Consider the following 139,167-nt stretch of genomic DNA (forward strand, 5'->3'; position numbering starts at 1 on the left):
CCTCTGTAATTAAATATTGTATATAGTTTGCAACCAGTGTACTGAGTTTGCTTTTGGGTCCCGCCTCTGTGCAGACTCTGGTTCATGACAATATCCCTTCTTTTATTCTTTTAATTCTGTATATCAGTATCCAACACAGATTTGCGGCAAAACAAAACAAAAATTTATTTTGTGCTGCCTTAATTCTTCAAAACATCGATTCAACAAGGTGTTGAAAACCTTGCTCAGACATGTTGGTCCATACTGATATGATATCATCTGCTGCACATTTGGCATCTGCACATCCCCAGTGTGAATCTCCCATTCCACCACATCCCAAAGATGCTCTATGGGACTGGAATCTGGTGACTGCGGAGGCCATTTGAGTACAGTTTTATGTTTCCACGTTTCAAGTACTTTAACAAAACAGTGTATTTGCCCTTCACGTGTTTGATGCCAAACGTGGCACAGTTTGAAGAATTAGTGATGCAAGTGTAGGACTGAAGGCAGGCATAAAGATAATCTTTTATTAGGTTGCAAACAGAATTACAAAATAGAAAAAAAACCCTGAAATCCAAAAATCATTTTAAAGATCCTGTCATGATCCTGGGTCCTTTTGACCCAGCGTTTTGTGTTTTCTCTTCGCGATTTTGGTTCTGTTCTCTAATTGGTGTTTACCCTGTTCCCCCCCGTGTGTTCCTGTTTTATTGTGAAGGTCTGCATCTTATGTGAGTGTTTTCAGTTTGCCTCCCTGGTCTCGTCATGTTAATCACTCCCAGCTGTGTCTCCCACCTGTGTGTAATCTCCCTGTGTTCTCTGAGTATATTTAAGTTGTATTTTCTGTCTTGGTAATCGCTGGTTCGTCTGTGTTGTTTCCCCTTGGTCTCCCTGCGTCTTCCCGTATGTATTTCTCCGGACCTCCCTGCATCCTCATTCTGGTTTGTCTTCTTAGTTTACCCAGTTTAGGTCTCCAGTTTCATGTTTTGTCGCCACCGCTGTTTGTACTTACCCACCACTGTAAATAAACACTCACCTGCACCAGAGCTGCTGCCTTTTTGGTCCTTTCCTACAATCCCACACGGCTTGCCTCGGCAATCCGTGACAGTACGAACCAGCCACCATGGACCCTGCAGCAGTAAATCCGTCCGAGGAGCTCCGGGACGACGTTACATATAACGTGGAGATTCTCCTCGGGCTGTGGCTTGAAAACCCTCCAGAGGAGCTTCGCCGCGCCGTGGAAAGTCGGCTACAACGGCTCTTTTCCGGCCTGCCATGGCTTCTAACTTCGCTTCCTCCGACCATGCAGGCTTTTCTCCGGCTCACACCCCACCTTCTCTCAGCCACTCCTGCCTCGCTGCCCGACTCGCCGGATGTGGTCTTGCCCGGCCCATCGGAGCCATCTGCGGGGAAGAAACGCCGATCGCGCCGCGGGCGCGCCACCCCACAGCCGGACGTTCGGACTTCTAATTCGCTGGCTGTGGTGAGTGAGGACTCTGTGTCGGTTCCAGACTCTGTGACTGTTCGTTCAGGGGCTGTGTTTTGTGTGGCGGATGTCAACGCGAGCTGCTTATCGCCTGTGCAGCTACCGGCAGCTCAGTTAGCTCCCCCGCAGCCTCTTTCAGCTCAGTTAGCTCCCCCGCAGCCTCTTTCAGCTCAGTTAGCTCCCCCGCAGCCTCTTTCAGCTCAGTTAGCTCCCCCGCAGCCTCTCTCAGCTCAGTTAGCTCCCCCGCAGCCTCTCTCAGCTCAGTTAGCTCCCCCGCAGCCTCTCTCAGTTCAGTTTCCAGAGCCGCCTGTGGCGCAGGCTCCAGTAGCGCAGGCCCCAGTAGCTCCAGTAGCGCAGGCCCCAGTAGCTCCAGTAGCGCAGGCCCCAGTAGCTCCAGTATCATCGGCTTCACTCATTCACTCCGTGCAGGGAGAAAGTTTAATTTCACCTCAAGGTGCTTTTCATGGTTCAGCCGCCATTGGCACAGTTTGCCGCTCCAGGGCTTCCCCAGAGGCTAGGTCTCAGTCCCCAGCTGATTCTGGACCCCTGAAGTCTAAGCAGCTACATGAGAACTGCGCCATATCAGCATTGCCTGTGCAGAGCCCGTGCTCAGTGCATTGCCAGTTGCCTTTGTGTTTGCCAGAGGACTCCATGACTGCTGGCTTAGTGATCACTTCTGCTGGAGGGTCCGAGGGACCGCTCCGGCCTTCGTCTCGTGTCTCCGCTGGAGGGTCTGACGGACCGCTCCGGCCTTTGTTTCCTGTTTCCGCTGGAGGGTCCAAGGGACCGCTCCGGCCTTTGTCTCCTGTTTCAGCTGGGGGGCCCGAGGTGCCCGTCCAGCAGCCTTCCTCGTCAGCTGGTGGTTCCGGAGAACCACACCAGCCTCATGCCTCGTCGGCTGGAGGGTCCGAGGGGCCCGTTCAGCCTCCTGTCTCCGCTGGAGGGTCCGAGGAGCCCGTCCAGCCTCCTGTTGCAGCTTCATCATCCTCGCCTGGTCCAGCTTCGTCATCCTCGCCTGGTCCAGCTTCGTCCATGTCTTCACCCTCGTCTGGTCCAGCTTCGTCCGTGTCTTCAGCTTCGCCCGGTCCGGCCTCTGCCTGTGCTTCGCCCGGTCCGGCCTCTGCAGCCTCGCCTGGTCCGGATCGCCGTCGCCTGAGTGGCCGCCGTTGCCTTCCGCACGGCCGGCCCCCGGACCGCCGTCGCCTGAGTGGCCGCCGTTGCCGTCCGCACGGTCGGCCCCCCGAACTGTTTGGACTCCTGTGCTGTCGGCCTCCGGCCGGCCCCCCGAACTGTTTTGGACTCCTGTGCTGTCGGCCCCCTGAGCTCTTCTGTTTTGAACTCTGTTTTTTTCCTGTGTTCTGGTGTGCTTCGTTTCTTTTGGTTTTGGACTCGTTTTTTGTTTTTGTCTTTTTGCCTTCTGGTGCTCCGGTTTTGTTTTGCTTCGGGCCCTCCTTCCTGGGCCCCCGCCGCCCGCCCTGGTCGGGTTGTTTTCTGTTTTTTCTGGCTGTTTTGTTTCTTGTTGGGCTGTCTGGGGCCAGCCTTTGAGGGGGGGGGGGGGGGTACTGTCATGATCCTGGGTCCTTTTGACCCAGCGTTTTGTGTTTTCTCTTCGCGATTTTGGTTCTGTTCTCGAATTGGTGTTTACCCTGTTCCCCCCCGTGTGTTCCTGTTTTATTGTGAAGGTCTGCGTCTTATGTGAGTGTTTTCAGTTTGCCTCCCTGGTCTCGTCATGTTAATCACTCCCAGCTGTGTGTAATCTCCCTGTGTTCTCTGAGTGTATTTAAGTTGCATTTTCTGTCTTGGTAATCGCTGGTTCGTCTGTGTTGTTTCCCCTTGGTCTCCCTGCGTCTTCCCGTATGTATTTCTCCGGACCTCCCTGCATCCTCATTCTGGTTTGTCTTCTTAGTTTACCCAGTTTAGGTCTCCAGTTTCATGTTTTGTCGCCACCGCTGTTTGTACTTACCCACCACTGTAAATAAACACTCACCTGCACCAGAGCTGCTGCCTTTTTGGTCCTTTCCTACAATCCCACACGGCTTGCCTCGGCAATCCGTGACAGATCCTGAGAGAGATGGAGATATACAGCCAGAGAGACAAAGAACAAAGGGAAGACAGGGCTATAAATATTAACTGGAAATGAACCTGTAACATTTAAACAGGCAGTGGTCGAGCCTCTGCCGAAATGCCCTGGCCTGGATGCCTCTTTGTTCTGTAATTTCAGACCTATTTCAAAGCTTCCTTTTGTTTCTAAAGTTTGGAAACATTGTGTCTTCACAGCTGCAGGCTTTTTAAAACAGTCAAAGCATTTTTGAGGTATTTCAATCAGGTTTTAAAGCACTTCACTGCAGAGTCTGCGCTTTTGAGAGTTTTTAATGATATTTTACTAACTGCTGACTCTGGGAATTCCGTCTTACTGCTGCTTTTGGGTCTCACAGCAGCTTTTGATACAGTAGATAACAACATTTTAATTTCTCACCTAGAACATCATGTTGGAATTAGAGACACTACCTGGGAGTGAATAAAGTCATACCTGTCTCACAGAAGTTTCTTTGTCTCACTTGGGAAATTTTAGTCATCCTCACTATCACGGTAGCGAATGGTCCAGAATGCTGGTGTTCGCCTGCTGACAGGGACACGCAAACATGAGCACATTACCCCTGTTCTTGCTGTTCTTTCACTGGTTGCCTGTCGATTTTAGAATTCATTTTAAAATATTATTTTTTGTTGTCAGACCTTCTACACCTGTACACTTCACAACTGACCAGTCACTCCTTGCTGTCCCCATGTTGCGACTGAAACAACGAGGGTACCGAGCTTTTGTGGCCCGCAAATTATGGAATAAGCTGCCCCTCCATATTAGGCTGGCCCCAACACTTAAAATCTTCAAATCACTTTTAAAAACACACATTGTTTTCAAGGCTTTTTAGCAGTAGTGCCAGAGTCAGCTTGTAGTCAGTTTTAGTCTGTTTTTGGTCACTCGTAATCTTTTTATTTTGTTAATTTTATTTTTTGTACAATTTGTCTATTTTACTCATGTTTTAATATTTAATATACTGATTTATTTTTATCGTCTTTTTTCATTTATGTATTTATTTTATTGTTAATTATGTTCATTTATTTGTCTGTTTAATGTATTGTTTTTAACTTTTGTCTCTGTTTTTTGCTGTAAAGCACTTTGGTAAACAATTTTGTTTTAAATTGCTCTATAAATAATGTAGATTGGAATGTTGAACAGATGAGAAATAACACGCAATCCATCTGTCAATCTCCTGTTCCCTTCCCCCAGGATGTTGTCTAAGCTCTGCCAGAGTCTGGAGTTAAAGATCACACGGATGGGGCTTCTGCCAGGCATTCTTCCCCCATCACCTGATCCAACTCATCACCAGCTGGTGATCAGTTGACAGCTGAGCACCTCTTTTCACCGTAGTGATAACTACAATACTATTAGGTCTTTCCCTTTCCTATATTTACTGTTTTCTAGCACTTAATTATCTCAGACCTAAGTGTTTCAGGCTGCACTCTGAACAGGTTGCCATTTTTCCGCTAAGTCAACACAGAGCTGTTTTTGGACAGTGAATGATGTCCTTCTCTGTGTGGCAGGCAAAGTGGGACGTAAATGAAGGACTCATTAAACATTAAGTGAACTCAAAAAGGAAGCTTTAATGCTGACCACTTTGCAAAAAACAGAAAAATACAAAACTCAGATAAAGCAGGAGCCACGAATTTACAGTCTAGGAACGAGGTGGGATACATAAGGCTGGAGATTTTAGTGGGGACCACGTGGACCGGTGGTAGTGCAGGTGAGCAAATCAAATCAAATCACTTTTATTGTCACATCACATGTGCAAGTACATTGGTACAGCACATGTGAGTGAAATTCTTGTGTGCGAGCTTCACAAGCAACAGAGTTGTGCAAAATACAATAATGTAAACAAGCAAAATACAAGAATGGCTACAGCTGAAACTAATAAATATATGTACAATATATAATAGTATATGCGTTTCTGGATGTGTATACTAAATATTTTTCTACGTGTGTGTGTGTGTGTACACATATTTTACAAATTAAATAGAGTAAACAATAAATAAAATATATAAAAATATGCAAGTGATGAAATGATGCTAGCAGTTAAATCATTTTTCTTTCAGACCAAAGAGAAGATGCCAAAATCATCACTACAGCAGAAAGGTAATACTAAATGTAATTTTTTCTACTATGTTTACTTTATACTGGAGTACACACATGTATCCTCTGTGTTGCTTCTCTGTCTTCTTGCTTCTTTCGTCCTAATTTTTCTCAAAGCAGCATAATGAAGGTTGTCCTCTTGGGTGCTCTGGATACCAAAAGAATCAAAATAACAATTCAACAAGAAATCTAATTTCCTAAAAACACATGAACTTCCACACTTTAAAACTCACCTCTAAATTTACAGAATCATTTGCGTTTGAGTCTGCTGAGAAAAAAAGCAAATGATTTAAACTTCAATGCCACTATTTTTAAACACAACAGTAAAATATGAAAACAGATTCTAACCTCTGGATTGGCAGTTGTTCCTCTTTTTCATCTTATACACTAAAAAAGTTGATGAGACGCTGATGATGGTGGTGAGTGTTAAAGCTGCGCTTAAGAAATACATCAGGGCAGCAGAATCTCGCCGAATTGTAAATCCTAGAAATGACAGAGCTTTTTAGCTTTTCATCTTCAGTTCATCAAATATGATCTGCTCCTATTTATAATACCATGTGAGTCACCTCTGCTGGAAAAGGGACTTACCCCCAAAGTCCAGCTTGGTCCCGTTTCCAAACAGTATGTGTCCACATGAGGCAACAGCACAGTAGTAGATCCCAGTGTGAGACACATTCAGGCTCTCCATTCTCAAGTTATAGACACAGGTGTGTGTACTTTTGTTGTCTTTCCTCTCACAATGACCATTCCTGACTCCATGGGTGTAAATGAGTCCTGGCTGAGAGTCTTCAGAGTCTTTGAACCAGTAAACACTGTGTTCTCCATCACAGCTCAGCATAGTGTGAACCATACAGTGCAGACTTACAGAGCCTCCTGGCTGGATGGTCTCAGATGCTGACTGATGAACTAAAGCTTGTACGTTTAAATCTGAATCATTGACACTGACAATAATGGTCTCTAAGAATGTTGATGTGTAGAAATAGGAACGTATACAGTAGTAAGTTGCTGAGTCTGAAACACTTAAGTCTGAGATAATCAAGTGTTTTTTTCCATTTCCATTATCTAGTCTGAAGCGTGTAGTATTGTTGAATGGACCATGAAATTTTACAAAGTTGGTTTCTGACTTATAGAAGGTAGAAATGAGTTTTGGTTTCTCTCCTAAAGTTTGTTTGTACCAGTAAAAAATTGCAGCAACATTATGTTCATAGTAACAATGTAAAGTCACTCTGTCTCCAGATTTAGCTGATATAAAACGTGCTTCTTCATGAACAGAGGAGGATAAATGCAGGTTGTTCTTCTGAGCTGTGGTGAAATGAAAGACAAAGCAAATACACATTGTGGAACATGGCAGCTGAGAAAAAAGACCTTAAAAGAATTAGACTGTGGTTAAACACAAACTTACCAATTACACCCAAGAAGAAACACATCAGGTAGAAGACAATGTGTGCAGATGCCATTGTTCCAAACAGTCGTACTGAATAAAAGAACGGCGACTCTTCACTTTTAAGAGTGAAGATTAGATTTTACTGGCCAATCAGAAGCTACACAGTACATGGAAAACTAGATCACATGATCAATGACATCTGTAGTGTTAAACTTAGTAGCTGAGAAAAAAAAACAGAAGAACATCATGATTTAGATCAGAGGTGAGATATATTAGATGTCAACTCGCTAAATATCCTGTAGACAATGTGATTGTGTGGGGCAGTGTGAGACCCATAGTTTATCACTTTGAAATATTTAATATATTTTAAGAAACATGAAAAAAAAAATACATAACCACACAAAGTATGCTAGTAGCTTTTTTAATGGTTTTCATGTCAAATAAATGTTTGGAATTTTTGAAGTTTGTGTTTAGGATTTTCTGTCATGTGAAGTTGTGACTCCTGTGCCAGGTTCTGTTTTGGATATCTGTTTTTTATTTCTTTGTTATTTTACTGTGACTTTCCATCCATCCATTTTCTTCCACTTATCCGGGACTGGGACACATGGGCAGCAGCCTAAGCAGAGAAGCCCAGACCTTACTCTCCCTGGCCACCTCCTCCAGGTTGTCCTGGGAAATACCAAGGCGTTCTCAGCCGAGTGACGTAATCTCTCAAGCTTGTCCTGGTCTCCTCCCAGTGGGAGGTGCCCGGAACACCTCACCCGTAAACCAACCATAAATGAGGGTAGAATGACCAGTAAATTGAGCCACAGCACCAATCCATCTGTCAATCTCCTGTTCCCTTCCCCCAGGATGTTGTCTAAGCTCTGCCAGAGTCTGGAGTTAAAGATCACACGGATGGGGCTTCTGCCAGGCATTCTTCCCCCATCACCTGATCCAACTCATCACCAGCTGGTGATCAGTTGACAGCTGAGCACCTCTTTTCACCGTAGTGATAACTACAATACTATTAGGTCTTTCCCTTTCCTATATTTACTGTTTTCTAGCACTTAATTATCTCAGACCTAAGTGTTTCAGGCTGCACTCTGAACAAGTTGCCATTTTTCCGCTAAGTCAACACAGAGCTGTTTTTGGACAGTGAATGATGTCCTTCTCTGTGTGGCAGGCAAAGTGGGACGTAAATGAAGGACTCATTAAACATTAAGTGAACTCAAAAAGGAAGCTTTAATGCTGACCACTTTGCAAAAAACAGAAAAATACAAAACTCAGATAAAGCAGGAGCCACGAATTTACAGTCTAGGAACGAGGTGGGATACATAAGGCTGGAGATTTTAGTGGGGACCACGTGGACCGGTGGTAGTGCAGGTGAGCGGGTAGCCTGAGGCCCAGAAGAAATGAACTGAGGTAAAATGGAAAGGTAGGCAGGTTGATGCCCAGATAACTTCAGGCTTAGAATGGCTGGACAGTGAGCATCACAACCTGCCTGAAAACCGAAGGAGCTCCATGAATGTCCTGCTAATCAAAGTAGTACATAAAAGATGGTTGGCCTGTTACCACTTGAGAGTGAGACAATAATCCAACCCCCAAGAGCTGTCACACTACTCCTTAAATAGCCTAGCAAATGATGCCTGATGCTCTGCAGGTGCATCAGGAAAACCCTGATGATCACAACCATGACCGCCTGCACTAAAAAAGGAAAAGACACACAAGACAATAGAACACATGCAGTCCCAAATCCTAACATAAACTGATGAAAACATGGCGAAAGGCATGGGAAACACAGGAGAAGCATGATAACTAAGAAAAGTCTATAAAGTGTTGGGTTTTTTGTGTGTTTTTTTGAGAGAAGACAAAGGTGCTCAAATGATAAGTTTTCACAATTTATTATTAAATGGTTAGAATGTCAAATTAGTTTTACATGGCATGGTGGACTGCCGTCTCTCTGGCTTCGAGGCAAAAGCTGCCACACGCAAGCAGTAAACACTTTTATTGCGTGTGGTAAAAACAGAGCGTTAACATGATTGGTCAAAAGTTGGAGAAAATCCTTTAGACCCCATGTCCTGCTTATGTTTCATCTCCTGCACCTTTCAGACATCTCCCTTTATGGAGATGACAGTTCTGCAGGCAACACTCCCATCACCATGGCAACCACCTCTTTTCCTTCCTGTAGAGTTAGAGAAGGGGGAAAAGAGCATTCCCTAATAACCAAAATGCATTGCCCTGTTTTCCTCTAGCAGAGTCAGCCTTAAAGTTTTATAGCTACGATCGTGGCTCAAGAGTTGGGAGTTCGCCTTGTAATCGGAAGGTTGCCGGTTCGATCCCCGGCTTGGACAGTCTTGGTCGTTGTGTCCTTGGGCAAGACACTTCACCCGTTGCCTACTGGTGGTGGTCAGAGGGCCAGGTGGCGCCAGTGTCCGGCAGCCTCGCCTCTGTCAGTGCGCCCCAGGGTGGCTGTGGCTCCAATGTAGCTTGCCATCACCAGTGTGTGAATGGGTGGATGACTGGATATGTAAAGCGCTTTGGGGTCCTTAGGGACTAGTAAAGCGCTGTACAAATACAGGCCATTTACCATACCTTCTGGTGCCATCACCAGCCCTAGCAGACTCCTCACACATTCCTTAGAGACAGGACTAGACCAGCGGCGTGAACACAAGGGAGGTAAGAATACACAGGGATTCAAAGAATACAGTATAGACTGAAACTAAGAAAAGGCTAGATGTTAAAAAAAAACAAAAAACAGAATTGGGAATCTAAATATAACTAAGAAGAAGAAACAGGAAATGTAGAAATCAGGTAGACTCGAAACACCAAGTGTTAGAACCAGTGTTTGGAGGCGTGACATTGGTGTTTGACCTTTTTGTTTTTTAGATTAGATTAGATTAGATTAGAAGAAACTTTATTAATCTCTCGGGTTCCTCCTGGAAATTCAGTTTCCAATAGCACAGCACCGACAGAAGTTGCATGTTACAGATACAATAAAGAGGAATGAGAGTAAGGATATGAGCATAAATATACCATATATACACATATATAAATACAGAATAAATAATAGCGATAAATAGGAATACCAGTGTATTGCACATTTGAGTGAGTCTATTGCACAGTGATTATTGCGCAGTCGAATATAAGAAAAAATATTGCAAATATTGCACAGTGAAGAAAAGCACTACAACTCAGTTGTTCCCGCCCTCCTTTGTCCTCCTGTTTCCCCTCCCTCTCTCCTCCAACGAGGAGTTAAACAGTTTGATGGCGTGTGGGACAAAGGAGTTTTTAAGTCTGTTGGTTCTTGACTTTGGGAGAAGCAACCAGTTGCTGAATAGGCTCCTCTGATTATTTATGGCCATGTGCAGAGGATGCCCAGCATTGTCCATAATGTCCAGCAGTTTCATTAGTGTCCTTTTCTCTGCCACTGTCACCAGAGTGTCCAGCTTCATGCCGACCACAGAGCCAGCCTTCCTGATTAGTTTTTCCAGCCTGAATGAGTCCTTCTTTGCTGTGCTGCTCCTCCAGCACACCACAGCATAGAAAAGTACTCCAGCAACCACCGACTGGTAAAACATCCTCAGGAGCTTCATGTAGATGTTGAAAGACCTCAGCCTCCTGAGGAAGTACAGTCGGCTTTGGGCTTTTTTATACAGGTGCTCTGTGTTGCATGACCAGTCCAGTTTGTTGTCCACCCACAGCCCGAGGTACTTGTACGTGTTGACCACCTCCTCTCCCTCTATCTGAAATGGCATTGGACCTGGTCTGTACCTCCCACAACCAGTTCCTTGGTCTTTGAGGTGTGATTCAGGATGTCTTCTAGATGGCGCGCACTCCCCCCAGTTGCAGGTGCAGCTTTGTGTGAGTCCGTGTGACAATGTTCCTCACCAGACTCCTGTACTCCTCTTCCTGATCATAACAGATACACCCCATGATGGCTGTGTCGTCTGCAAACTTCTGAATATGGCATAATTCAGAGTTATAGCAGAAGTCAGAGGTGTACAGAGTAAAGAGAAGAGGGACAGCACAGTTCCCTGTGGTGCTCCTGTGCTGCTGACCAGTGTCAGACGTGATGTCCTTCAGCCTGACGTTCTGTGGTCTGTCAGTGAGGTAGTCGGAGATCTAGTTTTTCCAGAAGCAGACCGGGCCGGATTGTATTAAAGGCACTCAAAAAGTCCAGAAACGGGATCCTGACCGTGGCTTTCCCCTTGTCCAGGTGTGTGTGCGCTCTTTGTAGGAAGTACAGAATGGCATCCTCCTCTCCGACATCCGCCTTGTAGGCGAACTGTACTGGGTCCTGGCATGTTGTACCTGTGGTTGGAGGAGGTTGAGGAGGAGCCGCTCCAGAGTTGTCATAAGATGTGACGTGAGTGCCACCGGTCATTCAGCTCATTGGGTCGGTTCTTTTTGGGGACTGGGATGATGTAGGATGTCTTCCAGATGGCGGGCACTCTCCCCAGTCACAGGTTGAGGTTGAAGACTTGTTGTAGCGGCTCCCCGTCACCTTTAAGGTTCTTGTTTCACCAGGGAGTCAAACTACTGTGCTTTCTTTTTCAAATGAAAAGCAAATTTCCTAAAGCTTGTATTTAGATTTGTTATTTGAACTGGAGCTCAACCGCAAATCCCAAAGTCAGGGGAAAAATTACAGAGACTTTTTGCTTTTAGATATCTATTGCTGTCACAGTTTATCATACAACATCAGTTACCTCTACTGGAAGAAGAAAGCTTCATAATGGGGAAATCCACATGTTTTATCTCTTTTTGCAACATTTTTTCTTTTTGCTGAGATTTTCTTAAAATGCAGTGCATTTGACCTGTCACAGTCACTGTAAATTGCACTGGTTTTCTTCATTCCCATCCAAAACTCAAGCAGAAGACCACAACCAAACATCGTTTTCTTTTAAAGAGTCCAGAAGGTGACTATATACAGTACTACAAGATAACTACAGGCTTATTTAAAAAAGAAACAAAAACCCCAGATCATATTACACACTGTTATACAATGAAAAATGCAGTAAAGATTATTGTGTACACAATTTGGATGTCAACATCTAATGAATGTGTGAATTTTTTTTTTTCGCTGGATTGGAAAAAATATAACCTGCTGCTTGACACTGGAGTAAAGACATTCATCTCGGTTGTTCCTCTGTCTCGTTGAACTGTTGGGTAGGTTAATGCTTAAAGCAGTGTAGTGGAGGTTGTCTGCATCATGGTGTAACTGACCGGGACTTGACCCACTGTTCTTAAGATAGACAATTGGTACAGTTTTTTTTTCCACCTTTAAATTCAGAAAAGACCAAAGTTATTCTTATCATAAAAATCTCATACATATTCTGTTTAACCAACTCTAAATGGCATTACTAATACCTAACACAGGTCCTAGTTTGGATTTGGGCGACCTCTACTTTTAAGATTAGGCGACAAACTTTCCTTTTTGGTCAAGTTTAGAGTTATACACGGATCAGGTGACACCAAACCATCTCTTACTCATGCTTCTATTTTCATTCCCATGTGGTAATTCACCACTACAGCATGTCATAGTTTGTATGTTGACATCGTCTCTCTGTGCTCTTCCATTTTCTCTTCTCTAGCCCCTCGTTTCCAAAGCCTTCCTCAGCTTGGTTCTGCTGGAGATTTCTTCCTTTTAAAAGTGAGTATTGCTGCTCATTGGGGATTATTGTTGGGATACTCTCGATTAAAGCTAGATCTTTACATTTTAAATAACCAATATCCATCCAGTATCCAACACTCATTTGTACAGATTTAATTATTTTAAAACATCGATTCAAAAAGGTGCTGAAAACCTTGCTCAGACATATTGGTTATACTGATATAATAGCATCTGCTGCAGATTTGGTATCTGCACACCCCCAATGTGAATCTCGCATCCCAAAGATGCTCAGTGGAACTGAAACCTGGTGACTGTGGAGGCCATGTGAGTACAGTATGATGTTTACATGATTCAAGTACTTTACAAATACAGTGTATTCGTCCTTCACATGATTGATGCCAAACCTGTCACAGTTTCAAGAATTAATGATGTGTAGGACTGAAGGCAGACAGAAAGCTAATCTTTTATTAGGTTGCAAACAGAATTACAAAATAGAAAAAAGCAGAAATCCAAAAATCATTTTAGAGATCCTCAGAAACCAGAGAGAGCAGAGGGTGGAGATAGACAGCCACAGAGACAAAGAACAAAGGTGTCACGGTCTGGGTCAGTGGCCGTGTGAGGAGTCGAAAGGAGGACTCAAATGCAGTACTTATTTAGACGTGAGGGCGATTTATTAACAATACCAAACATATGGTGGAGATGGCAAAACAGAACTAAGGATGACTAAACTGGGAGAAACTACACCAAGGAGTAGCAAACCTGAACATGAAGGGAGAACAGCAGGGAGCGCACGCAGGGGATTTCACAGAGTATGAACACAGACGACGCGACGAGGAACAGAGGAAAACACACACTATAAGTACACAGAGAGACACTGGGAAATCACACACAGGTGGGGGACACAGCTGGACCTGATTAACCTGACGAGACAGGGGGGCACTAACACCAGGGACCAATAGAGGGAGCACAAACCCAGAACCCAGTATCTAAAATCCCAAAACACAAACCATCCCAAAGCAGCCATGAATAATAATGAAAGTAATAACAATAAAGAACACAAACACAAAGTCACTGAGTCATGGCCGCAGGACCATGACAAAAGGGAAGACAGGATTATAAATACTAACTGGGAATGTTAAACTGGTCAGAAATAACATGCAGGTGAAAGTCATTATAAACGGGAACACTTGGGAGACTAATACCCACAATAATATTTTACATTTTTAAACAAAAACTTAGCCTCATCATTTGAATACAGTAAATACCGCCACAAAAACCTAATCATATCACAAGCATACAACAATAAAATATGGAAGTAACCAATATTAAACTCACCAAAATTAAGAATCAAAACTTCAAATGATAAAAAATAGTCAACACAACAACAACTTCAAAGAGACAACTAAAAATTACAGAACTTCAAAAATACATCAAACCCAAAATCCAAAACAAATTATCTACTGGAATTATATTTACAGGAATTTCAAACATATGCAAGTGATCAAATTCTGTTAGCAGTTAAATCAGTTAGAAAGGTAATACTAAGAATCATCTTGTCTCTTATGTTTACTTTATACCGGAGTACACACATGTATCCTGGGTGTTGCTCGTCTGTCTTCTTGCTCCTTTCGTCCTAATTTTTCTCAAAGCAGCATAATGAAGGTTGTCCTCTTGGGTGCTCTAGACACCAAAAGAATCAAGATAACAATTCAACAAGAAATCTAATTTTCTAAAAACACATGAACTTCCACACTTTAAAACTCACCTCTAAATTTACAGAATCATTTGTGTTTGAGTCTGCTGAGAAAAAAAGCAAATGATTTAAACTTAAATGCCACTATTTTTAAACACAACAGTAAAATAAGATAAGATAAGACCTCTGGATTGGCAGTTGTTCCTCTTTTTCATCTTATACACTAAAAAAGTTGATGAGACGCTGATGATGGTGGTGAGTGTTAAAGCTGCGCTTAAGAAATACATCAGGGCAGCAGAATCTCGCCGAATTGTAAATCCTAGAAATGACAGAGCTTTTTAGCTTTTCATCTTCAGTTCATCAAATATGATCTGCTCCTATTTATAATACCATGTGAGTCACCTCTGCTAAAAAAGTGACTTACCCCCAAAGTCCAGCTTGGTCCCGTTTCCAAACAGTATGTGTCCACATGAGGCGACAGCACAGTAGTAGATCCCAGTCTGAGACACATTCAGGCTCTCCATTCTCAAGTTATAGACACAGGTGTGTGTTCTTTTGTTAGCTTTCCTCTCACACTGATCATTCCTGACTCCATGGGTGTAAATGAGTCCTGGCTGAGAGTCTTCAGAGTCTTTGAACCAGTAAACACTGTGTTCTCCATCACAGCTCAGCATAGTGTGAACCATACAGTGCAGACTTACAGAGCCTCCTGGCTGGATGGTCTCAGATGCTGACTGATGAACTAAAGCTTGTACGTTTAAATCTGAATCATTGACACTGACAATAATGGTCTCTAAGAACATTAATGTGTAGAAATAGGAAAATATACAGTAGTAAGTTGCTGAGTCTGAAACACTTAAGTCTGAGATAATCAAGTTTTTTTTTCCTTTTTCATTATCTAGTCTGAAGCGTGTAGTATTGTTGAATGGACCATGAAATTGAACAAAATTGTCTTCTGACTTATCTAAAGTAGAAATGGGTTTTGGTTTCTCTCCTAAAGTTTGTTTGTACCAGTAAAAAACTGCAGCAACATTATGTTCATAGTAACAATGTAAAGTCACTCTGTCTCCAGATTTAGCTGATATAAAACGTGCTTCTTCATGAACAGAGGATAAACGCAGGTTGTTCTTCTGAGCTGTGGGGAAATGAAAGACAAAGCAAATACACATTGTGGAACATGGCAGCCGAGAAAAAATACCTTAAAAGAATTAGACTGTGGTTAAACACAAACTTACCAATTACACCCAAGAACAAACACATCAGGTAGAAGACAATGTGTGCAGATGCCATTGTTCCAAACAGTCGTACTGAATAAAAGAATGGCGACTCTTCACTTTTAAGAGTGATGATTAGATTTCACTGGCCAATCAGAAGCTACACAGTACATGGAAAACTAGATCACATGATCAATGACATCTGTAGTGTTAAACTTAGTAGCTGAGATGATGTCAACTCACTAAATGTCCTGTAGACAATGTGTTTGTGTGGGGCAGTGTGAGACACATAGTTAATCATTTTGAAATATTTCATGTATATAAAAATGGTGAATTAACTACACAACCACACAAAATACGCCACTATCTTTTTTAATGGTTTTCATGTTAAAAACATTGTAGGATATTTTTGTTATCTTTTTGAATTTGTGTTTAGGATTTTCTGTCATTTGAAGTTGTGACTCTTGTTTGTGTCAGGTTGAGTTTTGGATATCCATTTTATTCCTTTGTTATTTAATTGTAACTTTCCATCCATCCATTCATTTTCATCCATTTATCTTTGACTGGGTCGTGGGGGCAGAAGCCTAAGAAGAGAAACCCAGACCTCACTCTCCCCGGCCACCTCCTCCAGCCTGAACCGGGAAATACCAAGAGACATAATATCTCAAGCATGTCCTGGTCTCCTCCCAGTGGTAGGTGCTGGGAACACCTCACCCATAAACCAACCATAAGTGAGGGTAGGGACATAGAACGACCAGTAAACTGAGCCACCATACCAATCCATCTGTCGATCTCCTGCTCCCTTCTCCCATAATGCTGTCAAAGCTCTGTTGGATTCTGGAGTTGATGATCTCTTGTGCAGAGGCTTCTGCCAGGCATTATACATTTCGGTGCACCAGGTCTGTCCAGCAGCCTTCCCCGCCACCTGATCCAACTCACCACCAGTTGGTGATCAGTTGACAGCTCAGCACCTCTCTTGACCGTAATCATAACTATAATATTTTTAGGTCTTTCCTTTTCCTATATTTACTGTTTTCTAGCAATGACGCCTAGGTTTTTTTTGTTATCTTGTGTTTGGGCAGTTTGCACTTTACCATCACGATCCCGTCCTTTAGTGCAACACAAATAAAAGTAAAGTTCATATCCATGCTGTACACTGCACCACAATTTTCCAGACAGACTAACAATTCCAAGAAATTGAAGTATTGAACGACATAATTTTAATGGAGTGGGTTTTTTTATTCATGGAAACCAGCTGCATCGAAACCTTACATCATACATCTAAATGCACCGCGTCAGATGCAGTGGCGTAAGGCATGCCACCACTGGATGCCAGAGGAGTGGAGACGTCTTCTCTGCAGGAACAGATGACACTTCTCCGTCGGACAATCTTATGGTAAAGTCTGGACTTCCCAGGTGTGAGGAGAACAGTACTTGCCTGACTGCCCTCTACCAAGTGTAAAGTTTAGTGGAGGGGGATTATGATGTGGGGTTGCTTTTCAGGATCTCAACACAGCCTCAGTGATAGAACTGTTAATGCTTCAGCACACCAAGACAAGTTGGACAATTTCATGCTTCCACCTTTGTGGGAACAGTTTAGGATGGTGATCATTAATCACAGTGCAGATAAATGAGATTTTTTTGCCTCATGGGATCTGTACACGTTTTAGTGTTTAATTTATCTCTCATAATAATTTATGCCATGTATACACCACAGAGAGCCTTGGTTCCCAACCAGCTTACTCTGCCAAAATCCCCCAAAATTACACAACGTAATCAGCCACACTCTTCTGCTCTTGTTGCAAATCTCCCAAAGTGTAACTGAGGGTTGGCTCTTGGTCTCTGGTTTCTACATTTCTTTCTTTTCCTTCACTTTCCAATTCATAGTTGCAGAGAATATCCCAACTGCCATTGGCTGAAAGGAGGGTTACACCCTGAACAGGTTGCCATTTTTCCGCCAGGTTAACACAGAGCCATTTTTGGACACTGAATAATTGTTACAGTCTCGCTGAGGCAGACTGTATGGAGTGAGGAGTGGACCCAAAATGCATACACAAATGAGCATGAAACAAAACTTGATATAAACAAAAAGTGAGCTGTTTATTGAGGGCTGGCAAAAAAACTACAAACAAAGAGGGCAAGGGAAAAACTGAAACCTAAACTGGGTGAACTAAAGCACAACATAAAAGACCCTGATAAGAACACAGATAATCTTGGACATGAATACCTGAGCCGTGGAACATGGAAACCTTGAAGCATGGCATAGAAAACAAGACAACCTGACATAGACTGAATGAGAAAACACAGACTAAATACACACAGCAGACTAATGAGGGAAGTGGGAACACAGTGGGGAAACAGCATAAACAAATAACCATAACAATGCCACAGGGGAAGTGTAAAACTAAACACAATGAACACAGGAACTCTTCAAAATAAAACAGGAAACGTAATGAAAAGCAGACATGACAACATGAACTTGATAACAAAAGTGATACAGACATGAAACACATAAAGGACAATGGAGATGTAACACTGGGGTTGAAAACATAAAGGGAATCTAATAAACAAATAAACTTAGTGCACCTAAATAACTTAAACATCAACATCCAAATAAAGTAAAACATAAAACTCTGGGTCAACAGACCCAGGAACGTGACAATGATGTCCATCTCTGAGTGGCAGGCAACGTAGGACGTAAATGAAGGACTCATCAAGTGTCCGGCAGCCTCGCCTCGCCTCGCCTCTGTCAGTGCGCCCCAGGGCAGCTGTGGCTAGAATGTAGCTTGCCATTGCCAGTGTGTGAATGTGTGTGTGAATGACTGAATGTAGTGTAAAGCGCTTTGGGGTCCTTAGGGACTGAGTAAAGCGCTATACAAATGCAGGCCATTTACCATTTACCATCAAGCATTAAGTGAACTCAAAAAGGCAGCTTTAATACTGAACACTTTCCAAAAAACAGAAAAATACAAAACTCAGATAAACCAGGAGGGAGTCACATATTCACAATATAGGAACGAGGTGGGATACATAAGGCTGGAGACTGAAGTGGGGACTACGTGGACTGGTGGTAGTGCAGGTGAGCGGGGAGGCTGAGGCCCAGAAAAATGAACTGAGGTAAAATAGAAAGTTAGGCAGATTGATGCACAGAAAATTTCAGGCTGGGAATGGTTGGGCAGTGAGCATCAAGAACTGGCAGGAAGCAGAAGAGAAGGTGATCCGTGAATGTCCTGCTAATCAAAGTAGCACAAAAACAATGGTTGATGTGTTACCACCTGAGACTGAGACAATAATCTGACACTCAAGAGCTGTCACACTACTACTTAAATAGAAGAGGTAAGAGAGAGGGAAGGACCTGTCCTGGCCAACTTAGTCTTTCTGTGCTCTTCCATTTTCTCCTCTATAGCTCCATTTTTCCAAAGCCTTCCCCAGGTTGGTTCTGCTGGAGATTTCTTCCTTTTAAAAGTGAGTATTGCTGCTCATTGGGGATTATTGTTGGGATACTCTCTATTAAAGCAGGATCTTTACATTTTAAAGCACCTTGAGTTGATTGTTGGATTGAATTGGCAATATTTACATAAAACTGAATTGACATTGAATTTCATTCTGTGTATCAGTATCCAACACTGATTTGAACTGCTTTAACTGTTCAAAACATCGATTCAACAAGGTGCTGAAAACCTTGCTCAGACATATTGGTCCATACTGATATGATAGCATCTGCTGTATATTTGGAATCTGCACATCCCCAATGTGAATCTCCCATTCCACCACATCCTAAAGATGCTCTTTGGGATTGGAATCTGATGACTGTGGAGGCCATTTGAGTACAGTTTTATGTTTCCATGTTTCAAGTACTTTACAAATACAGTGTGTTTATCCTTCATGTGAATGATGCCAAGCTTGCCACAGTTTGAAGAATTAATGATGAAAGTGTAGGACTGAAAGCAGACAGAAAGCTAATCTTTTATTAGGTTGCAAACAGAATTACAAAATAGAAAAAAATCATTTTAGAGATCCTCAGAAACCAGAGGGAGCAGAGGTTGGAGATATACAACCACAGAGACGAAGAAGAAAGGGAAGACAGGACTATAAATGCTAACTGGGAATGTTAAACTGATCAGAAATAACACACAGGAGAAAGTCATTATAAACGGGAACACTTGGGATACTACTACCCACAATAATATTTTACATTTTTACACAAAAACTTAGCCTCATCATTTGAATACAGTAAATACCACCACAAAAACCTAATCATATCACAAGCATACAACAATAAAATATGGAAGTAACCAATATTAAACTCACCAAAATTAAGAATCAAAACTTCAAATGATAAAAAATAGTCAACACAACAACAACTTCAAAGAGACAACTAAAAATTACAGAACCTCAAAAATACATCAAACCCAAAATCCAAAACAAATTATCTACTGGAATTACATTTAGAGGAATTTCAAACATATGCAAGTGATCAAATTCTGTTAGCAGTTAAATCAGTTAGAAAGGTAATACTAAGAATCATCTTGTCTCTTATGTTTACTTTATACCGGAGTACACACATTTGGAGTACACACATGTATCCTGGGTGTTGCTCGTCTGTCTTCTTGCTCCTTTCGTCCTAATTTTTCTCAAAGCAGCATAATGAAGGTTGTCCTCTTGGGTGCTCTAGACACCAAAAGAATCAAGATAACAATTCAACAAGAAATCTAATTTTCTAAAAACACATGAACTTCCACACTTTAAAACTCACCTCTAAATTTACAGAATCATTTGTGTTTGAGTCTGCTGAGAAAAAAAGCAAATGATTTAAACTTAAATGCCACTATTTTTAAACACAACAGTAAAATATGAACGAAAATTCTAACCTTTAAATTGGCAATTGTTACTTCTTTTCATCTTATACACTAAAAAAGTTGATAACACACTGATGATGGTGGTGAGTGTTAAAGCTGCGCTTAAGAAATACATCAGGGCAGCAGAATCTCGCCGAATTGTAAATCCTAGAAATGACAGAGCTTTTTAGCTTTTCATCTTCAGTTCATCAAATATGATCTGCTCCTATTTATAATACCATGTGAGTCACCTCTGCTAAAAAAGTGACTTACCCCCAAATTCCAGCTTGGTCCCATTTCCAAACAGTATGAGTCCACATGAGGCAACAGCACAGTAGTAGATCCCAGCGTGAGACACATTCAGGCTCTCCATTCTCAAGTTATAGACACAGGTGTGTGTTCTTTTCTTGCCTTTCCTTCCACACTGATCATTCCTGACTCCATGGGTGTAAATGAGTCCTGGTTGAGAATCTTCAGAGTCTTTGAACCAGTAAACACTGTGTTTTCCATCACAGCTCAGCATAGTGTGCACCATACAGTGCAGACTTACAGAGCCTCCTGGCTGGATGGTCTCAGATGCTGACTGATGAACTAAAGCTTGTACGTTTAAATCTGAATCATTGACACTGACAATAATGGTCTCTAAGAACATTAATGTGTAGAAATAGGAAAATATACAGTAGTAAGTTGCTGAGTCTGAAACACTTAAGTCTGAGATAATCAAGTGGTTTTTTTCCTTTTTCATTATCTAGTCTGAAGCGTGCACTATTCTTGAATGGATCATGAAATTTTACTAAATAGTGTTCTGATATATAGAAGTTAGAAATGAGTTTTGGTTTCTCTCCTAAAGTTTGTTTATACCAGTAAAAACGTGCAGAAACACTGTGTTCATAGTAACAATGTAAAGTCACGCTATCTCCAGATTTAGCTGATATAAAACGTGCTTCTTCATGAACAGAGGAGGATAAATGCAGGTTGTTCTTCTGAGCTGTGGTGAAATGAAAGACAAAGCAAATACACATTGTGGAACATGGCAGCTGAGAAAAAAGACCTTAAAAGAATTAGACTGTGGTTAAACACAAACTTACCAATTACACCCAAGAACAAACACATCAGGTAGAAGACAATGTGTGCAGATGCCATTGTTCCAACAGTCGTACTGAATAAAAGAATGGCGACTCTTCACTTTTAAGAGTGATGATTAGATTTCACTGGCCAATCAGAAGTTACCCAGTATATGGAAAACTAGATCACATGATCATTGACGTCTGTAGTGTTAAACGTAGTAGCTGAGAAAAGAAAATAGAAGGACAACATGGTTTAGATCACAGATCAGTGGTGAGATATATTAGATGTTAACTCATTAAATATCATATATATATATATATATATATATATATATATATATATATATATATAATTTTTTGTTATCTAAAGTTTGTGTTTGTGAATTTGTTTTTAGGATTTTCTGTCATTTGAAGTTTTTACTCCTTTTTTTGTCAGGTTGAGTTTTGGATACCTGTTTTTATTCCCTTGTTGTTTTTCTGTAAGTTTGGTAACTGCAATACTATCAGGCCTCTGTCTATATTTACTGTCTTTTTAGTAATTAGACCTAGTTTTGGTGTAATTTTGTGCTCGGGAAGTTTGCACTTTACCATCGTGCTCTTGTCCGTTTGTGCAATACAAGTAAAAGTAATACCCATATTCATGTTGTAGACTGTTCTCTATGTTCTTCCTCTGACACATTAATTGAAATCAGCTGATTAAAGTGCAAATACAACTTGGTATTTGGAGGTGAAGGTGGAGAGTGTAAATAAAGACTCTTTATTGTTCCCAACCCAGAGCCTGCGCGTGAGTCCGTTCAGTCTCGTTGTGACACTAACAATTGAACTACTGAACTACTGTTTCAAGTAATGGGTTCCATGCCTAAGCAGCTGCATCAAAGCCTTATATAACCTATTTCACTCCAACGTGTTGGATGCAGTGGCATAAGGCACTGTGTAGTGGAGTGGGATTATGATGTGGGGTTGTTTTTTCAGGAGCTCAGCACAACCCCAGTGATAGAACTGTTAATGCTTCAGCACACCAAGACATGCTGGACAATTTCATGCTTCCAACTTTGTGGGAACAGTTTAAGGATGGTGATCAGTAATCACAGTGCAGATAAATCAGAAGAATGTTTGCATCATGGGATTTGTACAGGTTTTAGTGGTTAATTTATCTCTCATATGAGGATTTATGCCACGTATACACCACAAAGAGCCTTGTCTTCCCAACCTGCGTACTCCAGAATGTAATCAGCCACACTTATCTGCTCTTGTTGCTAACTGAACAAACAAGCTGTTGTTGCAGCCATATGGTGCAGCATTGGGTTAATTTACTTATCAAAGACACTTTTAAAATCACTGGTAAACTCAGCACAACACAAATCCTTGCTGCAGTTGAGAATGGCCTAAGCCCATCTGAGAGTCCTTCCTCTGAGGAGGTGAACAAGGTAAGAAATCTTTGATTCATCTGCTGAGTAAGTGAGACAAATGATTCTAAACACTAGTGAGCACTGTGTGAGAAAACACACAGTGGTTTTTATCTAACTTGCTGTTGAAGGCTTGAGGAATTAGAAGAGCTGTCTCCAGAAGCACTTCTGTGATATTTTAGAGAGGGAAAACGTGGAGGAGAGAAAGAAAGAAAACGGCATGTCAATCCTAAATATACAGGCAATAAATAGAAGAAGAAAGCATACAATAATGAGACAATCACAAGACACACTTTCTACCTTTCTTTCTTTCCCTTCGTTTGTTCTTTATTTTCTAATGCTTGTCCAATTCATGGTTGCAGAGCATATCCCGACTGCCATAGGGTGAAATTAGGGGTACACCCTGAACAGGTGGCCATTTTGCCGCCAGGTTAACACAGACAAAAAGACATCATTCACACTTTAACTGTCCAGAAACAGCTGAGTGGTAGGAAACAAATGCAGACTCATTAAGCATTACAGGGAGTGCAGAATTATTAGGCAAGTTGTATTTTTGAGGAATAATTTTATTATTGAACAACAACCATGTTCTCAATGAACCCAAAAAACTCATTAATATCAAAGCTGAATGTTTTTGGAAGTAGTTTTTAGTTTGTTTTTAGTTTTAGCTATTTTAGGGGGATATCTGTGTGTGCAGGTGACTATTACTGTGCATAATTATTAGGCAACTTAACAAAAAACAAATATATACCCATTTCAATTATTTATTTTTACCAGTGAAACCAATATAACATCTCCACATTCACAAATATACATTTCTGACATTCAAAAACAAAACAAAAACAAATCAGCGACCAATATAGCCACCTTTCTTTGCAAGGACACTCAAAAGCCTGCCATCCATGGATTCTGTCAGTGTTTTGATCTGTTCACCATCAACATTGCGTGCAGCAGCAACCACAGCCTCCCAGACACTGTTCAGAGAGGTGTACTGTTTTCCCTCCTTGTAAATCTCACATTTGATGATGGACCACAGGTTCTCAATGGGGTTCAGATCAGGTGAACAAGGTGGCCATGTCATTAGTTTTTCTTCTTTTATACCCTTTCTTGCCAGCCACGCTGTGGAGTACTTGGACGCGTGTGATGGAGCATTGTCCTGCATGAAAATCATGTTTTTGTTGAAGGATGCAGACTTCTTCCTGTACCACTGCTTGAAGAAGGTGTCTTCCAGAAACTGGCAGTAGGACTGGGAGTTGAGCTTGACTCCATCCTCAACCCGAAAAGGCCCCACAAGCTCATCTTTGATGATACCAGCCCAAACCAGTACTCCACCTCCACCTTGCTGGCGTCTGAGTCAGACTGGAGCTCTCTGCCCTTTACCAATCCAGCCACGGGCCCATCCATCTGGCCCATCAAGACTCACTCTCATTTCATCAGTCCATAAAACCTTAGAAAAACAGTCTTGAGATATTTCTTGGCCCAGTCTTGACGTTTCAGCTTGTGTGTCTTGTTCAGTGGTGGTCGTCTTTCAGCCTTTCTTACCTTGGCCATGTCTCTGAGTATTGCACACTTTGTGCTTTTGGGCACTCCAGTGATGTTGCAGCTCTGAAATATGGCCAAACTGGTGGCAAGTGGCATCTTGGCAGCTGCACGCTTGACTTTTCTCAGTTCATGGGCAGTTATTTTGCACCTTGGTTTTTCCACACGCTTCTTGCGACCCTGTTGACTATTTTGAATGAAACGCTTGATTGTTCGATGATCACGCTTCAGAAGCGTTGCAGTTTTGAGACTGCTGCATCCCTCTGCAAGATATCTCACTATTTTTGACTTTTCTGAGCCTGTCAAGTCCTTCTTTTGACCCATTTTGCCAAAGGAAAGGACGTTGCCTAATAATTATGCACACCTGATATAGGGTGTTGATGTCATTAGACCACACCCCTTCTCATTACAGAGATGCACATCACCTAATATGCTTAATTGGTAGTAGGCTTTCGAGCCTATACAGCTTGGAGTAAGACAACATGCATGAAGAGGATGATGTGGACAAAATACTAATTTGCCTAATAATTCTGCACTCCCTGTAAGTGAACTCAAAAAGGCAATTTTAATACTGAATACTTGAAGAATCAGGCCTGGTTGAAGATCTGGTTTTCTTTATTCACATCCAAAACTTGCTTAGAAGACCACAACCACACATCATTTTCTTTAAATGAGTTCAACAATATTGATTACAAAATAGAAAGAGGTGACTATAATATATATAATACAACATAACTACAGGTTTATTTAAAAAAAGAAACACAAAAGCCCCAGATCACATTACATTGCACACAATTTGGATGTCAACATCTAATGAATGTATGTGTCACGGCTGCAGTAGCAGACATGTAGAATGATGAGGGAAGGCCCCAAGTGCAGGAACTGATAACTGGCATACACTGAGTGAGCTTTATTTTCAGTGTGGATGAAGTACAAAGAAAAGTAGAGAATGGCAGTGACTTAAACTACGAAAAACCTAAACTGGGAAAGCTAACAAGAAACATGTAACCTGAGACAAAGAACTAGAAAAAACCTAACCCACAGAGGGAACAACGCAAATGAACAGAGAGGATGACAAGCAGACAAACCAGCAACAGAGGACTACACAGGGCTTAAATACATGGGCAGGAAAACAAGAGGATGGGGAACAGGTGGGAAAACACTCAAGTCTAAAAAAAACATGTAACTACGTGGAGATCTGGAAGGCTGCTCCAAAAATGATCAGATTATATTTGAAATATTTGTTCTATTCTCTTCCAAACACCAGCTGTGTATTGTAGGTTTTGAATGTTTACTAAAATAAAAATAAAAGCATCCTAACCTAACATCTCACTTGTTTGTCTTTATCCAGGCATACATGTGTACTATGTTTATTAAGAACAGTGTTGGGAAGGTTACTTTTACAATGTATTCCACTACAGATTACAGAATACATGCCCCAAAATGTATTTTGTAACGTATTCCGTTACGTTACTCAATGAGAGTAACGTATTCTGATTACTTAATATATTATCATGCTTTTTACAACTACATGAATGTACTATTGCTGTGTAATTTATTACTATTACTGAAGATTACTCGCCATACCAATAACAACTGGATTTTTAAATCTTAATATAAAATGAGTAACAGTAGGGTGGGCATTAGGTAAGGCTGCACTTTTTGCAGCGATCTCGTATAGAAAACTGTTTCACGCGTATATAAAACAGGTCCGCGGCTCCGAACTGTAGTAAAGGGACCTCTGGCTAATACATCGGGTTCGTGTCAGGCTCGTAGCTGAAAACTAGCTTTAGTTTGTTGTCTGGGTCAACTTTGCTAGCGAGAGACAGAGAGAGGAGTTGAAAGGCTGCTCCAACTTATTGCTTCGGAGGAAAACACGAACACAGTGTACAGTCGAGTCTTAATAGCTTTTACTTACAACTGGGCCTATGAGGCATTCTTTAGGGCTATGCCTGTAACACTCTGCATATTGCCTCCATATTAATACATTTTTGAACAATATTTTTTAAAAGTATTTCGTCACGTCATTATGCGGGCCGCAAGTAGGGGTGACATGGGCCGCATTAGAGCCTCTTAATGCCTGTTTTGTTTGGGTTTCCACCGGCGTGGAATTACCAAAAATAGAGAGGACATAGCCTAACACATGAAAGATCCGCGAAGATGCAGACTTGACAGACTCTGGAACAGAGGAAATCTTAAGCACAGAGACAAAAGTAACTAGACGTGGAACACAGAGACGACATAAAGACAGGAACTAAGACTAAGCATACAACTCACGGAGAACAGAATTAAACTTTTACCAAGAACAAAGAGGAGGCACAGAAACAGAACAGAAACCTAGAAACCAGGAACTATAAATATATTACAAACAGAAAACCATAATCCACAGAGTATAACTTAAACCAAAAACACAAACCCCGTGACAGTGTGGATTTTTTGTCTCACTAGAGTGGAAAAATGTAACCTACTGCTTGACACTAGAGTAAACACATTCATTCTGAGTTTTCCTCTGTCTTTTCAATCTGTTGGGCAGGTTAATGCTTAAAGCAGCGTAGTGGAGGTTGTCTGCATCATGGCTACCCTGGTAAAAACAAATTTGAGAGGTAGATCAAATTACAGTTTCTGGAAAAAAATATTTCAAAGTAATATGTGCTAAAATATTTTTCAATATTACTTTAATCTGAACAGATGAAACGTACCTCTGCAGAGGTAGTTGAAAGTCTTGTTTGTTGATGGCCTGAATGTAAAATACAAAAACAGCAGTCTCACTTAAAAGTCCAAATCAGTGAATAAAAACTGTCAAATGCAGCACCTTTTTCCAGTACCTGATTTGAAGTGGTTTCTTTTGCTCATCTTGTAGAGAAGAAAAGTCAGTAAAACAACCAGGGTGGAGGTAAAAGTCAATGCTCCACTCAAGACGTACACCAAGACAAGAGATTTTGCCTCATCTGTGAGGAGCCAAGAATTCTGAGCACAGACTTCTCTATATTTTAGGTTTTCTTTTCAGATAGATAATAAAATAACAGTCACAGATATGGGTTCTATACTGCTACTTACCTCCAAACACCAGCGTGGTTCCTCCCCCAAACAGTATGTGTCCACATGAGGCAACAGCACAGTAGTAGATCCCAGCATGAGACACATTCAGGCTTTCCATTGTCAAGTTATAGACACAGGTGTGTGTTCTTCTGTTGGCTTTCCTCTCACACTGATCATTCCTGCCTCCATGGGTGTAAATGAGTCCTGGATGAGATTCTTCAGAGTCTCTGAACCAGTAAATACTGTGTTCTCCATCACAAGCCCCAGTGTATACTGTACAGTTCAGAGTCACAGAGCTTCCTGGTTGGATGGTTTCAGAAGCTGATTGTTGGACCACAGCCTTGATGTTCAAATCTGAATCTTTAACACCAACAGTAATGCTCTCTGAAAATGTTGATGTGTGTAAATAGGAACATATACAGTAGTAAGTTGCTGAGTCTGAAATGCGCACATCTGAGATTATTAAGTTGTTTTGACCTGTTTGAGTATCCAGGGTGAAGCGTGGATCACTCTTGAATTCACTGTGAAATGTGGCATTTTGTTCATATACATAGAAGGTAGAAATGAGTCTTGGTTTCTCTGCCAATGTTTGCTTATACCAGTAAAACCGTGGAGTTACACCATTTTTACTGTAACAATGCAAAGTCACGCTGTCCCCAGTTCTAACTGATATGAAACGTCTTTCTTGATGACCAGACGAGAAGAACTCCTGGTTGTTCACCTGAGCTGAAGTAAAATAAAAGACAGAGCAAATACATTTTATAGACCCTTAACAGCATGGAAATATATTCAGACTGCAGTTTCAAAACCATAAACTCACCCATTTCCCCTAAGAGCAAACATGTTAGACAAAAGACAAACTTCGTAGGTGTCATTGTCTTTAAATAATCTTGCTGAATGAAAAGAATCTCAAACCCGTCTCCACTCTTGTTGGAGAAGACTGTGTGTGATTGGCCAAGCAGAAGTGTCACAGTATGTCTTTTGTTAAGGAAAGATGATCACATGTTCAGAGCAGCCAATAGTGTTAGACTTCATGATTGAGGCAAAAAAGAAAAATGAAACTGTTTATAAATAAAGAAAACAGCACTGATCAATCAACTCTTTGTACACATTTTTCTTAAAAATTCTAAAGGCCCGTTTTTCATCTGAGTATGTGGACCAGGGATTGCCCCCATCTCTAATCCATTGATTTTCAGGCATGGAGGAACAAATGAACCGTCCATAGGAAAAAAGCAAAGAAGATATCAGACACGGTGGTTGAGCCCTGACTGACCAGTTTGAGTCTTTCCGAACTGCTGACTTAATACAAAAATATGATAGTGAGTGATTTTACCATTCACGTAGATGCTGAAAACAACAGCCTAAACACTGCATTTAATTAGCTACACTCAAAATGTAAATGAGCCCACCCACCGCTTTAATCATATTCTGCATCTTGTGCTATATGGTGTAGAAACCAAACACTTAACAGTATCCCCTGAAAAGTCAGACCATTGCTTAATAACATTGAAACTTACAAAAACAGGCTACACAGCAGTGGGGAATAACTTTCATTAGAGTAGATATATTTCTGAAAGTGCCGTAAGTAGATTTAAGGATATAATTCTTCCACTTCTTCAATGCCATGTGCCAACACAATAGAGAGCAGCTACCTAAACTTTACTCCCACAGAGGTCAGTGATGTTGTGAACAGTGCTACATTCTCTCTCCATATGACTCTGGAACTTAGAACTTCTAAGTATAATAACATCATGAGGTCATTCAACACCACTCAACCACAAACTCTAGAGAATATTTACATAACCTGAACATGAACAACAATATTTATATAACAACAGTTATCTGTTACTTATGTCTGAGGAAGACACTGCATGGTTTAGGTCAGAAAACAAGAATAACAGATGCAAGCTATCTGAAAGTGGTTGGCCACCACTGGTAACACACTATGTAATATATGCAAGTAAATGTTTTGTTAGTCTTTGGGTTTACTATGGTTTTGGTGTTTGAGTAATTGAGTTGGGCGGGGGGATTGTGGTGGCTAAACTCGAGATTCACATTTTTACATTGGGAATGACCAAGATGGACAAGATTAGAAATGAAAACATCGGCGGGACGGTTCAAATAAGTTAGACAAAACTGAGACGGCTATGTCTCAGTTTTGTCTGTCGGCTTTTGTCAAGCCGACAAGCGTGACAAAGTCAGGAAGACCTGGAAGACAATTAATCAATATGGTGAAGAAGGGATGCAGAGGGTTGGTGTGATGGATGCCAACAAATAGGAAAATGTACAAAGAACTCTATTCACTAGAAGAAAATCCTACTCACAGAAGCCCAATCATGGACAATAAAGAGTGTAAAGAATACATCAGTACAATGTCACGCCAATTCTACATCTATAGCATAATAACTAACGGTGAATTTGCAACTCACAAACATATACAAACATGGGCTTTTGGTATCTCCATAGTTCTAGTTGTGGCACAAAAGGAACCATAATTGATCTGCGACCCCTCAGAAACACTGCTTTAGGACAGGAAATAATACCTCACGTTATAGTTGACACACGTTAGACATCATAACTATTATTGATTTCCAGACAATGTGATGACAATGTGATCCTTAAAGACGTGGATTTGATTATAAGTCAATTAGACCTTTTAAATTTGACCTCAAAACCTTACAGCAATAAACCACTGTGGTATGGAGGACCACAAGAGCCGCATGCTGTCAGGATTTGTGTCGTGGATGAGAGGAGGAGGACCCAAACGCTGGACTCACAGGTAGGTAGGTGAAGGTGGGTGTTTATTGCCGATGGAATGAACAAACAGAACAGAGGTAGGAAATGGCTGGCTGGAGGCTGACTGAATGAAGAAAGGACTGAATGGCTAGCTGACTGAACGCAGGCGGAAACGACAACATAACATCAATGACACCACAAGGGCTGAAGGGAAGAGAGGGCTTAAATACATGACTAACAATGACAACGATTGGAGACAGGTGAGTGAACAGCTGAATATAATGAACTAATGATAAATGGGAAGAGGACTGAACATAATGCACACAGACCAAGGCTAACACAATAAAACAGGAAGTGGAACAGGCAGTAGATAAACAGTGAACGTGAACTGAAAATACTGGGTCAACGACCCAGAAACCCTGACACATGCATAGAAATAAAGAATTATCTGCTTAAATAATGAATTGTACAATAAATTATGCAATTGTAAACCTTACTAAAGTAATTTCTTAGTTAATAATGTAATTTAAAAACACTATTTTTAAGTCAATATTTTAAAATGACTTTTCAATCCATTAATAAATACTTCAAATCCAGCTCGCAAGAAAAATCTCATTTCAAAAATCATTTTCAATTTCCAAATTAAAAAACTGATTTTCAAAATCTTTTTAAAAACACAATTTATATAAGAGAAATAAGTAAACAGATTAAAAAATCTAAGGATTATTTCTAACGATTCCAATGGCCAATGGCGATTCCACTCCTCATTTCAAAATCCATGTTCCTTTCCTGTTAGCTCACATCTTAGCTATTATTTTAGCAAATAGACTAGTTTTGGGATTAACTATTGGATTACCTTCTGGATTAGCTTTCAGATTAGATTTTAGATTTTTTTTATCTCATTTATGAGATCCTAAAGCAATGCAAATTAGCCACACAGCGCAATGTAAGGAGCTCTGAGATTGGTTGGACAGACATAGACTTGTTGCCTGGATTTTTCTACACTGCTGTTTGTGCTCATAGCTTTGCTCTGCTAAGAAGTGCGTGTGCTTGTACAAAGGCCATTCAGCCTTGAAATGCCACTTTACACTCTACCTGACAAAGATTTAATAGAGATATGTGATTGAGATAGGTGAAGAAGGAAAGGGACCCTGCAGTGAAACAGAGAGCTAAACCTCCGAGTGCGCGCCTGTGGACTCAGCCTGACCACCTGTTGAAGCTAACGTGCTAACATGGCTAATGCTAGCATCACCGCATGTAACCCCACTCTATTAAGGGCCATTTCTCAATACTCACGTACACAACTCTGTACTCTTCATAAGTTCACACAGGAGTCCGGACTTCCTGAGAACGTAGCACGATTTTTGTACAATTTGAACACGAGTGTACTTGATGATGTCACAGGTCAGCCTAACATGACCCGGCTGGCTCGTCCCACTCAAATATCAGATCAGAATTTTACAGTAAACATATATATAAATGTTACTGTGTCAGTTTTCATTGAAAAATAATAAAGGAAAAATATTTTATGAATTACTTTACCTGTACTATAGCAAGATGTGCTCTAGTACAGAATAGGATGGTGCACATATTTTAGAAATCCAACTATAATTTTACATGCAAGCTCACTTTTTGCAGGTTAATTTGCAAGCGATATTTGTATCGATTTCATACAAATACCAGCAAGTAAGGCCCAATGTATTTTGAACAGACAAGAGCAAAGTAATGCCATAATGAGCAGTGCTAACCAAACACAGCATTTCACACTCTAAGTTTTAGGACGTTGCAACAAAGAACAAAGGGAGAGTCAGACAAACTTGCACCACAAAAATGAGCTTTGATGCTGACTGTGCTCTGCACTAAAGCACAACTTTCTTTTGTTGACTCTATTATCTTAAAATTAATGGTTTTTAGTTGTAAGATTGAATAACTCTTATTCAGTGTTCATCTTCATCTAAAGTCATAATACAAAACAAATATTGTTAACTAATATATATATATATATATATATATATATATATATATATATTCTCCAGTGAACAGTGGACACACTCTGAAAAACAAAAAAGAAGCCTACATTTTCAAAGCTGCAGAAGGGGTGTGCAAATCAAGCAACAGGGGTTTCAATTTTTATTTTCTGACAAAATATAGACATGAAAATTCATTATATACACAGCAATGTTGAAACTAGTCCTGTAATGCCACTTTCTGCACTTTCTGTCACTATCTATCTATCAATCTATCTTCTGACAGAGAAATTGTGCACTGTTGTGGATAGAAAACAGTGTTATCACAAGGATAACATAATGTCCACCTGACACTACACTTGAGAGTCTATGTACTTTACATCTTATGGACCATGAAGATTTCGGACAAGTCCTACTGCTTCACACTGGAGTAAACACATTCGGTCTTGCTGTTCCTCTCTTTCTTTGATTTTCTGGAAATGTTAACATTTATAGAAGCATAGTGGAGGTTGTCTGTATGAGCATTCTGTCAAAAAAAGGAAATGTATATCAAAAAATGCCTTCTAATAAAAAGTGCTGTGAAAAATGTGTTTTATGTTATTTAAATTGTAAAATCGTTTAGACAGATGAAACATACCTCTACAGAGGGAGCTGAAAATCTTGCTTGAGCCTCTAAATGTGAAATACATACAATTGAAATCTGATTGAAAAGCCAAATAAATGAATACAAGCTGTTAGATGTAAGTAGCACCAATGGTCCATACCTGATTGGAAGTTTTTTCTTTTATTCATCTTGTAGAGTACGAAAGCCAGAGAAACCACCATGGTGAAGGTGAAAGCCAATGCTCCACTCAAGAAATACACCAAGAAGTGAGATTTATTCTTGTCTGTAAAGACCCAGAATTCCAGATCAAGGATTTCAGAATGTTTTTTGCACTTTTTAGAGTTTTATTAGCACAATATTGTATTTGTTGTGACAATGTTCCTTACCCTTATATTTCAGAGTAGTTCCTTCTCCGAACAGTATGTGTCCACATGAGGCAACAGCACAGTAGTAGGTTCCAGCATGAGACACATTTATGCTCTCCATAGGCAGGTTGTAAGTGCAGTTGTATGTTTGTTTGTTCTTCTCACACTGATCGTTCCTGCCTCCATGGGTGTAAAGAAGTCCTGGGTAAAAATCTCCAGAGTCTTTGAACCAGTAAACACTATGATCTTCATCACAGGTCCCAGTGTATACTGTACAGTTCAGAGTCACAGAGCCTCCTGGCTGGATGGTCTCAGATGCTGACTGCTGCACTAAAGCTTTGATGTTTAAACCTGAACCTTTTACACTGACAGTAGTGCCTTCTGCAAATTCTAGGACTAAAGAAACCCGCCTTGCGCAGTAGTAAGAACCTGAGTCTGACTTCTGCAAGTTTGTTATATACAAGTGGTTTTTCCCTATGTCTGTATCCAGGGTGAAGCGTGGATTGTTCTCGAATTCATCATGAAAAGTCCCATTTGCTTTAAAAACATACTGAGTAGAGATGGGCTTTGGTTTCTGTCCAAGACTCTGCTTGTACCAGTAGAACCTCGTTGCATCGTTGGCTTCATAGAAACATTGTAAAGTCAAGCGTTCACCAACAATAGCTGATACAAACCGTCTCTCTTGCTTATGAGTTACGGAGAAATTCTGGTGAGTCAACTGAACTGATAGGGAATGAGACAACGCAGACACAGCATTAATTTTACAGGAAACATTTCATTAACACATGTGTATAGAGGAGCAATCATAGCCACTGATAGATTAAAAAAAATCATAACTCACCTAAATTTCCAAAGATCAGACATGTCACATAGAAAACAAAGTTGGGAGGTGTCATCGTGTGCAAACCTCTGTGTTAAATGAAATGAACCTTGACTTTTTTCCACTCTTTAGAAACAAGACAGCTTTTGATTGGCCATTGCAAAGCCATGTGATCTGCCCCCAGGATGAAATGTGTCTTCTGTGCATTTAACACAGACATTTGTTGCCTTTGGTAGAATGATATAGCGACAGGTCCATAATGGTTGTGTCATGGTTTTTTTGTTTTTTTAAAAATATATTTTTAGTCTAAAACTGATCATTACATAGAGTGTAAACACAACTGACAACATACTGTGGAACTTATTCCTGTTCATCATTTACAGACTCAGTAGAGACACAGTAAGGCACCTGGCACTTGCTAGATGTTCGCATGATATCGATCTCTTTGTGACAGTATGACTGACACACTTCTCATGCTGTCCAGAGGAGGCAGACTGTAATGAGGTCTGTATACACTTTTTTGATGTTGTGAAAACTGCAAACAGATTTCAACTCACTTTCATCGTAGAAGTGAGAATAAAAGCAAATGTAACATGGTAGGTCTTTATGTTAAAAGGTAGCATGTGTTTTGTGTTCTTATTATTTCTGAAGGTCTGTTGCCATTACTGTTATTTGAAATGGACTGTAGGTAATATGTCTGTGTTACCTAAAGGGTACTGACAGTGCCATTCAGGTAACACTATTGAAATTGACTTTGCTGCTATTTCTCTCAGGTAGCATCTATTTTTGGTCAGACTAACACAGTAACATCCTCCCAAAAACCACAACCTGACACAGAGAGGAAAGAGTAAATCATTGCACTGAATGTCTGAGTCAGGACTAAGACTGACAGGGAGTAACAGCACAGCTAGTAGTACTTCATGCATTGCAAATGAGCTAAGAAAAAAAAATACATTTATATATATTATATATATGGTACTGAAAACATTTTTTCTAATTCTTTAACATTTTCAGCCTTAAATTAAATCTTTATGGACTGCCAAAGGAGTCTCTCTGCAGCTGAAAACCAAATACTTTGCAATCAGAATACATTTAAGAAAAGACATTGGTGGGCATGGTTTGTGGCGCAGCTGCAGGGGAGTGGAACTCCATCAGCAACCATGGCTCACCTACATAAAAAGAATGAACTGGGTCCTGAGTTCATTGTTGTGTGTGTGTAAGTGCAGCTGCAGCCGAGTGCTGAAAGTAATAGCAACACAATAAAGTTGCCGAAGTGTACGAACTTTGTGGTGGGGTCCGTCATGCTTGCTACAGACGTGTCAAGCATGCAAAGGAAAAATCAAATGTTATTTTATTTAGCTAACTTCCCCATTATGTTCAGTCCCTTAGACATCTCTGGATACAGTCTACTTCCTGTTAATAACCACAGATGCATTTAACAAAGATTATAAAAAAAATAAGATTAAATAAGTGCCAGTGTTTGTATGATTACCTTTGGGTAAATGCATTCCCTAGTTTTCTATGATCAGATAATTGAGGTCAGCTGTATCAGTCAGCCTCCCCTGACACTACACCCTGAACCCGTTGCTCCACCTCTCTGGACACAAAGCCAGGCACAAACCAACTCCAAAAACCACCTCACCTCATTTTTGCTCCTGGGATGCGTGCTTCTTCAGGTTGGCTGTGAGCCCCGCCTGCCTCAGGGACTCCAGGACTGCAGTCATCCACCGCACATGCTCTGCCCGGGTTTCACTGTGAATGATGACATCATCCAAATAGGCGGCAGCATATGTAACATGTGGACAAAGCACTGGTCCATGAGGCACTGAAGGTGGCTTGGGCTCCAAACAAGTTGAATGGAAATATGACAAATTGTGTGGAGAAAGCAGTTATTTTCCTGTTGTTGTGAAAATGTGAGCAGTGCCTAACCAGTGCAGGAGTTTGTCAACCTGAGGCATTGGGTAGACATCAAACTCCTTGTGGTAGTTGATGCAAAACCTATGGGACTACACAACACTCTTCTATTGCTAATATTTTTAGCATTTTGGCCAATTTTCTCTCAATATTTGTCTCTTATGCTGGGGTAAGCTATAGGGCTGTTAATGCAACCTCACACAAGGGCACATTACAAAACAGTGCTCTTTGACACTGGTATGACAGGTCAGGGGGGATACACATCTGCAAAAGGCTTTCGCAAAGCAGCAACAGCTGCTCTCTGGGCCTGTGTGAGATGGTCATCATAATGGAGGGAGGTGGGAATGGTGGAATTGGGCAACTCCAACTTATTTCTCACCAGGCTTAGTAGAAAAGCTGTTTTCGTCTCTCCATGCTTTTAGGAGGCTGAGGTGATATATGTGTGTGGCTCCTCCCCTGTTTGAAGGCACCACATCATAGTCAACGTCATCCACTCACAGTGTGACCACAAAGGGTTCTTGCTACTTGGTGAGTAACTTGGAGCTAGAAGAAGGGAGTAATGCAAACACTTAGGCAATTTTCACCGGGAGACAGAAGCTGCGTCCAAATTCAGGGGTTGCATCCTTCGGACGCTGCATTTGTAGACCGATTACACGACAGCCAGACGACGCAGGCTGTCTCAGACTCCTCCAAATGCAGCCGACAAATGCGTCCTTCATTTCCCGGGTTTGAAGGATGGGTCGGGTGTATCCTTTGTTGCCCAACCTATCCCAGAATTCAAACAAAGGCGACGCTACTTGGTTTTAATATTACTCTTTCTGAGTCTCAAAATAAACTTTTAAGATATTTTCAGGTGAGAATGTAGCTGTGTAAACTTCAAATATCTGCTCGATTTATAAAGACTTTGCATATTTGCAAAAGTGCTCTGATGCTTTTGCTTTTCGCAGTCTTTTGCTTCTCAGGTTTAACATGATGATATATAAGTCACTTAGATAACTTAAAAATGTTATTGTTTAGCTTTTTTTAAGTGTTTTATTTGGTCCTGAGTAAATCGGTTTGGCTGTGATTAAAGTTATAGTTTTTACATATCTGAATAAATGTCAAACAGAAAACGGATTAAACTGAAGTGTGAGATGGTTGAGAATTTACTCCAGTGTTTTGTTATATTTTAGATAGCAAGGAGCAGACAGCTGACTTTATTAAACTCCACAGAGACAGCTGGTTACGCAAATCAGAGGCTAGACCGTCCCATTTTACAGCCTTGCACTTCCGGCCTTCGAAGGACATGTCCCACGGAGTTCCTCAATTTCAAGTCATATCATATATCATATCCCCATAATCATATTAGTGGACAGCGGGGGTTTTGGAGCCTCTACTATATTCTACAGGAACAAATCAATCCTTTCAAACATGCTTTACCTGGCTAAAATAGATTTATTTGATCATCAGTGAATTTGTCCATAATGTCTCCATAATTACATGAAAAGCAATAAGGATAAAAACAAGCACATTGTTTCATATATTAAACTTGTAGAAAAGTATCATTAATATCTCCTACAAATGCATTGGTACATGGAAAAAACAATGAAAGAACAAGAAAGAAAGGAGGAATCCTTGACATCACAAAAACAACAAACAGGGCAGAAGTTCCTAAATTTGTATCATTACAATTTTACCACAGTGAAAGTACAAAAATGTCTATGCTAAGAGACACCAATACAGCATTTCTCTAATAGATAAAGAAAATTGGCCACCTCATTTGCAAATATCTATCTTTATTTGTTTATAGCCGAGTAAACACATTCATCGTCGGTGTTGTTTCTCTGTGTTCTTGATCTCTTGGGGATTTTAATGCTTAAAGCAGCATAATGAAGGCTGTCAGCATGCTGGTACCCCTGTCGAAATGTGTACAAAGTAGATAAGAACATGATTTCAGATGTAAACAATGGCCATAAAACAGAAGACTGTAAAAAGTTTGTTGAAGAGCGCTTTAACAAGTCATTAAAAAAAACTATATTCACCTCCGAACTTGTTGCGGGGCCTGAAAATCTTGCTTGAGATTCTGTTTGTGAAACACAAAGTAATTGATTTAACTGAAAATCCAACTTTAGCTAAAACCGTTCTAAGCTTAAAAGACTCCACTTACCTGTCGATTGGTGTCTGTTTCTTTTGTTTGTCTTGTACAGCAAGTATCCCAGTAAAACACTGAGGATGGAGCTGAATGTCAAAGCTCCGCTCAAGAAATACACCAAGCCCTGAGAATTAAACGTGCCTGCAACACACCAGAAACAGAGCTTTTTCTTGCCTATATCTTTAAATATTGATAAAGTGAGAAACAGGTAGAAAAGGTTACTCACCTTTAGGCTCCAGCTTGGTCCCATTTCCAAATAGTATGTGTCCACATGAGGTAACAGCACAGTAGTAGGTCCCAGCATGAGAAACACTCAGGTTACTCATTGGCAAGCTGTAGACACAGGTGTGCGTTTGTGTGCTGGGTTTGTTATCACACTGATCGTTTCTGCCCAAATGTGTGTAAATGAGTCCAGGATGGGATTCGCCTGAGTCTTTGAACCAGTAAACACTGTGCTCTCCATCACAGGTCCCAGTGTGTACTGTACAGTTCAGGGTCACGGAGCCTCCTGGCTGGATGGTCTCAGATGCTGACTGCTGGACCACAGCTTTGATGTTCACACCTGAACCTTTTACACTGATGATGATGTTTTCTAAAAAGGTTAAAGTGTATAAATAGTAAACACAGTAGTAAGAAGCTGAGTCTGAAACTTGCAAATCCTTGATCGTCAAGTGATATTTGCCGTCTTGTGTATCCAGTGTGAAGCGTGGGTTGTTCTTGAGCTCTTCATTAGAAGAGTTGTTCACATTATATTTGAAAAAGTGAGAGATGATCTTTGGTTTTTGTCCCAGATTTTGCTTAAACCAGTAAAGTCTTGCAGACCTGTCACCATCATGGAAACATTTTAATGTCAGGTTTCCACCAACTTGAGCTGATATGAAACGAGACTCTTGATGAACAGATGAGAACATTTGCGACTCTGTCATCTGAACTGTAGTGGAATTGAAAAAAAACCAGCAAATGTACATTCAGTTCAATGTAATAACTTCACAATACAAAAATCTGAATTCATGATAATGGAACTTACCCATTTTTCCCAAGAACAGGCACAGAAGCCTGAAGACAAACACTGAAGACACCATTGTGGTAAGATTCTCATGTAAAATGAAGGTTACTGTGCTGCTTTTGAGAGGCAAGAATGTGTTTGATTGGCCAGCCAGAGGTGACACAGTATCTACTGTATGGAAGTCACGATCACATGTTTACTGCAGCCTGTAGTGGAAAATACAGTATGATATCTAAGAAGAATTACACGGTTAGACATAGCCTATATTCAAAAATTATGAATCGTAATCAGATCTAAAACTTTAGAAAATGCAGCTTGGTCTGCATTAAATATGTTATACAAACATGATCATTTTTTTTATTGGACCAGTTTACCTGCATTTCCAGTATACCCCACTCTGTAATGAAAACACATTTAATCAAAAACATGTGTTGAGTAATAACTTGAGTATACAGAATATTGATTCTGGCAGTGAGCTCATTGTAGATAATAAAAGGTTAAACAAGAAAACGGCAACTTCTGGGTCCAGAAAGAGATAATCAGGAATATTTGTATTAACACAGGATTTTGATGTTTAACATTCAGGATTAGGAAATCGTTGCTCTTAAGTTGCATAAATGCAATGTCACATTTTTAATTCATATCATTTTTACTGAGTTTCAGCATCTGTGTCAGATTATTTTACTCTCTACTCAACTGCTGTTTGAATAATCACAGTTATACAATAATGGTGTTGCATTCCTGATAAAAGAAGTATTCTGAGCTCATATGAGTTGCAGCATGAAATAAACAAGACCTGTTGAAAACTACAGTTTTGTTGGGTGTTTACAGCAAGTGGTCCTTGGGTCATGAGGTATGTGTGAGCGTAAGAGCACATCCTGCTGAAACCGCAGAGGCCGTTGCACTGACACATCTAAATAGAAAGATGGTAAAAGGCACTGTGTTTGACAGGATGCAACCACTGTTACCTTTCTGTGCCTGCTTGTCCTTGTAACACAAGTATAGGACTAGTGCAGCGGTTAGACTTTTCAAAGTGATATATTTAAATGTTTACAGTTGTGAACTCACAACGTATGAACCCTGCTTCTGGGTCCATTAAGGCTGTTGTGTTTTTAACATGTTTTAATGCTTTGTATCTTGTTCTATTTAATCTGAACAACCCTAACAAAGAGCAGTGATCACTGTCAGTCCTCCTGTTTTTTATTACCACTAATTATTTTAAAGCTCAGTTTTTAAAACCTTACGATGTAGCTACAGCCCAGCCCATGCAGCAGTCTGTTAATGACTAACCTCATATTGTGGATAGATTATGTCAGTTGTTCTCCTGACTAAAGTTTTGTCCATTTACAGCATCCTGCCGTGTGATTGCATTTGTCCCTGACCATTGGGAACCCTCCTGTTAACTTTTATTGAGTGGAAAAAAATTACATTCATCCTCCAGCTTAACTGTGTTTATATTATGCTAACCATAGCTGTGTAGCTAGCCAAAAAGTAGCACATCATTATATACCAGCTAGGCCAACTTCAGTAATCCTACAAACGTCACTGCTGTTTAGTTTTCTGTCTTCATTTATGTCGGAGGTGATAGCTAGCTGTACATTTTAATTTCTCAAAAATCCCTCAGTCAGAACATGGTATATCATCTTTAGATGGAAACTAGTGAGCTAACTCAATGCTAACTTCATAGATTCTGTTTTGGTAGAATCTAGTGGATGTTAAAATTAATTGTTACACCTGATAGAGCAGCCACACTGTTCATTTTATTACAGATGAAAGGATTTAGACAGTTTTTAACTCTCAGTGATGCCGCAGAGTTTGTTTGACTTTGGGACCTGAAGTGGAGTTTGGATCCAGAAACGGCTAATGATGTCAGACTTAAAGGCCGTATTTTCTTGACTCAGTTTTGTTCCACCTCTTTGCTCTCCGACTACCTACCTGGACTTGGTCAGGATTGAAGTCCATTTGTTGCATTCGGATGTTCAGGACTGAGGATTAACCTGTCAGAAATTTGAGCTAACATTAGGTCAACATTTGACACCAACCGAAAGGGTCATTGTAGATGATATCTGACGGCTTCATCTTCTTCGATCAGACAAATCACTGACATCACCTGCCTAATATTGTGGTAGTTCATCTTTTGCTGCCAACGAGTGAAATGGACATGCATGCAGAAGTGGCAGTAACCTACAGTACCAGTAGAAGGAGTTATTTTATTTCAACCACACAAGAAAAATAATCACGAGAAAGCAACACTGTTACAGCAGGAAATGCCGTTGTGTTTTATGGAAAGGACCCAAAATGCAGACACGGGAGAAATGAACTTGTGTCTAAACAAAAAAAAATTGCAGCTGATACAAAAAACAGAAAAACAAGGCAAAGCAAAACAAGGGTGAAACTAAACTGAAACTTAAATTGGGATAATGACGATGGGCAAGAACATGAAACTGGACAGTAACATGTGAGAACGTAACTATGAAACAAACCAAACACGAAACAGAACATTAACATTAACAAAAACTCTCAGACCTGACATGAAAACAAACAGATGACCCAACAAAGAACAGAAGGAGACAGAGGACTTAAATACACAGAAGGGTAATGAGGGAAGTGGAAACACCTGGAGAGACACAGCTGATACAAATGAACATGACGCCACAGGGGGAAGTAAAACAAAACACACTCAACATGGAAACACTGGTCTCTTCAGAATAAAACAGAAAACATGGAGAGACGTACAGGGAGTGCAGAATCATTAGGCAAGTTGTATTTTTGAGGAATAATGTTATTATTGAACAACAACCATGTTCTCAATGAACCCAAAAAACTCATTAATATCAAAGCTGAATGTTTTTGGAAGTAGTTTTTAGTTTGTTTTTAGTTTTAGCTATTTTAGGGGGATATCTGTGTGTGCAGGTGACTATTACTGTGCATAATTATTAGGCAACTTAACAAAAAACAAATGTATACCCATTTCAATTATTTATTTTTACTAGTGAAACCAATATAACATTTCCACATTCACAAATATACATTTCTGACATTCAAAAACAAAACAAAAACAAATCAGCGACCAATATAGCCACCTTTCTTTGCAAGGACACTCAAAAGCCTGCCATCCATGGATTCTGTCAGTGTTTTGATCTGTTCACCATCAACATTGCGTGCAGCAGCAACCACAGCCTCCCAGACACTGTTCAGAGAGGTGTACTGTTTTCCCTCCTTGTAAATCTCACATTTGATGATGGACCACAGGTTCTCAATGGGGTTCAGATCAGGTGAACAAGGAGGCCATGTCATTAGTTTGTCTTCTTTTATACCCTTTCTTGCCAGCCACGCTGTGGAGTACTTGGACGCGTGTGATGGAGCATTGTCCTGCATGAAAATCATGTTTTTCTTGAAGGATGCAGACTTCTTCCTGTACCACTGCTTGAAGAAGGTGTCTTCCAGAAACTGGCAGTAGGACTGGGAGTTGAGCTTGACTCCATCCTCAACCCGAAAAGGCCCCACAAGCTCATCTTTGATGATACCAGCCCAAACCAGTACTCCACCTCCACCTTGCTGGCGTCTGAGTTGGACTGGAGCTCTCTGCCCTTTGCCAATCCAGCCACGGGCCCATCCATCTGGCCCATCAAGACTCACTCTCATTTCATCAGTCCATAAAACCTTAGAAAAACCAGTCTTGAGATATTTCTTGGCCCAGTCTTGACGTTTCAGCTTGTGTGTCTTGTTCAGTGGTGGTCGTCTTTCAGCCTTTCTTACCTTGGCCATGTCTCTGAGTATGTCACGGCCCAGCGGCACGAGGGAACAGAGATGGACACAGGTGCAGAAACCAACCCGGAAGCGAGACAGTAAGGGAACAAAGGATTTATTTCCGCCCCCAGGCAAACACAAGCAAAACAAAAACGACGCCACCACACTAGTGGCGCGTAGGATAATCTAAGATAACTAAGGGTGACCTAGACACCTCTAGGAGACAGCTGAACAGCAGAGGCATCGGGGAGGTGGAAACAGGACTACGTAGGGGCCGGGGCATTGGTTTCAGGTGGAGGGGACAGGTGGAGCGGAAGGCCCGGAAGCGGTCGAGACGTGGGGAGGCAGGCAAGTGAGTGGTGGGCCGGCAGGCAACGTCGTATCAGCAGCAAGCGGCCCAGGTCCAGGAAAGCGGGAATGAGGGAGACAAGACCTCCACTCCAGGTGCTACCTATGGGGATAGCAGATGATCAGGCGATGAACGGTTGAGTGCACAGGTCTGATATACTGCTGGAATAATTGCTCACAGGTGGTCAGCCAGGGAGGAGCAACCGAACTCCGCCCAAAGGAGGAGGAGTCGCCGTTGGAGACCTGCAGGTACCCACCCAGACCATGACAGAGTATTGCACACCTTGTGCTTTTGGGCACTCCAGTGATGTTGCAGCTCTGAAATATGGCCAAACTGGTGGCAAGTGGCATCTTAGCAGCTGCATGCTTGACTTTTCTCAGTTCATGGGCAGTTATTTTGCGCCTTGGTTTTTCCACATGCTTCTTGCAACCCTGTTGACTATTTTGAATGAAACGCTTGATTGTTCGATGATCACGCTTCAGAAGCTTTGCAATTTTGAGACTGCTGCATCCCTCTGTAAGATATCTCACTATTTTTGACTTTTCTGAGCCTGTCAAGTCCTTCTTTTGACCCATTTTGCCAAAGGAAAGGACGTTGCCTAATAATTATGCACACCTGATATAGGGTGTTGATGTCATTAGACCACACCCCTTCTCATTACAGAGATGCACATCACCTAATATGCTTAATTGGTAGAAGGCTTTCGAGCCTATACAGCTTGGAGTAAGACAACATGCATGAAGAGGATGATGTGGACAAAATACTCATTTGCCTAATAATTCTGCACTCCCTGTAGACATGACACTCAAGCTTGACAACATGGACACAACACAGACATGAAACTCATGATAAACTGGAAAGGAAACATGACACATAAACCAAGGAGACATAGATGATAATATTGGCTAAACTAAAACTCAACTAGACCCTAAGTAAGAATAACACAAGAACTCACATACTAAACATAAGAAAATACAAAATACAAAACAAACTCAAAATGCTGGGTCACAGACCCAGCCCATGACAAACACATTTACACGTAAATACATATTAGCCATCTAGCTTAAACATTTCTGGAACAGAAGGAACTTACACTTACTTTACACTTTTGCTGCTCATTAGCAACTTCTTGGCTGTGACCAAAAACTTAGCAAGAGGTCCTTTAAGCTCTGTCAGTTATGAAGTCTAGCCTCAATTAATCAGATTTATTTATCCAGCACATCCTACAGGTGTTTGATCGGCTTGAGATCTGGGGATTTTAAAGGTCAAGTCAACACCTCAAACTCGTTATTGTGCTACTCAAACTATTTCTGAACTATTTTGGCAGGGTACATTATCCTGCCGAAGTAGGCCACAGCCATCAGAGAATACAGTTTCCATGAAAGGATGTGTATGGTCTGCAACAATGCTTAGGAAGGTGGTACGTCTCAAAGCAACATCCACATTAATGACAGGACACAAGATTTCCCAGCAGAACATTGCCAAAGCATCACACTGCCTTCATTTGCTCTCTTCCTTCCCATAGTTCACCTGGTGACAGGCAGAGATGGGCAGTAACGCATTACTTGTAATGCGTTACTGTAATCTGATTACTTTTTTCAAGTAACGAGTAAAGTAAGGGATTACTATTGCAAAAACGGTAATTAGATTACCGTTACTTTCCCGCAGGAACGCTGCGTTACTGCGTTACTAAAACCGTGATGTTTTTGCGAGAATGTCTCATGACAGTGACGTAAGCGAGTGCGACGTTCGTGACAACAGCTGTGTGCAGATCAACAATGGATCATATATTGAGTGCGGGAGAGAGTATGAGCATGCAGTGTTTAAAGCGTGGAAGTACTGACCTTACTTTGAGTTTGATTCCATAAAAAATGACAAAAACATTAGTGTCCGTTGTGCGTGGGAAGAAAACTTATTTTTACAGCGAAAAAAACCCTAAACAAGCTCCGAGTGCACAACGACGTAATGGGAAACTCACAGAGAAACTCGCGGATTCTTCCACTGACCGCTGCGGCACACCTGCACCAGGGTAAACCTCCGCCTACTCTACTCCTGCTTTACAGGTGAAAATAGAGCAACAGGACCGCTAGTCTTTGATTTTATTTATTTTCTGCTGTGTTTTACTTGCATCTATTTGAAAGACTGAGTGTAAACACAAAAAATATTTTATTTTATGTGCTGGAATGTGCAGAAAATAGGTTTAAATGTTAAACTAATTTCTTCAAGTCAGAGAATGTTGCATATAATTAAATTTTTGCTTGATGCATAAAGTTAAAAGATTAAAACTGATAAAATAAGTTTAAAAAAAAGAGACTTTTCCATTTGATTACATTTTGTATGATGAATTATGCAGAAAAAGTAGAATTGGGCTGAAAGATCTATCGCTTTATCACCTATTCATGTTGCAAATCGTGTTTTTAAAAAGTAACTAAGTAATTAATTACTTTTGAAAATAAGTAATCGGTAGAGTAACGGGATTACTTTTTTGGGGAAGTAATCACTAGTTAGTTACTGATTACTTTTTTCAAGTAACTTGACCAACACTGGTGACAGGTGTTCTCCAGGTAAGCAAGGCACCACCTGGCTGTCCATGTGATATAATAGAAAATGTGATTCGTCAGACCAGACTGTGATTGTTTGCTTAGCCAAGGAGACTCAACATGCAAGGTTTCTTCAGAGTTTAAAGTCAAAATACACAAAGGATGTTTTACATTTAAGACACAAACCCTTCTTACATTGCTTCGTGGTCCAGTTCTGATAACCAGGATCAAGATGGCACCCTGACTGATCTGCAGCTATGCAGCCCCATACTCAAATGAATGTGATGCACTGTGAAATCAGACACATTTCTATCAGCACCCGGATTAGCAGTTTGAGGTACAGTAGGACATCTGTTGGATGGGACCAAAAGGACCAGCCTACACACCCCACATATATCAGTGTGCTTTGACCACCTGTGAATCGTGACAAGAGCTGCAGTTTTGCAGATGCTCTGACCCAGTTGTCTATCACAATTTGGCCCACAACTCAGACTCACTCAAATACTCACACTCGCCTATTTTTCTTGCTTCTAACACATCAACTTTGAGAACAAAGTGTTTACTTGCTCCCAAATATCGTGACACTCACACGTATCACTTCACCTGTTAGTACTTATAATATTATGCATGATCAGTGTATATTATTAATACAAATAGCAGACACTTCCATTTTCAATATGATGAATTATAAACAAATTATTATGTATGTTTTTTTTAGATGCAGATGTTTTATGCAGCCTCAAAGTTGATTTGAACCAGAGTTTTAAGTGAAAAATTTCATTTGAAAAGTGACGTTTTTATATGATACTGGGACAATCAGTGTGGAGGTTGAATGTTCTTCTTGTATTCATGTGTAGGGTAATAGATTAACTCTAGTTTATTTCTTTAATTTGGCACCAGAACAACTACATTTATTTATTATCTAGAGTTAAGCTGAATTCTCTGACACACACGATACTAACTGTCACTAACAGTCACTTGGGTTTGTGTTATCACTGGATTGAACGTGCACTCACATATAAAGTCAAGCTTTGAAGGTCTTTCAATTTTTATTGTGGTTTATCTTCAGTAACATATGATTTACAAAAAAATCTTATAGAACATTTTGTTGAGAGAAGAATTTAGAATACAGTAAAATTACAAAAATCATTTACCAGCAGAAAAATCAAAATAATGTTATTGTGATTATGACGCCCCCCCCAACAAATAAAACAGAAACCACAAATGCAGGTATTATATTTTATCTGCACACCACAAACAGCACAAGTAATCTATGAAAGAAAGAAATGTTCAAATCTGAATTTTATTCTACAGTTAATCTCAAAAGAAGAAAATTGTGTCTTAATAACAAATGAAACACATCCAGTTTTACTGTTGTTTGTACCACTGTAGCTGCACACTGTAGTACGCACATTCACTCCAGGTCTGATCTCTCTGACTTGACCGGTTGTGCAGGTTGACAGTTGAAGAAGCAAAAATGAGCTTCTCTGTTTGAAAACCCTAAAAACAAGAAACGTATTAAAAAAAATATATTTCCACTGATGGATTTTTCCTTAAGTAAAATCTAACTGAACAGTATTAACTCACCTTTGCATCTGCTCTGGAAGGGATTGCTTGAGGCTCTGCAGCATAGAAAAAAAAATATTAACATTCAAAGTTCTAGAAGAAGTTGTGAGCTAAAAACAAAACAGTTGTTACCTGAAGATTCACAGCCACAGTTATTGCTCATACACAGTAAGAAAGCCAGCAGTACACTCAGGATGGAGGTAAATGCAAAGGCGCCGCTCCAGAAAGTCCAGAAAGAAGCACGATTATCTGCATAAAGTGACACATCAGAAACAGATTTGCATCCATTAGTTTTTTTGGTTTTAGAAGTGTGAATTGGAACAACTTTCACTAAGCTCAGTCATAATGGTATTTACCTTCAAAGTCCAGTTTTGTCCCGCTTCCAAACAGTATGTGTCCACATGAGGCAACAGCACAGTAGTAGGTTCCAGCATGAGACACATTTATACTCTTCACTGGCAGGTTATAAGTGCAGTTGTATGTTTGTTCGTTCTTCTCACACTGATCGTTCCTGCCTCCATGGGTGTAAAGGAGTCCTGGGTAAAAATCTCCAGAGTCTTTGAACCAGTAAACACTATGATCTTCATCACAGGTCCCAGTGTAGACTGTACAGTTCAGAGTCACAGAGCCTCCTGGCTGGATGGTCTCAGATGCTGACTGCTGCACTAAAGCTTTGATGTTTAAACCTGAACCATTTACACTGACAGTAGTGCCTTCTGCAAATTCTAGGACTGAAGAAACCCACCTTGCACAGTAGTAAGAACCTGAGTCTGACTTCTGCAAGTTTGTTATATACAAGTGGTTTTTCCCTATTTCTGTATCCAGGGTGAAGCATGGATTGTTCTCGAATTCATCATGAAAAGTCCCATTTGCTTTAAATAAATACTGAGTAGAGATGAGCTTTGGTTTCTGTCCAAGACTCTGCTTGTACCAGTAGAACCTCGTTGCATCACTGGCTTCATAGAAACATTGTAAAGTCAAGTGTTCACCAACAATAGCTGATACAAACCGTCTCTCTTGCTTATGAGTTACGGAGAAATTCTGGTGAGTCAACTGAACTGATAGAGAATGAGACAACGCAGACACAGCATTAATTTTACAGGAAACATTTCATTAACACATGTGTATAGAGGAGCAGTCATAACCACTGATGGAATCAAAACAAATCATAACTCACCTAAATTTCCCAAGATCAGACATGTCACATAGAAAACAAATTTGGGAGGTGTCATCGTGTGCAAACCTCTGTGTTAAATGAAATGAACCTTGACTTTTTTCCACTCTTTAAAGACGAGACAGCTTTTGATTGGCCATTGCAAAGTCATGTGATCTGCCCCCAGGATGAAATATGTCTTCTGTGCATTTTACGCAGAGGGTTGTTTCCTTTGATATGATGATATAGCAACAGGTCCATAATGGTTGTGTCATGTTTGCTTTTTTAATATTTTCAGTCTAAAACTGATCATTATAAAGAGTGTAAACACAAGTGAGGACACATAGTGGAACTTATTTCTGTTCATCATTTACAGACTCAGTACATTTACAAAAGAGACAGACTAAGGCACCCGGCACTTGCTGGATGTTCGCATGATATCGATCTCTTTGTGACAGTATGACTGACACACTTCTCCTGCTGCCCAGAGGAGGCAGACAGTAACGAGGTCTGTATACACTTTTTTGATGCTGTGAAAACTAAAAAGAAATGTCCACTCACTTTCATTGTAGAAGTGAGAATAAAAGCAAAGGTAACATGGTAAGTTTGGACAGGCATTTGACCTTGCAATCCCCTCACTCTTTATGTTAACATGTAGCTTCTGGAATATGTTTTTTAGCTAATTATTTAGCTGCCTGAAATGGACTGTTGGTACAGCGCATTTCAGGTAACAGTATGAAAATAACTGTTACCTGGTATTTCTTTCAGGTAGCATCTATTTTTGGTCAAACACCCAAACATTATCCTAAAAACAACAACTGGCTTCTTAAGGAGGCAGAAAATAAATAGCAAAGGGGTTGAGATGCTGTGTTTTTTCAGTAGTGCCTTGTGCATCAAAAATGAGCGAACATAAATTCAAAAGCAAGATCTTTCTGGAAGCTTGTGTCATGAAAGTTTTCCACAACTCCTTCAGTCCTCAGCCTGTTCTTATATTAATGTTTTGTGAGCTGAAAACCAGGGCGTCATTGCCTTTTAGGAGAAGGAGAGATTATAGGAGTGATCACGGAAAATCAGGATGCCTGTAACTTGTAACTGGCTTACTGTCTGCAGCACTTGCAGTGAAGCTAATGCCCAACATACTGCTTTGCTTTCCCTTGAAACACATCGGTGGATGACTGAGACCCTTATATTTAAAAGCCAGCCTAGGAAAGGCCCTCCAGAATGCTGTAGAATAGCATCAGACAGAATGGCCCATTGCATTAGTAGTAGTGACAAAGACACCCCCAACATAAAGAAAAAGAAAAAGCATGCAGCAGGCTAGTCCTCATTGCCTTAGTTTCATTTCAGCAATTCAAATGTTTCTCAGCACTTTGTATGGCCCTCATGTGCTTGTATGCATGCCTGAAAATTCTGGGCCATACTCCTGATGAGATGATGGATGATGTCCTTCTTCCAGATCACTGGGCTACCAGACTGTCTGTGGTGCAACCTGGTGGTGTCAAAAGTACTGAAACATAATGTTCAAGAGGATTGAGGTCAGGCAAGTGTTGGTGCCTGTCAGTGGTATCAATTCCTTCATTCTCCAGGAACTATCTGCACACTCTCACATTGTTGTGCACCAGGAGGAACCCAGGACCCACTGCACCAGTGTAAGGTCTAAGAATGAGTCAGAGTATTTCATCCCAATACCTAATGACAGTCAGGTATCCAAAGTAACTGGCTGTCTCCTCTAATCTCTTTCTTGCTCTTGAAACTGTGCTGGGAGTGAGCAAGTATTTATGTGCCATCCTGGAGGAATTGGACTAATTGTGCAATCTTTACAGTCCATGTATCACATCATGTTACCATTAGTATAGCATATACACTCAACAAAAATATAAACGCAACACCTTTGTTACTGCTCCCATTCCCCATGGGATGGACGTAGAGACCTAAAATTCATTCCAGATACACAATATAACCATCCCTCCCAAACAGTGGTCACAAATCATTCCAAATGTGTGGTAGTGGGCACATCTGCCATATTGAGATAATCCATCCCACCTCACAGGTGTGCCACATCAGGATGCTGATCTGACATCATGAGTAGTGCACAGGTGTACCTCAGACTGCCCACAACAAAAGGCCACCCTGGAATGTGCAGTTTTTTGCGCTATTGGGGGTCTGGGGACCCAGAACCGGTCAGTATCTGGTGTGACCACCATTTGCCTCATGCAGTGCAACACATCGTCGCATGGAGTCTATCAGATTGTCAATTGTGGCCTGTGGAATGTTGGTCCACTCCACTTCAATGGCTGTGCGAGGTTGTTGGATATTCGTGGGAACTGGTACACGCTGTCGTATACGCCGGTCAAGCACATCCCGAACATGCTCAATGGGTGACATGTCCGGTGAGTATGCTGGCCATGCAAGAACTGGGACATTCTCAGCTGCCATCTGCCCTGAACAATGTGAACCATGATTCATCCGTGAAGCGCACACCTCTCCAACGTGCCAGACGCCATCGAATGTGAGCATTTGCCCACACAAGTCTGTTACGGCGACGAGCTGGAGTCAGGTCAAGACCCCGATGAGGACGACGGGCATGCAGTTGAGCGTCCCTGAGACGGTTTCTGACAGTTTTTGCAGAAATTGTTTGGTTGTGCAAACCAATTGTTCCAGCAGCTGTCTGAGTGGCTGGTCTCAGACGATCTTGGAGGTGAACCTGCTGGATGTGGAGGTCCTGGGCTGGTGTGGTTACACGAGGTCTGCGGTTGTGAGGCCGGTTGGATGTGCTGCCATATTCTCTGAAACGCCTGTGGAGACGGCTTATGGTTGAGAAATGAACATTCAATGCACGGGCGACAGATCTGGTTGACATTCCTGCTGTCAGCATGCCAGTTGCACGCTCCCTCATTGCTTGTGGCATCTGTGGCATTTTGCTGTGAGACAAAACTGCACATTCCAGGGTGGCCTTTTGTTGTGGGCAGTCTGAGGTACACCTGTGCACTACTCATGATGTCAGATCAGCATCCTGATGTGGCACACCTGTGAGGTGGGATGGATTATCTCAATATAGCAGATGTGCCCACTACCACACATTTGGACTGATTTGTGACCACTGTTTGGGAGGGATGGTTATATTGTGTATCTGGAATGAATTTTAGGTCTCTACGTCCATCCCATGGGGAATGGGAGCAGTAACAAAGGTGTTGCGTTTATATTTTTGAGTGTAACATTATGTATTACTGCTGAGCCTGGCCAAATGTAAAACTAGTGAAAAAACAGTCAGAAAAGATGAGGACATTGCATTAACTTGCTTGCACATTGTAGAGTAATCCCACCATGTGAATAGAAGCCGTCGGTTCAGCATACGGATGACAAATGGTAAGTAAATGATGTTTATTTTAGGGCAAGCAAATTGTTGTTTATAGTAACAATTGCAGGGCTGCACAGTTTGCAGTGCATTTACACGTTTTGCAGTTTTTAATGTATTCTTTGAAAAGAGAAATGCAGTTTTGCATGTATCGTCTAACATACATAGCTGTCAGTTTGTGCCATGTGTATGCCGATCTAACAATGTATGTTGACTGGACAGAACACCACCTTGCATGTGTCAGTTGTTTCCCAGGTAAGTGATGCATACACAATCTGCGTTATCACTGGATTGAGCTTGCACACACATATAGAGTCAAGGTTTGAAGGTTTTTAAATATTTTATTGTGGTTGAGCTTCAGTAACATCAGCTTTACAAAAAAAACATTTTGTCGGGAGACAAATTAAAAATAAATTGAAGTTACAAAAAACATTACAAGCGAAATTAAAAAAAAAGACATTGTGAACATGACCCCACAGGAAAAACAAAACCCTAAAAGTAAGTAAGTAAGTAAAATTTATTTATATAGCACATTTCACAGATAAAAATCACAAAGTGCTTTACAATAAGATCAGACATACAAGTTAAAATTAATTAAAAGCCTGTTTGTATAAAAATGTCTTCAGCTGCATTTTAAAGGAGTCAGTAGAGTCTAGACAGCGTAAAGACAATGGCAGAGAGTTCCACAGCCTAGGTGCCAGTGCCTGAAAAGCCCGATCTAAACAGAAAAATGGTAAGAGGCCCTGTGTTGTCAGCATCTGAGCCCTGCCGAAAGGATCAATGTACAGTCCCAATCAAAAGTTTAAGACCACTTGAAAAATGGCAAAAAATCATATTTTTCATGGTTGGATCTTAATGAGGTTCCAAGTAGCCTGAAATTTATCAACAACACGCTCTGCTACCTCACTGTGTGGAGCTCTCCCGCTGCCAGTCGTACATATCACCAACAACAACAAACATGGGACCCAGTACAATATTTAAGTCATGATTGCAGATGCAGTGCCGGTGCATCCGCCTTCCCTGCACGGCACTGCATGGAACACCCCACCACATATGTGTTAAAAAGACCATCTGGAGATAGTGTTACTAGTTGGATCATGGTATTTGAGTCTCTGTGGTTATGGATTTGACTGGGTGTACTGTATCTTTAATTATTATTTTTTTGACCAATAAGTGCTCAGTACATTACAATGCAGTAACCTTAGTAAGTGACACTTCTGACAAAAAATTATTCACTGTCTACAGGCCTCACTTCCACTAATTAGAGTTGCTGAATTAAACTTCTACAAACTGTGTTGCTGGGGGATTTTGGTGACCGTTTTATTTTTTTTACTCTTCTCCCTTTCTATTTTTTAATTATCTGATAAAAAAAAAAAAAAAAAAAGTGATCTGCTGTGTGGTACACTAGTTGATGATGATGTACATTCTATTTCCCTGTTGTTTAGCTATCTGTGCATTTTACCCTGACAGTTTTGAGAAAGAACTGGACCCCACACAGCATTCAGGTGACTGTTTTGGGTTTTTTTTATTTAGTGCACAGAAATGTTCCTTTGTGGTTGGGCACAAATATCTTTTCCTGGCAGTCAGCTTTGCAGCTGACTAAACACTCGACATACCTTCATCTCAGGTCGCCAGCTTCACTAAAAGGAAGGAGGCCTTGCTAACACAATTATCTCCACCTGCCCCATCAGCGTACCTGGCACAGCCCCTGAGCCCACTGCAACACCTCTGCTCTGCAGCGGAGCTAGAGACCACACCTCTGCCACAAGTTTATCAATTACTAACCAAGCTTGTAACATGGCACCACTGTCTTTTGCAAATATGGTCACTGGCTTACAAAAAAAACATCCCTGCACTTCTAGAACTGCTATATGTTTAAGTGTCTGTGAAGGTTCTCAGTGATCCAGGTCGTCGTAGTCTATAGAGCTTCGAAAGAAAAGTGTATGGACTTGGCTTGAAAGGAGTGAAAGAAGCCATCAATATCCACTGTCAACGACCATCTTTGAACAGAGGTAGTGGTTTACGACACCAACCGTCTGCCATCTATAAACCAGTTTTGAGATCCCTTCCTAGACGCCTTAACACCCACTCACATCCCGGGCCTTTTGACCTCAGGAAATGACATGATAGGGTTGGACTAGGCTTCACAGCGGGTTCACCGGAAGCCTTGGCTGATTGTGACCTATATCAGTTTTCACAACTTGGCTCATGTGATTAGTTAGAGAGCTTTAATCTGGCACTCGCCACCAATTGACCCTAGAACTGAAGAACCTTCTTGAATGAGAGGTGAAACATATTCAGGCAACTTAAAGTCCAGACGCTTTTCTTTCCAAGCTCTTTAGACTAAATGTGTCACAGCCCAGTGGCACGAGGGAACAGAGATGGACACAGGTGCAGAAACCAACCCGAAGCGAGACGGTAAGGGAACAAAGGATTTATTTCCGCCCCCAGGCAAACACAAGCAAAACAAAAATGACGCCACCACACTAGTGGCGCGTAGGATAATCTAAGATAACTAAGGGTGACCTAGACACCTCTAGGAGACAGCTGAACAGCAGAGGCAGCAGGGAGGTGGAAACAGGACTACGTAGGGGCCGGGGCATTGGAATGAGAGGAGATCACGGTCAGTGGGATCCAGCAGACAACCAACGATCCTCCACAGTTAAACTAAGTTGCCTTACTTGGTTTCAGGTGGAGGAGACAGGTGGGGCGGAAGGCCCGGAAGCGGTCGAGACGTGGGCCGGCAGGCAAGTGAGTGGTGGGCCGGCAGGCAACGTCGTATCAGCAGCAAGCGGCCCAGGTCCAGGAAAGCGAGAATGAGGGAGACAAGACCTCCACTCCAGGTGCTACCTCTGAGAACAAGAAGAACAGGTAAGTCATCACACGGGTTCTGGACAGAGCAATAATGCTCCACTTGACTAACATGGGGATAGCAGATACTCAGGCGATGAACAGTTGAGTGCGCAGGTCTGATATAGTGCTGGAATAATTGCTCACAGGTGGTCAGCCAGGGAGGAGCAACCGAACTCCGCCCAAAGGAGGAGGAGTCGCCGTTAGAGACCTGCAGGTACCCACCCAGACCATGACAAAATGTTTGAGTGTTTCTCTGCATTACTATTCAATACATGAATAAACACTTTTCACTCTTCAATTAGCACACCTGTAATATGATCAATATGACAGAACTGACCCAGGTAAGTAGTTGGATCTCTTGTAGCAAATATGATTTAGTCATAATTGAATTAAATTGAAATAATTGAATAGCTGTATTTCATCCTAGTTATAATAAAAGTGAATATTCTGTTTCCCCTGTAGGTAGGCTGTACACCAATGGTTAAAAGGCCTGATTTCTTTGTCAATTTACTTTACTGTTATTTGTGGATGGAGTAGGTGAATGGCATTTGTCCTCCAGTACGTATGTGTGACAAAGCCAGATAAAGCACAAACGGGCCAATTCCTCACACACATCCTCTCAAACTGGCAGTCAGTGCTGCTGCTGTCCTGCATCGCATGTTTGAATCTCTATATCAAACATTTTTGTAAGGAGTCGTTAGTTTGGGGCATCTGCTGCTGTAATAAATCTAATTTAAACCTGAGTTGTCTGACTGAAATAGATTTATGTGATTATCAATGGATGTGCTGGTTAATTACCTGAAAATCACAAAGGAAAAATAATTACCACTTTTTTGTCTTGTGAAATTTGTGGAATATTATCAATGAATCCACCCCACTAAAAAGTAGATGGGCTGGTAATTTCCACTCAAAGTGCATCTTTCTAGAAGTGTCACAGCCGGGCGCGCTGGTGTGTTTGTGGAGTGGACCCAAAAGCAGACACCGGAGAAATAACCTGATGTTTCAACAAAAAGCGACCCTTTATCACAGCTAATACAAGAAAAGAGAACAACAAGGCGAGGCGAAATAAGGGCGGAACTAAACCTAAACTGGGACTGAACACTGGCACAAATAATCATGACGCCACAGGGGAAGCAAAATTAAACACAATGAACATGGAAACAAGACTTTCAAAATAAAACAGGAAACAAGGAGAGACATGAACTAGGACACACAAGCTTGATACAAGAGACACGGAGAGGGAGAGGGACAGAGAGGAGAGAGACACAAGGGAAACCTACAGAGACAAGGAGGTAACACATGGCAAACGGAAAAAGACTCAAAAACAAGGAGACATTGACAATAACCTAAACTAGACTAAACTTCAACTAAGATGAACTAATAAAAACCTCAGAACTTAACATTATCTCATAAGTAATCCAAAAAAACCAACAAAATACAAAATAACTCAAAAATGGTGGGTCAGAGACCCAGCCCCCTGACAAGAAGTCTTATACATTTAATGAAGCATATTCAGAGAACACTTTTATCTTCACTAAGTGTTCTTCTAGTATTAACACTCTGTAACTCTGTCACACTGTGATGGATACATTGGAGGCAACTCATGGTTCAGTGTCATGGAGAAGGATGCTTCAGCATGTGGACAGGAATACCTGGGTAACTAATCTTTCAATTGGCCGACAAACCATTCTACCACCTGAGCCACAGCAGCAGAAAGAGCATACATTTACAGTATGCCATACAGGTGAAATCACAAATGCAGTTCCTAAGTGGGAATCGCTCCAATTTAACCAGTATGAAACTACAAAAACATCTATATAACAAGATAAGACTGCAGCCATTTCAAGGAGATTCAAAGAAATAACTACATGATTTACAAATGTCCATCTTTATTTTTTTATAGCCGAGTAAACACATTCATCGTCGGTGTTGTTTCTCTGTGTTCTTGATCTCTTGGGGATTTTAATGCTTAAAGCAGCATAATGAAGGCTGTCAGCATGCTGGAAACCCTGTTGAAAATGTGTACAAAGTAGATAAGAACATGATTTCAGATGTAAACAATAGCCATAAAACAGAAGACTGTAAAAGTTTGTTGAAGAGCGCTTTAAGAAGTCATTAAAAAACATATTCACCTCCGAACTTGTTGTTGCGGCGCTTGAAAATCTTGCTTGAGATTCTGTTTGTGAAACATTGATTTAATTGAAAAGCCAACTTTAGCTAAAATCGGTCTAAGATGTAACCTAAAAGACTCCACTTACCTGTCGATTGGTGTCTGTTTCTTTTGTTTGTCTTGTACAGCAAGTATCCCAGTAAAACACTGAGGATGGAGCTGAATGTCAAAGCTCCGCTCAAAAAATACACCAAGCCCTGAGAATTAAACGTGCCTGCAACACACCAAAAACAGAGCTTTTTCTTGTCTATATCTTTAAATATTGATAAAGTGAGCAACAGGTAGAAAAGGTTACTCACCTTTAGGCTCCAGCTTGGTCCCATTTCCAAATAGTATGCGTCCACATGAGGTAACAGCACAGTAGTAGGTCCCAGCATGAGAAACACTCAGGTTACTCATTGGCAAGCTGTAGACACAGGTGTGCGTTTGTTTGCTAGGTTTGTTATCACACTGATCGTTTCTGCCCAAATGTGTGTAAATGAGTCCAGGATGGGATTCGCCTGAGTCTTTGAACCAGTAAACACTGTGCTCTCCATCACAGGTCCCAGTGTGTACTGTACAGTTCAGAGTCACGGAGCCTCCTGGCTGGATGGTCTCAGATGCTGACTGCTGGACCACAGCTTTGATGTTCACACCTGAACCTTTTACACTGATGATGATGTTTTCTAAAAAGGTTAAAGTGTATGAATACTGAACACAGTAGTAAGAAGCTGAGTCTGAAACTTGCAAATCTTTGATCGTCAAGTGATATTTGCCATCTTGTGTATCCAGTGTGAAGCGTGGGTTGTTCTTGAGCTCTTCACTAAAAGAGTTGTTCACATTATATTTGAAAAAGTGAGAGATAATCTTTGGTTTTTGTCCCAGATTTTGCTTAAACCAGAACACTCTTGCAGAAACGTGAGCATCATATAAACATTTTAATGTCACTTTTCCACCAACTTGAGCTGATATGAAACGAGACTCTTGATGTTCAGATGAGAATATTTGCGACTCTGTCATCTGAACTGTAGTGGAAACGAAGAAAAAAACAAATGCACTTTCAGTTAAACGTAAAAACCTAACAACACAAAAATCTGAATCCTTAGTAATGGAACTTACCCATTTTTCCGAATAACAGACACAGAAGACAGAAGAAAAACACTGAAGACACCATTGTGGTGAGATTCTCGTGTAAAATGAAGGTTACTGATAGCTGCTCCACTTTTGAGAGGCAACAATGTGTTTGATTGGCCAGCCAAAGGTGACACAGTATCTATTGTATGGAACTCACAATCACGCGTTTAGTGCCGCCTGTAGTGGAAAATACAGTGTGATATTTGAGAGGAATTATACGTTTTTTGGAATTACAAACAGATCTAAAAGTATTGAAAGTGGAGTTTGGTCTACATTAGGTTTGTTATACTATATAAATAGGATCAAAGCAGAAGCTGCTCTGATCCAGTTGCATTTGATTTTCAAGTTTAATAATGATGTGTTTTTCATTGTAATGATTGATTGTCATTTCTAGCATATCCCATGCTGTGAAACACATTTCATTTAAAAGATGTGATGAGTAATAATTTGAGTATACAGAATTAGGATTCCAGCAGTGAGCTCATTGTGGATAACAGTAGGGCAAACCAGAAAACAGCAGCACATGGGCCCAGAAAGAGATCATTAGGAATATCAACATGAATACATTCACACAGGATTTTGGTATTTTACATTCAGGATTATAATATCTTTGCTCTTAAGTTGCAGGAATACAATGTAACATTTGTAATTTATGTTATTTTACTCTTTACTCTACTGCTGTTTGAATAATGATTATCATACATCATTTTCAATAATGGTTTTGCATTCCGGATAAAAAGTTTCTGAGCTCATGAGTTGCAGCATGAAATAAACAAGACCTGTGGAAAACTACAGTTTTTGGGTGTTTACAACAAGTGGACCTTAGGTCGTGATGTATGTGTTAGCGTAACAACACATCCTGCTGAAACCACAGAGGCCGTTGCACTGACACGTCTAAACAGAAAAATGGTAAAAGGCACTCTGTTTGACAGGATGCACCCACTTTTAGCTTTCTGTGCCTGTTTGTCATAGACTCAAATGTTTACAGCAAAGACATTTTAAATTTGTGTCAAAGCTGTCTGTCAACGATGGTTTGCCAAAACAACATGACCAATGGGATGGGATTTACTTGTTGTCATCCTTCAATTGACAATAATTTGTCAGCTCTCCTTGTCCTATTTTAACTGACTCTGCTGTCAGACCATGTGCCTGAACTTGGGTCACCTTTTAAGGCTACAGGTTTGTTGCTTTTCTTCACACATCAGTATCCAGGCATTCCCCATCCTCTATTAGCCATAAACAGTTTAATCTTTTTTAACAGTCAAAGCACTTTAGACTATAAGTTACATTACTGGAAGTGCTTCACTCTTTTTTATGCAATTCCACCTCAACATGGACTTTTCCCCCCTAAATCCATGCTAATGGTCCTCACTCTCAACTAGCCCTACTTGAAAAATGTTGTCCCCTAATGCATCTTCCTATTCCCCAAGTTCTTGCCTCATAAACAAATCCTTCTCTGCCCAAACAAAGCAGTCATACCAATTCAATTCAATTTTATTTATTTATTATTATTTATGTATAAATTTATTTATTTATAGCGCCAAATCACAACAAAAGTTAAAGGTACAGGTACAGAGAAAAACCCAACAATCATATGACCCCCTATGAGCAAGCACTTTGGTGACAGTGGGAAGGAAAAACTCCCTTTTAACAGGAAGAAACCTCCAGCAGAACCAGGCTCAGGGAGGGGCGGGGCCATCTGCTGTGACCGGTTGATACCACTTCATAAGAATCTGGCTTTTTACCTGCCAGTAATAATAAGCATGTCGTTTCCCCAATGCAAAATTCCAATTTGATATCTGCAAATACTTGCAATCGACATAACTGGTAAATAGTTCACATTATTCGACTGGGTATATTCTTTTGCTGAAACAACCTCTCCTCATTTCAGCATATTACCCCTGATCATTTGTTCTGCAAGAGATTCAGTAGTGACCTCTCACATGGCATACCCTCCTAAATCTTGATGAGGATATCCTGCAGCAGCAGCAGTGGCAGCAAAAAGTAGTCGTATTGACAACAAATATTTACCGTAATCCTCCTTTACACACCCAACCCAGTGCAGGCTTAACTACGATTAAAATCAGTGAAGTTGAGAACAAGAGACTTGGTGTTAGTGAGAGTATTCACCATGAGATCTAGAGAAAAGGTTAGGTGCTATCTATTTAATTATTTTTGCAAGATAAGTTGCAATCTAAAGAAAAATGGAGGAAAAACTGAAAATACAATGTAGTCGTACTTTAGGACTTATTAATATTAAACACAGCTCAGAGCTAGTTATTACTTTATGACGGGCATTTAAATTAACTATCCTACACGAAACATGTGCCGTGCTACGTATTGGCTGCATTTTGGGGGCAATAGTTGTATAGAACTTAAAATTTGAGCATAAGTTTTTAAAATTTAAGATTTATATCAATTGTGCTAATACAGTATGTCAAAATGAAAAGAATAACAGCGGATTCAGACATGTGAGTTTGTGCTGAAAAGACTGATACCAAACAAGGGAATATAAATAGCTTTTAATGGTGAAAAATGAAGGTAAAATTAAAAGTAGTCAAAAATGGCCAATTATACCCTGGAACCCAATAAATCATGAAAAATTTGGTTTAAATTTTCGGTCAAAAATTTCTTCATGAAAGTGCAGATTTGTGCAATTTTTTGTAAATTATTTCTAAATTTAAAAAAAACTACACATCTGTATGTGTAAAGAAATGACTTTCATTTTGCCATCCCATTTGATTTCCCTGCCACTCTAAGAAAATTTCTCTAGATCCACTCCTGCTTGGGACCTTTTGTATTTAGGATAACAGATTAAGTCTAGTTTCTATACTTAATTTGGCAGCAGAATGACTGCATTTCATGATCCATTCTCTTGAAGAGACAAGCTTGGCTTAATTCTCTCATACACAATAATAATAATCACAATAATGAGACATGTTATCACTGAATTGAAATGGCACACAGATATTGTCTCAAGCTTGAAGGTCTTTTAGTCTTTATTATGTTTATTGAGCTTCAAAAACATTAAATTTACAAAAAAAAAAAAAAAAATTAAAAGGCTGTTGGCAGAGAATGAGGATTAAAAAAGAAGTGAATACTGACATTTGTCTCTCATGATTCCTTCATTATTCCATCTTTAGCTTCAAACTACAGTGACGTTACAAATGTGATTAACTAGCAAAAAAAATTATATTGTGAACATGACCCAACATAAAAAAGAAATACTACATTTTTAAACACCATGTCTTCTCTGCGTACTAATGCTTTACACTATAGTACACACATTCACTCCAGGTGTGATCCTTCTGACTTCTTGATCTGTTGCGCAGGTTGACAGTTGAAGATGGAAAATAGAGTCTTTCTGCCTCTTGGAAAGCCTGGCAACAAAATACTTATTAATAAAAATATGTCCACAGATTGACTTTTGCGTAGAAAAATGGTAACTGAATAGTTACTGGTAATACATCACCGTTGCATCTGCTTTGGGGAGACTTGCTTGAGATTCTACAAGAACAACAAAAGTTTCTTATATTTATAATTCTGGAATAATTGGCAGGTTAAAAAAACCCTAAAAATTAGTTACCAGGAGATTTGCAGATGCATTTCTTGCTGATCACACACACTGAGAAAGCCAGCAATACACTCAGGATGGAGGTGACTGCAAAGGTGCCGCTCCAGAAAACATTATCTGCATGAAGTCAGACAGTTTAGACAACTGGGTGGGATCTACTGTGATTTTAGTAAACTCAGTCTTAATGTTACTCACGTTCAAAGTCCAGTTTTGTTCCATTTCCAAACAGTATGTGTCCACATGAGGCGACAGCACAGTAGTAGGTCCCAGCATGAGACAGATTCAGGTTATTCATTGGCAAGTTGTAGACACAGGTGTGTATTTGTGTCTTAGCTTCTTTCTCACACTGATCATTCCCACCCCAATGTGTGTAAATGAGTCCAGGATGGGACTGAGAATGGGATTCGTCTGAGTTTTGGAACCAGTACACACTGTGTTCTTCATCACAGGTCCCAGTGTGTACTGTACAGTTCAGAGTCACAGAGTCTCCTTGCTGGATGATCTCAGAAGCTGACTGTTGGACCACAGCTTGGACGTTTGACTCTGCATCGTTAACAATAACAGTAATGCTTTCTGAAAATGTTAATCTGTATAAATAAGAGGTCATACAGTAGTAAGTCGCTGAGTCTGAAATTTGTAAATCTCCGATCATCAAGTGGTTTTTGCCATTTTCAGTATCCAGTGAAAAGCGGTGATTATTCTTAAATTCGCCAAAAAATGTGTTATTTTTTTCATATATGTAGGAGTAAGAGATGAGCATTGGCTTCTGTCCAAGAGGTTGTTTATACCAGTAAAGCCTTGCAGCAACCTCACCTTCGTAGAAACATTCCAAAATCAAGTTGTCACTCGTTTTACGTGACACAAAAGCGCTCTTCTGATGACCAGATGAGGACAGCTCTAGATCAGTCAAATGAGCAGAATTGAAATATAAAATAAAGCAAATGTAAGGCAAAAGTGAAAGAATTCAATATTCTTAGAGAGGAGAAATGAACCTACAAGCACACAACTCACCCAGAGTCCTCGATAACAGTATTGCAAAATAAAAAGCCAGCAGTGAAAAAGCCATTGTGCAGAAAATTGCTGTGTGAAAAAAAGGAAGGAAAAAACCCTCTTTTCTACTCTTTATAGGCAGGACTGTGTTTGATTGGCCGACAAACTGTGACGCTGCGCTGTATGTCCTACTTAGGAAATGCAACGTGCTCACTGGAAACAATAGTATCACGTTTTGTTTTTTCTAATAATAAATACTGACATTGTGAGATGCCTATTAAGCACAACATTTTTAAAATGGGTGAAAGAGCATAGTAACTCTCATTTACGTTTTACAGCCTAGAATAGAATAATAAAAAAGTAAAGTGAAGGTGGTGGATTTTGCAAAAGTTGCCAAATTGAATTTAATGAAAATTGGTGGATTTTTTGGGACAATATCTGTATCACTATCAAACAGGCCATTGGCCTTGGGGAAGCATATCCTTAGGAAATTTATATACAAAACGAATTACTCATATAGTGTAGTTTGCAGAATAAAACAAGTAGTTTGTTTAAAAACTCCAGAATTTGATGTTATACTGCTGACATAATAATCTAAATGTGAACTTATATTCACTTTATATACTGATGTTTATATTGGCGTTTTTGAGTGTTTCCTTGGTCATTTTTGTGTCTGCATAATACTTAACATCCTGTCAAAAACAGCAAATGGCTGTGCACTGACAAAGGAAAGAACGTATGATTTCAGTCAGTTTCTAAAAATTTTTTTTTCTAAGTCAGAATCAGGTCATTTCCCGCTTGTAACCACAAAGATCACACAATAGATAATACAGCCAAGTAGTTACACAATACTAAAGCCTGTCTAAGCTTAAAGAGATCTTATCTTTAGACCGAAAACCGCGATTTAAAGACCAATATCAAAAGAATATTTCTAACTTCACAAAGCATCTTCAATGAGATTCTTAACAACAACAAAAAAACATAAAGCTCTGGTTTGAATCTTTGCGCTAAAATCCGATTAGTTGGATGACTTGAACTCAAAGCTACATTACAGAGGTTGTTTGAACTTTGACAAATAGTAACAGATATGTCTGAAAAAGAAAATAATATGTGCAATTTGTCTTGTATTGGGGAAAACCTGGGGTAGTCACACAACTCTTTTTAATCCCTTTTGAGTATCTCAAATCCAACCCGGTCTTCACAGCAAAACACACCGAACTAAGAGGGAATTCATTACAATGTTCCTTAAATGTGAAGCCTAGCGTTGGTCTTCTCTTGCAGCTGGTTCAGTGAATTTAGTTCAGAAAGTGATGAAACCAGCAGTTTATGAATCTGTGAGATTTCTGCTTTCAGCACCCTGACGCATGATCGTGTATCGTGGCATGATCGTGTGATTTGTGCTTTGTGTTTACATCCTTTTACCTGCTCTTTAACCATTTACTGTTTTACAGTAGCTGTGTTTTGTGATTTTTTTTTAGCTTTTAGTTGAGATTCTGACGTTTCTGTGGATATCAAACAGCTATATTTAAATAACAGATCTGGTGGTACATTCCAGATGTTCTCCCTCTCTCCCCCATTACTGGGGGCATTGCGTTTCAATAGATTAAGTACAGAACTAAAGATGGAGTGAAATACAAAATAAGCTTTTATCACTGTCTGTTCAGGATAAACGTTCAGAATAATCCAAGGGAAAACAGAAAAAATACAAGGAAAAAACAATAAACACAAAGTAATGAGGTTAGGGGAAATAGGATGAATGCACAGCAGGGATAATGAGACATGGGAAGTTATTCAGTAGAAGGTACGTATGACTATCAAAATAAAACAGGAACTAACCAACAAGGGAATATCTAACACAGAGGCTGAGATTTAATGGGAGAGGCAGGGAATCAAATAAAAAAACAAAACTCCAGGAATTATTACAATTACTTAAAAACCCATAATAGTAAGATACAAGAACTAAAGTAGCCACCCTTTGCTTTGTTGACAGCACTGAAAACCCTTGGCCTTATCTCAAATGGTTTCACTTCACATTTGTGCCTTGTCAGGGTTCATTTGTGAAATTTGTTGCCTTCTCAATGTTGTTGGGACCATCAGTTGTGTTGTACAGAAGTCAGGTTGGTACACAGCTGACATCCCTATTTGACAACTGTTAGAATTCATATTATGGCAAGAACTAATCAGACAAGTAAAGAGAAATGACAGTCCATTATTACTTTAAGAACCTAAATTTGGTCAGTCTGGAAAATTCCTAAAACTTTGAATGTGTCCCCAAGTGCAGTCGCAAAAACCATCAAGGGCTAGGATGAAACTGGCTCACATAGAGAGTCAGCCAGTTTCATCGTAGCCCTTGATGGTTTTTGCGAACTTGGTTCTATGATAGGTCTTAAAGGGTTAAAAGCAACTCATGTATGTATAGATATAGACATGCATACCAGGAGCCAAGCTATTGGAGAGATTAAAAATCAACTAATAGAACCTTAAACTCAACTCTGCATTTAACTGTCAGCCAATGTAAAAATGCAAATATCAGAGTAATACTCTCTCTCTCTCTTTTTGGTACCTGTCAGTAGCTGCAAGTACTTCTCTTGCAGCTGCAAGGTGGGATAGGCCATTCAGAATCAGAATACTTTATTAATCCCTATGGAAAGTATGTATTTACAGTTGCTCCAAGACAATAAGAACAGTAACATGCTGAACATGTGAGCATGCTAACTTAAATAATACAATATATTACAAGTTTACAAAATATAAGAACTAGCTATAATAAATAGAAATAGCTAAATTATAAATATCCAGAACATAGAGAGAAACGACATGTATATGATTGACATTTTACTTTAAAATGAGAACTTTGTTATTTGTTATTTTCACTGTAGAGACCTCAGTCGGCTTAGAAGATAGAGACGACTCTGGAATCCTGTCGAGCTTGATCAAAATCAGTGGTCAGATTTACTGAAAATCTTATGAACACAATAACTCATTTCTACTTAAATTCTTGGATGACTTTGAATATCTGTGAGGTCAGGGGGAATATGTTCTTAAATTCTTGTGAACACCATAAATTAAGAACTTAGGGTTTTCAAAGTGATAGCATACATTTATATTTTAGAATTCAGTGAGCTTGACCTACAGGTCAAGGTCAAAGATCAGGTTGGTTCTAAGTGTTGGGAATGTGACTCAAGAAGAATGTCACTTGATATTTTCAAATTTATACAACACATCTAGTAGGGGGCTGAGGGATTGCACTAGTAGCCACCAGTATATTTATTTTTAGAAAAAGGTGTATATAACCATTTTACTGGTTCATCTTCTATTTGATGTGACCTATCTCATGACAACGCTCTGCTATAGCTTCAAATTGATTGCAGCAAATTCCTAGATTGGCTCTGGTACTAATCTGTATAGTACCTGAAGTAGTCACACTGGCTCAAAACACAAGATCATTGATGTTGCACTGACAGAGATACAATGAAAAAGATCTGCAGCCATAGCCTAGCAGCTTTATTTAGTCACAGTGCTGGTTTTTTACTAAATGTGAATGCATAAACTCCAACAAAATGGTTCAAAAAAAGAGAATAAAACTGAAACCTTGCAATTTGTTTGTAGTCTGGCACGAAAACTTCATTCATGCAGTTTTTTTTTTACAACCTTGAGATCAAATGTTTAGTAAAATGAATATATACTGTTCAGAAATGTATATGTATTTAAAAGTAATCATTCCTCAAGTAACAGCCAAAGAATCCTGTTGGAATATGGATGGGAGATAAGCAGGACATGCATTCGCCTGATTTTCCAGTTGCAATTGGGCTAGAATGTTAGTACTGGTCATAAATTGTATTGAACAGAATGTAGAATTGTTTTGTCTGCTCGACATTGAAATGTTGAAATGTCCATATTTACTGCTTTATGCTGGAGTACACACATTCACTCTTGCTGCTGTCTTTCTGTCTTCTTGACTTGTTAAGTTTCTTAGCACTTAAAGCTGCATAATGGAGGCTGTCTGCATCTTGACAAGCCTGTCAAGAGAATATGCAAAAGTCATTTGAGATATTTCCTTTACAGAAATTTAGCATTGTTTTATTAGTAAGTAACTGGGATTTGATTTACCTCTGAATTTGTTGTTGAAGGAGTTGGTAAACGTGCACGCGGCTCTAATAGTCAAAGACAAAAAAATACTCAGATCCAAAGGCTAAAAGATAAACGTAACAAATTTAAGCTATCAGGCACAAGCAGTACCACATACCTGGGCAAAGGCAGTTGTTTCTCTTCATTGTCTTGCATACTGAGAAAACCAGTAGGAGAACCAGGATGGTACTGAATGCCAAAGCTCCACTCAAGTAGTACACCAAGACAAGAAAGTCTGCCTCACCTGCAGTTAGCCAGTCATCGGAAAGAGGTTTTTAGCTTATATGTATCTTCTCACAAAAAGTGATCAGAATTGACTGTAAATGACTCTTCAGTACTCACGGCTGAGATCCAATCTGGTCCCGTTTCCAAACACTATGTGTCCACATGAATCAACAGCACAGTAGTAGGTCCCAGCATGAGACATGTTCAGATCCTTCATTGGCAGGTTGTAGACACAGGCGTCTGCTTGTGGGTTAGTTTTCGTCCTACAATAATCATTTTTGCCTCCATAAGTGTAAATCAGTCCTGGACGAGATGCTTCTGTTTCTTTGAACCAGTAAACACTGTGTTCTTCATCACAGGTCCCAGTGTGTACCGTGCAGTTCAAAGTTACGGAGCCTCCAGGCTGGATGGTCTCAGATGGTGACTGATGGACTAAAGCTGGGTTTTTCAAACCTGTCTCCCTTACTTTGACAATGGTACCCTCTGCAAAAGTTAACACAAATCTATAGCTGCATGCACAGTAGTAAGTAGCTGAGTCATTGATTTTCAAATCTGAAATGTTCAAGTTATTTCTTCCGTTTTCTGTATCCAGTGTGAACCGTGGGTTGTTCAGGAATTCATCATGAAAAGTGATTTTTGTATCGTACACATAGAACGTAGAGATTAGCCTCGGTTTCTGTCCCAGAGTTTGCTTATACCACAAGATCCATGCTGAATCGTCACCTTCATAGAAACAATGCAAACTAACATTTTCTCCAACATCAGCTAAGATAAAATCTTTTTCTTGATAAACAGATGCCTGTGGTTGCAGATGGGTCTTCTGGACTACAATAAAAATCAAAATAAAAGCAAATGAAAAGTCAGTTCAACATATTCATTTCCTTAAGAGGTGAAAACTTGAAGAGATGTTAAAAAGAACAGAAACACAACTTACCCATTTTCCCCAGGAACAAACATGTCAGATAAAAGACAAACTTTGCAGGTGTCATCGTGTTCAAATCGTTGTGTCAAATGAAAAGAATCTTGATGCTTTCTCCACTCTGAAGACCCAAGACTGATCTTGATTGGCCAGTCTACAGTGACACTGTACGTCCTACTGTGGAAACATAATCACATGTTCACAACCACCTATGGTGTAAAGTTCATAATATCATGAGTATATATGAAAAGCATTGAGGCTCTTGACTAGTGCAGTATATGTTCACTAAGGAAAATTACATTAATGTCATTAGTTTACAGCTTAGAGACTGGTGCCACCTTAGAGTGGATTCTGCTCAGTATTTGTCACTGAAACATGAATGTTTAGAGTGTGCATTGTAATTGTCCAAACGGCTTATTAAAGCAGAAAGACCAACATATTTGAAAATTTTAAATCACAAATTGAAATCATTGCATCCCAAATACTTTTCAAATTAATCTTTTATTTCACTTTTAAATTTTATGTGAAATTCAATAATTTTTATAGAAATGCTTTTTTTGAAATGTGTTGTTTTTTCTTTGCTTTGAGCAGCAGGGAACAAAAAGCTGTGTTAGGGTAGTAAGATAGTGGTACAAACACAACCCACACACAAAACCTCCAAATGTGCATAGGTATAATGGCAGTAGTCGTAATGGTAATGCAATTCAAGTGATGTGATTTCATCAGCTGAATAGTTTTAAATTATCTGCCAAGGAACTTGGATGTTATGTTCGATTTATTTTTGTTGGTTTTTTATTTTATTTTTGCTCATTGGAACACAAATACCCCTGTTCAACTAGTCTGTTCTCTTCACTGATGTAAATATTACTCTAAATATTTCACCCAAGTAGTATTACGATACCTGAAAATCCACCACTTTTGGTGGCATGTTTAAAGGTGCTAATGGTGTATTTATGTGGGTGTGGAACTACCTTTACATCCTGCACAAAAACCACACGAGCTGCTGCACAGACAGAGACAGACTTCTTCTTTTCTGCATTCACACTGATGCAAGTCAAAGCTTGTAGCTGTAGAGCACTTGACTATTATGGCTCATCTTAAATGCTATCCAAATTGAATGAGTAGATTTTATCTTGTGTTTCCTCAGCCCAGCAGCCAGAGCTGTGTGCCTTTGTTTGTCAGATTCTAGAGATTTAGTTATGGACACTTTGTTCTACTTCTTAAACACAGAGGATCCGTCTCTCATGAAACCCTTCTGCAGCCAGTAAACATCGTCCTGGGCTTCCAACCTTATTTTTGAATGGAAGGTTCTCTTTACATGCTTTTTTAATCGTATACCCAAATGTTAATAGTATTAAGGTGCGACAGTGGCACGCTCAATGGTTTCTGTCATACTGGTACTGGGGATGGTGAGTAGAGCTGTGTTAATGTCTGCAAGATTTTCTTCTGGTAGAAGTTTGTCAGTGAGACAGTTAAGTCTTGGACATTTCTGTAGAAGAAGCGTTATTTATAAGAGGTGGTTGGGTTTCATCTATATCAGGGGTCTCAAACTCAATTTAGCTGGCCCGCTGAAGGCACAGTCAGCTTGAGGCTGTGTTGCACAAGGTTTTCCACAAGAAAACTATTGTTAAAAAATTCCCATAGTCTCAAATCTATTATCTATAACACAAAAATAAATGAACAAATTAAGAGTTAATAAGTTGTGGTTTCTTCAGTCTTCTATATTTGCTGTATTCAGATTCAAATGTCTGTATTAACAGTTCTTTAACCTTTAACCTTCTTTTGAACATGAATGGAACAGTGAAGAACATGAGCTGTTCATCTGAACGTGTCTCGCCTACTCCTTGCAGCTAGAGACCTGGCAGGGCTTCCTTTCGCATAGCCCAGCCACATTTTCAATCAATCCATCAATCACCTTTATTTATAAAACACTTTAAACCAACCACAGCTGACACAAAGCGCTGTACATTGGAACCATAAAATAAAATTACAGAACATATAAATAAAAGCCAAATAAAACAAAGAAAAAATAATTAATTAAATAACTAATTTCATTTCAACTGAAAACTAAGTCTCACTGAGATTAAAAGCCAAAGAATAAAAGTGGGTTTTGAGACGCGATTTAAAAGTGGACAGTGAAGGGCCCTCTCTAACATGCCAGGGCGAATTATTCCATAATTTTTGAGCCACGATAGAGAGTTTCCAGGATCTCAGTACCTCCAGGAGCAGCTGGTCAGCTGACCTGAGAGACCGACAGGGCCAACCAAGCTTTAATGTCATATAGGCATGTCATGAGAGGTTTGGCCTGAGGGAGGAAGCAGTTGAGATCCTCAGTATGTCTTAAAGATGTTCATCAGTAAGTCTGGTCTTGTACTTGGACTTATTGAAGTTCAAGGTGGAGAAGAGCTTTTCGCTGAAGTACGTGCTTCTAAAAAGGCACATGGGCCGCTTGAACATTCAGGAAAGCCGAAGGAAGCTAGGGGTCAGTTCTCTCAAAAAATGCCCAAGCTAGTCGGCTTTTCCACTCACCTCCCTGATCTTCACTTTGAGTTGCACTGCAGTTTAATGAGCTTCATCTGAAGCACACAAGGGGCATCATCATCAAAGGAGATGGGGCTAGCAAAAATTTGAAATGTGACTCTGTGCGTCTTGAAGTCTGCAAATCTGTGATCAAAACCTCTTGTAGCCTCAAAATGACATCAACATACTTCTCACCACTGAATGGTGTGCCTGCATCCACAAGTGCCTTGCAATGCTGGGAAATGTCAGGAACGTCTGAGAGAGCTGGGTTTTCCAAAACACACGTTTTGTGGAGAATGCTTTCTTGTTGTCATAGGCAGCACTGACAAGTTGCCCCTGGCCTTGTAAGTTCTTGTTCAGTGCATTAAGCTTATATCTGATATCAACAAGAAAAGCTAAGTCCATGAGCCATTTGGGATCACTTAGCACAGGAAAAGCCACTCCATCTTTCTCCGTGAAGGCTTTCACTTCTGCTATCAACTCCAAAAAATCTTTTCAATACGTTTCCCCTGCTAAGCCAATGTGCTTCAGTGAAGTAGAGCACATCCTATATTGTGACTCCACTTCCTCTAAAAAAGCACGGAACCCTTCAGTGCTTTAAGCTCCTGGATCTGATTTGGTTGATGCATTTTGAAATGTTTACATCACTTTGTCAAACTTCAGGTGTTTGCTGCAAAGGACCTGATGATGGATAATGCAGTGCAGAGCAATAGCCTCCTCCACACCCTCCTTACCAGTCCATTTTTCCTCCCCGTCATTGATGGCGTTCCATCAGTTGTTATTCCAACAAACCTCTTCCATGGCATCACACAGCTTGTGACATATCTCCTGAGCGGTGGTCTGGCCATGCATTGGAATTGCTGTAAGCAAGTACTCCATCACCTCAAAGCAGTCAACAACACCTCGGACATACACTGCGAGCTGAGCAGTATCGGTGATATCTGTGGCCTCATCAAGAGCAACTGAAACACTGAAACATTTGGCTTTCTCGCACAGTTGCTCTTAAATGTCACTTGACAGGTCAGAAATGCTGATGTTGGCAGAAAGGCTGATGTTGCTAAACTGACCTTTCTTTTCTGGACAGACTATATTTGCAGCCTGCAATATGCACTTTTTGACAAATTCACCTTTGTGAATGGCTTTCCTGCTTTAGCAATCATCTCACTAACCACATAGCTAGCTTTCACTGCTGCATTATTCTTTTTGGTTGCTTTCTTGAAGAAATCTTGTAGCCTCAGTAGATGTTTTAAGATTGGCAACCTGGTTGGCTTTCTCGTCTCCCTGGTATTTTGCATACACCGCAGCATGTCTAGTTGTGTAATGACGATTCAAATTGTATTTCTTGTGCACTGCAACTTTCTCTGTGCAAATATGACACGCTGCTGTGCTCAACAAAGAAATATTGCATTTCTCACTTTTCCTGATATTGTCTGTGCTCATCACCAACCTTTTTCTTCACTGCAGGCTTTGAAAAAGAAATGTTTGGGGCTATGCAATATGTATGTAATTCTACTTGGTGTCATTGTCGCATTGAAGTTTCAATCCAATGTTTAGCCAAAGCACAGGAACGTCTAAATGCATAGAGAACGTAATTTCAGCGTCTTTTTCTTGTAACCGCAGCATGGCGATCGGCGGATTAAAGCCCGGTAGCAGTCTCCTTTGTTTTTACCCTCGATGTTCATATCTTTCAGGATGACATTAACACCATGGCAGTTGTAGATGGTAGAATGTAGAGGGTTAGCGAGAACAAAAAGGCGACTGTTCACGGACTGTTATCTGTCGTGCTGTTGTTACAGGGAAAAAAAGCAGAAATGACACCGTGCTGTTGTTGATGTCATTTTTTTTGACTACTTTTACAATATATATAAATATATGTAATGTACATTGTATGAGGACTTGTACCTATGCCACCGGCATGTTGGTTAGCACTGTTGCTTCACAGCTAGAAAGTCCTGAGTTCAATTCCACCATCAGACCAGGGTCTTTCTGTGTGGAGTTTGCATGTTCTCCTTGTGTTTGTGTGGGTTCTCTCTGGGTACTCCAGCTTTCTCCCACAGTCCTACAACTTAAGTAAGCTCCAAGACTCACAAAGAGCAATAGCTTGAAGCAAATGCTTTCTGTATCAGTCTCTCACACTGTTGTAGAGAAATTTTAGCTAACTCTTCCTTACAATTTTGCTTTAGTTCATCATAGTTTGGGGTATTTGGGCATGCACTTCTCTCTTGCAAAACCTTGATTCTTTTATCATTTAGCTGTTCCGCTGTAGATTTGCTATGTTTGGGTCACTGTCCTGTTGCATAATACAGTTAAAGCCAAGCTTTAGCTGTTGGACACGCCTGACATTGACACCCCCCCCCCCCCCCCCCCCCCCTCCTCAAATAATCAACACCCCTTCGACTTGACAATTATTGCCAGGTGTTTTGTGCTGATGCTATGTTTGGTTTTCAATGACAGTGGTGTTGTGCCAAACATATCCATTTTGATTTACTCTGTCTAATAGACATTATTGAACAAGACATGTTGTTTATTCTAATGCAACTTCCCAAAAAATATCCCACGCTGATGGGTTCCTTTTAAAAAGGACTTTTTTCCTGGCAACCCTTCAAAAAACCTAAACTTGGTCTGTTTTTTGTGATCATGTTCTCAAGAACATTTCGTATGCTAACTGAAAGTTTTTGGCTTTGTAGAGGTGGTCACACTTACTGATCACCTAATGAAGTGTGTTTCACTGTCAGCACCTGGCAGCTACTTCCCCTTAGTTCCTATGAAGGAAAAATCCGAGACTAGTGATAATAACCTATAGAGAAACTAAATCTCAACAACAAACTTTTAATGTTTAAACTACATGCCCAGTATTTAGAGTTGTTAAAGTGTCAAAATAATTATTGGCAGCTTTTCTGGTCACAGCCACCTCCTAATTCCACTGCTGGTCTGGGATAAGTGAGGACTGTCACATGTACTGTACGATACACAGGGAGCAACCAGATACCCAAAAGAAGTAAACACGCATTCGCTCAAGTTCTTCATAATGACATTTACTTTATTTTGTGATTAAACACATGGCAAGAATTCCAGAGCATTAAACGAAATGCATCAAATTCAAGAAATATGTGATATATTTCATCTGTCAAGTCTATAAATCACTATAAAGGAATAATATTAGGATATCCATCATGAAATTCCAAACAAAAACAAACAAAAAAGACCCAGAAACCGTTTTTAAAATCAAAATTGTACAAGTACTTCTCTGTAACAACTATAAAGAAAGCAAAAGACAGTCATTGCTTTACACTGGAGTACACACATTCACTCATGGTGTCATCCTTAAGTCTTCTTGATTGTTTTCTCTGGTTTACACGTAAAGCGGCATAATGCAGGCTGTCTGCATCGTTGTAACCCTGCTAACAAAATAATATATTAATACATTGTAACTGCTTCTCATGTGCATTGTACTGGAAGATTTGTGCTTGTGAAAGTTACACTCCAGTGATATTTACCTCTGCATTGGTTGTGTGAGGAGATGACTGTCCTACATGAGACTCTGAAGGTAAAAGTTGAAGAAAAAGTTATTTTTTTACCAAAAAAGAAAATACAGATTAAGCTTTTAACAATGAAAATACACTGTACCTGAATATTGGCTGCAGTTTCTCCCATTCATCTTGCATATCAGGAAAGCCAGAAAGCCAGAAAGAATCATGACGAATATCAAAGCACCACCCAAAAAATACACCAAACCCAGTGAGTCCACGTCCCCTGTAAAACGTGAAAACAAGTTCACAACTTTTTTTACAAAGTTAAAATAAATACTATTGAGTAAAAACAGACCATTCCTGGTAGAAAATCTGCTCACTTTGAAAGTCCAACTTTGTCCCATTCCCTGTTGGGGAGGATCTACAGTATTTTTAGTAAGCTTAGCCTTGACGTTACTCACGTTCAAAGTCCAGTTTTGTCCCCTTTCCAAACAGTATGTGTCCACATGAGGCAACAGCACAGTAGTAGGTCCCAGCATGAGACAGATTCAGACCATTCATCGGCAGGGTGTAGACGCAGGTGTTAGTTTGTGTTTTAGTTTTTCTCTCGCACTGATCATTCCCACCTCCATGGGTGTAAATAAGTCCTGTTTGTTGAGATTCTTCTGTTTTTCTGAACCAGTAAATGCTGCGTTCTCCATCACAGGTCCCAGTGTGTACTGTACAGTTTAGAGTCACAGAGCCTCCAGGCTGGATGGTTTCAGAAGCAGACTGCTGGACTAGAGCTTTGATGCTCAAACCTTGACTCTTTACAATGACTTTGGTACCCTCTCCAAATTCAAACACAAATGAAAGACCACTTGCACAGAAGTAAGTTGCTGTATCTGTGATTTGTACGTTGGAAATTTGTAAGTGATTTATACCCACATCAGTTTCCAATGTAAAGCGTGGATTGTCCTTGAACTCATCATAAAAAGTTCCATTTTTGTCAAATTTATAGGTATTGGAAATAAGCTGTAGCTTCTGTCCCAGTAGTTGCTTGTACCAGTAATACTTTGCAGCATCACTGTCATGAAAACATCGCAAAATCAACGAGTCTCCAACATTAGGAGATATCAATCCTTTCTCTTGATGTAAATTTCTGGGTTGTTTTAAATGATTCATCTGAGCTAAATGGGGTAAAGAGCAGAATTATTTTTAACCAGAATGATACATTTAAAACATAAATAGTTGTTCTTGTTTTTTAAATAAAATGCAACTTACTAAATTCCACCAAGAAGAGGCATGTCAGATAGAAGACAAGCTTCGGAGGTGTCATCTTGTTGAAATTGCCGTGTTGAGTGAAAAGCACTGCTCTACATCCTCACTCTCTTCAGAGACAAGACTGTTTTGATTGGCCAGGAGGGTAGATGATCACATCCACCTACAGAGGCAATCTTAGCTCTATGAGAAGAATCAGTTGGGTGAAACTATTTGACGTACTTTAAGGCTTCTGACACTTTTTCAAATCACTTATAAATAATTGAGCTTTATGCAACATATTAGAATAGAAAGCAGAGTTCTTTGGCACTAGAATTAACATCATATTTTTCTACAGAATAACTGCAGTCAGTAATTATATACATGGCTTATCCTGTGAAAGTATATTTCCGGACATCAGCAACACATTGAAAGGCATCAAACAACCCGTCTGTAAAAGTGAACTAAAAAAAACACAGTTTCCAGTTTTTCATAGATTTTATGTAAAATATTGATTTAGCTAGCGTGACATTATCCATTAGATAGCAAAGTCCTATTGTAAATTCTCAAGTTAAGTCTTCTAAACACACACAACTGAGCCAAGAATTCTCCAGACTTCATGTAACAATGTAAACAATGGCTAGTTAGCTATCTTAGTTCTCACCGATTCCAAAACAAATTCACTAAACCAGCGGCAAAAGAAAACCACAAATGTGCTAAGACAGAAATTTACTTACCGGACTGGTTTCCTCCGCTGTAACCAATAGCCGCTGTAGTTCTGGATAATGGCTGTGGTAACCAGTGTTGGTCAAGTTACTTGAAAAAAGTAATCAGTAACTAATTACTGATTACTTCCCCAAAAAGTAATCCCGTTACTTTACTGATTACTTAATTTCAAAAGTAATTAATTACTTAGTTACTTAGTTACTTTTTAAAAACACGATTTACAACCTGAAGAGGTGATAAAGCGATAGATCCTTCAGCCCAATTCTACTTTTTCTACATACTCCATCATATAAAATGTAATCAAATGGAAAAGTCTCTTTTTTAAACTTGTTTTATCAGTTTTAATCTTTTAACTTTATGCATCAAGTAAAAATTTAATTATATGCAACATTCTCTGACTTGAATAAATTAGTTTAACATTTAAACCTATTTTCTACACATTCCAGCACATAAAATAAAATATTTTTTGTGTTTACACTCACTCTTTCAAATAGATGCAAGTAAAACACAGCAGAAAATGAATAAAGTCAAAGACTCAGCGGTCCTGTTGCTCTATTTTCACCTGTAAAGCAGGACTGTGGTAGGCGGAGGTTTACCCTGGTGCAGGTGTAAAGGTCAGTACTTCCACGCTTTAAACGCTGCACGCTCATACTCTCTCCCGCACTCGATATGTGATCCATTGTTGATCTGCACACAGCTGTTGTCACTAACGGCGCACTCGCAGTAACGCAGCGTTCCTACGGGAAAGTAACGGTAATCTAATTACCGTTTTTGCAATAGTAATCCCTTACTTTACTCGTTACTTGAAAAAAGTAATCAGATTACAGTAACGCATTACTGCCCATCTCTGGTGGTAACACAATGCATCAGAGCAACTTCCATCAATAATCGCCATCTTAGGCCCAGTTAAGGACACGTGACTGGACAGATGCCGCGTGTCATAAATTTGGGGTCACGTAGGGTCTGGTCTTGCAACTTCTGGCATCATCAAAAGGTGTAAATCAAACAAATCGTCCAATAGAGGCCGAAGCTACAGCTCCTCAGAGTTTAAAGCACCAGAGGCTGTTTAACCTTCCCATGCGCATGGCAGAAAGGGCACGCTGCCTGTGAATGTGTGTTTAATTCTTCAAAAATATATTTTTTAAAAACAAACATTTTTAGGCATGTAAATGAAATTATATAATTTCTGCTGTTCCATACTTTTATACAGTATCCAAGGTGTGCCAAAATTGGTCAAACCAGGATGATGTTTATATGTTGATTGAGGTCTTCTGGAATCTGGTCCTTTGAAAACAGCAAACAATCTTTGTGTAATAATAATAATAATGAAATAATAATAATGCTGAGCATGAATGTTGTTTTTGGAGAAAACCCTTAGGAACTTTTCAAAAGTTATGACAATATCCTTTGTTAGGGAAATGCCATCAATTTCCAGCACTTTCTGGCAAATTTGAGTGATGTCTCAAACAGTCAGGTGACTTTCCCATCTCATGCAAACAATAAAAAGCAATGAGGAAATGCCAAAAACTTGAGGGTGTCTTCAAAAGTAGTCGATTTCTGTAGACTCCCTGTTAAAATGCCCAATTTAACTGATGTACAACATTTTAAAAAACAGTTTCATGGTACAAAACACTGCATTTTTTTCTCCTTAGATAATTTGCTGCTTTATAATAACTATATGGGGAAGACATTTGCTTACTTTTTAGGCCTAAAGTTTGGACAGATGCCCTAAGAGTGGCCAACAGGCCTCTGTAGTCTATACAAGGTCTCATCTCCACGTTTGTCAAAGAACTGCAAAGAATTCTATTGGCTGACATTTGACATAATGCCTTCTCTCTTTGGATTGTTTTATGGTCTATAAAGGTTTATTGGTTATTTGCATGTGGTCTTTAGGGCATGCATTTTAACACCTCAGAGGTAAATTAGATAATATACCCACAAAGTCCATTTACTTTGTGGTTTAATGCAGTTTTCTTTAAGACTGACTCCCCACTAAAGTACTTACACCTCTTCATTCTTCTGAAACCCACAAAGACCACTACAGTTTAACTTGGCTAACATAAGTCTCACTGAAATGATTGCTTGAGTTTGACCTTGTGTTTACAGAAGAAACTATGACGGGGTGGAATTTTTTGTGAACACATTTTCTTAAGCATAATAAATCTATGCACATGTGTATGCATAAAAAGAGGTGTGACTATATTGAGTGACAGGTATTTATAGTTTTTTCTTGTTTAATGTTTACTTCAAGATTTTGGGTATTCAGTTTGTTCAACCCCTTAGACTTACTAAGCTGGTAACTCCGAAGCTCTACTCTCTGGTAGAAATATGTGTTTTGATGTTTTAAAAAACATGGCAACATCCAAAATACCAAAGTAATCCACACAAACCAGTGGGTAACATCACTGTAACACACAATCACTGCTTCTTAAACCAAGAAGTCTTGAGTTCTATGTCTTTGTTATACAAGATAAGATTTATAAGTTATGTAGAATTTAAAAAAGACCATTTTGGTGTGTTTATGAGGACAGGCAGCTAATGGGGAAAAACAAAGATTTAAGACTTACCAAGTCTTGTATATCAGTTATTTCAGTCATATCAGGGTGGAGTGCTGAATTGCCAGCTAATGTTAGCAAGCTGTATTCATAAATTGTACAGGTGCAACACAAAGACACAGATATCTTCCAAACAGTCAGCAGGAAAGAAAATAACCCAAATAAGCATCTTGTATGGTGTGTAATATATTTTATTTGTCAGAAAATTCCATTAAAACCGTGCAAAATACACCAGCACAGCAAGAAGGCCCTTCATAGAGATCATGCTACTTTTGGCAGATCATTTATTCACAAGTAGGTAGCTCCATTATAATTTTTTCTAACTTTTGCAATTTCAGAGAAATACTCCATTCATCTCTCCTCCTGGAATCGAACCGGAAATCTTTCACCCGTTGAACACGTAAACCACTACACTATGGAAAAATAGCCGTACTGCAAACTTTCAGCAGAGTTAGTTCAAAAGTGCTAATTGCATTAACCTTGTTGTTTTAGCCAGTATACGGCTGCAATGGTGGAAAAGTAGTGGAGGCTTCCTGTTTGCAACTACACAGACACAAAAACAAAAGAGCAGATGGTTTGTTTTTGTTGTTTGTTTTATCTTTGAATTTGCTCACCCAGACATATAGAGATTTAGCTTTATGACTTTTTTTAAACTTCAGACCTTAATCTAAGCTATAAAAAGATTCTTAAATATGTAACCACAATATGAAAAGATAAACAGATATTCCCCAGTAGAGAGCACTCATTACATTGTACATTGTATTTCTTGTGACATAAACTGGCTTATATTTATGGTGATGTGGCACAGTGTGTTATGCACATGTTCAGAAAGGTTGGCTTCGTAAAGTAACATGTTTTCTCACTGTTTTTCTTACCCCTGAGAATCAACAAGTATACTGATAATGGAAATGTAGCACCTTTGTAACCAAGGCTTTGTACTGATTATCTTCACAACAGATCTCAAAACACACGCTAACAAAACCACATCTTACGCTGAAACAAAGTCTAGATGAAACAGGTTCAGATCTGCTGCCTTACACTGGAGTACACACAGTGATTCATGGTGTCATTCATCTGCCTCCTTTGCCGGTTGGACTTTTGTGTCTGTACGGCAGCATAGTGAAGGTTGTCTGCATCTTGGTATCCCTGGTACAAAAATACACGAGTCAATAAATGTTACAGAAAAAAAATCAAGTGCTACAGTGTAATATATGTATTGGTAGCTGTTCAAAAGATAATTTGATATATATCAAAAAATATAGTCACCTCTGCATTAGCTGCATCTGAACATCTTGCTTGTGACTCTATTGTGAAACACAAAAAATATAAAAGCCTTTGTCTGTAAATACACGCTGTTCAAGAAAACAATATTATAGTTTGGTACTTATATAATGTGTATCCAGTCTTACTAACAAATCAAAGCACTTTACACTGTAAGCCGCATGTGCCCTTTCATACACCCTTGCAACTGTTTTTTGTGCACTATATCTAACCATGTTTGGACTGACTGCAAGTGTAAGTGACTGGTTACCTTTATTCATCTTCCACACTAGAAAACCCATTAAAAGACTCAGAGTGGTGGTGAATGCCAAGACTCCACTTAAAACATGCACAAGAAAGTCAGGAAAGGTCACCTCATCTGTAGAGAACCAAACATCCATCAACCATCAGTGTTGTTAATATGTTTCCATTAAAAGCTGAATGAGAGAGTATTAAAGACTGTTTAGCAAATGTGAGACAGGCTACTAGAATGCCACTTACCCTCCGAGCCCAGCTTGGTCCCATTACCAAACAGTATGTGTCCACAAGAGGCAACAGCACAGTAATACATCCCATTATCAGACAAATTCAAGCTCTTTATTGGCAAATTGTAGACACACGTGTTTGTTTGTGTGTTAGCTTTCCTCTCGCAGCGATTGTTCCTGCCTCCATGGGTGTAAATGAGTCCTGGATGGGATTTTTCTGAGCTTTTGAACCAGTAAACACTGTGTTCTTCATCACAAGTCCCAGTGTGGACTGTACAGTTCAGAGTCAAAGAGGCTCCTAGCTGGACGGTTGCAGAAGACAGCTGATGGACTGAAGTTTGAAGGTTCAAATCCGAACCCTTCACATGGATTGTGGTGCCCTCTGCAAATTCAAACTTGTAAGCATAACAGCTTATGCAGTAATACGTTGCTGAGTCAGACATTTGTAAATTCGAGATTGTCAAGTGGTTCTTTCCATTTTTACTGTCCAAAGAAAATCGTGGATTGTTCTTGAAATCCTCGCTAAAAGTGCCATTTTTGTCATGTTTGTAGAAGCTAGAGATGAGCTTTGGCTTTTGTCCCAGGGTTTGTTTGTACCAGTAAAACATAGCTGCAACGTCACCTTCGTAGAAACATCGCAAAGTTACATTGTCCCCAACATTAGCTGATATAAAGCCGCTCTCTTGACGAACATTTGAGGAGAGCTGAATATTAGTTACCCGGTCTGTAAAGAGAACACCATGAATGTTTGCACTTAAAATCACAATAAAAGCCTAATCACTCTATAAGAATCATTAAAATAAAATCGTGAGATTTAATTTATATTTTTAAGAATTTAAGGTATTCCCAACTTACCAATTTTCCAGAAGACCAGGCAAATCAAAGCAAAATTCAGAGATGTCATTGTGATCAAAAGGTCTTGACCAATGTAGAAAACCTCCATACGTCCTCTAGTCTTAGAGACAAGGCTCCGTTTGATTGGCTAACCAAAAGTGACTCTGAACTACTTTTGAAACAGGGTACAAAAGTTTAACGCCCCCTTCATTATGAATTTTGGTTCTCGCAGCAAGAGATATGGAAAACAATACCAGAGTTATAGTATTACATTATTTTAACCATTAAAACCCCAAAAATCAATAATGTGAGTGAGAGCAAACTTGGCCAAGGTTAGGATGTTTCCGGTTAGTGTGAAAAGTAATTTAGCGCTACTTATTGTCTTAAGAACAGTGAAATGAACCAAGATCTGATTGAAAGACGCCACAGACATTAGTTATTGTAGTGACTGTGTGTATGCCATATCTGGTGATGCAAGTTTTCTTACTTCAGTGAGCCATATCCTTTTTAAATGCTCTATGAAAAGATCATATTGCTTATTTTTAACTTCCCGTCATTCATACATTTGGATATGTTTCAGTGTTTCTCTTGCTGGTCCCACCTTCACATTTCTAATTGTCTAGCATGCTTAGAGAGAAATGCTGCATCATCAAAATTCGATTTTCTAGGCTTCTGTTCTGTTAGTAGTTTATATACATCTTTTCATTGTCTTTTCGGTTGCAATAATATGAGTGGCCACTGGGGAAAATTAGGGCAATAATCGTAAATGGACTGGTTCTTGTATAGCGCTTTTCTACTCTTCTGAGCACTCAAAGTGCTTTACACAACTTGTGCTTTTACACCCATATTCGCACAAGCACATTTTCCTAGGTGCTTTCTAAGTAACATTCACACACACACTCATACTCTGATGCATGCAATTTGGTGTTAGTATCTTGCTCAAGGATATTTGGCATGCAGACTAGGGGAAGCCTTCTGATCAGTAGATGACCTGCTCTACCGCCTGAGCTACAGCCACCCCCACATGAGGGCATCATGTGACTTACTCACAATACAACCATCAATGTCCACCCAATGGGGGCCATAAATGGACTTGCTGCAATCGTTGAGATATATGAATCTGAATCAAAGTGGTGCGTTTGGTGATAAAAAAAAAAAAACTTAAATAACATGAAAAATCCAGAAAATTAATGGAAAATCTGTGAAAATCCAATTGCCCAGACCTGAAACTTGCTGTTTAAACATTAACAGCAATGTCATGAAAGTGACGCTATCCCACACTGAGAGCCATGAGTTGAAGCTTACATGTTGACTAGATGTAAATTAAATAATATCAAGCGTACATTCCTTGAAAAGACTCAAGGACTGAACATTGCGCGATAAAAAATTTAATTTTGAGTATAGGAGAGAAGGAAGTACTGCAGCTGCAAACAGATCTGCTTTCGTCCCCATCACTGACTTTTCCACCCTGGTGACACATTGGTAGGTGTAGTGGTTGGTAGTTCACTCTTGTTGTCTCTGACACAGCTGCCTCCTACAGCTACTGTCACTTTTATTGAACTCTCACTCACTAAGTCTCAGTCATTTATGTTAATTGGGATCATACTGGATCTCAATACAGTTCTTCTGGTTAAGGAGGTCAAAAACGTCCTGCATCCGTATTCACTGTCCTCTAGTAAAGGCTAAAAGCCAAAAAAAAGGATATTAAAAAAGCAGTGGGGCCATGGACATAACGGTTTTTGATATTTGGTTCATGTTTTAGCCATAAGGAAATGTTTATATTGCACCAAATTACATTTATTTTTATTTACATTTCATTTACATTTATTTTATTTTTCATGTCTGTCATAGAATTGTGTTAGTTAAAATGTGTGTGAACCTTACTGACTGAAAGGCCACAAGAGCTTGGGCTTCACTGGTTTTGTGTGGGTAAGAAGCAATATAGTTATAGAGTGCATCCTATTTGAATAAAATGAATAAAACAAAGACAATGTGATTGATTGCATTTTGATTTATTTTAGTATTTTGATGTAGTCTACTGAAGAAACTTGAGCATCATTAATACTGCATGGCTGCAGTCCATAAACACACTGCAGACACTTCCTGTCTGAAACCAGAAAGACAAAGTGAGCTAGGTGTTCTTCAAAGTACTTTGAAAGTCAGTCATTTGACTGTTGACCACACAGAAGCTACATACAGAGTCTCACTTCTCTGGTTTCAGGTGTGCAAACAACACCAAATGGAACAACATTCTGCAAATGCAGTTGTGAAAGATGTATGACATGTCTTAAATTATCAGAAGATTATCACTGATAAATTGTTTCCTGTCATGTTCAGCGTAACTGCATATTTAGAAGTTAAGTGCCTGCTTACCACAACACTGCTATGAGAAGGCACAGGCCTGCTGTTTCTGTGCGTGCAGTCTCATCTCTGAAGGCCACACTTAGAGACTGCAGAGACGTTCTGTTTATGACCCTTTCGCATTACTGAGTTTGTAATATTTGTAATATGAGCTTGCTAGCTTATGTTCCTCACAGTTCTACTGGCTTTTATGTAGCAATCTTTCTCTTTTACCTTTCTTTATCTCTGGCTTGTAGTTCTCTTCTTACCATACACAATATATTACAACAATGCTTCAACAATCAACAAATCGAAAAAACAAACAAAAAACAAATGCTTTAAAGACACAGTTTTTCTTACAGGACAACATGGCTACAAATGAAATTCCAGGTTTACTGTTTGACACTGGAGTACACACATTCGGTGTTTGTGTTGTCTCTTTGTCTCTTGGATCGGTTGACCTTGTGGTCCCTCAAAGCAGCATAATGGAGGTTGTCTGAATCTTGGTTACCCTGATAATAACATAACAATTTCAAATTAGTACTTTATTAATCTTTATTGCCACTACAACATAATGGCACATTGCTAAGGACATCTACACACCTGGAAGAATAAATGCATCATCAAATGTGCTGCTTTACATTCAGTAGCAGGCAGGTGCAGTTGATGGTGGGAATCTCACAGTTCACACCAGACTTCATTTGCAATATGTATACATTTATATTGTGTCTCACGTCTCCTTGTACCACAGAAATGTGTCAAAGTTGCCAACTCTCTGCTGACCTAATAACTGCAGAGTTTCAAACCTCCTCTGGTATTTACATCAACACAAAAACTGCACCGGGAGCTTCATGGCATGTTTTGTTATAGCCGAGCAGCTCTTCTGGTTCTAATGTTTAGATGGCCCAGTACTTTTGTCCATATACAGTATTACTGATATCTTCCACTTTGTCAAACTTGATAACTTCCAATGGTTGGTCATTATGTTGATGGAAGCCATAACTGTATCTACCAATGTTTCCTCTTATTTGTTTTTAAAGATTATTTTTAGTAAACATAGGTCCAAACATAATTTTCTGTTGCTTAAGATAGTAGAAATGCAAAGATTGCAACATCACAAACTAGAAAACTGGTGTACCCTACTTCTGTCTATCTACATACAGTTAGACTGGCAGATTAGTACTCACTTCTGTATTTGGAGTTGAGGCATTTGCAGATCTTGCTTGAGAGTCTGGTTATGAAGGTTGGAGACAAAGTTGCTTTTTAAGTCTTTATGACTGTATATGCTACCTAAACATGGGTGAAAAGTAACCACAGCCTACCTGAACTTTGGCGTTTCATTTTGATATTAATTCTCAGTGCTGCATATGACAGCATAAGCAGCAGGATAATGGTAAATATCAACGCTCCACTCAGGAAATACACCAAGACAACAGAGTGCTCATCTGCAAGTTAAGATGAGTAAAGCAAACATTTTTGAACATGCTTTGTGTGTAAAACAGTCACAGTCATGCAAATATGAAACGGATTTTGTATTGCTACTTACGCTCAATGTGGAGCTCTTCCCGGTCTCCAAACAGTATGTGTCCACATGAGGCAACAGCACAGTAGCTCAAAGCATCAGAGAGATTAGGACTTTTCATGGGTAAGTTGTAGAAGCAGGTGTGTGTTTGTGTCGTAGGCCTCTTCTCATACTCATCACTCCTGACTCCGTTGGCATAAATGAGTCCAGGATGAGATTCGACAGAATCCTGGAACCAGTAAACTCTGTGGCCTCCATCGTAGGTATGTTTGTGTATAATACAGTTCAGAGCAGAGCCTCCAGGCTCAATGGTTTCGGATGGAACCATCGTCTCAGACTGATGGAGCAAAGTTTGGATGTTTATCCCTGAACCCTCTACACTGACAGTAACACCTTCAGAAAATTCAAAATCGTATACATAGATACCAATGCAGTAATAAGTAGCTGAGTCCGAAATCTGTAGATCTGAAATGATCAAGTGATTGTTACCATTTCCAGTGTCTAGTGAGAAACGAGAATTGTTTTCAAACTCACTGTAAAACGTGCCATTTTTTTCATGTTTATAAAATTTAGACACAAGCTTTGGATTCTGTCCCAGAGATTGTTTATACCAGTAAAACATCACTGCGTCTTCTTCGTAGAAACATTGCAAAGTCACTTTGTCACCAACGCTAGGCGACACAAAACCACTTTCTTGACGCACATAAACTGAGGATTTCAGGTTAGTCTTCTGAGCTGATGAGGAAAAAAAACACTGATTTTAAAAGATTGTGTATATCAGTATATATATGCGTTCTATACAGCTGTATTTAGAAGAGACAACTTACCTACACTACCCAGTGCCAGGCATGTCAGACACAAAGCAAACTTTAAAGGCATCATCGTGTCCACATCGTATCCTGTTGAATGTACTGACTCTCACCAAGCTCTTTATTCCTCTGAGTGGACTGCATTTGATTGGCTAACGAGAAGTAACGCCTAGGAGCATCAAGACTTGTGATGTTCCACACCGATTTCTGTCCCTTTAATTTCAACTTAAATGTAATCAGGTACACTATGACATTGCTTTAACTATTGTTACTTTCATTACTTGATGTTCTGTAAATTGCTGTTTTTGATCACAACATATCAGAAAATGACAAACTGTAACAATGAATGGTACGTTAACTATTTTCATGTATTGCACCTCTGCATAATTATACCCCTGCATTATCTTCTCCAGTAACAAAAAAAGTCTTGGTCCATAAAGAAAAATCTGATTTTATATTAAATGTATTAGCAACAGCTGGGTGTGTCTATGTTAGCTAATTGTGGGCAACACTTTCTTTTAATACTCTGCACAAGTGCCAGCGCTAACACAGACAGAAAACCTGAAGAGATAACCAATGAGTCCTGGAAGAATATGGTAATATGAATATGAAAATCATTATGTCAAGATAACATTAGTAAATATATAAAATATATATTTTTTACATTGTGCAAATTTTACAGGGGTATTCACTGCTTCATATATGAAGGACTCGTGTTTAAGAGCTGATATATGGGGCGGAGCACAAATAGATTTGCTGGGAGTCATTAAAAGAAGCTCAGGCTAATCTCTAAATAGCTGCTATTTGCAGTTGGTGGTAATGTTTACTTATATTATACATGCACAGAGTGTGCAGTATGCACAAATGTTAGCTATTAAAATGACTCTTAATAATATTAGCTATTTTATTAGTACAGGACACCTGCTCATCAGGGAAATTGCAAACAAACTATTGTAATTACCAGATTGTTGTCTTTTTTTAACTACCTAAAAGAGTAATTGGTAAGCCGAGTTAAACTGTGTGGCTGCAATGTACAAAAACAATGCAGAGACTTCCTGTTTGAGACCACAAAGAGTGCAAAGGGTCCTACAGGAGTGCATGGCTCAAGTATACTGAGAGCTAAGTTTTTGCCTATCAACCACACAGACGCTAAAAAAAGACTCCCTCAGCTCTGCTGTGCGCAGACGACACATTTAGAGTAAACAACCTGCAAAGGCTTTCAGATGCCATCGATACATTTAGGGCAGATAATCTGGAAGATTTGTGTATGTCACATAATCATTTTAGACTTTGCAATGGTGGCGGGATTTGTTGTTGTGAAATGGTTGCCGCTTTGTGTGAGCAACCTACCACACCTGGAAGAAGACTGTGTTGTATGCGTCACATCTGCAGTGCCATGCCGGTTGTTTCCTCCTGACTCAGATTGTGTTAATCAGAGTGTTTCATTCAAAAATCGATCTAGAATCAAATAATGTGTGTTGAACTAGAGGGTGAAGTGCTAATTATGCGCAGGCTTTGTTAAATAAAGAGGGCTGTTCAGATCTTAAGCTCTGCAACACAAAGGTGCATTGTGTGCATACACACAACTGTGTGTATGTCGCTCGTTGTACATCGTGAATGCAATGTAAGTACAGTGACAATGGAAATATCACACCTTTGACAAAAGAACCTGGCTCAGCTGCAGTTAAGCAAACATGTCTGTTTATTTTGTAAGGCACAGATTTACATTTAGTTTACGGAGGAGAAAACCACACAAACAAAAAAGCAAAAAATGTGTCATTTTTCTCACAGAGACTACAAAGAAAACATGTCCAACTTTATTGCTTCACACTAGAATAAACACATTGGCTAAGGGTGTCCTCTTGCTGCCTTCTTGATCTGGTGGCCTTGTTTACCTTCAAAGCAGCATAATGGAGATGGTCTGCATCTTGAGATGCCTGTTTAGAAAAAAAGAAAGAAAAATGTTACCCTCGAACCAGCGAGCATAACCACTGGATGGCACATTAAAAGAAAACCTCACTTATAATAAAATTAATTTCAAAACAACAGAACTCCAAGTGAAAACTGGACATTGTGACCTTCGCAAGAATATGTAATACTGCAATGCATCGAATTGTTAAGGTGCTCTTCATTCTGTGTTTTTTTCCTTCCATTGTGAGGTCTCGAAAAACAGTTAATTTATTCACTGATATTTTTTTAAAAATTAGAACATTACAGAACAACTTACGTCTCCATTTGGATCCAAGGTCCCTGAAGACTCCGCGCGAGGGTCTGTTTATAAAAAAGAAAGAAAAAAATGATCCTTCTTTTAACTCAGTTGGCGCAGTCACGACAAAATGACTCTCCATATGTAGTCAACACAGAATTGAAGAGGACACTTTAATATACTGAACAACTGAAGCACTAAGATTGTTTCAGTAAACCACCGATGACTTAATAATAAATTAGGTATGTCCTGAGCTAATTCATTTCATTCCAGTAAACAAAATAAATAAATAACTACATTTAAGATTTTTTTTTTACATCTTTGCAATTGACAGTAAGACAAAGTACAAATTGCATTTATGTAGTAAACATATTTATGAAATGACTTTGTTAAAAAGAAAAATGAAAGAAAGAAATGTACTTGTTGTACACATTATCTGGACTTTAAGCGAGTCGACCAAAAATTTCAACCAAGTGTGCTGAAGAAACACCAGTTGATGTCTTCAGTTAATGTAACAATGAGCATTATGACTACTTAACAACTTATTAATGTCTTTCTTCCTTGTTATTGCATTCAGTAAAATGTAAAGAAGTCAGTTAACCCACCTGTGCATTTGCAGTTTTTTCTCTTGTACAAGGTATAGGCTGCATAAGCCAGGAAAACCAACAGACTTGAGTTGAACGCCAAAGCTCCGCTCAAGGCGTACACATAGATAAAAGATTCCCCCTCTTCTGTAGAGAACCAGACATTAAAAGACACCACATACATCATATTTGATTAGAAACTATTGTTACTGTTTAACAAAAGAGGCAGGAGCGGTAGCTACCCTCAATGTTCAGCTTGGCCCCATTTCCAAACAGTATATGTCCACATGAAGCCACGGCACAGTAGTAGGTCCCAGCATGAGACCGATTGAGACTCTCCATTCGCAGGTTGTACACACAGGTTTGGGTCTGTGAGCTGCGATTCCTCTCACATTGATCATTTCTGCCTCCGTGGGTGTAGATGAGTCCAGGGTGAGATTCTTCAGAGTTTTTGAACCAGTAAACACTGTGTTTTTCACTACAGGTTCCAGCGTGCACTGTACAGTTCAGCATCACAGAGCCTCCAGACTGGATGGTCTCAGGTGTTGATTGGTGAACTGAAGCTTGGAAAACCAAATCTGAATCCTTCACTTGGATGATAATCCCCTCCAAAAATTCATACACATATGAATAGCCACTTATGCAGTAGTAAGCAGCAGAGTCTGACATTTGTGCTTTTGAGATCTTCAAGTTGTTTTTATAGTTCATAGTTTCCAGTTCAAAGCGAGACTCATTCTTAAATTCATCAGTGAAAGTGCCATCTTTGTCATGCTTATAGAATTTCGACACCAGCTGTGGTTTCTGTCCCAGAGGTTGCTTATACCAGTAAAACATCACTGCAACAGTAGTTTGATTGAATGAACAATTTAAAGTTAAATCCTGACCAGCTTTAACAAATGTGATATTTAATGATGGTGATAGCTTCAGAGCTGCCAAATGAACTGAAAATAAAAGAAAATACACAGTGAACTTAATATAATAACTGGATAAGTATTGGAATTTATGAGAGACATTGTGTAGCTGTCAACAAAATTATTTAAGATGCTACTTACCTATTGATCCTGAGAGTAGATATGTCACATAGAAGGATAACAGCGAGGGTGTCATTTTGTTCAAATTGCTGTGGATCATTGAGAGAAGGTCTTTACGTTCTCTACTTATCAGAGACAAGACTGTTTTTGATTGGTCACTCAGAATGACTGAAAGATCACATGCTCAGTGCCCCCTGTAGGGTTCATTTAGGTCTATGAGACGATCTAGAAAGGAGGTAATCAAAGCAGATTTGAAAAACTTTACTTCAAAGAGCAAGTTATGCAGATTTACTGAAGAAAATGCACATCCAGTTTACATTATGGCAGGCTCTGCCTGCACATGTGACCAATCACATGAGTACTACTGAATAATTTACTCATCACTCAATTAATGTTATTCTACCAGTAAAGGTGCTTTGCAAGCTGCAGCATATGTAAATGTTCACCATTAGCATTGGCTAGTTAACATTAGCATTCTTTGAAGGTCTGAATCTATTATGCATGTTTGGTAGCCAGGTCTCACCTCTTGAGTTTGTCACCATAATGTTTATGAACAAGAATAAACTTGCAGACGGAGCCTTCACAGACTTTACAATAAACGTATCTTTGGTCATATTGTATAATGTTTAGATTGGTGTTTTTTTTGTGATTTTTTTCAGTGTTCATATGGATAAAAACTGAGAGATTTAGTGCTTTATTTTGTACAGCTTGTGTCGTTATGCAATGTCATGCAAACAAAACAGCATAAGGAGATCTATTTAATCATGGTAGAGGTGTTTTGTTTTTAATTAACACCATATGGTTCAACATGTAGAAAAGGAAGAGAAAGCATAACAGAAATGTTTCATGTGGTATTTTTAACATAGACTATATATGCATGTAACCACTGTGATGTCACCCACTGTACTACCAGAAATACACTGTCACATAGCTGACTGACACAAATCTCTGTCCTACTAAGGACATGCGTATGTCCAGTCTTTTAAAATACAAACAACAACACAAATATGCTTCATAGCAACTGTGTCTGTCATTAAACTGCAGGAACGTGCAGAAATAGAAGCTACAGTGAGACAACTCTGTTGATGACTGCATTGATTTTTTACTCTTTGAAGATCGGGCTCTGGCTCCTGGGCTGGCGTTGACATACACTCACTCTGGGTTCTTTGTTAGCTTTGTGTTAGCACGCTGTGTGTGCGGATACTTGCAAAGAGCCAGTGTAATGCCGGTGGCTGTTTCTGTTCTAGATGCAATGTACACTTTACGTAGAAACTCGTGTCCTTTTGTGCAATAAAGATAAAAGTAATATCAATATCACCACTCCTCAAACGTTAGACTGGACCACCTTTTTCTGTCTCCCTGCACATAAATGCAGGATGAAAAATACACGTTTGATGTTTTTTCCCCCCTTACTATCTATTGATTGTGCAGATAATTGAAAAACCTAATCATATCATTCTTATTGTAACTTCCTATTTCTGAATTTAGTAGAGTAATCTGCATTATAATGTATCACATTCTATTACTGTGTTAACAAAAAGTGTCATTTTTGACATAGTAACATATTATGATATGGCACATTGCCTCCAAGTCTGTATACTATATATTTTCAGTGTTAGCAGTTTGAAAATATGGATGTTTTTTAAGTGATCACAACTGACTGTATATGGCTAAACTATATTACCATGCTTGGTTCATAAATTAGCATAAACCAGTAGAACAAAGAAACGTTGTAATTAGTAACATAAATAAGACAAAATAGCATCACTCTGCTCACAAAACTGAGGCCTAGCAGACAGCTATTAGTGGTTATTGGCTAGCACACCTATCAGCCTATTGCGTGAGTGAGCCTAAATGACATTCAAACATCTTATTCATTTAAAAACAGATCATTTGTAATGATGGTAACGATTACCTATAATATCTCTGACAGAAGTTAGGTATTTCAAATTAGGAGACTATGGAAATTACTTCACTTTTGAAGTGGCCATGGAAGAATTGCATTATTTTGTTCTTTTTCTAAACTATTGAAAGTTGCTGCTTTATGTGGAAATACTATTTCTGAGGAATCTTGTCACAGTAACAAGGAGGTTGCTCGGTGCATGAATGGAAGCCCCCAGCAGACGAGGCCTACTTTAGAGTAACTAAAGGAGAGTTCAGGGTTACATGTTCCAGCTATATACTTTATCAAAAAGGAACATTTTAAGCCTAACCTTGAGAACCTAAAGTAGAGAGGTTGTCCCTCTCCTGAATCCAAAGTGGGAGCTGGTTCCACAGATGAGAGGCCTGTCCCAACAGCCCCAAGTGGTCACGGCAGATCACTAGCTGTCCCTGAGCCTGGTTCTATTGCGGGTTTCTTCTCATTAAAAGGAAGTTTGAGCACTTAGCAACAACTAAGTGCTTGTTCAAAGGTGGTTGTCGTTGGGGTTTTGTCTGTATTATTGCAGAGGCTTAGACCTTACAATAAAGGGCCTTGATGTGGCTGTTGTTGTGATTTGGCACTATATAAATAAAACTGAACTGATTTGAAAAAGTAAGCCTGCAGTCTGAGAGCAAACTGTTGTACTGGGTCGAGATGCTACTGTTACCCACCATTTAGTTTGAAATGTTAGAAACATAAAACATGTTTTTGTTTTGTTTTAATGAATGGATGCTCAGTTCATTGCAAATAATGCAGGGCCACAACTCTGGCTCTGGGTTTTATTTTTTAATATTTTATGTATTTTACAAAAACAACTCAGCAGCAGATAACTTTAAACTATAATGACTTTCCTAAAAAGTGAAGCTTTGGGTCAAGCTTCTGTACTTTTAGGGAACTGAAACTGTTCAGCAGTTATGGATGACTGCTGTTTTTACAAAGGAGCAGCTTCCTGTGCAGCAAGAAATGCATTCACACAGTTGAAGCTGAAGGTATGTAAAAGAAATCCATCTCCTTCAATCTTTTTTTCATAATCGTAGTTTATTGCCGATTGCTTTTAGTTTTTCACGTACACAGCAGGTCTTGTGAGAGTGGGCTTGCAAACATGAGAGGTTATGTGGCCAGGGGGCAACAGCCGGGTCTTCCTGTGTTTAAGCTCTCGTAGGACTTGTGTTTCCACCAGTGGAAACTTATACTCTGTCGCTCACATCACCTTGACCACAGAAGTGAAAGGTAAACAGTGAGAACTTACTGTAGCTGTGACCTGCATTTACGAAGGTATTAATAGATCGTGGGGGGGTTATATGCTTCTCTACACTACATTTGGGTTCAGTTTGATAGTCTATGTATAACAATGCTGAGCTATGTGATTTTGCTGAGCTCACAAAAGTCATTAGTCATCCAGCTGGTACATACAAAATATATTTTATTTTACATGATTTTACATTTGGCAGTGTGTATCTTTGCATCCATTCACACTTTTCTGCTCTTTACTCTAGAGTACACACAAATATTATCCAAGTTTTCTTCTTGACGATGTTGTTTACTGCTCCTCTTCAGACTCAGAGCTGCATAGTGGAGGCTGTCTGCATCTTGGCTCTGTTAGTGACGGACAAATGGGGGGATTGTGTTAAAATATAACTGGAAACATATCATATCTAATATAAATATAGCATCTGCTTCTATTAAAAACATGTGAGCAGATTATATAGGCTTTTTCACCTACCACTGCATCTGAGACTGTACAGGTTTGATGAGGAACAGCTCCTGCTAATCAAAGAAAGTAAATAAGCATGCTAGTCACATAGTTAGAGGATTATTATCATTAGAGATGGCAGAGACCTCACCTTTGCAGACAGAGCACAGGTTTTTCCTAAGCTTGTACATGATGAAAGCCAAGACAAAGAGCACAATAAAGGAACCTCCTAATGCCGCGCTCAGGAGATAAACTAAGACAGGGGAACCTAACACACACACAAAACAGATGTTACACAGTCGGTGTTTCACAGATTGCTTGAAACAGTAGTATGAAGTCACCCTCCTGCAGTATCACCTACCTGCAATCTCAACCTTTGTTCCATTTCCAAAAATAATCTCTCCACAGGAGGCCAAAGCACAGTAGTAGATCCCAGCATCAGCAGAGCTCACTGACTTTATTGCAAGATTTAAAGTGCAATTTCTCCTGTGAGGTGTTTCCTGTGAGATGTCTGCACACACGTGTCCCTCGCTGGGATACATGACTGTAGACTGAGAAGCTCCATGCCTGAACCAGTAAAGGTTCAGCTCTCCTGCACATGGTTCAGCTTCCACTGTACAGGTCAAGTTCAAAGAGTCCCCCAAGCGAAGCGGCTTCAACGTTGGCTGGTCTATTGCAGATCCAATGCTGGTCGCTGGTGATTTGACATGAAGGAAAACTCCTTGTCCAAATTCAATAGCGTTAAAGACTAAAACCCCACAGTAATACGTCCCTGAATCTGACAGGCTGAGGTTTGTGATTTTGAGATATTCTTTTTTACCTTCTACAAGGACTTTAAACCTGTCTTTATACTGTGCATAGATATCAGCTTCTGGGCTGTGCTTCATCCGAGTTGATATGATGTTAGGTTTGCCACCCAGGCTTTGCTGGTACCAAGAAAGGAAAGTTACAGCATCATCTTGACAAACGCATGTTATTGTTACATTCTCCCCGACTTTAGCAATCTTGATTCCACTCTCCTGAATTACACTTGAGGTCTTGTGAGCAGCTAGCACCTGACCTGGACAGAAGTGCATACAATTGTTTTAATTATATCTTTAACATCTCATCAGTCTCTTTAGAATTTACATCCTTGAAAAAAGAAACTGTGAAAAAAATGCAAAATACTCACAGATTTTATAGAGAATTGCAAGAAAAACACAAAGAGGCATCATCTCTGAAGCTCTGCAGTATGTATCGTGTGGTTTTACGGACGCACCCAACTCTTATAGGAGACGAAGACTGATCGTGATTGGCTAAGCTCAATGGTTGGTTTTCAATTCAGAACTACAGTTTGTTTCTTTCCAAAAGATCAGACTGATCAGGTGACTGGAGGTGTGATTGGGGTCAAGTCTTTTTTGGTGACATCATTGTTGCTGTGTTTGTATTTGTTCTGCAACACATCTAGGGTGTTTTTTAATATCTGATCTATAGATGTATTTTTAAGTCACAACACAATTTTTCATAGTTGCATGAATTTGTATGGGGAGGTGTGTTTAAACAGTTACGTGGGTTAAGAGGGAGTGTTAGTGGGGGGAGACAGAAAGTAACGCAGAAATCAGGTCAAGAAGTTTAAACCATCTAAAGCGAATACTGACATGTTATGGTTAATGGCAAAATTGTCTATGCTGTGATCCACTTAATGACCATAAGGGCGGAATTCACATTTGTTCCTGTACTTGTAGACATTTTAAAAATCTCAGATTTATATGGTCATATGTGAAGAAATTGGTGTACAGATGTTTTCCGGATTGACAATGGTTGGAGTGTTTGGCGATAATTTGTGGACAACCTGAAAAATGAAGCTAACTTGGAAGTGACAAAAACTGCAGTTCCCCTGGGAACCATCTGAGGCTGTCTGAAAGTATTTCAAATTGAAAAGTGATTAAAAATGACTTTTAGGTTGCTCCTGGGTCTCCAACTCAGCATTTTGAGTTTGTTCTGGACTTTTTAGCTACATCGTAGTTCTTGTTATATTCTTATTTATAGTTCTTGGTTTCTTGTCTCATTATGTTAGTTCCCTTTTGTGTGCAGTTTGTGCTAGTTTCATCTCTGTGACTTGTAATCAGCGTCTCCTGTGTGAGTCAGTGTTGTCTCCATGTTTGTTACTGTTTTTAGCTCACCAGTTGTGACCCCGTGTCTGTCTGGCCTCTCTGTGCCCTGTCTTTGTGGTTGTCTGGTTTTCCCTGTTCTTTCTGTCAAGTTCATAAATATTTAATCTTGGTTCCTGTGTTAATCTCTTCCTGTTCCTGTAGTCATCTCTTTGTGTTTCGTCCTTTTGTGTCCTCTTGAAGTTTGTCATCTCTACATGTTTGTTTACATCTTGTCAGCTAGTACCTACCCTGCTCTATCAGTTTTTCTTTTCCTGTTTGTTTTCTGCCAGTTGCCAGCTAATAAAGCTGAGCTTTGAGTTTAATTCTGCCTGCTGAGACCTACATCTGGGTCTGATCTTAGTCAGCCACATGCCTGTTTCATAACACTTGGATTTGACTTGGACTTGTCTGCCCACACAAAGAAAGGTATTCCTAAACTATATTGATGAAAGTATTCCCTCACCCACTCAGAACATTAAATTCAGGTGTTCCAATCACTTCCATGGCTACAGGTGTATAAAATCGAGAACCTATACATGCAAAATGTTTCTACAATCATTTATGAAAGAACTGGTCGTTCTCAGATTTCCAGCATGGTACAGTGATAGAATATCGGCAACAAGACCAGTCATGAAATGTCTTTGCTACAGTAAAGTGTTTTAAAAAAGCAGGACTGGTTGGGAATGACAGCAACTCATAAATGAAGTGTTAGGTCACATAAAACCACAGAGTTGAGTAGGCGCATAGTGCGCAAATGTCACCAACTCTCTGTAGAGTCAATCACTACAGACCTCCAAGCTCCACGTGGCCTTCAGATTAGCTCAAGAACTGTGCATAGAGAGCTTCATGGAATGGGTTTTCATGGTCAAGCTTCATCCAAGACTTACATTACAAAGCAAAACTCAAAGTGTCCGATGCAGCACTGGACTCTAGAGCACTGAAGCCGTGTTCTCATGCTTGTCTGTCTGGCAATCCAATGGGCGAGTTTGGGTTTGGTGGTTGCCAGGAGAACAGCGCTTGTCCAACTGTACTGTGCTAAGTGTAAAGCTTGGTGGAAAGGGGATTATGGTGTGGGTTGTATTTCAGGAGTTGGGCTTGGCCCCTTAGTTCCAGTGAAAGAAACTCATGGTGGTTCAGCATACCAAGACACTTTGGACAATTTCATGCTCCCAACTTTGTGGGAAGTTTGGTGTGGAAGAACTTAAGTGGGCTGAGTCCCTACCTCAACCTGATGGTTGGTTTGATTACACAGCGAGGTTTAACGTAACATTGCTTTTGCAACGCTTGTTTATTTCCTGTAGTTTCACAGGTTCTGTGCACATATGTTTGGTCAAAGATCGCACTCTGTGGGTGGACAGGGCAGTGACAACTGGAGGAGAGACAGATGCTGCTGTGTTTTTCTTTTCTTTTTCTTTTTTTTGCTGACAGATGTTGATTTCACTTCATGCCACTGCAATAAAATGAACTCTGATGTTGAACTTCTACAACTGTGCCATCAGCAGCGTTCTGACGTATGGATTTCTAGTGTGGTTCCCCAGCTGCACCAAGGCCGATCAGCAAGCACTCCAGCGGGTGGTGAAAGAAGCTGGCAGAATTATTGGAACAAGTCTGCCAGAGATCAGTAATATCTTCCCCACTCGCTGTCTGAGGAGGGTGCACAGTATCCTGCGGGACCAACATCACCCTGCGCGCCACCTTTTCCATCTGCTGCCCTCAGGGAGAAGGTACAGGTCTATACAGGCCAGAACATCCAGACTGGCCAACAGCCTGTATCCACAGGCTGTGAGGCTCCTGAACACTCTGCCCCCCTCTCACGGACAATAACCATATCCAACTTCTTAATAGCAATGAACTGGTCTGCATTGGTGCATCATATCTTTATTCTCTTCCCCCTCCTGCCCCCCCCCCCTCTTTCTTAAATAGATAACTATCATATCTGATATCATATCTCACAGTACAATAATATTGAATGGGTTGCATTGTTGTATTTTGTCATGTTTCTCAGGTCTTTGTCTGAATTTCTACGAACATTATTGCTAAGGATTGTCTTATTGCATTGGAGTCACACTGGGTTAAATATGTACACTTGGGTTTTAAGGGGTATTTATTATTTTCTTCTTTTTTTTGGGTTGTATGGAAGCCCCAAACGCAATTTCATTGTTCTTGACAATGACAATAAATAAATAAATACTAAATACTAAATACTAACTAGAAATTCATAGAAAATTGCAGGAAATGTGCATTATTCAACCCTCCACCCATCCATCCACTCACCCACCCGCCCACACACACACACACACACACACACACACACCATTGTTCTCTTCTTTTTTCTGGGTTGTTTCAGTTTTGTAATGAGTGGCAATGTACTTTCAAAAGGTGACAAAATATTCTGGTCCATTCCCACAAATGTTTTGGATGTCAACGTAAATGCACATGACTGTGAAGTCCAGACATTTCACCAGTAACTGGCAAGAGTACATTGAAGGTTCACTCTGACAAAAATGACTCAGGGTGCCAGATTAGAGCCCCTGGTAAAAGATTCCAATGCACACTTACATGCACTTACATGTTTTTGGTGGTGAAAAGGGAACAATCTTGACTGTTGTCAGGTATTTTTATCCATTTTCATACTTTTAGCTAACGTAGCATTTTCATTGGCTCCTTTCAGCTTCGCACTTGTCACATTTAGTTGCATTAGAACTTCACCAGGCAGAAGTAGACTACTGCGTGTGAATCATATAAGTCTTTTTGATCTTTGTGGTCAGGTACTGTTTTAAGAAAGCTGCGGTGAAACTTCTACGACTGTTGACTCAGAACAGATGCTGCTTTACTGACCAACAGTCTTCTCACTTTAACCCACACTTCCTGAGTAGTGCAAAGTGACAGTAAGCTGTGCAATGCTCACGGCTTCTTTGACAAGCCAGAGCTACAATGGAAACATTTTGTTGTCGTTCTTTTACGAACAGTTGAGAGGAAGTCGTGTTGCAGGTTAAAAGCGACAACTTAAGGACCACTGGTAATGAAGAGAAAAGGTGTTTAGGTAATTTTGGCTTGGTGGACAAGACTTTTTCTTTCTCTCAGTTGTCATTTTATTGTCTTCTGTTCTCATGTTGAACTTCTCCAAAAAGCATGGCCAGATGACATTTTTCCACTTGGGTCATCTGGCCATGAAGTCTTTATTTTTCCAGTCAGTTCACAAAAAATCCAAAGCAGCATACTTTATTTAAATAAACTGCAAACATGTTATTATGTATTTTCCAATTCCTTTCACTTAGAGTGAGCAGGGTTAAAACAGAGATATTAAGAAGTTGCTCTTTGAAGCTATAGGTTTAGACGGCCAATGCAGTAAGAAAAAAGAAATGAGCGGATGTTTTGTGTATTTGGCTCTTCCGTGTTCAAATCATAAAAACCAAAGTGTAGCTGATGTAATTATGCTTATTCTCTGCCTTCAGTTTTAAAGGGTGCATGTAAATAGATGAACATGTGCAGTTTAAAAGCTCCAATTTTTTATTGGGACTGTGTTAAAGTAGCTTTGTGTGAATATACTTTAAAATTATTGAATACTGAGCCTTGGTGAGACCACCCTCAGTTCATCCTCTGGTAGAAACAAGCTGTTTTAGCTCCTCCCGCTTTAAGGGTACCCGCCCTTTAAACAAACTCTTCTGATTGGCAGCCTGTTGAGCAGCATGTAGGTGGTGCTTCTGCGCTTGCAGCCAGAGATGTGTGGCTGAGATGACCATATAAAGAATAATCTCTCACAGTCACTCTCACTTGCTGTACACAGATAGAAGAGTAGAAAAACACAACAGTAATGGATTGTTTTGTTTCGTGACTTTAAACTTTGGCTGTGTTGAAATCCTCGTATAAGCATGTCTTGCCACTTGGTAGTTATTGTGAAACAATTTGGTATTTTTTTAAAGCGTTGAATTCTGATGGTCATTTGAATATAAAAATCATATAGCATCATCAGTCAAACCAGATTTTAAAAAGTAGAAATGACACAACAGAATATAGGGGAAAGCACAGTAGGTACATGAGGCTTGGTCAGCAAACTTATTTTGTAGTTTTTTGTTCATATATTTGCAGTACTTGCCGAGTTTCAGTAGACCCAGAGAAAGCTAGAAGCTATCGTGGTTTCCTAAAACAATATTAACTCATCATTTACCAAAATGTTTTAAAACCATCAAAAACTATGAATGTAGACTGAATCCATATTCCAAATAGGTCAAAAACACTGTGAACACCACAATGGGGAGGAGTATGTATGTTTTTCCACTGTGCTTCAAGAAGTAAATTCAGGTCACTCGGGGGCATTTCCATTATCACAGTACATATGCGTGCCTGCACTGCTGGGCAAATATCTCATTTAGTGGCCCACACTTAAAGCATTTTGCTTAAATTAGTTTGTGAAAAAGGATCAAAAACAGGAATATGGTAGCAACTTAAAACCAAATGAAATGTTTTTTGCAAAATAAATTAAAATAATTATAAAAAAAAACATGGTAACAGAGAACAGAAAGTAGAGCCAGGCCCCTACAAACCTTATCATATTGCTCCTCCTCCTTCCTCTATATATTCAAACAGGTTCAGCTCTGCATCACTTCACTACTGTTTTTTCTTTGTGACTTGACTGTGGGGAGGTTTTGAACTTATTAATAGACATAAGTGTCAAAGCATACGTGAGAAGGAGAAGTGACAGGTCACAACTGTTACTGTGAAGCAACTGGAACAAACAAACAGCATAAAAAAACAACCACATAGACATCCTGTCAGGACGGAGGAGCGGTGGGTTGTTTGTGTGGGGGGACTGGTGAAAAAACCGCTGGGCTTAAACTCGCTGTTAGATAGGTTGACCACAGTGGGAACTCAGTAGCGAGATGTGTTTTTGCATTTCTTATTACTCAGCCGGCTGAAAAACACATCCGTCTCAATAGGAAACAAGACCAAAGTTGAACAAACATCCACTCCTTACGACCCTCTGTTTGTTTGTTTGTTTGTTTGTTCTTTCTGGATAAATAACATGATGTCAAATGAAGTCATGACAGTCATATTTCATCATGGCACCAGGTTAAAAGCATAACTTCCTGACTTACTCACTTATGAAATTCCATAATTTCATAAAAAAAGTAGCACTGTGCTCCAGCAGATTGCTCCACTGCTTCTTTGCTACCTTTCTTACACAATAAAGAAGAAAAGTGTTTGTTTTAAGACATCAGACGTTGTCATGATCGTGGGGTTTCGGGGGGTTGAACAAAGGGGGCAGCGAGTAGCTTTTTATGTCAGTCAACCACAACAACACATCTAAACACCTCACTGTGTGGGTGGATTGCTTTGTGTTTTGAACAAGACACGTCTCACAAACATCAGTCTTTGATATGTGGAGACAAGTATCTTGCCTTTGTGGTGAGCTTACCTGAAATAACATATATCTCACCACTTAGCTATCTAGTGGTCACGGCCACATCTAAGCGTTGTGTGATTGCTTGAGCAAAATGTTGATCTTTTCACAAGTTTACCAAAGCACAATAATGGTGGGCTACTGCCCTCTGCTGGTCTAAAGCGTAACTGATATTAAATTGCAGGGTCCACCCAGTTTACATATTAGTTTCTATCTGATATGTAAACTTTAAACTGATCTGTACTTCCATCCATTGTTTTAACATTTATTATGTGACTTTTGTTGCCATGATGCCAGGTCTCTCTTGGAAATGAGATTTTTAATCTCAGTGAGATTTTTACCTGGATAAATAAAGGACTAATAAATTAACCATTTTGTGCAAAAATAGTTTATATAGTTTTAATGGTTTAACAACTTTAATCTTTTATTATGCATTGCTGTGCTTTGATCTTAGCATATATATAGATTTAGATTCACAAATGCAAAGTTAGGTAAGGGTTAAAAGAACAAGAAAAAATAAAAAAGATTTAAAAAAATTTTTAAAAATAGATAAAATAAGGATAAAAAAATTAAAAATAATAATTAAAAAAGTACAAATAGGTAAGTGAAGACAAGTGTGGTATGCAGATGCCGATGTAGAGTCTGATAGCAGTGGGGACGAAGGAGTTGTTGAGTCGGGATGTTCTAGATTTCACACTTCTGAACCTTGGTCTATGAAGGTGTAACCTATGTTGGGGGTGTGTGGGTTCTTTGAGGATGGAGGCAGCTCTCCTCTGCTCTGCAGAGAGGGCAGCGGAGTCCTGATAATCTTCTCCACAGTTGTTATCACTCCCTGCAGGCGTTTGCGGTCCATAGCAGTAGTGCTGCTGTATCATGAAGTGATGCAGCTGGTCAATGTGCTCTCCACAGTGCAGCTGTAGAAGCTGCAGAGGATCTTGGCCGACATACCAAATTGCCTCAGCCTGCTAAGGAAATACAGCCGATGTTCACCTTCAAATCAAAAGGTTTGCCTTTCTACTGAAACCAACATGGTTCATAGGGTGACACTTTCACTTTGAAGGTGAAATTCACTTGTCTGGTTTCAGCTTGGTGGTAAGCTAGTGAGTGGTGTTCAGTGTCCAGGTGAGGTCCTCACTGATGTGGATTCCCAGATATCAAAAGCTGCTCACCCTTTCCACTTCACGCTCCCGGATAAACAGCGGCTGGTGAGGCCTCCTCTTCTTCCTCGTGTCCACTATCATCTCCTTTGTCTTATCAGTGTGGAGGTTAAGGTTGTTGTCCTCACACCATGACCCCAGACCGGCCACCTCTCTCTTGTAGGCCACCTTGTCCCGTCCCGTGATGCGCCCGATCACTGCAGTGTCATCCGCAAACTTCAGTATGATGTTATCTTTGTTGGAGGCGACACAGTCGTGGGTGAACAGGGTACAGAGGTTGGGGCTGAGGAGGCAACCCTGTTGGACACCAATGTTTGTGGTAACGCTGGCTGAAGTCTTGTTGCCAGCCAAGAAAGTCTAAAAATTCTTTCCACACTATGCAGGAACTGAGTCCCTGTTGTCATGAGAAGAAGGGTTGGGGCCTAAACGCAAATCTCTCAGACAGACTAGCTGAGAAAGAGGAAAACAAACCCAAGAAAGGATTTAAAATAAAGTCTTAAGGCTTCAGCAACGGTCGGCAGAGGTTTTATGTAAGACACCAACACGTCTGAAAGGACTCACTAGCTTACCACCAAGCTGAAACCAGACAAGTAGAATGTTCACTTTTAAAGTGAAAGTTTCACCCTATGAACCATGTTGGTTTCAGTAGAAAGGCAAACCTTTTGATTTGAAGGTGAACATTCTCAGTTTTCAGTTTGTGGCACACTTTTCACTCTTTCTCTACTGATTAAGAAACTAGTTGGCAAGTGTTTGCAACCAAGTCAGCGTCTACTGTGCACACTAAGAGCAACTGTTTCTGCTTGTGACCATAGGTAGGTTAAAGTGCAGCACCATATACTTCCTGGCAATCATGAGGTCACTGGCAGACTGTAAATTTGGATCTCTGTGCTTTAGAAAATGAGGTCCCAGTGACTGCCAGCAACTACATACAGGATTCCAAAACACTGAAACATGTCTTTAGGGCTTTGTAACTGGGGCCAAAGAATCAACAGGGAGCACAGGGTGAACAGGACACTCCAACATACCGAGTGCCAATCACAGGAGGTTTTGGAAGGGAAATGTGGAACATAATCAGAGTAACTAAAATCAGACAAAAAGCCCACAATAAACAAGACATGAGTGTCAATAACTAACAAAATAACCACACAAATATGCTTATAAAGTGATAAAAAGTCATAGTGAGAAGAAATGTGATCCCCTAATAATCCTCTGATAATTGTGATAATTTTGTCATTCTTTTTCTAATCCTTTATGTGTAGAGTGCTACTTAAAAAAAGTAAAAGTAAAAGAGTAAGTCCAAAAAAAGTTTAACTTAAAAAAAAACAAAAACAAATTTAATCACTCAGATGGTCTAAAATTGAAAGTGATTCACATAAAAATAGCTGTTTCCTGTGGCACATGACGGAAACCCACATCCGTACGTGATTCTCGCCCAGAGATCATATTCAGCGAGTGTGTATTTTTTCTGTTTTTCTAACAGTCACTGTATAAAGGCCTGCATGTGTTGCGTTTAGGCAGGGGTGTCAAACATAAGGCCCGGGGGCAGGAATCAGCCTAGTAAAGACACCAATCTGTGCCACTGGATAGCTTCAGAAAATGTGAAGGCGTACACAGATTTAAAATGTCAAAACATTTTTACTAATTTAACAGCTTTATCCATATCAGTAACATTACATTCAGTGGTCGAATGTTTGTGGATGCTGGAGGCATTTCCGCTCTTTGTTTTGATCATTGCTGAGGTCATTACTCAAAACTTAAAAAGTAATGCATTACATTACTTAATTACACGCAGGAGAAAGATGTTCTTTATGCTACTCGATAAGTTGCTTTCATGTTACTGTGTAAAATTATCTGAGAGTGTAAGAACCAAGAAGCAGGATCGATATGCAGGCAGACTAAGGATTCTGGGGAATTGGACTACTGGGAACCAGTTCTCTACAAGAACCGGTTCTCGATTCCCATCTCTTTTCATACTGCATACCAAGTAATTAACTAAAACAGAAACAATTAAAAGACAGATTTATTTTTTTTTATTAAAAAACAAACACATAGAAAGCACACATTTAACATGTAGTTTTACTGTTTGGGTTGCTTAATGTCAAAAATGGGCTGTATGTGGCCCACGATGTAAAATGAGTTTTACATCCCTGCATTTGGAGGACATTTGTCACATTTTTCTAATAGGGGTAATTCACAAGTACAATAAATATGGGGATTCAGCCAGTAGATAACTGACTTACCAACTTTTACTTAACTATTATTAATATCTGGTTTTCTTCCACACTATGAATATCTCCTGTCTTCCTCTCCACACCCCAACGTGACAGATGTCTGCCACTCTTTTAGCCTGGTTCTGCTGGAGGTTTCTTCCTGTTAAAAGGGAGTTTTTCCTTCCTACTGCTGCCAAAGCGCTTGTTTATAGGGAGTTGTCTGATCGTTGGGGTTGTCTCTGTATTAATTTAGGGTCTTTACCTTCCAATATAAAGCACTTTTTCTCTTTTTGCTTGCCTGCCATTAACTCTGCTCCCTTAGCTGAACAATAACGGAAAGTTAAACTTAATATTTCCCTGACACACATATGCAATGTGGAGCAAAGCCTCACAAAGTAAAAGAACAGATAAATTTAGAATAAAAACAAAGACACAAGACAAGCACCACAAAACCCTCAAACAAAATCTCTAGACCCTGGAATCTAGTAAGGTTTGTTTCAACATCAAGACTGTTTCTCTTAGTTTAGAAAAATAAAGTTCATATATACACTACAAGTCAAAAGTTTGGACACACCTCATTTAATGGTTTTTCTTTTTTCTTTTTTTCCCTTTTTTCACTGAAGGCACACTGAAGCAGCATGGCTACCACAGCATCCTGCAGCGATATGACATTTCATCTAGTTTGTGTTTAGCTGGACGATCATTTATTTTTCAACATGACAGTGATCCCAAACATACCTCCAGGCTGTGTGAGGGCTATTTGACCAAGAAGGAGAGTCAGTGCTGCGTCAGATGGCCTGGTCTCCACAGTCACATGACCTAAACCCAGTTGAGATGGTTTGGGATGAGATGTGAGAATGAAGGCAAAATAGCCAACAAGTGCTCAGCATCTCTGGGAACTCCTTCAAGACTGTTGGAAAAACATTTCAGGTGACGACCTCATGAAGCTCATAGAGAGAATGACAAGTGTGCAAAGCAGTAATCAAAGCAAGGGGTGGCTATTTTAAAGAATCTAAAATACAAAACATGTTTTGAGTTATTTCAAACTTTTTTTTTTACTTGTCCAACCTCTGGTAAAAAATTAATGCACAGCTTAAATGCTCACAAACAACTCAAACCCACAGGAAAAGTTTAAGAAGTGAAATTTAGTTGGGTCACCAAATGTAGGCTCATAAATTTTAACGTATATGCTGAGTTTCAGTAGAGTTAAGAGTTGAGTTAAGCTAGATTCCACTGTGATTTCACTCAGTGTGCACAAATGAATACTGTCTGAAAGTAGTTTTGTTCCAAAGACATGAAAGAGTGTACATCAAAATGTGTTTCCTGTAATAACTTTTTTCCTCTTTAAAATAGGCCAGGAACACTGAGTTGGCTACTCGTTCACCACTTTGGGCAGCAGTGGCATTGTGTGGTGAAACTGGGCGGTTTTGTTTTGGGGGTTTTTTTCCACTGTGTTATGAAAAAGTGAATTTAGGTCACTCAGCCACAAACAGTCCTGCCCCTAATGTCTGCACTGTTGCACTGTTGATCAAATAACTCATTTAGGTGCATTGCATTGGAAACATTTTTGCAATCCACCCACCCAACCCTCCATCCATCAGTACATCTTGAAATTTATTCCACTTGGAGCCTAATCCTCTTTTTTTTTTTAAATAAACAACCAAAACTAATCGAACAACCTTCTTTGAGAAGTTAATATTAACCAACATCACAGATGTAGGAGAGACAGTGGCCATAATTTTGACTTGACTGAACAAAATCACTCCACGTGAGACGTTCTAATTGCAGAGTAGATTGGGTCGTTGACTGTGTCCTTTCTTTGTCTCCTACTTGTCTCAATCTTTTTCTTGAAATTCACAGTTGCATACTGCACAACAGCACAGTCTTCATTCTGTGGGAAATACAAAAGCCATATGATAGAATTTGTCCATATACAGTGCAATGCAAAAGTCTTCATCCACCCCTCATTTTTTATATTTTACTAGGAAAATGTGAAATGTGTGGAAATACAGTTTAAAAGACAACGGCAGGCTTTGCACAGTTCCAACAAGTTTGAACATTTTTGTATGGACACTCTAACCCTGTTCAACACAGCCTTAACTCTTAATCTTTTTTTGTAATTTATTTAGTAGTCTTCAGGAATAGTTCTCCAGAACTGAAGAACACAAAGCTCTTCTTTGAACGTTGGCTGGTTTTTATTCTGTTCTCTGTCAGGATGATCGGGGCTCTGGGGCCAGTTCATGACTGATAGTGTTCTACTGTTTCTTTTTCTATACATATAGGCTTTTACTGGACTAGCAGCATGTTTGGGATCATTATTATTAAAAATGAAATGGATTAAAATCTCAATCTACCTCTTTATTCAATCAATTTTGACAAAATGCGCAACATCATTGGCTAAATGCAGCCCCAAACCATGACAGAATCTCCTCTGTGGTTGATAGATGGCTGTAGACATTCACTGTCATGTTTCTATCCTGACCTCCTCCATACATACTAACGATGATGTGAACTGACATTTTCTCATTTTGATTTTTCACTCCATAAAACCTGCTGCCAGTGGTATACTTCAGGTTTTTCTCATCTGATGGATTAACTGAAAGACCGGATGCATCTCTCAGGAGCTGTGTCAGGTCTTTGCTGGTGATTTTCTTATTTCTTAAGAACACGATTCTCATTTCCTACTCATGCATGCAAATATTTATAGACACGCTGTATTGAGATATACCAAGTATTTGGCTCACAGATCCTTTTGTCTTGTTGGTGCAAAGTTGCTATTTTATTTCTGTCACGCTGTGCTATCTTTGGCATATTTGGAAGCTTCAGCTAAAGAAATAGGAAGAAATTATGTGCTGTGCCTAAAGATATAATTTAATATTAGTTCATTGTCAGTTTTGGGGAGTAACGGAAATACAAGATATGAGTAACTATTCCGTTACAGTTACCGTTTAAAAAGGTGGTATTCAGAATGCAGTTACTTTGTTGAAATAAATAGATTATACGGAGGTCTTTTCCTGTTTCATATGTTAGGCTATGCTCTCTCTATTTTTGGTAATTCCACGTCGGTGGAAACCAAAACAAAACACGCATTAAGTGGCTCTAATGCTTGTGTCTCAGTCTCGCGGCCCATGTCAACTCTCGCATAATGATGTGAATAAATATTTTTAAAAAATATTATTTAAAAAAATGATTTAATATGAAGGCAATAGGTATAGTGTTACAGGCACAGCCCTAAACAGTGTAGCCTCATGGGCAGTGTAGTCCGTGCTGCTGGGAGAATGGACTGCTATACCCGTTATGTGTCTGTGAGCGAGGGAGGGAGAAAAAGGAAAACTACGAGCAGTCACCAACCAGAAAAGTGAGATGGAAGTGTGTAAATATAATGATAACCACTGCAGCCAAAAAGAGTGCCTGACGAGCCCAGTTGTAAGTAAGCTATTAAGACTCGACTGTACACTGTGTTTGTGTTTTCCTCCGAAACAACAAATTCCGTTGGTGCAGCCTTTCAACACCACTCTCTGTCTCAAACTTGACCCAGACAACAAAGTAAAGCTAGTTTTCGGTTACGAGCCCGACACGAAACCCGACATATTAGCTAGAGGTCCCTTTACTACGGTTCGGAGCCGCAGACCTGTTTTATATACGCGCGGAATAGTTTCTATCCGGGATCGCTGCAAAAAGTTCAGCCTCATCTAATACCCACCCTACTGTCAGTGGCGGTCCTAGCCTGTTTGGCGCCCTAGGCGAACACTCCCTCTGGCGCCCCTCCCCACACACACACATAAAACCATAAAACCATACCGAACTTCACCAGAGAAATATACACACTCACATATGAAGAGAGAGAGAGAGTATGCATAGTATGCAAACGGCTACCAAACAGCCATCATAATTCGTCATACAATGAAAACAGGAGAAATCAACAATTGACAATCACTAATTAATATTAAAATATGTAACATAATGTATTGTTTGGAGTTTAGTCTGTTACTGTTACCGTTTTTACCATTTCGTTTTGGAGCAACTGTAACCCACATTATTTCCTTAAGGATTTATAAAGTATTCTGACTCTGATTGTTTCAGGATGACCTGCCATTATCCAATGACACATCTGCTTACCTGTATCCTTTGCTCGTTTCTCCTCCTCTTCTTTTCTCTTTTTCCTAAACTGAGCACCTGATGGCTTTGAACTTTTCTTGTCCATCTTCCATTGGTTTTAATTTTGCACTCCAGTATGAACACCCATCCCCCAACTCGAGGATCACCACAACATAACCTAACAGGCCTACACCTTAGTTCACAGATTTGCTTTGTCTAAGGTGTATTTCTGGGATTTCACACAACCCAGGATTCAAATAATGAATACATTATGGTCTTGGAATTACATCATTATGAATGAAATGTGCTCTATTTGGAAGCAGCCGGCCCCCCTCCCCTTTCCACAGGTTGTGTGTGAGACTTTAAATCATCAAACTGTAAATTATAAATTGTTATTGATCCCTTTACCCCTAGTTTATTGTTTGTTTACTTGCACTGCTGTAACTGGAGCCTCGTCGTCTCGTCTCTCTAATTACTGGACTGTATGTAGCAGAGATGACAATAAAGTTTACTTTGACTTCAGCAGCAAGCAGGCGCCCCGAGGGCTCTCGCACTCACTTTACGTGTATAGAATTTCGAAAAAACATCGATGCAAATAAGTCTGCATCAGGATGTCTGGTGTTTTCGTGTTTGTTGGTTTGTTTTTATTTTGTTTTAATTTGGTTATTGGTTATTAGATGCTGCTCCAACCAGCCAGAGAATCCCCCGCCGCCCCGCCCTCTCCTCCCTGTGGAGCAAGCAGCAGGCGCACCTCGCAAACGGAGGGCGCCCTTACTCCCAGCAAATGGGCGGTAGAAAACCGATCGGTGCCTATGCCATTCCCAATATGCGCTGGCATGACGTCGGGGCAGCATGAATACGAGTAATTTTTTTTTATTTGTTTTGTTTTTTTGGGGTTGTTTTGCCGATGCCCATGATGTTGCCCCCCACCATGATGCCGCCCCAGGCAACCGCCCATGTCGCCCGTATCAAAAACCGCTACTGCCTACTGTTACTCATTTTACATTAAGATTTCAAAATCTAGTTGTTATTGGTATGGCGAGTATTCTTCAGTAATAGTAATAAATCACACAACAATAGGACATTCATGTAGTTGTAAAAAGCATGATAATATATTAAGTAATCCAAAGTATTCAGAATACGTTACTCTCATTGAGTAACGTAACGGAATACGTTACAAAATACATTTTGGGGCATGTATTCTGTATTCTGTAGTGGAATACATTTTAAAAGAGACCTTCCCAGCACTGTTCATTGTTAAGTTGCGTGTTATGTGTTGATACAGCACTGGTTCATCCCTTGATAATTATTCCCCACAGTGATCAGGCACTGGACTGAAAATGACTGAAAAAGCCATTCAAGTCCAAAGAAAAACTCTTGAGAAAGCCTGAAGAACTATTGCTCAAGACCATTTAACAAATGACCACAAAGTCTAGCTGCTTTGAAAATGTAATGTGAAAATGTAAGAAATCAGAGGTGTTTCAAGACTTACTGTACTGTGCTTTTTCTCATTTACTAACCTCACAGTTCGCAGTGTATTCTGAAGTATTAGGCTGTTGAAGTGACCCTTATGAAAGAAATAGAAAGGAAAGAGAAATTTAACTGCTGACATGTTTTATAGTCATCAGAGTGCTTTTATGATAGGCAATAGTTACCTTTAGAAGGACACTTTTTTCTCTGGACTATTTTGCAGAGGGTACCACAGAAGATTACATTGAAAATAACTGAGACAACCAGAGCTGCAACCACAGTCTTAACCAAGACGGGGACAGCTTTGTCCTGTTTCACTGCAAAGACATAGAAAGCAACGTAGAGTAAGCAAAAGAGGAAAATAAGAGGGTGAAAGAAACTATAATAGGTTTCAGTTTTAACACATATGTTCCTCACCTACGACATCCAGCCTCGTGCCTTTCCCAACAAGCACCTCGCTGCATGAAGCCACAGCACAGTAGTACGTCCCGACATCAGACCGGCTCACGTTCTTCTTTGTGAAGCTGTAAACGCATCTCTGTGCAGAGCACCTGGACTCAGACCTCTTCGCACACTGGCTGCTGCTATTTGTGTGGCTGTACATGATTCCCAAGTGAGAATCTACTGTATCCTTTTTGAACCAGTAAACGTTGTCTTCTTCGGCACTGGATCCTTTGAGCAGCGTGCAGTTCAGTGTCACCGAGTCTCCTTGTTGCACAGAGTTTGATTCTGGCTGCTTTAGGAAAGTCCTGTGACTGGGCTCTGAAAAAGTGTTAAAACACATGTTAAAATAGGAAGTGCAAGAAAAAAAAGCAGATTTGTTTTTATATTGTTAATATTCCCAAATCTTAAAAACTTTCCACATTACCTCTCAGGACCAAAAACGTTCCGTCGTCAAATTTAGTGACTGAGATGCTGGTCTGTCCACAGTAGTACATGGCCGAGTCAGAATCCTGAACATTAAAAATGTTCAGACGATAGAAATCTTCTCCACTATCAACTGAAATGCGTTGATTGTTTTTAAACCCGGGGTGGAAGCTGTTGGAGTTGAGTAAATGTTTGTAGAAAGAGGATATGACTCGAGGTGACTCTCCTATGACTTGCTTGTACCAGGAGAGATATTTGGCCCTGGAGGCAAAGGAGCAATGAAAAGTCACATTATCTCCAAGGTTAGCGTAGAGGAGCGCACCATCTGGAACACAAATCAAGATTAGTTAGAGACTCCACAAACACAAGATAGAGAGATTTAAGGCAATTGCAACTCATTTACAGCATAAATGAATAAAAAGTGAGTGTGAAGGACTTACAGGCTCTAAAGAGAGGAACCAGGAGCACGTAAAACCTGAGCATCCTTTACTCTCACTTCACTGTTCAACCTCTTCCAGCACGAGTGCAGTTTGAACAAAGGAGCCACAGAGAGAAGTTACAACCTCAGCAGAAAAGGTGTAGACGTAACAGAGGTGTGGGTGTCAGTGCTCATCCACAGAAGGAAGTCAAAAACTCTGAGCTGACCTTTTTCTTAATGAGAAATAAAAGTACATGCATATATCCATATGCGTTGTGTACATACTTAATTCACACATCCTGAATCCAAACTGCACTTTTATCAGCTTCTCCATCAAACACCTGCTTCTGCTTGAACTGCGTTGCTGTCTTTATGGTGTAGATGGTTTTTCACAGCTATAGAAGCACACAAAGCCCACTGCAGTGACGTTTGTGTGCTTTGACTTTGCATCCCCGTGTGATGCATTTGATGCTTCTTCTTCCTTTGATGACTGCTCTGCATTTGACCTGAAGAGGGCAGCAAAGAACTGTATTATCCTCACTGCTGATGTCCCCCCCCCCCCCCCCCCCCCACACACACACACACATGATCTAAGATTTCTTGATGAGTCACTTTGTTTGTATTCTGGTTCTCAAACTTTTAAGTGGTTCACAAAGTGAAACAGTGATTCAAAGCAAAAAATATCTAACTCTCAAGATTAGTTAGAGGTTGAGAGAAAGTGCACAACATTTCAAACATTCCTAAATGCATTTTATTTGCATTTTACAGATGTGGAATATCAGCATTATATTTGTTTTCATTTCTAAGTCCCCCTGAGATGTAAGTCATCTAATTTTTAGTGTTTTAAAGCAGCGGTCCCCAACCCCCAGAAAAAAAAAAGGTTGGAAGCTGCTGTTTTAAAGAACGAAAAAGGATTATTAATTATTATTGCATATTTTATTTATGTTGATGACTGACTCAGATTACCTATTTTAAAGAAAACTGTATTTATTATAGTGAGTGACAATAAGGGAGCAATGTAACAGACTGATATTACACCCACACACAGCAGTAGTAAAACTGTTGCTGTCAGAGCACAGATCCTGAACAAAAAGAGGTCAGAGCAGGTCTGGAGCTTTGGGGGGGATTCCACTGGTCTTTTTCCTTGGTTGCACAGATCAGACAAGAGGAAGCAGTCTGCTTTCAAAAAGAGGAAGGTGAGCATGCATTTGCATTGGGGCATTAGATATGTACATGTAAATGTATGTGGAGATAAGCGCAGATGTGCTATTTTGGGTAAATGTCAGGTCATCAAGTGTGTTATACTGACAGATAATGCAAACATAGTAAACAAAGCAGTTTTCTCTGATCAGAGAGCTTTCTTGGGTGTTTTATGATTTGACAGATGAATCTTGGTTGATGTCATATGCTAGTATTTTATATTTTAAGATTTAGCGCTGTTCAGAACTACTTCAGTAAATGTGTTGCTCAGTTGGGTGTGGTCAGGGTGGTATGGCTATAAGCTAGGCTTACTGGTTCCCTCAGCTGGTGTCTCATCTAAGTACTAACCAGATCTGACACTGCTTAGCTGGAAAGATCACATGAAACCAGACGAGTCAGACTGTCAATCAGTCCATGTAAGTGGTGTGAAGAATCTGTCTGTCTGATCAGTTGTAAACTCTTATCTGATTCAGATTTGGTGTATTGCAGAAGACCTCAATAAATGCAGTCTCAGGTTGTTTGTTGCATGAGCAGCTATGGTATTTTGTCTAAAGTCACATCTGTGGGTGACTATGCCCGGTCCACTCCCCGGGTGGGGAGGATTGCACAAACACACACATAGAGTAGTTTGGCTATCTTTGTGAGGACACTGATGAATTTAAAAGCCTCTTTCTAATAATTAATCCTTAACCCAGCCTGATCATCACAGAAGGCTTCAATCATTCACTCATGTTCTTTGGATAAGTGGTTCTGGAGAAGACTGCAACCCCACACCCTGTTACTGTTTAAAATGCAGTGAGTATGTGCTTGTAGCTGTCATCGTTTCCCACAGTAACCTAATAACTGCTATGTTTACTCAACACCTCTAAATTATAGTCTCTCGCAAACAGGAAGCATACCAATCATTTGAATACAGAGATGAAGCTGTAAAGTCTTAAATGAATTCAAATCTATTTATTTTGTCTTTTGAACAAGCTCCAGAGAAACTTGTGTGACAAATGACTAACCTCAGAAAAGGTTTGCCAAGATGTTATTTGTTGAAGCAAGCATGCAGAGGAAAGTACAACAACAGCTCTAGAGATTCACACTTCACTGCAGAGTGAGGGAAAACAATCGTAGTTGTAAATGACTTGTCAGCGACGTGCAGTCAACTATTTTTTTTTCTGTCTTGTCACTGTATAATTTTCACGTCAAGAAACGTAGACCATGCCCTGTGCTCTCTCCTTATCACCCACCAAATATAGAAAGACAAAAAGCAGAAGTTATAACTCAGCACTTCATTCGTCACCATATTAAAAACATGTTTGCTTTGTAATTGAGAAAACTCCCTGTGATAAAGTCTGTAATTAGGAAATTTGTATTATGTTCCCGATCAGTTATCATGCATAGGTTTGATAAAATTGAGCAACTTTAAGGGGCTTTCTTGGAGGGACGACATTATCATTGGCCAGCAGTTGTCAGTGTAGACCCAGTGCACTTATAGAGGAGGGCTGGATTCACACTTTGAGGTACTTTGTACTTGGTGACAGTGGGGCAAACGAACTCCCTTCTGTCAAAGGCCTCGTCTGGTTAAGGAGAGAGCAGAAGGTGAGCAGTAAGAAAAACAGCACACAGTAATAACGAGAGGTTGGTTGCACAAGTGAGATGTTCAAGTCCAGAGCTAGAGAGAGAGACAGAGAGAAGGCACTGAGGACAAAACACAATATATGGGTGAGAGAAACGATCCAAATTTAACAGCATGCATGAGACTCGGTGTTAACCAAACAGGATGTTTACCAGAACTGGCTGAAATGCTCTCATTTTCTCCAATGTTTTCATCCCCAAGATCTGAGTCTACGATTAACACGGGCTCATCAAAACTGGACAAAAAATGTCACTCGGTCTGATGAGTCTCATGTTCTGCTGAAACATTTGGTTGGTAGGGTGAGAATTTGTGATAAATGACATGAAAGCATGGATCCATCCTGCCTTGTATTGAAACTCAAGCGGATCGTGGTGTAACGGCGTGGGGGATATTTGCGTGGCACGTTCTGTGTCCCTTAGTACCAACTGAGCACCGTTTAAACACCACGGTCTACCTGAGTACTGTTGTTGCTCATGTCCGTTCCTTCATGACTACAGTGTACCATCTTCTGATGGCTACAATAATGCACCAGGCCAAAAAGTTTGAATCGTCTCAAACTGGTTTCTTGAACATGACAGTGACTGTACTCAAATTGAGTCACCAGATTTCAGTCTAATAGAGCACCTCTGAATAGTGGTGTAACGCGAGATTTGAATCACAGATAGGCAGTCGACGATTCTGCACCAATTGTGTGATGTTATCTTCTCAACTCTGCGCTAACAAAATGTACTTGATATAGTGGCCAGTTGGTATTTATATATTTTAAAACAGTGACCAGTGACTTTTTGAACATTTTAGCAGATAAAAATACGTGAGATTACAGGATATATATCACACAGGAAATGCATTAAAAGCAGATTCTGTGTGATATCGTGTCAGTTATTTGAGTCTTCAACAGCTGTAATGTCTGCAAAAATGAAAGCAATGCTGTGTGAATGCTTGTAGATGTCAGTGATAGCGTCTGGCCTTTTTCCTGTAACTCAAATGATACTGTGGTAGTCTATACTGACTTTATATACTGGCAGTGTATCAATCTAAAAATGACTATCTTCATTTAGTTACAGACTGGTGACTTTATGTGTCTGAACAGCTTGGGCCTCTTTAGAAACTGGTGTCTGGTTTGACACTTGGCTATAGTCTACTTCAATCTTGTGAAGACTTTAGGTTGATTCTGAGGTTTGTGACTTCCTACTTCACAGTACTTATACATCCATGAGGCTAGTGCTGTCTAGTGTCATCTAGTAACATAGCACGACAGAGACCACATCAGACCTGCTGCAGACAAAACAGAAACAAAACGAACCGGTAAGAATTTTGTTGTTGCATTTTGTGAATCCATTGTCCAGTTTCACTTTCAAAGAGCAGGTTTTGATGACTCAGATCCATATTCACTGGAATCATGAAATGTACTGGAAATGGGTAATATCTTGCCAGTTTAATATGAGCATGAATGATGTGGCTTGTAATATATCTTTCAGATAAAGACTTACTTTAATAAAAGCTGCAAAACTACTTTTGATAGAATTTTTAGAAGATTTTGGCACAGTTTCCATCAGCAGCAACACAGTAACCAAATAAATCAATGAATGACAAAATATATATATTCCAAATTGTTCATGCCAGTCCTCCTTCCTAATTTAGTGCTTTTAGGTGTTATAGCTGTCTTTGTTGTGATGTAATAATGTTAGCCGTTGAGTTAATTAATGTCATATTTAATTCATTGTATATGTGTGTGCTACATCATTAGGTCATGTTACACATCTGCAGTTGAAGTTGTGTATAGAGGATGTGGGGAACAAGAGCAATAAGTGTGAAAGACAAAGAGATGCAGAGATACTGCCAACAAAATTATTCAGCTTTCAGCTATCAAGCTGCTTTCAAATAATGCTGTTTTGTTCTGCAGTGTCACTCTAAATATGCATGCTGGAGGTGCAGAATAAAAGCGTTGTTCTTCTTCTTCTTCTTCTTCTTTTTTTTGGGGGGGGGGGGGGGGGGGCAGTAGTGTTGATGACCACTAACTGTGAAAACTCACACAGGCAGGCTGACCAGAATGACAAACAAAAGAAAGAGAAGAAAAGAATAGAAAAGGCAGCAATAAGAGCAGCCAGTTTGGCAAAGACAAACAGAAACGCTGTTGACAGAACCATAATTAACATGACTATTTACATCACTGTTTACAAGTTTATACCAATGTGGTTTCTTAAAATAGGACTTTATGGCAAGCCTGGAAGTTTCCCACACAAATGTACATGTGTGTGTAGTGTATCTGTATGCAACTGCTGACATTTCTTCTTTTCTTGTTTTTATGATATTATTGTAGAGTATCTACCTTAAAATGTAAAGTGCTTTGAGGTGACTGGTGTTGAATTAAACTCACTTGAATTGAAATGGATTGAATTATAGTTTATATCACCAGATGCCCTGGTTACAAGTGTTTGGCCTAATTCATACTTTAAATCCAGAGTTTTTGTGCAGCTATTTTCCTGCCCTCATAAGTTGAGCCCTTTTTTTCTCCACGTTGACATATGCACTGTTGCGTCTTGTGAGTTTACATAAATGTATGACGACTGCCGCAGTGTGTAACAGTCTTCTGTATGAGTGAGAGTAGCTGTGCCCTGTAAACTCTAATTATGTGGATTCTGCTTTTTTAGCCTGTAATTTCACTCTTTTGCGACTGAGTGTGTTTATCTCTTTTTCCCTCCTTTCATCACTGTGTTCTCCAGTCAGACAGGCTTTATCGCAGGTGGGTATCAAATGTAATAGTGCATTATAGACCAAATATGGTGCGTGTGAACTGTTGTCTGTTTTATCTTCTGGACTCTGATAGGGACTAAATGCCTTCATTGTTTTTGTTTGTCCCTGTTGTTGTACCTCGTTCCCTACTAGTCTCCACTTGCCCATTACTATGGGCAGAAACTCCTCTTGGTCCTTTGTCAGAGCATCTGTGATTCTCCCCTAATGTACTCTCAGTTTTCCCCGGATTTCTCTGATTCCTGATGCCTGGATTACGAAGCTAACTTCAGGATAAACACTGGGTTTGCTGAACTACAGAAGTGATTCACTTCTTAAAGGAACATATCACCATGGTAACTTGTGCCGTGAAGCAGATTAGATATCAACAGGTATGAAATCAATACTTCAGAAAATAGCGTCGCCATTCCTGGTTCTTTACTTTTTTTTGTTTGTTTGCTTTCTGTGGTCAGTGAAAGAACTTTACAGCAGTGTTATTATTCTAAACATTATTCTCTGCAGACACTGCAGTTTAATTTTTACTCTCAAACCCTTAAACTGCACCGAGTTTGCAGCTCAGAGAAGAACAGGGAGCAGCTGATGTTTCAAAGTTTAGTTTAAAAACGCCACATTTTTTTGTTCAGCATTATTAAAGTGCATTACTGATTCTCTGCTGGGTCAACGCGTTTCATAGGTGCAAGTTGTTAAAGCGAACGTACTAAAACCACTGACTGAAGCGCAAACTATGCATCACATTCTTACAGGAATTACACACATTCAGTTGGTGATGCAGAAAGTGTGCAAATGTTGCACGCTTGATTCTAATCTGCTGATAGGTCTCTTTTACACTGCTGGAACTGCAAAAACTAGAACATAGAGCACACTCTTAGACTACCTGTTCAGTCAGGGGAATAACTTCACTTGATCTGCAGACAGACTGCAGCAGCTCCTTGACCATGGTGCATGGGCATAAGCTTTAATGCATAAGTTTATAGTTTTTTTTTCCTTAGAAAAGTTCAATTTTTTGTCTTCTTCTTTTATATTGATAACCATTTTATCAGCATCTGATAGAGTCTCTCGAGTAGGTGACGCTCATAGAGAGTCGTGTGACCAGTGAACCGGTCAGATGATACCCAAACCATGCCTACTTCCTGTGAACATGCAGGGGAAAACCCTGGTTTAATTTAGCAAGTTTGTAACCAGCTTCGTATGACTGCTAATCCTGACTGTCAGCGGTCTGACGGACAGATGGCCTGAGTATGCTCAACTCGCGTTGTAGTGCAGGGCCCTGCAGTTCGAGCTTACTCTCTTCACCTTCACCTTAAGCTGAAAGCGCCCATGTAAACACAGGCACAGTTACAACCCCTTAGATTGCAGTCTTGTGTACACTTTTTTGTTGTTGTTGTTTTGTTTTGTTTTGTTTTGTTAAAAACACTGTCTGTGATTGACACAGGAAACTGACTTAAGGGTGTAACAGCTGTTGAAAAAACTAAACGAGGAACAAGGTAGGCCTACTTTAGAAAGTTTAACTTGTTTGGTGTCATACTATCAGAAACGAATATTCTGAGACACAACAACCTGTAGTCTCCTAATTACCCACTGTGGAGAAGCTGACAGCAATCTATGTTGACATATATTCCACTTCTTTTTTTTTTTTTGCTGGGGGGGGGGGGGGGGGGGGGGGGGGGGTGATTGTGAAATTATTTCAATTGCCCTTCATTCTGTCTATTGAACCATTTACTCACTATTAGGCCAACCATAAGCCAAATCATACTGCTAAGCCTAGATCAGGGATGTCAAACATAAGGCCCAGGGGCCAGAATCGGCACAGCAGAGAGACCCAATCTAGCCCGCTGGACAGCTTTGGAAAATATGATGGAAGGCATACAGTTTTGGCATTTTAAATGAATGTATTATTTATTTATAGCTTTTCAGCTTATTAAACTCCCCAAAGCCAGTTACACTACACTAAAGTAGTTAAGTATGTCAAGGCTGCGGCAGCAGTCGTGTGATGTGTGGGAAAGTGGACTCAAATGCAGGCACTTACTAAGATGCAAGTGAGGTTTATTGTAAATAACAGAACACAAGGCAGGGATGGCAAAAACAAAACTAAAGAAAACCTGAACTTGGAAAAGCTATTGCATTTTTTAAATCTTATATTAACATATGCCAGGGATTAAATGTGTAGTTAAATGTCCTTACACTGAAATTATTCCAAAAGTTCTTCAGTTATCTGCGTGCTGGGCGGAGACAAACAAACAAACAAACAACAAATGCAACTCAGTCCTACAGCAAAGTGTGAAATAGGCACTCCTGTCCACTGTGTTCATCATGCTTTTCTCCTTCCTAGTGTAAAATGGGCACACATGTAGAAGCTGCATCACCAGCAGGAGGAGACTTTTAAAGCCGCGAAGTCACTAGTGAGAGGCAAACGTGAAATGGACACAGTGGACCGGCGTGTCTATTACATGATACTGGGTTGAAAAACGTGTCTTTTTCTTTCGGCACATTTGTGCTACAATCAACTGACTGTAGTTCATATGCATGGAGAGGGACAATGGTGGAGGTGTATACAACTTCTGAGAAGTGGAGATAAGAATACTCCAATGGCCCAAAACAACAAGGTAAATTGGTCAAGTGCAAAGTTTAGGACAGAAGTAAGTACAAATGATTAACATGACATCAACTCTTTGCAAGCATCTCCACAAGCATGCTAACACAATGTGAAGAACCCAGACTGATGTTAAACCTGAGTGTGCAGTCAGTCTCGCAGCCAAGGTTTCTTCCTGTGTGGTTTTACAGTATAATCACTGTGGCAATCACTTTGAAGTCTCTTTGAACCAGTTTTCAGTGTTGTCCACTTCGTGTTAATAATTAAACACTAAAAGAATGATGACTTCTACTCACGTGTGGCAAAAGATTTATACTGTTAACTGGTAATTGGCAGCGGAGTTTAAGTAATAATTTAGTTTCTCTGTGGGGGTACTCAAGTACTGTTCAGCATTACAGCATTAAGAAATGTAACAAGTAACAAACCCAATATTGACCAGTTTCTGGGCAATGTCTTTGTAAGCCACTTGAAATGTACAGTACCTATGGAATCATCCCTAACTCCCTAACTGTGTGCACATAACAGAAAACGTATTAAAGAACTCATTTTCCTTCACAAAAGTATAGAATTTTTTCCCATTTCAAATAACTACTTCAGCAACTATCAAATATAACACAGTTTGAGAGGCATAAAATGGTATTTTTGCACCAACAATGTGATTCCTAATGAGTCATTAGTCAAAAAATGGCATATCTCAGGATGGTGTGCAGTGTGTCCTTAAAGAAAACTGGGCCAAATTGATAAGTGAACGACAAAAGCAGTGGCAGACCAAGATAAAAATGATCTGCAGCAGATGAAAAGTATCTCCAAGTCATGATCAGAAAATGGTCTCAGCGGTTGTGTATTTTGGCATATATCAGCTCCATCCTGAAGAATGCTTTTTTTCACAAGTACTGGACTGAAAAGAAGTGACAACATGTCCTATAAAGTGATAAATCCAAATTTGAAATCATCATCAGCACACAGCAGCTTGCCCAACCTCAGCATTACCGAAGCAGTTTGAAATTATAACAGACAATGGAATAAAAACCAATCAACATCCAAAGAAAAGCTTTGATTGTCCCCCAGGAACCCTGGAGAACTGTTGAAGTTGAAGACTACTCAAAGAAATGACAAGAAAGCTTACCTAAGAGAGTTCAGACTGTGAAAAATAAGGATACCAAATAAAATAAATGTACCAGATCTGTATTTTCAATTTTACTAGAAAACAAGAAAGAAATAAGGGGTGGTTCAACACTTTCATACAGTGGCTGTAGCTCAGGAGGTAGAGCAGGTTGTCTACTGATCGGAAAGTTGGTGGTTGGTGGCTCACCCTAGTTTGCATGCAAAATATCCTTGTGGCAGGATATCTCTGATGCATCCATCGGAGTGTGAATGGTAGTTAGAAAGCACTTCAAAGCATAGAATGTGTGTGAATCTGGCATGTTGAATATAGCATAGAAATATACGAATCACTCCATTTACTGTAGCTATACTAAATAGACCAGTAGCCATATACTATTACTGAACAAGAACAGACAAATCAGATTTGTGCTGAGCCATTCCTCGTAAAGTAACCACATTTAAACAATAACAACAAAATGTTTTCTTAAAAAAAAAAAAAAATTAGATATGACTTTTCTCTTTCATAACAGATTCCACTAACTGAACTGTTTGATTTTACATGTTATCATCTCATACTCTTTCAGCTGTGAAGCACGTCATCTGAACTGCAACCACCCGACACGACGACAAGAAATCTTTCATCCAAGATGACTGAAAATAGCAACCATAATGTATCCAGCCACCCTGTAGGGTCCCATTCTTTGAATGTTTTTACCATTACCCTCCATGGCATTTTCTCTACAATTGGCATCGTGGAAAACCTCCTCATCGTTGCAGTGGTGGGCTTCCATGTCCGTCGCTCCATCATTAGCATCTGGATCCTGAACCTCGCAGTCTCTGACCTTCTAGCCACTTCTTCACTGCCCTTCTTCACCCTGTACATGGCCCGGGGCAAAACCTGGACACTGGGGACAACTTTCTGCCGCATCCATTCCTCCATCTTTTTTCTCAACATGTTCGTCAGTGGCTTCCTACTGGCGGCCATTTCTCTGGACCGCTGCTTGGTGGTGCTGAAACCTGTCTGGGCCCAAAACCACAGAAACATCCAACTAGTTAAGAAGATATGTGGGGTAATCTGGGCCATGGCTCTGATCTGCACTATCCCCTTCTTCCTGTTTCGTGACGTCATCCCTGTAGAACATGGCCGGAATCTCTGTTACTATGATTATGCACGATTCCTGCCTGAACCAAAGAATCAGACAAATAATAAACCTATAATTAAACAACGGAAAGAAGGACTGGCAATAATGAAGCTGTTTTTTGCCTTCTTAATCCCTTTGGTCATCATCATAGTGAGCTATGCTGTTGTACACTCCATAATAGCAAACAGATGTAACCGTCGCCCTTTCCGTTTTGTTCGGCTTGTAGTGTCTGTGGTGGTGAGCTTTGTACTCTGCTGGGCACCCTACCACATATTCATCGTCATGGAAGTGATGGCTCCAAACTCTCAGTCTGTTCAGGATTTTATAAGACAGGCCCTCCCAGTTGCAGCGACGATTGGCTTCCTCAACAGCGTCCTCAATCCTGTTCTGTATGTGTTCAGCTGCCCTGACCTGTGCAATAAGATCCGACATTCTCTCGGTGCAGTGATGGAGTCTGTTCTGGCTGAGGATCTTGCAGAGTTCGCCCGGCGCCGCAGCACAGCTCGGAGCTCTATCGGCAACTCTGAGATAATGACGAGAAAGAAGCATTCCCTTGCAACTCAGGAAGAAAGTATGAGTACTTCAGTTTAGAAGTAAAACATACCATCTCTTCTTTAGTAAGTGCAAAGAAGGTTTTATTTACCTCAACTGCACATAAAAAAGTTCCCTGTTGTCTAACACATATCACTCAGGCAATACTTTTTCACAAGAAGCTTACCTGTTTTGCTATAGCATTGTATTCTCCATCCATCAATCAAGTTATTAGTGCCCCATCTAGGATTAAGAATATGTTTTAGTATAAATGAACATCATCGGGAGTTCATGTTTGGAACATGTGGATAGACTAAAATCCAACCTTAATCCTGACACTGGATGGAGCACTTGTGACCTGATGGATGTTATGAGGTTTCTGTTGTTTTCATATGCTTCTTCTTTGTTTTGTTTTGTTTTTTTTTTTTTGCCTGTCCCGTTTGGCTCTTTTGCCATCAGAATTGTTGTCTAAAGGCAAAGAAAGATGCCCAACGGATTTACTTTACCAAATTGACCATCTCAGCCTTGCCGTAATGGTCCATTTGATTCACCTTTTATTGTTTATTTTATTTTCACTTACTGAATACGGGACAGACTTGACTGGGGGAAAGAAGGGGAGAAAGAAAGAGGGAAAGAGAAACAGCTGAGAAGAGGGACGGGGGAGAAGGGCAAAAAACAAAAACCAACAGAATGGGCAGCAAAAAAAAAAAAGAAAGAAAAGAAAAAAAAATGCATATATCAATCACCTGGATCACCTGTTGAGAAAGAAAAAAGAAAACAAGCAGAAGAGAACAAGAGTAATAGAATAAACAACATCACAATGATATATGGGAATATGACAGTAAATACTAAAAATTAAACATTATTGTGCAGCACATAAGATCAACAGAACACAGTGTGCTTTGAGGTAGGAGCCAAAAAGGGTGTAGTTTGTGGGTGTGATCACCCGTGTGTACACCTGTGAGCATGGACGCGCTTGTTTTTAAAAGGTTCCTTCATGTAATGATCTGCTAGAGGGTGTGGGGGGGCCACAGCCCCGTCCTCCAGGGCATGAAGCAGGTATGGAGGAGATCAAAACTCCAGACATCCAGAGGCCCCCAGAACACAAGAGACCAAGGAAGACCAACAGAGGGGCAGCCGCGTCACTGTCCCAGAAAGAGCTGAGGAGAGTCCCAGATGAGGGCTCACTCAGCAGCCGCGGAGCAGAAGCCAGGGGGAGTTGCAGTGACGCGCCCATGAGTTCCGCTGGCAGCCAGCCGTGCCTGAGTGACCAAGCCCCAGGCCGAGAGGCCGGGGGCACCCCACCTCCGAAGTGGCCCGAGCGAGCCCCAGGCTCCAGGCCCCGATAAGCGGCCGCCAAGGAGTGAGCCGGTGTGTACCTGGACGCCCATCCCCGGACACAAAGAACCACCAACGCACCGATGTCTGAGGGAGTCCGCCACTGGCAGGGTTTCATATGCTTCTTCATGTATTTAGACAATGACAGCAGACATTTGTCTTCAAAATAATTAAATTTTAGAAATGGCCTTTCTTTTTCATAACACAAAGAGCAAAGTTCACTCCATGTCCTTTTACAAACTTTCTTTGCTTCTTAATGGTATCTTTTCAGATTAAAGACATCCAGTAATTGGTCTAATCTGCTGCAGACGTGTAATCTAAAACTTTTGCATATTCTTAGTGAAATTATGTGTGGGGATGATTGTGAAATAAGTATTGCAATGCCAATACAACACTTGTTACAAAATATCCATCCGTCCCTGTTTCAGTAAAAATATCTATCAGTGCTTCCCTGTGCTTGACATAGAGATATTGCATAAAAATAGAGAAAGATAGCTTTATCATTTAATTTTAGCTTTTCAGTACAAAGTCCTAGACTCATTTGTATTCCTTATATTTAGCGAATTATATGTGATGTAATTTCTGTACTCTAGCAAGAAAAAACAGTTTAGTTAGCATTATTATACAGTCATGTGCAGTATGTCACTAAATTTGCAAAAACTTCCCCATTCTATGTACCTCTCTTGTTTTGAGGGTGTTTGATGAAAATGTCAATTTAGTTTAAAGTAATACACGCTTTTTTGCTTTGTAAATAACCGAGCCTTAGACTTTTTAAGAAATGTGTAATGTGTTTCTCACTAGATGTTATCACCAGCTGTAAGTGCCTACACCAGCGTTCTTTTTTCAGATGCAAAACATTCGGTTTCCTTTTATGATGAAATTGCTCAAGCTGTTTATGAGAAAAAGTGTATTGCACGTTTACTTTAGCGCTCACTCATATGCTGTCAATACCTTTTAGCAGTAAAATGACATTTTAGAAAATGAATAAAAGAAAAGAAAAGCATTCCTGGCACCTTCGTATGACTAGTTGCTTACCGTTATATAACCACAATCTTGTGTTTCCATAGTGATTCACACCTTCTCTATTTTTAAAATTACTGACAGCACACGTGTGATTAAATGCAGTTTTTAATGATCGTAAACTGAGCAGCAGAAAACAATTGCTTCATAAACTCACAGTAGTTATGGATGTGCGCTTTTGACAAATATGAAACTGAATTTCCATATTTCAGCTGAGTTACATGTAAGCTGAAGTCACTGTTTGCGCAAAAATATCTTTTTTCTCTCCTACCTTTAAGCAGTATCTAGATGAGAAACTGTGAATGCCCAAATAATTCTTTAGATGAAAAGGTGGAAACACTGCGAGGCATAAACTCAACATATGTCTTCCCACTGGGTGGTGCAATTGCTTTGATTGTGGTCAAGTCCAAACTATATTGCTAGAAGGTTACTCTGTCTATTTTCACTCACCCTCTTGGTGTCTGGGTGAGCTCTGGTACTAAGAGTCATGCTTTTGCTTGGGTTTTGCCCTCTTCCCAAACAGGGCAGGGACCTTTGCAGCTCTAGCCGAGCATCAGGGCAGAGGAAGATGTAGAAGAGGGGATCCAGCAAAGTGTTCAGACTGGTCAAACCATAGCACAGGCGATAGATGAGGAAAAGTGAATGCTCCAGTTCACATGGATCATCAGTCAGCAGCAAGGATACAAACCTGTATCCACCTACTAGGTGGTAGGGTCCAAAGACAACAATGAAGTTGACAGTAATCACGACCAGAATTCCTACGATTTTGTGCCGTTCATGGGCGGAGAGGGATGGAGATTGCCTGAGTGTCACCCCAATGTGGGCTGAGGTGTAGCTGAGGGAGGAAACAGATTTGGAGATCAGAAACCAGCCTTTAATCTAATATACAAAACGTTCCAAAAGAACAGGGAAATATCCGATTTATCTAGAAAACATTAAATCAGAAACATATGTGCACATGTAGATTTTGGTATTAACTCACCCTAGGATGGCACATGGCAACAAGAAGCCTAGAACCACAGTGGCAATCTTAAATTGAGCATATCGGCGGCTGACGGGGTACTGCTCCAAGCACAGCAGTCTGTCAGAGTTGAACACAGATGGTAGCAGCCCACTCAGACAGAACAGGAAGGTTAGGATCCACACCGCTACACCTGACACTGCTGCTACTCTGACTGTTCGCACCCTGCGGCTGCTGAATGGGTAAACAATAGCCAGGCAGCGGTCTGTAGCTATCAGACACAGGAACATGACACTTGCATAGACGTTCACGTAAAACACGTAGCCAACTAGCTCACAGGTTAGCTGGCCATAGGGCCACTGGTGTGGACCCTGGAGGTAAAGAATCCATAAGGGCAGTGTGAGCAGTTGGAGGAAGTCTGACAGCAGCAGGTTGAGGATGTAGACCAGCTGACAGCCTCCGCCACCTGAGCGCCCCAGGTGGTACAATCCCCAAAGAGACAGCAGGTTGCTGGGGAGACCCAGAGTGAAGATGAGGCCATAAATACAGGTCAGTCCAAATATGTCCGTGTCTAAGGGGAGGTTGCAGGTATCGTTGGACATGTCTCTGAGGGTAAAACACGTCACATGGGAAACTTGAGGTGATCTCAATCAGACGTTGATTCACACTCACAGAACAGTGAGTTAATGTAGGAAAGCCCATCCATTCACTCAAGGCAGAGAGGAAGAAAGGAAGACTCTGTTCTCAGGTGCATTCTTCCTAATCACACGTGTCCACTCTGCAAGATTCATAAAGCCACTCTGCTGTGGAAAAAATCACCCTCATTTTTGAAGCTGTCACTCAACCAGGCTTCAGAGCATCCCAGATCCATTGGTGGAAATGAAAACCTGCAAAACAGATGCCATGAGTTTTTAAGTGCATGAAGACTGAACCCATAAAAAAGCTTAAATCCTTTGTACTCACCCCTCAGAGCTTTGAGACTGACTTTATTCCACAAATAGTGTGCAGCCCAGTCTGCAGCCGGGTGACCTGTGCTCAAGCAATGTTGGGAACACGTTGCCTCGACCCAGCCTTGTCTATTCTGTGATCGTTTCCTCCACAGGAAACCCACTTCTTCAGCTTTAAAGGCAACATCCTGAGGCAGGAGAACGCCTTTCTGTCCCAGAACAAAAACAAACTCCCACTTTTTCTGAGCCTCTGTCTTTCTTGCTTCTACAGCAGCCGCAAAGATTAGGCATGGACAGGCACAGTGAGTGCAGGGATCGATGTGTCCGCTGATGGGAATTCCCAAAGAATTCTTTAGATTGTAGCTGGTCTCCAGCTACAATCCATCAATCATGTTAACCCATATGCTGTGATACCTCTAAACATGCTGTTAAACAACACCGAACGAACTATTAGGTATGTCGTGTGGAATTGTATTCATTAGCTACAGTTCTTTTTCATGCCTTAAAAGAGTTAAACTCTTCTCTTATCAAAGCACCACGTTTTGTGGTTTTAGATAACGTTTAGGGTGATTTTAGATCATTTATAACTGATCAGTTAAGGAAATTTTGGTTGAGGTTAGTGTTTATCTAAGTCTTCAGGAAATGAATGAAAGCCAACATATGTCCTCTAAAGACATGAAAATATAACTGTGCGTGTATGAACTTACTTCTGCTATTGTGAGGGCCAGAACGTTTTAAACTAGAGACGATATCTAAGCTCTCATTTTTGGACTCACTTTTAAAAGGTTAATTAAGTGTTAAGACTTGATGTGATATCTAAGACTGGAATTACTATAGGGCTGGAATAGAAATAGGAATAGAAAGTTAGAGTGAAGAGAAATGTTCTCACAAATATAGTCAAAACAGTAAGTGTGCGTAGGTTTGTGTATTCTGTGTAGGTTAGAGAGAGAAGGTTGAAACCACAGCAAAAAAGGTGCAGATAGACAAACCTACCAAACCAAACACAATACTGTGGTAAAATTTATTGCAGGGTAAAAGAAGAATAAGCTTCTTCCCCAACTGATTTAATTAATAATTTGTAGTCAGTAAATGTTTTACACTTTGGCTCCGAGGAACTTTTTTCATACAGTGCAGACCGAAAAAAAAGAGTACACAATTGAAATTGTTTGACTGAAGAATGGGCGTATTGAAACAATAGGTATTACTTGGTATTTTTACCACATGGGTTCAGAGGGAGGGGAGCCTAATCACTCACTTTTGTTTCTTTTAAATGTCACAAAACTTTGATTCATCAGATAACACAAGTTTGTTATTTATAAATTAGAAAGTACATAGGTTCTCCAGAGCTCCAAATAAAGATCTTCATATTTCTTTGTACATGACTGGCCATAAAGACAGATGGGAGCCATGTACTGTACAGATTGTAAGTCAGAAGCAGTCACTCTAAATAGTCCTCCATAAACCCTGGTAGGCTGTGTATTTCTGCCAATCAGAGCACTCAAAGTGCTTTTTGATACAATTTGTCACATTCACCTATTCACACACACACACACATGAACACACATAGTATGGTCTTGCTATCCTTGTGGGGACATCTCATTGACATAATGCTTTCCCTAGCTGCTTATCCTAACCCTAACCATCAAAAATGAATGCTTAACCCTAACCGTTACCCTAAACCTAACCATAACCCAATTGTAACCCTGACACTAAAACCACATTCTAAGTGTGAAAAATGCCTTCAACCCCATGGGGACCTGGATTTTGGTCCCCACAAGGGCTGTTGGTCCCCACCAGTATAGTAAATTTCAGATTTTGTTCCCCACCAAGATAGGAAGAACCAGAACACACACACACACACACACACACACACACACACACACACACACACACACACACACACACACACATATTAATATTGTGTTTTAATCTTTGGTTTTCAGGTATTTTTATCACGTATACACTTACATGCCACTGCATGCATTAGGGGAGATTGTTTGCTCAGTAGCTTGCCTGAGAATACTTGGACATTAGGGCCGGAGAAGAGAAGCCACTGATCTTCCAACTAACAGAGTATCTCTGGGCAAGATACTTATACCAGGTTGCTCCTGATGTGGTGATCAGCATGTGAATGTCAGATAGATCACTTAGTCATTGTATGAATGTGTCTGAATGGGTGAATGATGCGCGTTGTATAAATTGGTTTAAGTGGTGAAGTAGAGTACAAAATAACTACCGTAACTGTCGGGCTATAAGCCGCTACTTTTTGCACAAGCTTTGAACCCTGCGGCTTTTAGTAAGGTGCGGCTTTTCTATGGATTGTCCATGATTTTTGTCATATCGTAAGACGATTTGTTTTATTTGTTCCGCTGTTGTACAGCTCTGTGGTGGCCATCTTGTTTTCCCAGTAAAGAGGAGGCCTGCCTCAATTGCAGCTCTTTTATAGGCCAGTCTGTATTAAGAAGGCGTGTCTTTAGAGTATTTAAAGGGAGCAGGAAATGGATTGGGAGTCATTTTGAGAAGTTGCTGTCTGTATGTGCATGATGTTGGCAAGAGACAATAAAACAATTACTTCAATTAAGATTGAGTGAAGTCTGATGTTTCCCTCACCGCTCCTCGCGGCATAACAATTGGTATAAGTACAGTAGAGGCCCATAAAGTGTTGCAGAACAGTTTAACAGCATATGTTGGAACATGTTCTCCTCTATCGAGCAGTGTCTCTACCTGACTTGGTCTGAGGGTATTTCCAAATTTAGAATCTCAAAGAAAAAACTCAACAGACATTGATACAGTTGTCTCACTGAAAAAAACAATACTACAAGTACTATACTACAATCTGATTACGTATAATATAAGTGTAGTATTTTGACTGTTAATATAAGTTGCTTACATTTGTCAACATGATGATGGCGTTATGATAGTGTAACTCATATTGAATCTGAAACCCTGCCTGTGTGTCTGCATTTGTCTGAGATGTGACTCAAAGAGAGAGTATGAATTTCACACCAACTGCTGCCACATGTAACGCTCTCACGTACACTGCAGTTTGCAGTCCTCTAAACTTCAGCCTAAAACTATGCAAAGAGCACAACTATGTCAAAAAGCTCCTTTTCACAAAAGCTTAAAGCTTGGAAAGAGTTCATCTTGTTTGCTTTCATTGTTTAACCCTTTAAGACCTACCATAGAACCAAGTCCGCCAGAGCTTATTTTTATATTTTTACATGCTGTAGTGCCATTTTTGGGAGCATTTCAAGTTGCTATACATCAATACAACCGTTATAGCCCAAATTTTAATAATATCTATGCATTAAGTCCATAGAAACTACATAAATTGCAAAAAAAAAGTGCAATAAACTTCAAAAAAATTGAAAATCTTTTTTTTTTTTCACATATATTTCTAGTTAGAGAAATTTAAGAGGTTTATCCCTCAAAACTGTTAATACAGAAAAGTTGCAGAAAATAGTTTCCAACCACAGGAAATTGATTTTGAGTGTCTCCATAGTTTCATTTTTATATACTGCAGGAAAAACAAAAATAAATATTATAATGCAAATGTGCAAAAACAACAGCATGTGAATCAAAATAAACTATTACCAGCAGTGCAATTTGAGTTCTAAGCATCCCAGAAACTATTCAGAAAAGCATAAAGTCAAACATGACTTTTAAAAACACCAGTATAGGCTTATAAGGCCCTGAAGGTAAAAAAAAAAAAAAATACATTTTCCGCAAAAATGACGTCATTTCTGGTTTCGGCCAGGTAATGGCAGACATACAATAGTTCGCACTGACGTCTATTCCAGCGTGGGAAGTGTGGTGAACAGCTGATCGGATCGGCAAAGTGTGTTTCTGGAATATTATTTTTTTTGTTGCTGCAAGTGCTTTTTATGCAATTTTTGCAAAGCTATATGTGGAAGGAAACGGTGACCTAGGACAAGCTAATGGCATAACATGTAAGTACAACTCCTCCGGTTTATATGCAAAAAAATGATTGCGCTAGCTTACGTGGTTCCAGTTCAACAGGGATTCAAAAATAGTTACGCAAAACGGAGCGTTCCCGCTCCGACCGGTTTTAAAGGGTTAAACCCTCTGTTTATGAGGGGCAGCCAATCAGAATGAATTTGGCCTAAAGGGAGTGAAAGAAAGACAAGAGTCAAGTTAGTGAGTGGCACCCTTGAAAAATTTGCCAAATTTCCTCTGCTGGTCAATCAAGATGTATTGAGAAGTTTAGGTTTAGGGAGGTTTAGGTCCCCTTTAAGTTTTGAGGATATCTTTTGATATAAAAAGATATCCTATGATGTAAAGTAAAAGTATTCACCCTAAATGACAAATTTCCGTGGGGGTAATTCAAATCTTCGCTGTTCTAAACTGTTTGTAAATTTCTGGCAAATGCAGTTTTAGTCAAAGCAAAAATTTAAGGGAGAAATTATTGTAAAGACTAATCATGTGACACTGACTCTGTCAAGCTAAACGTTGCAAAGACTGCATCATGTTTGGCTCATTTACTCTGGTTTCATTTTTCTCTTTGACCTCCGGCAGCAGAGGAGCCTACAGACAAAGACCAAAGCCCAGATGAAAATTCCAGTTATGGCTATGGTTAAAGCAGCCACATCCAGACAGAAGTAGGAATACCAAGGCAGATGAAAACCTGCTGACTGTAGGTGAGGTGCTCCTTTGTTCCTGATGACATATTCAATCCAAAAGATGGCAGTGTCCATTGGAGTCATTGGTTTGTCACGGTGTAGCTGGGACAGATGCTGCATGTTAGTGTGGAAAGAGGGATTCTCAAGAACATCCTTGAGAGCGCCCAGGAAGTCTTCTTTGGTCAGTGAGTAGGCCTCCAAAACCCGAGCTGCACCACGCACCTTCAGCCGGAGTAAGTTGTCAAACTGGTCAAAGAGGAGGGGGAGGCCCACAACAGGAACACTGTGGTAGATGGCTTCATACAAGCCATTGGTGCCTCCATGGGCCACAAAGGCACGAGTCTTGGGGTGTCCCAGGAGGTCGCTCTGAGGTAGCCACTCCAACAGCAGGGTGTTGTTTCCGAGAGATGAAGGTTTTTCACCCACAAAACGCCAAATCACCTTGTGAGGGAGCTCAGCAAAAGCAGCAGCGATGGCCTCTGTGACCTTCCGAGGTAGGGCTGATATAAATGTCCCCAGAGACATGAAAACCACCCCGTGATCTCCGGAGCTTTGCATGAATGCTTCCAGCTTAGCGGGGAGTGGCTGGGCCTTTTTGCAGTGGAAGCCCCCTATATATACTACATTTGGTATTGTGGGCCGAGGGAACTCAAAGACAGAATCTGCCCTGAACAGCCAGATATCAGCTCTACGCTGTAAAGACAGCAAATCAGTACCTGGAGGGAAGTGTCGTTGGAGCAGGTCTGAGTAGGCAGGATTTATGATCAAGTGCTGTTCAATGACATTATAAAGATAATGCAGCATATTTTTGATTCTTTCCAGAAAGTCCATCTGATCATGGAGCTCACTTCCTGGCACAGGGACATATGAGATAGGAGAGGGAGCTATGGTGAAAAGACCTTCTCCAGTATTAATCCAGCGCACATTAAAAACTATAGGCAGCTCGAGGTAAGTTGCAAGAAGTACCCCTATTGTCATAGCAGGGTCAGTTAACATTAAATCAAACTTGGTATCCTGTAGCTTCTGAATAAATACTGTGTCTTCTATTATTGTAGCAACTGATCTGGCAAAGATCTTGTGAACCTGATCAAACAAGGGTGTGATCAAGTACTGTTGGCAGAGCGTGCGTATAAATGTAGGATAAGTGCGACATTCCATAACATCTTGTAACATTTTGCTGTAGTAGTTAATGTCTGTCTCATCCACAATCGTGCTTATATTAATAGAAGTATAAATGGAAGAGTTATTAGGGATGTACCAGCTCTTTGCAGAGCGCAGAACTGTGATGTTGTGGCCCCTGGAGTGTAACTGTTCAAGGATAAGTTTCATGTTTATCCAGTGGCTACCATCGACAGGGACTACCAGAATGTTGCTGCTGCTACATGGAGGGGGGCTGAGAAGCAGGAAGCAGAGCACTGTCACAAACAGAGGGATGGAAAGACCGGACATTTCCTGGAAGAAATAATAGAAACAAAGAATCAGACTTGTGACCTCAGTAACTTATAACCTTTTAGCATTCACTAAAAGGTTATTTATCCATCTGATAACCAGCAGACACCTGGATGAAGGAGAAGAAAAACAATAATATGTGACATATTTAAAGCACAACCACAGAACTCAGAGTTACCTCTCGTCTCCATACTGACTTGACCTGGCCTGTCTGTTTAAAAGGTACAGGAAAAAACTGAGTCACTGGTGAAGGACCTAAGATTCAGACTGGTTTTTGTTTGAACCCCACATTCAATAAGCAAATGTTCGTAAAGTAATTAGAAGCTGATTATCCGCTCAGTTTACCTATAGTGCAATATAATATAATTATATAATTACTCCAAGAGTCTATCCAGGTCCCAGTTAAGGTTCATGACTTAGCCAAGTCACTGGTGAAGCATCTAAGATTCAAAATGGGTTTTTTGTTGTTGTTTTTTAGCAATATGCTAAATAAGCATATGTTCAGAAACTAACTAGGGCCAATAATTGAAACTTTGTCATGTCCTTTAATAGGCTGTTCATGCTCAAAAGCCATCCAATGTGGCTGAATTAAAACAGTTTGGTAGAAATGGGTTTGCTACTTTAGCAATTTACCATTATTATGCCATTTTTGTTGCATCCAGGGTCCTCAGTTTAAAAAGAACTCTGCAGGAGACCCAGGTGGAAGCTTTAGAATCCTTTACTTTGGCAGAGTCACCATAGGCCAGTCATATTATTATAGTAATTCTGAAGCAACTCTTTTACTCTCAGGATTTTTATACTTAAGATAAATATTCTGTTCATCCCTGCACTCACGTAAGATACTTAGTCATATTTTGCCTATTACTCAGCTTTCTGACTTTCTCATGGATGAAGAAACAATAAACAGACATACATGTCAGTGACAGGCTCTGAAGCTACTCGTCATGTTACAGATCAGAGTTTCTGAGTTTGGGGCTGTTGGGATCTTTCCAAGACAAAAGAAAATATTGTATGTAAAAAAAAAAAAAAAGATAGATCAATGCAACTTTCTCCTCAGAAGTTGTTCCATTTTCCAACTTCGTCAGAAGTGGCTCATGTGAGCTTTTTGCTACACAAGTGTGCAGCGTAAAGGCACCTTTGATTTTTTTTTTCATGCAGATAATTGAGGAGCTTACTCTGTGTAAAACAAGTAACACATTATTAGTTACCTGTGATCAGTAATGCATTAGATTACAGCGGTACAGAAAAAGTTCCTGCAAGTAGTTTGAGATGTGTTACATCAAGGGATGGGAATCAAGACCAGGTTTGCAGTAGTCCAGTTCCTTGGAACTGTAAGCCTGCCTGTCTGCTGATCGGACATATTGGTCCCCCTTGTATTTTTGCTACAATCAGATTTCAGTTTGTGTACTTAGGAGGAAAGTAATGACAGAGTCTGCAGCATGGATATTACTTTTGTTTTTGCCCGTGTATTCTGTGTTCCTTTATAATCTGAATCATAGTTTAGTTTAGCATTTTGTACAACTCAGGCTTGTTAGAGTACAGCCAAAAAGCTGCCTTCCTGTGTTACGCCTCGCCTCTAGAGCTCTAAATTTTGAGTCCATTGCCTACCACACAGCAGCATCATGAAATCTTTTCAAATCCCATTCCTAGTTATTCCTGACACTAATGTCCATATAGCAAAATGAGTATTCAATCATATAAGACATTAATATTAAACAGTTTATTAAAGGCGCTATTAGGGGGCTATACAAATATATAGTCCCTCAGACTTCACTTTTCCAACAGTCTATAATCGGTGGCTGGAATTCTTCACACATCCACCCTCTAATCTTTAAACATATTTCAAATAGTTGCATTCACCTTTGTGCATTACACTGTATAAAATCCCCACTGACAGTGACATGTAAAGCGCTAAAATAATACACAAATAAAGTTGTATTATGGCTGACATATTGTTAAATTATAATAGAACTTACCTATTTCTTCCAAAAGTTTGACTTCCAAAAAGTGTTACTCAAACCGAGATACTGTGTGATATATTTTTTCCTGTACCTTTTAAACAAACAGGCCAGGTCAATTCAGTATATAGCCGAGAGGTAACTCGGAGTTCTGTGGTTGTGCTTTAAATATGTCACATATTATCGTTTTTCTTCTCCTTCATCCAGGTGTCTGCTGGTTATCAGATGGAATTTTGTTTGGTTTAGTACAAAATGACCCCTCACCTTCTCTCCTGATTTGCTCAACATTATTAATCATTTTCTAGAGGACGGTTTAGTGACAGTCTTATCCATGTGAGAGCCCAATTCAACAGGTTTCTATTCTGATTCTCAAAGTCTACTGAGCAAAATTAACTTTTTGTACAAAACTCTAGTCACTTATGAGACAGGAGTTAGGTCAGTAGTAAGACATTTTTTTAACTGTCCTAATGGAATTGGGTTGCCATTTAATTAGTGCATTCTGAACTTACTGACCAGTCAAAACACTGGCAAAAAGCTTTGCTCTTCAAATTACACAGAGAGTTGGGGAAACCTGCAACAACCCTTATAAACAGTACATTTGCACTGAATGAATGTTTGAACCCCACATTCAATAACAACCACAGAACTCAGAGTTACCTCTCGTCTCCATACTGACTTGACCTGGCCTGTCTGTTTAAAAGGTACAGGAAAAAACTGAGTCACTGGTGAAGGACCTAAGATTCAGACTGGTTTTTGTTTGAACCCCACATTCAATAAGCAAATGTTCGTAAAGTAATTAGAAGCTGATTATCCGCTCAGTTTACCTATAGTGCAATATAATATAATTATATAATTACTCCAAGAGTCTATCCAGGTCCCAGTTAAGGTTCATGACTTAGCCAAGTCACTGGTGAAGCATCTAAGATTCAAAATGGGTTTTTTGTTGTTGTTTTTTAGCAATATGCTAAATAAGCATATGTTCAGAAACTAACTAGGGCCAATAATTGAAACTTTGTCATGTCCTTTAATAGGCTGTTCATGCTCAAAAGCCATCCAATGTGGCTGAATTAAAACAGTTTGGTAGAAATGGGTTTGCTACTTTAGCAATTTACCATTATTATGCCATTTTTGTTGCATCCAGGGTCCTCAGTTTAAAAAGAACTCTGCAGGAGACCCAGGTGGAAGCTTTAGAATCCTTTACTTTGGCAGAGTCACCATAGGCCAGTAGAGGTCATATTATTATAGTAATTCTGAAGCAACTCTTTTACTCTCAGGATTTTTATACTTAAGATAAATATTCTGTTCATCCCTGCACTCACGTAAGATACTTAGTCATATTTTGCCTATTACTCAGCTTTCTGACTTTCTCATGGATGAAGAAACAATAAACAGACATACATGTCAGTGACAGGCTCTGAAGCTACTCGTCATGTTACAGATCAGAGTTTCTGAGTTTGGGGCTGTTGGGATCTTTCCAAGACAAAAGAAAATATTGTATGTAAAAAAAAAAAAAAAAGATAGATCAATGCAACTTTCTCCTCAGAAGTTGTTCCATTTTCCAACTTCGTCAGAAGTGGCTCATGTGAGCTTTTTGCTACACAAGTGTGCAGCGTAAAGGCACCTTTGATTTTTTTTTTTCATGCAGATAATTGAGGAGCTTACTCTGTGTAAAACAAGTAACACATTATTAGTTACCTGTGATCAGTAATGCATTAGATTACAGCGGTACAGAAAAAGTTCCTGCAAGTAGTTTGAGATGTGTTACATCAAGGGATGGGAATCAAGACCAGGTTTGCAGTAGTCCAGTTCCTTGGAACTGTAAGCCTGCCTGTCTGCTGATCGGACATATTGGTCCCCCTTGTATTTTTGCTACAATCAGATTTCAGTTTGTGTACTTAGGAGGAAAGTAATGACAGAGTCTGCAGCATGGATATTACTTTTGTTTTTGCCCGTGTATTCTGTGTTCCTTTATAATCTGAATCATAGTTTAGTTTAGCATTTTGTACAACTCAGGCTTGTTAGAGTACAGCCAAAAAGCTGCCTTCCTGTGTTACGCCTCGCCTCTAGAGCTCTGAATTTTGAGTCCATTGCCTACCACACAGCAGCATCATGAAATCTTTTCAAATCCCATTCCTAGTTATTCCTGACACTAATGTCCATATAGCAAAATGAGTATTCAATCATATAAGACATTAATATTAAACAGTTTATTAAAGGCGCTATTAGGGGGCTATACAAATATATAGTCCCTCAGACTTCACTTTTCCAACAGTCTATAATCGGTGGCTGGAATTCTTCACACATCCACCCTCTAATCTTTAAACATATTTCAAATAGTTGCATTCACCTTTGTGCATTACACTGTATAAAATCCCCACTGACAGTGACATGTAAAGCGCTAAAATAATACACAAATAAAGTTGTATTATGGCTGACATATTGTTAAATTATAATAGAACTTACCTATTTCTTCCAAAAGTTTGACTTCCAAAAACACGTTGTACCTTTTAAACAAACAGGCCAGGTCAATTCAGTATATAGCCGAGAGGTAACTCTGGTTATCAGATGGAATTTTGTTTGGTTTAGTACAAAATGACCCCTCACCTTCTCTCCTGATTTGCTCAACATTATTAATCATTTTCTAGAGGACGGTTTAGTGACAGTCTTATCCATGTGAGAGCCCAATTCAACAGGTTTCTATTCTGATTCTCAAAGTCTACTGAGCAAAATTAACTTTTTGTACAAAACTCTAGTCACTTATGAGACAGGAGTTAGGTCAGTAGTAAGACATTTTTTTAACTGTCCTAATGGAATTGGGTTGCCATTTAATTAGTGCATTCTGAACTTACTGACCAGTCAAAACACTGGCAAAAAGCTTTGCTCTTCAAATCACACAGAGAGTTGGGGAAACCTGCAACAAACCTTATAAACAGTACATTTGCACAATCACTGAATGAATGCTCAATGGTCAATGGTAACTTTATTGTCTCTAACGGGAAACTGATTTGCAGTATGTCCATACAGAAATATAAAAAACACAAACAAACAAACACATCACATACACACAAAAAAATAATATAAGCCCTGAGAAAATAACCTAAATTTTATCATCAAAAAAGTGCAATGTGCAATGGCAACAACACTTACGGTTTAGTGCTATTAACCATGATAATAGCAGTAGGGGCTTTAATCAATGTTTGTTTTTACAGTGCCATGATCAGAATGGATCATGGCACCGTATGATGAAACTCTATATAATGAAACTATAGACCAGTTTTTTTTTTAAATTGTATTGACTTACCAAGTAAAACAAGGGTTATGATAAATAATTTACGTGATGCATTTTCCTGAATACTGTTAGGCAAGTAAACAGTTTTTAATGGTGAAAGAAAGAAAAAGAAAGAAATAAAGAAACAAATCAAAAGTGGTCAAAAATGGCCAATTATATCCTGGAACCCAGAGGTTTACAGTGCACTAACTGTCACGGTCTGGCTGTCAGACCGTGGGGATATGGGGGAACAGTGCACTTTATTTACAGTGAAGGCTGTAAACACAATAACTCCCCGTTGCACCCTTGAATCCCGTGTGTGTGTGCTCCCCGCTGTTGTGTTCTAGCACACCTTGTGCGTGCTGCTGTTCTGGTCCACTCTTCCACTTGGGGGGAAAACCACAAAAACAGCCATCAACACCAACTCTGGCGGAATACACAAACTGCACCGTCGTACGCTGACACACACTAACTTGGGTAGACAACTCAATGATCCCGTGCCGGTGGGAGCTCCAACACTCTCCTAAGTAGCTCCCCCGACAAGCCCTGATCACCAACAGGTGTGTGGCAGAAACTTCACGTGTGGCCAGTCCTCCTGCAGGGCCACACCCATCAGGCCTGAATGTGGCTGTTCTCCATCCTCCAGCCACACATGTACACACCCACACCCTGCCTATACATATAATGAGTGGAACACAGACTAACACAGCATTGTGCAGAAAGACACACACATCACCAAATAATAACGATAATAATAATAACAACAACAGTCAAAACTGCTCACGGACCCCCAGTCCTCCAGAGCCGGGTCCGTGACACTAACTTGTCATCATTAAGCAGCTTTTAAGCAGTCTGTGTCTTTTGTCCAATGTATGAGCTCTCAGAAACTGCCTTTCTTAGTACTTAATTGCAATTATTTCTATATTGGCTGAAAGATCAAGAAAGAAATATCAGTTCCTTAAAGTGAGATTGAATGGTAATTATGTGAGAAGCTCACATAGGCTCACATAAGCTCAATGGAGCTCCAGTGGAGAGGGTGCAGTCCTTCAAATGGTAAATGGCCTGCATTTGTATAGCGCTTTTCTAGTCCCTAAGGACCCCAAAGCGCTTCACACTACATTCAGTCATTCAACCATTCACACACTGGCGATGGCAAGCTACATTGTAGCCACAGCTGCCCTGGGGCGCAGTGACAGAGGCGAGGCTGCCAGACACTGGTGCCACCGGGCCCTCTGACCACCACCAGTAGGCAAACATGGGGTTAGTATCTTGCCCAAGGATATTTGGCATGCAGCCAGGGGGCAGCCTGGGATCAAACCACCGACTTTCTGATATGGCTGACCTGCTCTGCCACCTGAGCTACAGCCACCCCAGTATCTTGGTGTCCGCATCTCCTCAGACCTGACATGGGCTGCCCACATTAAGGTCCAGACCCAAAAGGCTAGGCAGCGCCTGTATCACCTACGACAACTGAGGAAGTTCAGGGTCTCTCCAAAGATCCTCAGGATTTTCTATACAGGCGCTGTGGAGAGCATCCTCACACAGAACATGACGTCGTGGTTTGGGAACAGCTGTGTGAAGGACCAAAAAGCTCTCCAGAGAGTGATCCATACAGCAGAACGCTGCTGCTGGATACTGCTTTCCCCCCGCTTCAGGACACCTACACCAGGAGATGCCGAACTAGAGCAGCGCAGATACTGAAGGACCTGTCCCATCCTGGCAACAAACTGTTCCAACTTCTGCAATCTGGTAGAAGGTTCCGCATCATCCGGGCAAGGACAGAGAGACTCAAGAGGAGCTTCTATCCCCAAGCCATCCGGGCCCTAAACACACACACCCGCCCTCTCACATCATCTATAATTGACTGAGACAGGACTCTTCCAGACACTCTAAACCCAGGCACAATGTTCATTCCAAATTCCTTTAATTTTAAATATGTTTATATTGTCTATTCTGTAAAATAGTCAGATGTCTATTCATATTAACGTACAGAATTCACCTGCTTGCTGCTACTACTGCACATTCACCCAATGTATATATATATATA

General features: G+C 40.0%; 16 protein-coding genes and 2 pseudogenes across 22 annotated transcripts; 1 reads left to right on the forward strand and 17 right to left on the reverse strand.

Annotated features, from left to right (window-relative positions):
- Positions 1–5,654: 5,654 nt before the first annotated feature.
- LOC113011886 (immunoglobulin kappa light chain-like) lies at positions 5,655–7,089 on the reverse strand. Of its 2 annotated transcripts, XM_026151722.1 has the most exons (5): positions 7,051–7,089; positions 6,237–6,950; positions 5,997–6,131; positions 5,882–5,913; positions 5,655–5,796 (listed from the first exon to the last, which is right to left on the reverse strand). In XM_026151722.1, exons 1-5 carry the CDS (start codon positions 7,073–7,075, stop codon positions 5,683–5,685), a joined length of 1,020 nt encoding a protein of 339 aa, XP_026007507.1. In that variant the 5' UTR covers positions 7,076–7,089; the 3' UTR covers positions 5,655–5,682. The 2 variants fall into 2 exon arrangements, with proteins under 2 accessions (XP_026007507.1, XP_026007499.1); XM_026151714.1 differs by having other exon boundaries at positions 6,237–7,051.
- A 3,744-nt stretch (positions 7,090–10,833) lies between these two features.
- Positions 10,834–15,608, reverse strand: LOC113011897 (uncharacterized). The gene is made up of 7 exons (XM_026151732.1): positions 15,554–15,608; positions 14,743–15,453; positions 14,503–14,637; positions 14,391–14,422; positions 14,203–14,305; positions 11,210–11,325; positions 10,834–10,923 (listed from the first exon to the last, which is right to left on the reverse strand). The coding sequence occupies exons 1-7, from the start codon at positions 15,606–15,608 to the stop codon at positions 10,834–10,836; spliced, it is 1,242 nt and encodes a 413-aa protein (XP_026007517.1).
- A 4,466-nt stretch (positions 15,609–20,074) lies between these two features.
- Positions 20,075–21,513, reverse strand: LOC113011985 (immunoglobulin kappa light chain-like; annotated as a pseudogene).
- A 5,333-nt stretch (positions 21,514–26,846) lies between these two features.
- LOC113018510 (uncharacterized) lies at positions 26,847–28,296 on the reverse strand. The gene is made up of 5 exons (XM_026161582.1): positions 28,242–28,296; positions 27,440–28,147; positions 27,208–27,330; positions 27,082–27,119; positions 26,847–26,963 (listed from the first exon to the last, which is right to left on the reverse strand). The coding sequence occupies exons 1-5, from the start codon at positions 28,294–28,296 to the stop codon at positions 26,847–26,849; spliced, it is 1,041 nt and encodes a 346-aa protein (XP_026017367.1).
- Positions 28,297–32,515: 4,219 nt separating this feature from the next.
- LOC113018499 (uncharacterized) lies at positions 32,516–33,989 on the reverse strand. The gene is made up of 5 exons (XM_026161570.1): positions 33,935–33,989; positions 33,115–33,816; positions 32,889–33,011; positions 32,762–32,796; positions 32,516–32,650 (listed from the first exon to the last, which is right to left on the reverse strand). Exons 1-5 carry the CDS (start codon positions 33,987–33,989, stop codon positions 32,537–32,539), a joined length of 1,029 nt encoding a protein of 342 aa, XP_026017355.1. The 3' UTR covers positions 32,516–32,536.
- Positions 33,990–37,581: 3,592 nt separating this feature from the next.
- LOC113018491 (uncharacterized) lies at positions 37,582–40,965 on the reverse strand. The gene is made up of 7 exons (XM_026161560.1): positions 40,900–40,965; positions 39,339–39,361; positions 38,986–39,170; positions 38,185–38,889; positions 37,974–38,099; positions 37,849–37,889; positions 37,582–37,722 (listed from the first exon to the last, which is right to left on the reverse strand). Exons 3-7 carry the CDS (start codon positions 39,038–39,040, stop codon positions 37,603–37,605), a joined length of 1,047 nt encoding a protein of 348 aa, XP_026017345.1. The 5' UTR covers positions 39,041–39,170; positions 39,339–39,361; positions 40,900–40,965; the 3' UTR covers positions 37,582–37,602.
- A 6,006-nt stretch (positions 40,966–46,971) lies between these two features.
- Positions 46,972–48,401, reverse strand: LOC113011999 (immunoglobulin kappa light chain-like). The gene is made up of 5 exons (XM_026151930.1): positions 48,347–48,401; positions 47,526–48,227; positions 47,302–47,418; positions 47,191–47,225; positions 46,972–47,103 (listed from the first exon to the last, which is right to left on the reverse strand). Exons 1-5 carry the CDS (start codon positions 48,399–48,401, stop codon positions 46,972–46,974), a joined length of 1,041 nt encoding a protein of 346 aa, XP_026007715.1.
- An 8,018-nt stretch (positions 48,402–56,419) lies between these two features.
- Positions 56,420–57,802, reverse strand: LOC113012005 (uncharacterized). Its single transcript, XM_026151944.1, has 5 exons — positions 57,799–57,802; positions 57,000–57,704; positions 56,789–56,914; positions 56,663–56,706; positions 56,420–56,539 (listed from the first exon to the last, which is right to left on the reverse strand). The coding sequence occupies exons 1-5, from the start codon at positions 57,800–57,802 to the stop codon at positions 56,420–56,422; spliced, it is 999 nt and encodes a 332-aa protein (XP_026007729.1).
- Positions 57,803–60,878: 3,076 nt separating this feature from the next.
- Positions 60,879–62,460, reverse strand: LOC113011904 (uncharacterized). 2 transcript variants are annotated; one of them, XM_026151754.1, is made up of 6 exons: positions 62,399–62,460; positions 62,201–62,284; positions 61,583–61,930; positions 61,400–61,504; positions 61,286–61,320; positions 60,879–61,193 (listed from the first exon to the last, which is right to left on the reverse strand). In XM_026151754.1, the coding sequence occupies exons 1-6, from the start codon at positions 62,451–62,453 to the stop codon at positions 61,074–61,076; spliced, it is 747 nt and encodes a 248-aa protein (XP_026007539.1). In that variant the 5' UTR covers positions 62,454–62,460; the 3' UTR covers positions 60,879–61,073. The 2 variants fall into 2 exon arrangements, with proteins under 2 accessions (XP_026007539.1, XP_026007530.1); XM_026151745.1 differs by having other exon boundaries at positions 61,583–62,284.
- Positions 62,461–66,276: 3,816 nt separating this feature from the next.
- LOC113011914 (uncharacterized) lies at positions 66,277–67,719 on the reverse strand. Its single transcript, XM_026151768.1, has 5 exons — positions 67,665–67,719; positions 66,848–67,555; positions 66,624–66,749; positions 66,488–66,531; positions 66,277–66,396 (listed from the first exon to the last, which is right to left on the reverse strand). The coding sequence occupies exons 1-5, from the start codon at positions 67,717–67,719 to the stop codon at positions 66,277–66,279; spliced, it is 1,053 nt and encodes a 350-aa protein (XP_026007553.1).
- Positions 67,720–73,287: 5,568 nt separating this feature from the next.
- Positions 73,288–74,962, reverse strand: LOC113011920 (uncharacterized). 2 transcript variants are annotated; one of them, XM_026151789.1, is made up of 5 exons: positions 74,903–74,962; positions 74,101–74,808; positions 73,797–73,922; positions 73,667–73,710; positions 73,288–73,567 (listed from the first exon to the last, which is right to left on the reverse strand). In XM_026151789.1, the coding sequence occupies exons 1-5, from the start codon at positions 74,955–74,957 to the stop codon at positions 73,448–73,450; spliced, it is 1,053 nt and encodes a 350-aa protein (XP_026007574.1). In that variant the 5' UTR covers positions 74,958–74,962; the 3' UTR covers positions 73,288–73,447. The 2 variants fall into 2 exon arrangements, with proteins under 2 accessions (XP_026007574.1, XP_026007566.1); XM_026151781.1 differs by having other exon boundaries at positions 73,288–73,570.
- A 4,217-nt stretch (positions 74,963–79,179) lies between these two features.
- Positions 79,180–80,808, reverse strand: LOC113012011 (uncharacterized). The gene is made up of 5 exons (XM_026151957.1): positions 80,760–80,808; positions 79,921–80,628; positions 79,691–79,798; positions 79,426–79,463; positions 79,180–79,305 (listed from the first exon to the last, which is right to left on the reverse strand). Exons 1-5 carry the CDS (start codon positions 80,806–80,808, stop codon positions 79,180–79,182), a joined length of 1,029 nt encoding a protein of 342 aa, XP_026007742.1.
- A 2,662-nt stretch (positions 80,809–83,470) lies between these two features.
- Positions 83,471–85,482, reverse strand: LOC113011930 (uncharacterized). The gene is made up of 5 exons (XM_026151803.1): positions 85,428–85,482; positions 84,625–85,335; positions 84,401–84,523; positions 84,266–84,309; positions 83,471–83,590 (listed from the first exon to the last, which is right to left on the reverse strand). Exons 1-5 carry the CDS (start codon positions 85,480–85,482, stop codon positions 83,471–83,473), a joined length of 1,053 nt encoding a protein of 350 aa, XP_026007588.1.
- A 1,708-nt stretch (positions 85,483–87,190) lies between these two features.
- Positions 87,191–89,306, reverse strand: LOC113011936 (uncharacterized). The gene is made up of 5 exons (XM_026151816.1): positions 89,252–89,306; positions 88,442–89,140; positions 88,221–88,346; positions 87,637–87,680; positions 87,191–87,346 (listed from the first exon to the last, which is right to left on the reverse strand). The coding sequence occupies exons 1-5, from the start codon at positions 89,304–89,306 to the stop codon at positions 87,227–87,229; spliced, it is 1,044 nt and encodes a 347-aa protein (XP_026007601.1). The 3' UTR covers positions 87,191–87,226.
- Positions 89,307–92,609: 3,303 nt separating this feature from the next.
- On the reverse strand, positions 92,610–94,067 carry LOC113011945 (uncharacterized). 2 transcript variants are annotated; one of them, XM_026151836.1, is made up of 5 exons: positions 94,016–94,067; positions 93,206–93,904; positions 92,996–93,112; positions 92,875–92,915; positions 92,610–92,747 (listed from the first exon to the last, which is right to left on the reverse strand). In XM_026151836.1, exons 1-5 carry the CDS (start codon positions 94,056–94,058, stop codon positions 92,622–92,624), a joined length of 1,026 nt encoding a protein of 341 aa, XP_026007621.1. In that variant the 5' UTR covers positions 94,059–94,067; the 3' UTR covers positions 92,610–92,621. The 2 variants fall into 2 exon arrangements, with proteins under 2 accessions (XP_026007621.1, XP_026007613.1); XM_026151828.1 differs by having other exon boundaries at positions 92,875–92,918.
- Positions 94,068–118,312: 24,245 nt separating this feature from the next.
- LOC113018526 (prostaglandin D2 receptor 2-like) lies at positions 118,313–121,956 on the forward strand. The gene has a single exon (XM_026161594.1). It carries the CDS (start codon positions 120,514–120,516, stop codon positions 121,597–121,599), a length of 1,086 nt encoding a protein of 361 aa, XP_026017379.1. The 5' UTR covers positions 118,313–120,513; the 3' UTR covers positions 121,600–121,956.
- Positions 121,957–123,992: 2,036 nt separating this feature from the next.
- Positions 123,993–127,388, reverse strand: LOC113018527 (probable G-protein coupled receptor 132). Of its 3 annotated transcripts, none has more exons than XM_026161596.1 (3): positions 125,822–127,388; positions 124,880–125,745; positions 123,993–124,732 (listed from the first exon to the last, which is right to left on the reverse strand). In XM_026161596.1, exons 2-3 carry the CDS (start codon positions 125,458–125,460, stop codon positions 124,309–124,311), a joined length of 1,005 nt encoding a protein of 334 aa, XP_026017381.1. In that variant the 5' UTR covers positions 125,461–125,745; positions 125,822–127,388; the 3' UTR covers positions 123,993–124,308. The 3 variants fall into 3 exon arrangements, with proteins under 3 accessions (XP_026017381.1, XP_026017382.1, XP_026017380.1); XM_026161597.1 differs by having other exon boundaries at positions 123,993–124,498; positions 124,586–124,732; positions 124,880–127,388; XM_026161595.1 differs by having other exon boundaries at positions 124,880–127,388.
- Positions 127,389–129,868: 2,480 nt separating this feature from the next.
- LOC113018518 (UDP-glucuronosyltransferase 2C1 pseudogene) lies at positions 129,869–136,414 on the reverse strand (annotated as a pseudogene).
- Positions 136,415–139,167: the final 2,753 nt, after the last annotated feature.

This window comes from Astatotilapia calliptera, chromosome 3, assembly GCF_900246225.1.
Source record: "Astatotilapia calliptera chromosome 3, fAstCal1.2, whole genome shotgun sequence".
Lineage (NCBI taxonomy): Eukaryota > Metazoa > Chordata > Actinopteri > Cichliformes > Cichlidae > Astatotilapia > Astatotilapia calliptera.

Excerpts from the sequence above, each read along its gene's own strand:
- LOC113011886 (XM_026151714.1), bottom strand. The coding sequence starts at position 6,984 with ATGTGTATTTGCTTTGTCTTTCATTTCACCACAGCTCAGAAGAACAAC. Across the intron at positions 6,132-6,236 it reads GACCAAGCTGGACTTTGGGG|GATTTACAATTCGGCGAGAT; the intron begins GTAAGTCCCTTT and ends TGTCATTTCTAG. Across the intron at positions 5,914-5,996 it reads GAACAACTGCCAATCCAGAG|ACTCAAACGCAAATGATTCT; the intron begins GTTAGAATCTGT and ends TTTTCTCAGCAG.
- LOC113011897 (XM_026151732.1), bottom strand. The coding sequence starts at position 15,608 with ATGGCATCTGCACACATTGTCTTCTACCTGATGTGTTTGTTCTTGGGT. Across the intron at positions 15,454-15,553 it reads TTTGTTCTTGGGTGTAATTG|CTCAGAAGAACAACCTGCGT; the intron begins GTAAGTTTGTGT and ends ATTTCCCCACAG. Across the intron at positions 14,638-14,742 it reads GACCAAGCTGGACTTTGGGG|GATTTACAATTCGGCGAGAT; the intron begins GTAAGTCACTTT and ends TGTCATTTCTAG.
- LOC113018510 (XM_026161582.1), bottom strand. The coding sequence starts at position 28,296 with ATGACACCTACGAAGTTTGTCTTTTGTCTAACATGTTTGCTCTTAGGG. Across the intron at positions 27,331-27,439 it reads AACCACGCTGGTGTTTGGAG|ATGAGGCAAAATCTCTTGTC; the intron begins GTAAGTAGCAGT and ends GGCTCCTCACAG. Across the intron at positions 27,120-27,207 it reads AAGAAACCACTTCAAATCAG|GCCATCAACAAACAAGACTT; the intron begins GTACTGGAAAAA and ends TTTTACATTCAG.
- LOC113018499 (XM_026161570.1), bottom strand. The coding sequence starts at position 33,989 with ATGACACCTCCCAACTTTGTTTTCTATGTGACATGTCTGATCTTTGGA. Across the intron at positions 33,012-33,114 it reads AACTACTCTGAAATATAAGG|ACAAGAATAAATCTCACTTC; the intron begins GTAAGGAACATT and ends GGGTCTTTACAG. Across the intron at positions 32,797-32,888 it reads AAGAAAAAACTTCCAATCAG|AGGCTCAAGCAAGATTTTCA; the intron begins GTATGGACCATT and ends TTTCACATTTAG.
- LOC113018491 (XM_026161560.1), bottom strand. The coding sequence starts at position 39,040 with ATGGTGTCTTCAGTGTTTGTCTTCAGGCTTCTGTGCCTGTTCTTGGGA. Across the intron at positions 38,890-38,985 it reads CCTGTTCTTGGGAAAAATGG|TTCAGATGACAGAGTCGCAA; the intron begins GTAAGTTCCATT and ends ATTCCACTACAG. Across the intron at positions 38,100-38,184 it reads GACCAAGCTGGAGCCTAAAG|GCACGTTTAATTCTCAGGGC; the intron begins GTGAGTAACCTT and ends GGTGTGTTGCAG.
- LOC113011999 (XM_026151930.1), bottom strand. The coding sequence starts at position 48,401 with ATGACACCTCCCAAATTTGTTTTCTATGTGACATGTCTGATCTTGGGA. Across the intron at positions 48,228-48,346 it reads TCTGATCTTGGGAAATTTAG|TTCAGTTGACTCACCAGAAT; the intron begins GTGAGTTATGAT and ends ATTCTCTATCAG. Across the intron at positions 47,226-47,301 it reads CTGTGGCTGTGAATCTTCAG|AGCCTCAAGCAATCCCTTCC; the intron begins GTAACAACTGTT and ends TCTATGCTGCAG.
- LOC113012005 (XM_026151944.1), bottom strand. Across the intron at positions 56,915-56,999 it reads GACCAAGCTGGAGCCTAAAG|GCACGTTTAATTCTCAGGGC; the intron begins GTGAGTAACCTT and ends GGTGTGTTGCAG. Across the intron at positions 56,707-56,788 it reads AAACAGACACCAATCGACAG|AATCTCAAGCAAGATTTTCA; the intron begins GTAAGTGGAGTC and ends TTTCACAAACAG.
- LOC113011904 (XM_026151745.1), bottom strand. The coding sequence starts at position 62,453 with ATGGCTTTTTCACTGCTGGCTTTTTATTTTGCAATACTGTTATCGAGG. Across the intron at positions 62,285-62,398 it reads ACTGTTATCGAGGACTCTGG|AGCTGTCCTCATCTGGTCAT; the intron begins GTGAGTTGTGTG and ends TGACTGATCTAG. Across the intron at positions 61,194-61,285 it reads TCCCCAAAGCAGATGCAACG|GCTTTCCAAGAGGCAGAAAG; the intron begins GTGATGTATTAC and ends TTTTGTTGCCAG.
- LOC113011914 (XM_026151768.1), bottom strand. The coding sequence starts at position 67,719 with ATGACACCTGCAAAGTTTGTCTTTTATCTGACATGTTTGTTCCTGGGG. Across the intron at positions 67,556-67,664 it reads TTTGTTCCTGGGGAAAATGG|TCCAGAAGACCCATCTGCAA; the intron begins GTAAGTTGTGTT and ends TTTTTATTGTAG. Across the intron at positions 66,532-66,623 it reads AAACAACTGCCTTTGCCCAG|AGCCGCGTGCACGTTTACCA; the intron begins GTATGTGGTACT and ends TTTGACTATTAG.
- LOC113011920 (XM_026151781.1), bottom strand. The coding sequence starts at position 74,957 with ATGACACCTCCGAAGCTTGTCTTCTATCTGACATGCCTCTTCTTGGTG. Across the intron at positions 74,809-74,902 it reads CCTCTTCTTGGTGGAATTTA|CTCAGATGAATCATTTAAAA; the intron begins GTAAGTTGCATT and ends TACCCCATTTAG. Across the intron at positions 73,923-74,100 it reads GACAAAACTGGACTTTGAAC|GGGACGTGGACTCACTGGGT; the intron begins GTGAGTAACGTC and ends CACGTTTTACAG.
- LOC113012011 (XM_026151957.1), bottom strand. The coding sequence starts at position 80,808 with ATGACATCTCTGAATTTTGCTTTGATTTGCCTGGTCTTCTGGAAAATT. Across the intron at positions 80,629-80,759 it reads CCTGGTCTTCTGGAAAATTG|ACCGGGTAACTAATATTCAG; the intron begins GTAAGTTGGGAA and ends TTCTCTTTACAG. Across the intron at positions 79,799-79,920 it reads GACCAAGCTGGGCTCGGAGG|ATGAGGTGACCTTTCCTGAC; the intron begins GTAAGTGGCATT and ends GGTTCTCTACAG.
- LOC113011930 (XM_026151803.1), bottom strand. The coding sequence starts at position 85,482 with ATGATGCCTTTAAAGTTTGCTTTGTGTCTGACATGCCTGGCACTGGGT. Across the intron at positions 84,310-84,400 it reads AATGAAACGCCAAAGTTCAG|ACTCTCAAGCAAGATCTGCA; the intron begins GTAGGCTGTGGT and ends CTTCATAACCAG. Across the intron at positions 83,591-84,265 it reads CCTCAACTCCAAATACAGAA|GGTAACCAAGATTCAGACAA; the intron begins GTGAGTACTAAT and ends TGTTATTATCAG.
- LOC113011936 (XM_026151816.1), bottom strand. The coding sequence starts at position 89,306 with ATGACACCCTCGCTGTTATCCTTCTATGTGACATATCTACTCTCAGGA. Across the intron at positions 89,141-89,251 it reads TCTACTCTCAGGATCAATAG|TTCATTTGGCAGCTCTGAAG; the intron begins GTAAGTAGCATC and ends TTTTATTTTCAG. Across the intron at positions 87,347-87,636 it reads CCTTGGATCCAAATGGAGAC|GCATCTCAAGATGCAGACCA; the intron begins GTAAGTTGTTCT and ends TTTTCTAAACAG.
- LOC113011945 (XM_026151828.1), bottom strand. The coding sequence starts at position 94,058 with ATGATGCCTCTTTGTGTTTTTCTTGCAATTCTCTATAAAATCT. Across the intron at positions 93,905-94,015 it reads TGCAATTCTCTATAAAATCT|GTCAGGTGCTAGCTGCTCAC; the intron begins GTGAGTATTTTG and ends ACTTCTGTCCAG. Across the intron at positions 92,919-92,995 it reads CCTGTGCTCTGTCTGCAAAG|CAGGAGCTGTTCCTCATCAA; the intron begins GTGAGGTCTCTG and ends TTCTTTGATTAG.
- LOC113018526 (XM_026161594.1), top strand. The coding sequence starts at position 120,514 with ATGACTGAAAATAGCAACCATAATGTATCCAGCCACCCTGTAGGGTCC.
- LOC113018527 (XM_026161596.1), bottom strand. The coding sequence starts at position 125,460 with ATGTCCAACGATACCTGCAACCTCCCCTTAGACACGGACATATTTGGA. Across the intron at positions 124,733-124,879 it reads TTGCCATGTGCCATCCTAGG|CTACACCTCAGCCCACATTG; the intron begins GTGAGTTAATAC and ends TTCCTCCCTCAG.